We start from the raw sequence: 104,566 nt of genomic DNA on the forward strand, positions 1-104,566 counted from the left end.
CAAGGGAGAAGTGTGAAAGCAGTGTGAATGCGATGGATCTGGCTCTAACAAAAGCAATTGTGTACAATTTACTGATAACACGTTTTGTTAGATCAGTTTACCCTGAAGGATACATTTTTTTGTCCAATTTCAAAAATATTTTTGAATCTGTACTATTTGCAAACTGGTTTTTCCTCATTTTTTAATACTGTCAAAGAAAGTTGTCTTTACAAATAAACATTTAATTTATGTTTCCATGTTGCACTATTTTCAGATCCTACCAGGCCTGCCAATAAGGAAGTCCCGCGGGGACTGATCGCTTTCTTTTTTTTCACCTTAAATTTGTATAAGATAATATAATATAATAATCATAGCATACAGGGGGGCTGATTTACTAAAACTGGTGAGTGCAAAATCTGGTGCAGCTCTGCATAGAAACCAAACAGCTTCCAGGTTTTATTGTCAAAAGTTTCATTGAAAAATCTGAAGCTAGAAGCTGATTGGCTGCCATGCACAGCTGCACCAGATTTTGCATTCTCCAGTTTTAGTAAATCAACCTCTGTATGTTCAAATTGTAGGCAGCATGTTACAAAATGTTATAGATTGTCGTGCAAACATTACTATTTTATTTTCTGTCTATTAACAGTCAAAAACAACCATTTAGTATAATGATATGGAACCCCCTTATTGGGATTGAGCCTGTCGCCCCATATGGGTTCACACCGTGAACAGACTCCTGCCATTTCTTCATAGGAAAGGAAAAATGATTTGACCCCTTGGGGGATCATTTATGGAGCAACAGAACAAGTCGTAAATACATGACAAGAACATCAGATTACCATAACGAACAAAATGTGTATCCTTTCCAGTTTCCTGCAGAGTGGACTAATGTGACGGCGTAATACTCTTCTCCTCCATTATTACAGTTCAAATATGTTTTGAGGACTGACAACAACCCTCCATGTTTCCCATGATAAGTATTTGCATTATATTCATTATATGCAAACAATTTTTCAAAATGACAAATGAGTGTGATGAAGTCATGCGATTAGTGACACAACAGGGTTTATTTACTAAAGCTGGAGAGTCCAAAATCAAACTCCCTTCTGCATAGAAACCAATCAGCTTCCAGGTTTCATTGCCAAAGCTTCATTGAACAAGCTGAGGTTAGAAGCTGATTGGTTTCTATGGAGAAGGGAGTCTGATTTTGGACTCTCCAGCTTTAGTAAATAAACCCCAACTAGTCAGACGAGAGACAGAGACGTGGTGACATCACTTCCGGCGGAAGGGCCATCTTGATACACCCATAGGAGTACACCCAGAAGTTTCTATGAGGATCTGTGAGCATTTGTTTCTCATAACACATAAGTGGGGAAACCCCTCCCCTGAGGCAGAAGAAAAAAAGATAATTGGCCACATCCTGCCTGGAGAGGGTTTTATTGCCACAATGCCTGTTCATGAGGGGAAATTGCTGTGGAGAGAGGGGTCGTTATCCCAGAAGGAGTCTCTTACATGGAGGATCCTAGTGAGTGATCCAAATACGTTTTGACCCTTAGCAGGTCGAAGCATTGAGGTGAGCGCGTAATTCGGCCACTTATGGATATGTTATCATCCACTTGAACACGGGAGTTTGTCGGAAGATTAAGTGTTTTGAAAACACCATTTTTTGGACTTTTTTTTTTTTATTTGGAATGTGGGAATTAGCAGGGCTCTTGAAGTTTATTTACCTATTTATTATATATTCACGTTGGAATAGTATTTGTCACCATGGCGCATGCCGGAGTATATGTGTTTATTTTGGCACTTTGGTTTGCATTTATTTCGGTACCTGCGTTTATGTGTACACATGCATTTATTATAATTTATTTATTTTTGGACTGATTATTGCAAAACATCAATTGGGCTTTTCAGAGTCCTTTTCTTTAGAACACGATATAGTCATTGGACTATTTTTTTGCACTTTAGATAGCTTTGTGATCTCATTTAGATCTATTGGTTGGGAGATTTGTGTGATCACTAGAGTTTATTTTATTTTATCATCCTTATAAAGTTGCTTCATTACTTTGTTTCACTTCATTGCTTGATCCTTGTATGATCAATATGTTCATGTAGGATTACAGCCCACAGGCTGCACATTTATATTTATATTTTTATTTGTCACTTTTTGATTAAAGTCACTGGGTGCGTCCGTGTGGGGTCACTTTATATGCACAATATCTATTGTTTATGCATTATTTATTTTGTGTAAGCGCTACATCATTTTGTATTACATTGACTCTACAGATCACCACTTCTATTTTTGGTGGATTAGTGGACTTCCATTCTTTAGCAATTGTGATCCGAGCAGCAAATAAAATCTGTATAATTATAGTTCTAGTGGACGAGGAGAAAACCTCTGAACCAATAATTAGTAGCGCCAAAGCTTGCATGGAAGGGGAGGGGCTCTGACGTCACGACGCCACAACTAGCGGAACGGCGAGTACTGTCTTTGTGCGAGGGCACACATTTTAACAAACGCTCTGTATTGATCTTGGAAATGTGAGTTTGAATTTGTCAGGAGACGCATTAAAACCTTTTTGAAAGATATAAGCACCATGTGGGGATCTTTTTTCTTTTTCATGGCCTAAATCGGAGGAGTAAAAGGGGAGGAAGAGGAGATAAGAGATAGACCCCAAACCACACGAGGGGAGATATCCATATCTATCCATCCAGCCCCCATAACTCGGAAGGAATTGGGAGGCCATCTAGTGGAAGGAAAGCAACATCACAGTCTACCCTTACAGCAATAGACTTTCTATACATCTGCATAAATTGGGACGTTTATATCTCATCCTAAATAAGGATTAGGAGTATATAGTCCTAATCACCGTTTCAGGTTGCACAAGTGAAGTGATTATTACACATTATTTGCATAGTTTTTATTATTATTTATTTTCCCAGATTTAATTGAATATTGCACTATATTACATATATATTTTTTTATTACTGTTTTGGGCAATATTTGCATATTTTGCACATGCACAATTTTTGCAGAATTTATTTTTGAACAAAGAGGATATTCTTTGATTCACTTGATTTGTGGCACATTGTATTATATATTTTTTCATATCATCAAACACAATATTTTTAGTTATTTATAATCAAATTAATTACAGCACTGGGTATGTTTTAATTTAAGTTATAGTATATCATTATGAGATAACATTTATTTATTTATTTAGATTTATTTATTTAATTTATGAGGAGCGCGACACATATAATATTTTATTTGCATGGAAGGTACTTGGATGCCTGCAATGTGTGATATTAACCCCTTGAAGCTGACCGTATGTAAATCAGGTTTTTGTTCGTGGGGCCGCTAATTTGCATACCCATTTTTCTGCTGGGAGTGTGCTGCATGGCTCCCTCCCAGCACAAGGACTGGGGTGTTAGTGAGAGCCCAAGGTCCAGTTCTAAAGATCAGGACCAAGAACTCTCGATTTTGGGTCACATGATTGCTGTGAAAGCCTCTGACTGGCTATCACAGTGATCAGTCTTTGTGAAGCCCGCCCCCTCTTGTTTTCTCTCTCTGAATGAAGGAGAGAGATACATTACATCTCTCTCTGTCCTTTCAGAGACAAAACAAAGTGTTTAATATATATATATATATATATATATAAAAATAAAAAATAATATAAATAATAAAAATAAATAAAAATACCTAGATCGAGGTTTGATCTAGGTCAGTGCCAGGGTTCATGTTTGGGTCAAGGTCAGGGTCAAGGGTCATGGTCATTATTTTTTTTTGTCAGGATTTTTTTTTTTTTTAATGTTTAAATTAGTATCAGTGTCAGTTAGTGGCAAGATTAAAAAAAAAAAAAAAGCAAAACGCGCACTATTGTTTCTGGGTTGGACTATGGGTACAAACCACAACTAACATACACACATGTGGTATCGCTGCAAGGAGCAGGAGAAATTATTTTGGTTGTTCTTTGGTGGTTGGTTGTGGTAGTAGCAAGAAATATACAGCGAATTTAAAAATAAAAAATTTTTGGTCAGTTTTCCTTTGATAATAAAAAAAAAACTGGATATATCCATTACTGTTTACCACCAAATGAAAGCACAATTTTTCCTGAAAAAAAAAAGTGGTATAATCCACCTGGATGTACGAAGTAGTTGTGATAATATGAACGGTTTTACTAACACATGTCAAAGTTGCCACATTGTGCTTAGGCATTAAGATTTGTTTTACCCTCAGGCGTGAAGGGGTTAACCTCTTGCCGTCCGCCTGCTGTTTATAAACGGCGGGGCGGTGGCACTCCAGGGGCGGGTTGCCGTTCATAAACGGCACCCGCCTTTTCTAGCTGTGCGTGCTCCTTGGGAGCGCGCAGCACCGCGATCCGGTGCCCGCTGTGTCCTCCGGACACAGTGAAACACCGATCGTCGGACAGGACCTCTGTACGAGATCCTGATCATGTGATAACTGATAGGCCAATCAGTGATCACATGCAAATTAGTAAGCAAGATGTCACTTGTGACACAATTGCTTACTACGTGTGAAATCTGTGAATGATCACAGAGGTCACATGGTACAAGGCTATTCACAACAGCCTTGTACCATGTGACAAGGTGTGACCAATCACAGCTCACTCAGTATTTCTCAATGGCTGCAAGAATGCAGACAGAGAGAAAGAGAAATCATTGCTTTTACATCCTATATGGGTGTAAAAGCAATCACTGTAAAAAAAAAAAAAATCTTCATCACCCCCACAAGTAGTACAGTGTCACCATGGTGACACTGTACTGCTAGGGTGACAGTATGTAAAAAAAAAAAAACATAAATAATAATATAAAAAAAAAAAAATGTAAAAAAAAGTTTAAAAATTATAATTTTTGGTTATAAACTAATTTGTCTTATTTTTTTTTTACTAAAAATATAACGGAATAAATTTTGGCCAAGATTTATGATGAAAGATTATTTATTTGCAAAATTTTATAAGAAAAACACTTTTTTAAAAAATGTTTGGACATTTTCATTTACATAGCAAAAAAAATAAAAATCCCAGCGGTGAATAAATACCACCAAAATAAAGCTTTATCTGTCTCAAAAAAATGGTAAAAAAATTCATATGGGTACAGTATTGCATGACCGCGCAATTGTCATTCAAAGTGTGATAGCGCTGAAAGCTGGAAATTGGCCTGGACTGGAAGGGGGGGAAAGTGTCCGGACTGGAAGGGGGGGAAAGTGTCCGGACAGGAAGGGGGGGAAAGTGTCCGGACTGGAATGGGGGGAAAGTGTCCGGACAGGAAGGGGGGGAAAGTGTCCGGACTGGAAGGGGGGGAAAGTGTCCGGACAGGAAGGGGGGGAAAGTGTCCGGACAGGAAGGGGGGGAAAGTGTCCGGACAGGAAGGGGGGGAAAGTGTCCGGACAGGAAGTGGTTAAAGAGAAAACATCTTTCCAGAACCCTTTGATATTTGCACATCCCCATAAGATATACAATAGGTCCTCCACTTGCTGGCATTCCCTCCAACATAGGGGGGAGGAAGAAGGCTGAATTTGTGAAGCCTAGGAGGGGTCATGTACCATCCGTGAAGGATCTTTTGTGCCATATCCGAGTGTTCTACACAAGCTGAGGATTTACTGTTTATCTCTATAACTTGTTTCCACTGATAATGTCTGATTCATATTTTTCCCACTTTAACATGGACAATGTTTTCTTATCCACTGCATGCCGCAGGAACTGATCACTTTCAATCAGAAACTGAAACTAAAACGGAAAAGTCCTACATGGCCATATATTGGGGTGCTTTTTGGATGCTTGAAATGCTTTGGCCACTCTTTTCATGACCTTTATTGGAATAAAGTCATGTCTGGACCTTTTAGCAGTGGTGTGGCACTTCAGTGTAAATATGTGGGGGGGGGGGGTGACTGCCCCTCCTCTGAGCCATTCAGCTGTAAGTTCTCAAAAGCAGGCCATGTTACTATTCACATCAAAGTGGTAAATCAAATAGAGAATTGGTTGATTCTCTGCACAAAATTAAATAAAAAAAAAAAATAAACGCAGTTCTCAGATGTAACATTTCACCTCCTACTGATTGGCTCATCTCTGGATCTCACCTCCAGGGTGATGGAAAATGCTTAGTGGCCCCCCAGCTGATTTTTTTCCTATAAAGTTCAGCAAAATGTGACCAAGCAATTTTAGGTGATTTGTTATACCTCTGTTATAGTCTGCTAAGTGTACCCTCAATGTCATTCATACAGAATCCAGACTTGGCTTAGAAAATGTAGACCCAACCAAGCAGGTTTTTCTTCTCTCGTATGACCTCTACACATCCATGTGCACATGCCTCTCATGCTCCAGTCTGTACCTTAGTGAAACTGTACATTTCAGATGATTTTCAACTTACTTTTACTTAAAGTTTTTTAAAAGCTGAAGCTAAAACAAACCTGTCCTGTAATAGCAGAGATTGGTGGGTGGAACCGCAGAGCGCAGCGAGGGGTCACTGGCATCCAATATGGTGGGGATGCTAAAAATCAGATCTTAATTTGTGTTTCTGAACAAATGAAAGCAACTAGAATCACGGAGAATAAAACATTGCATGATAAACCTATAATACCGTATTTCAGAGGATACATTTACCACCCCCCCCCCCCAGTATCTGTGCTGGTAATGATCATTTATGCATGTATACATATTGTGGAGGTTCAGCTTCAAGCAGAGAGCTCACAGACAGGTATTCCAAGTGCCAAGTAGGTCTAGGGCTGCCTGCACATGTTACAGGAAAACGAGAAGTTCCCTCACAGGGGTAGGAATCACAATCCAATGCAAACGTTCAGTAAAAACAGTTATCAAGCCTCTTGGGTGGTAAACAGACCCCACTGGGCTTGCGTCAGGCCTGCTCACATGTTTCTTCACAACCTGCTTCCAACCTTTTCCAGGCCTAACATCCCATTGCCACAAGGAAGGACAAATTATACCCCATGTGGGGACAAGGTGTAGTCAGTGATTAGCCCCTTGCATCCTGCTACAGACCTTACACTGCCACCCATGTATCCTATGAACTGCAAAATCCTACGTGGCAGATACACTACCAATGGTTTGGTTGGTAAGGAACAATAGATAAGGAATGGTTTGGTTTGGTTGGTAAAGTATGATAAGTAGATGCCCCAAATCTGATTTGTTTCTCAGTGCAGACTTCTGTGAAAATCAGTGAGCCAATCAGACAAGCAGGAACTGACATTTTTGTAGGCTTTCTGTACACCGTGTACACAATTGCCATACAGGTTGGTATATTGCATTGAATTTTACAGAAAATCTCAACTCCCACGCCCGATTGCAGGACTTCTCTAGGACTTCCCCCATCCTCTGGAACTCCCTACCCCAATCCATCAGACTGTCACCTACCCTCCTCACCTTCAGGCGCACCCTGAAAACCCACCTCTTCAGGGAAGCCTACTCCAACTTCACCTAACACCCGACCTCACCTAACAACTAACCTCCTCCACTCCTCCCACCACTCCATCCCCCACAGCCACTTCCTCCTGTACCACTTTCCCCTCCCTCCTAGATTGTAAGCTGGAAGGAGCAGGGCCCTCGCACCCCTCGTGTATTGTATTGTTACTGTCTTGTCTCATGTTCTGTCCCCCTTGCTACTGTACAGCGCTGAGCATACCCTTTGGTGCTATATAAACACTGTATAATAATAATAATAATAATAATAATAAAATAAAGGTGATATTGTTCCACAAAAGTTGAGTTTCCCTTTACACTTTGCTATTAGAAAATCAAACCTCCCTGACCCCAAGTTCACACCTAAGTGTTTTCCGCAGAGTTTTCCAGAAACGCAGTACAGTCCATTTTACATGATTTCCTATGGGACAGGTTCACATCTGCGCGTTTTCACCCAGTGCATTTTTTGGACAGGGTCAAGGACTTTTTTGAACGCAAAAAGCTGTGTTTTTGCTTCTATAGACTTCAATGGAAATGCTGCAAAAAAGCATGTATTTTTTTGCAGCATTTTTGATGTGTTTTTGCCATGTTTTTAAAGCATTTTTTATGCGTTTTGTGTTTTAAATCTGCCTAGCAGAAAGAAAAATAAAAAAATGAAAAAAAAAACAAAACGCATAAAAAAATTGCGTCAAAAATGAATGTGCAAATATGTAAAACGCAACGCAAAACACAATGCAGAAACGGGTCAAATGCAACCTGCACAGGTATGAACCTAGCCTTATTGGGTGCCTAAAATGAGCGCAGGGGTTCTCCGCATGGATAAAATGAACTCCTTAACCTCTTCACGCCGGCTGCACACAAAGGTGCGGCCTCCCAGTGTCTGGGCCTAGACGGCAAGTGGCCACACATTTGTGTGCAATTAAAAAAAAACATTTGTGCTGAGAGCGCTCCCAGCACACATGTCCGGTACTCACATTCTCTTTCGATAGGGACCTTTCCCGATCATGTGACCACCGTGACGGCGAATCACGGTGGTCACATGACCCTAAAACCCCACCCTGCCTCCCGGCTTCTGAAACCCTTAAAGGGCCAGGAGGCGCTGGCGCCAAGGGGTTAATGTATTCAGCCACATCATTTTACCAGCAACCAGAGATAACATTTCTACTGAATTCCTGCTTTCATGTGTGACGCACTATGATTAAATTGCAGCTGATCGTAAAAAAAAAAAATTGGGCTCACCTCCAACAGACGACTCAACAACTGAAAGTAAAATGAAGACATAATAATTATTAACCTAAAAATACAATATTTGTCTTTTTTTTTTTAATTCCTTCAAAGGTTCATCGTAATTCTACAATATATTTTATTCTTGTCAGTTACTTTTAGTCTATCAGATTGTAAAGGAATAGAAATAAAAGGAAACACAGCACAGGACGTCATCACTGCTACATCAACTTTTATTAAGTTATTTACAAGTTTAACCTTTTTTTTTTTCAGCCCTTTGACTACCTTTCTAAAATATAAATCCTATTTAATGTAATAATAGAGAAATGAAATGAGTCGAGACTCTTGACAGTTGAAGAGGCCACAAGCCGGACCAAATATGCCCCCTGCTGGTGATTTGTCCCAACGTCACCCATCCCGAGTACAAGGATAACTTCTATTGGCTGAAACCTGGCTGTGCTATGGGATCACCTGCATCTGTCATTGTAGATAAGCTGTGTATGGAGGAGGTGGGGCGGGGGGGCCTTGAACGTATTCAGAGGAATAGCACCAGGTGTTTGGTTCAGGTACTATGATGATATACAGTGTGGGTGAAGTTAGAATTGGGAATACAAGCTTTTAGGGAAGATATAAACTCGGTGGACACATAACGTACATCTCCTTTACAATGGAACAAATTGCAATTTTTTGGTTTTGTGTTACATATGAAGAAAGGGTGTGACTTGATTTAGTCATTATACTGGGAGATCCAGAAGCAGTCCAACTGAGGGGAGGGGGACGCAGCAAACAAACATCAACAAGCCCAGGTGACAAATGGCTCAAAAAAGGCTCAACAGACCCAGAGAGCAGACGTAACACCTCTACCCAGAACTGGCATCAGAGGAGGCCTGGATATTCACTCGGTGACCCTTAACAAAAGTGTGAATAGAAGACCAGGTGGCAGCCTTGCAGATCTCTGATGTTGGATTGCCCGCGAAGAACTAACAGATCCAATAGATTGGGCCTTAATAGGGAAGGGAAGAATTTTATCTTTAAGACTTTAGGCTTGTTGATGACTTTGCCTAATCCACCTAGTAATGGTGAAATGAGAAGCCGGGCGGGATCACCGCACCTAGGGGCTAAGGTTTTGCTAGCGCAGGGTATACAGTAAAAACCATCTAAAAATGAATAGGATACATCTGATATTTTCAGAAAATCTCTTTATTAAGAATAGGTCTCACCTTTCTGTTGTATGGGTCCAATAATCATATTTTGCACATCATTATTGCCAACCGAAGTCGATCTCATAGCAGGACAACCCTAAAACCAGAGAATGGGTCATCAAATTCTTACCCAGAAACAATAATAAAGATGTTTGTCAGCCTAATTATTTTCATATTACTATACAAGTCAAACTTTTATGTCTTTATGTTCAAGATTATAAATTGTTTTTCCAGCTTTACACGAATACAACCACACGCCCACGGCGACTAGCTAACCGAGGCGTGGTCCGTGACTTCGGGTAAATGAGGGGGACTTTGAGCATATAAGACTGGCCGTGATACACTTTCACAGCCCGCACTGCCTCTGGTTACCACTAGAGGGAGACTCCACTCCAATCCATCTGGCTGACCACACACAGGCAGATACAAATCTTACATACAATCTGGTGCACTCTAAGGGTTGGGGAGCAGTCTAGCAATTAGCACACCCTTCTAGGATTCCTCCAGATATCCTACAAGCTAGAATCACTCTTCCACTGTTCCCACACCCCCACACCAGACACACAACAAACGGTAGCTTGCCACCACCCAACAGTTTGTCCTCAGACTGGTCTGCTGGGCCACCACACACACACAGATCTCCGTCTGGCAGATCTGCTACTTTACAGTCTGCATGCAATCTTATATTCATTCCTAAGTACACTGTCATTTTTAGACATGTTACAATCCTTAATCCACCCCCTTATTACAGGTATTGAATTTCAGGATCTTGATGATGAAATCCAAAAACCTCCTTATCAGGAGATACAACGTACCCTTTGCCAATTCAGTGATACCTCTTACTACAAAATAAATGCAAATAAATCCCAAATGTTAGGTATACATAATAAAAAGGTTAGTATACATATTCCCCCTACTCTCAAAAACCCAACTCCTTGTTCTATCTTAACCAGCTTTTCCCTTCCTTTCCTTTCTTTTTCCTTCCTTTCCCTTCCTTTCCTTCCTTTCCTTTCCTTCCTTTCCTTTCCTTTCCTTTTCCTTCCTTCCCTTTTCCTTTCCTTTCCCTTTGCCTTTGCCTCTTCTTTGCCTTGCCTTGCCTTTCCTTTCCTTTCCTTCCTTTCCTTTTCCTTTCCTTTTCCTTTCCTTTCCTTTTCCTTCCTTTCCCTTCCTTTCCTTGCCTTGCCTTTCCTTTCCTTTCCTTTCCATTCCTTTCCTTTCCTTTCCTTTCCCTTCCTTTCCTTTCCTTTTCCTTCCTCCCCTTTTCCTTTCCTTTGCCTTTGCCTTTTTCCTTGCCTTGCCTGCCTTTCCTTACCTTTCCTTACCTTTCCTTGCCTTGCTGTTCCTTTCTTTTCCTTTCCTTTCCTTCCTTTCCTTTTCCTTTCCTTTCCTTTTCCTTCCTTTCCCTTCCTTTCCTTGCCTTGCCTTGCCTTGCCTTTCCTTTCTTTTTCCTTTCCTTTCCTTTCCTTTCCTTTTCCTTCCTTCCCTTTTCCTTTCCTTTGCCTTTGCCTTTGCCTTTTTCCTTGCCTTGCCTGCCTTTCCTTACCTTTCCTTACCTTTCCTTGCCTTGCTGTTCCTTTCTTTTCCTTTCCTTCCTTTCCTTTTCCTTTCCTTTCCTTTTCCTTCCTTTCCCTTCCTTTCCTTGCCTTGCCTTGCCTTGCCTTGCCTTTCCTTTCTTTTTCCTTTCCTTTCCTTTCCCTTCCTTTCCTTTCCTTTTCCTTCCTTCCCTTTTCCTTTCCTTTGCCTTTGCCTTTTTCCTTGCCTTGCCTACCTTTCCTTACCTTTCCTTGCCTTGCTGTTCCTTTCTTTTCCTTTCCTTTTCCTTTCCTTTTCTTTTCCTTTCCTTTTCTTTTCCTTTCCTTTCCTTTTCCTTCCTTTCCTTTTCCTTCCTTTCCTTTTCCTTCCTTTCCTTTGCCTTGCCTTGCCTTGCCTTGCCTTTCTTTTCTTTTTCCTTTCCTTTCCCTTCCTTTCCTTTCCTTTCCTTTCCCTTCCTTTCCTTTCCTTTCCCTTCCTTTCCTTTCCTTTTCCTTCCTTTCCTTTCCTTTTCCTTCCTTCCCTTTTCCTTTCCTTGCCTTGCTGTTCCTTTCTTTTCCTTGCCTTGCCTTTCCTCGCCTTTCCTCTCCTCACCTTGTACTTATATTGGTCTTGTGTCACTTGTGAGGGAAGTAAACTAAGTAAAGTTGTGCTTAGAGAAAAGAAAAACTAGAAATCAATGGGAAGGATAAGGCAATGCACTTTTTTTCTATAATTTTGGTTTAGCTACATTTTAACTTGTTGGTAAATTTATGGGAATAACCATGGAAAGAACAATTTACATTTTACCCTTCATCTTGTGACATTTTAAGAAGATTTGATTGCTGCATATGTTTGGTTTTCTGCTGTGAAAATCAACTAAATAGAAAAATGAGAAATGCGGAGGGTTTTTATACCATCCATATATTGTCCATATATTGGGTTACAGCACAGCAGAGATACACGTATAATCAGTAATATAGCAGATACTTCAGGCATCCCAGCTGTTTATTGTTACCAACCTTCACCATGAAGTAGAAACAGAGAAATGAATGCTGAGGTCCAGATAGCTTCACATAGACAAGGCATGAGACACTGTCCAGGTGCTGCTGCCTGTAATACACGTTCAAGCCGGTCTGAGGTTTGAACAAAGGCCATTGTGTACAATTTACACATTTAGATCAAATTCCCCCGAGGGAAAGATTTTTTAGTCCAGTTCTCTTGAAAGGAAATTATTTGAATGTTTACCAGTTTACAAACGGGTTTTTCTTCATTTTTTCAATTCTCTCATTAAAACAGTTATCTTTACAAATAAACATTTCGTGTTGTAGGCATCCATGAGGCGCTATTTTCAGAGCCTACTAAGCCAACAAGGAAGTCCATGCAGAGACTTTCAGTCTAAACGGAATCTTCATACACAGCCATACATGGGGGGTGGTTTTTGGACCCCTAAAATGCATTGCCCACTCTGGAATAAAGTCATATCTGGACCTTTTAGCAGTGGTGTGGCACTTCAGTGTATATATGTGGGGGGCCACTGTCCCTCCTCTGATCCAATTCAGCTGTAAGTTCTCAAAAGCAGAACATATTACTATTCACATCAAAGTGGTAAATCAAATATAGAATTGGTTGATTCTCTGCACAAAATTAAATAAATAATAAATGCAGAATTCAGATTAAACAATTCACCTCCTAATGATTGACTCATCTCTTTATCTCACCTCCAATGTGATAGAAAATGCTAAGCAGACCCCAGCTGATTTAGTATGATAACATTCATCAAAATGGGAACAAGCAATGTTGAGTGAAATTTAGTGATTTTCTATTCCTCGGTCTTATACCTTTATCCTCCATGTCATTAATACAGAGTTCAGACTTGGCTTAGAAAGAGACAAACCCAACCAGGCAGGTTTTCCTTCTGTGATACACTATATTGCCTAAAGTATTGGGCCAGCCATCTAAATCATGTGATTCAGGTGTTCCCATCCCCTCCATATCATGTGATTCAGGTGTTCCAATCCCCTCCATATCATGTGATTCAGGTGTTCCAATCCCCTCCATATCATGTGATTCAGGTGCTCCAATCCCCTCCATATCATGTGATTCAGGTGCTCCAATCCCCTCCATATCATGTGATTCAGGTGTTCCAATCCCCTCCATGGACACAGGTGTATACAGTCAAGCCCCTAGGCATGCAGACTGCTTCTATAAACATTGGTGAAAGAATGGGTCGCTCTCAGGAGCTCAGTGACTCCAAGCGTGGTCCCGTGATAGGTGGCCACCTGTGCAATAAGACCATCCGTGACATTTCCTGGCTACTAAATATTCCGCGCTCAACTGTTAGTGGGATTATAACAAAGTGGAAGCAACTGGGAACAACAGCGACTCAGTCACCAGGTGGTAGGCCACGTAAAATGATAGAGCGGGGTCAGCGCATGCTGAAGCGCACAGTGCGCAGAAGTCACCAACTGTCTGCAGAGTCAATAGCTAAAGACCTCCAAACTTGGTGTGGCCTTCAGATGAACCCAACAACAGTGCGTAGAGAGCTTCATGGAATGGGTCTCCATGGCCGAGCAGCTGCGTCCAAGCCTTCCATCACCAAGTGCAATGCAAAGTGTCGGATGCCATGGTGTAAAGCACGCCACCACTGGATTCTAGAGCAGGGAAGACATGTTCTCTGGAGTGACCAATCACACTTCTCTGTCTGGCAATACAATGGACATGTCAGGGTTTGGTGGTTGCCAGGAAAACGGTACTTGCCTGACTGCATTGTGCCAAGTGTAAAGTTTGGTGGAGGGGGGATTATGGTGTGGGGTTGTTTTTCAGGGCTTGGGCTTGGCCCCCTAGTTCCAGTGAACTCTTAAGGCGTCAGCCTTTAGTTCAGGTATTGTGATGATATGTGGGCCAAGATAAGAATTAGATAAGATAGTGAAGACATAAACTCAGTGGATACATACTGTACATCAAGTGTACATTAGAAGAGGCACAGAGTTTCTGTCCAGTCACTAGTGGTATATCACAAGGCTCTGTACTGGGTCCTGTTGCATGTAACTGGTTTGTGAGATAACTGCAGATTTGGTTGGTAAGATATGACAGGTAAGGAATGATTGGGCAGGTAAGGTATGATAGGTAAGGAATGATTGGGCGGGTAAGGTATGATAGGTAAGGAATGATTGGGGGGGTAAGGTATGATAGGTAAGGAATGATTGGGCGGGTAAGGTATGATAGGTAAGGAATGATTGGGCGGGTAAGGTATGATAGGTAAGGAATGATTGGGCGGGTAAGGTATGATAGGTAAGGAATGATTGGGCGGGTAAGGTATGATAGGTAAGGAATGATTTGGCGGGTAAGGTATGATAGGTAAGGAATGATTGGACAGGTAAGGTATGACTTTTTTTGCTGATGATACAGAGATGTTTAACCACTCCACCCAGTTGGACTTTATATGACATCATATGATGTCCTGGGAGTGAAATTTACAGCAGCCAATGCCCACTAAAGCACTGCACTGAACAGCCACTGGGCAGCAGAATGGGATTCTGTGCACACAGGCTCTAAGGAAGGGGCACGTCCCCGAAACGTGTTAGACTATTGGAAGTCCAGTGTTCCTGTGGGGATTACCATGACAGGTGGACCAGACAATGCTGTGCTTCATGATGAGCTTTTTTACCATTGTTGTTTGTGAGTATATCACCATCTGTTACTTTTATCAATACATGAATTTAGGTAATTTACAAGGCCAGTGCACCCCCTGTTTGTTTTCTTTGCTTTCCCCTCCAGCTGCTGCCTTTCCCAGGGTTTCCCATACAACTGAGGAGCCCAGAATCTCTCCAAGTGGTGGCATCAGCTGCATTACACCGAGAAAGAGGAACTGACATTGTTCCTCCTTCTCTGTGACCCAAGAAACCAGAAGCAAAAATGATTTTGTCACTTCCTGTTTGGTGACTGGTATGTGTCTAATTGGCTGCATTGGAGGCCAGAGGAAAGATCTGGGGTCTAAGAGAGGGAGATCTCTTGTTAAAGAGGATGTCAGGGTCCTGTCCACGACAGAAGTTCTGGAAGATCTGGCATTTCTGCCAGTATCCTGCATGGCTGCAGAAGCACACATCAGCCTCAGTGTGGTGCCAGACAGCCTTTATAAGGAGGCTCATCACTTCCTCAAGTTGCTGGATGATCTCTAGCTCCCCGTGCCCTGTTCCTGTTTCCTGTGTTATTGTGACTTGTGATTTCCTGATACCGACTTGGCTTGCTCTTGGACCTGTCTACTCTGCTTTGCCCCTGATCTGACCTTGGCTTGGCTTACGGGTACTCTCTCTCTCTCTCTCTCTCTCGCTCCTCTGTGTATGACCTCAGCTATCCCATCTGACTACGTCTGCTCTGATTCCTACCTGGTACCTGACCTTGGCTTGAACTGGCTATCCAGTAAATCTCTAAATCTCAGAAGGGCTTGCATACCTCGCACAGGCACCTCCTGTCTGTAGACCTATCTCCATACATCAGCTGTGCTTCTGGGTGGACCACCAACCAGCACTCCTACAGGCGACCTGTGCCACTTTGGGCCTGACTCCCGCTGTCCCACTCTCAGGGGAGTCCGGAATTTAGCCACAAGGGAAGCCCTCTCTCCATTGGCCTCCATCACCAGGTACGTAATAGAGGACCTGTCATGGCCCATGCTATCATAAGGGATTTTGTTCATATATATATACAGTGAGGAACTTCAGGAAATCCCATTGTATGATTTTTAAAGAATGTATTTGTCTTGCACTGCTGAACAGAAGTATTTGAACACCTGAGAAGATCCGTGTTAATATTTGGTACAGAAGCCTTTGTCTGCAATTACAGAGGTCAGACGTTTCCTGTAGTCCTTGGCCAGGTTTGCACTGCAACAGGGATTTTGGCCCCCTCCTCCACACAGATCTCCTCTAGATCTGTCAGGTTTCGGGGCTGTCGCTGAACAACACAGAGTTTCAGCTCCCTCCAAAGATGTTCTATTGGATTTAGGTCTGGAGACTGGCTAGGCCACTCCAGAACCTTGATATGCTTCTTACGGAGCCACTCCTTGGTTCTCCTGTTTGTGTGCTTTGGGTCGTTGTCATGTTGGAAGACCCAGCCATCTTCAATGCTCTGACTGAGGGAAAGAGGTTGTTGCTCAAAATCTCACAATAACTGGCCCCATTCATCCTCTCCTTAATACAGTGCAGTCGTCCTGTCCCCTTCCCAGAAAATCACTCCCAAAGCATGATGTTACCACCCCCATGCTTCCCAGTAGGGATGGTGTTCTTGGGATGCAACTCATCCTTCTTTTTCCTCCAAACACGACGAGTGAAGTTTAAACCAAAAAGTTCTCCTTTGGTCTCATCTGACCACATGACTTTCTCCCATGCCTCCTCTGGATCATCCAGATGGTCATTGGCAACCTTCAGACGGGCCTGGACATGTGATGACTTGAGCAGGGGAACCTTCCGTGCAATGCATGATTGGAAACCATGACGGCGTAGTGTGACCTGTAAAACTGGGGTCCCAGTTCTCTTCATGTCATTGACCAGCTCCTCCCTTGTAGTTCTGGGCTGATTCCTCACCTTTCTTATCATCAGTGATACCCCATGAGGTGAAATCTTGCATGGAGCCCCAGTCCGAGGGAGACTGACAGTCGTCTTTAGCCTCTTCCATTTTCTAACAATTGCTCCAACAGTTGATCTATTTTCACCAAGCTGCTTGGCAATTGCCCCGTAGCCCTTTCCAGCCTTGTGGAGGTCCACAATTTTGTCTCTGGAGTCTTTTGACAGCTCTTTGGTCTTGCCCATGGTAATAGTTGGCGTCTGACTGACTGTGGGGTGGACAGGTGTCTTTAAAGAGCTCAGACAGGTGCTACTAAGATTAATGGGTGGAGTAGAGGTGGACTTTTTAAAGGCGCAGTAACAGGTCTTTGAGAGCCAGAAATCTTGCTGTTTCTTAGGTGTTCAAATACTTCTGTTCAGCAGTGCAAGACAAATACATTCTTTACAAATCATACAATGTGATTTCCTAAAATTTTTTTTTTAATTCTGTCTCTCAGAGTGGGAATGCGCCTACAATGTGAATTTCAGACCCCTCCATGATTTCTAAGTGGGAGAACTTGCAAAATCGCAGGGGGTTCAAATACTTCTGTTCCTCACTGTATACTGATTTTTTTTCCCCACAAAAGTGGAGTTTCCCTTTACACTTTACTATAAAAAAAAGTCTACACATTGTGCTTTTATTTTCAAAATATATTTATTTAATAGATATATTGAGTGATCACAAGAAATGATTGGCTCAGTACACACTTGCAGATTACATACAACAGTTACCTAGAAGGTCTCATGATATACCTTTTGTCAGAAAATGTCAATGTAAAACACAAATCTATTCAGACACCATTTGTTATATTTGTATGATATTTATTCAAAATGATTTTCATAATATTTGTTTTTATTATAAGCAAATAGTGATTAGTGAGAGTTTTGGTAATTGAATACAAACAGATGGATATAGAAAATGATCACATAAATTACCATTATAAAAAATTCTGATTCCTAAGATTTCTTAACCCTTTCTTATTCCCCTTAGCCCATATATATCCCCTCCCTATACATTATATATGTGAAAGGTCCTACTTTGGGTACGTTTTTATTCTTCTAGATGTTTCAAACTGTTTGGCCCTGTTTTGTTTTGTTTTTTTCTTCCTTTTTTTTTCTTCCTGTCTATGCCGGTCAGCAAACTTCTCTTTTCCCTCTATTTGTCCCAATGTACATGTAATAATGTGTTCATGCTTTAAGTCATATACGATCTAATCAATATAATGAGGACTCTGTACTTATTGCTTTCTATGGTTACTATTAGAGATGAGCGAAGTATTCAAAAATTCGATTCGGCGAATTCCAGGAAGAAATTCGATTCGATGCGAATTTATTCGCTACGAAGATGACTTATAAAAAGGGTTTCTAGGCTTCAGAGAGCCTTTAAATTAGTGCAGAACACTGTACCTTTAATTTAAATGCCCTTGGAGATGAGGAAGGAGAAGGAGAAGGAGAAGGATGAGAAGAAGGAGAAGGATGAGAAGAAGGAGAAGGAGAAGGATGAGAAGAAGGAGAAGGATGAGAAGAAGGAGAAGGAGAAGGATGAGAAGAAGGAGAAGGATGAGAAGAAGGAGAAGGAGAAGGATGAGAAGAAGGAGAAGGATGAGAAGAAGGAGAAGGAGAAGGATGAGAAGAAGGAGAAGGAGAAGGATGAGAAGAAGAAGGAGAAGGATGAGAAGAAGGAGAAGGAGAAGGAGAAGGATGAGAAGAAGGAGAAGGATGAGAAGATGGAGAAGGAGAAGGATGAGAAGAAGGAGAAGGAGAAGGATGAGAAGAAGGAGAAGGAGAAGGATGAAAAGAAGGAGAAGGAGAAGGATGAGAAGAAGGAGAAGGATGAGAAGAAGGAGAAGGATGAGAAGAAGGATGAGAAGAAGGAGAAGGATGAGAAGAAGGAGAAGGATGAGAAGAAGGATGAGAAGAAGGAGAAGGATGAGAAGAAGGAGAAGGATGAGAAGGATGAGAAGAAGGAGAAGGATGAGAAGAAGAAGGATGAGAAGAAGGAGAAGGATGAGAAGAAGGAGAAGGATGAGAAGAAGGATAAGGAGAAGCAGAAGGAGAAGGATGAGAAGAAGGAGAAGGATGAGAAGATGGAGAAGGAGAAGGATGAGAAGAAGGAGAAGGATGAGAAGAAGGAGAAGGAGAAGGATGAGAAGAAGGAGAAGGAGAAGAAGGAGAAGGAGAAGGATGAGAAGGAGAAGGATGAGAAGAAGGAGAAGGATGAGAAGAAGGATGAGAAGAAGGATGAGAAGAAGGAGAAGGATGAGAAGAAGGAGAAGGAGAAGGATGAGAAGAAGGAGAAGGATGAGAAGAAGGAGAAGGATGAGAAGAAGGAGAAGGATGAGAAGAAGGAGAAGGATGAGAAGAAGGAGAAGGATGAGAAGAAGGAGAAGGAGAAGCAGAAGGAGAAGGATGAGAAGAAGGAGAAGGAGAAGGATGAGAAGAAGGAGAAGGAGAAGGATGAGAAGAAGGAGAAGGAGAAGAAGGAGAAGGAGAAGAAGGAGAAGGAGAAGGATGAGAAGGAGAAGGATGAGAAGAAGGAGAAGGATGAGAAGAAGGATGAGAAGAAGGATGAGAAGAAGGAGAAGGATGAGAAGAAGAAGGAGAAGGATGAGAAGAAGGAGAAGGATGAGAAGAAGGAGAAGGATGAGAAGAAGGATGAGAAGAAGGATGAGAAGAAGGAGGATGAGAAGAAGGACAGTTCTGTGACAGTTTCTGTCTATTTCTGACAGTTCTGGGACATTCACTCCATACAGCGGTTGAAACATTGTATCTATTTTTTTCCATAAATGACATTCTGCAAATACACTTAGAGGAGCTCTGCAGATACACTTTTTGCCGGCTTGGAATTAATCTTATTTCATCCTACTTCTTCTTCTTCATCCTCATCCTCAGAAGAAGAAGAGGATGAGGATGAAGAAGAAGAAGAAGTAGGATGAAAATAAGAATAATTCCAAGCCGGCAAAAAGTGTATCTGCAGAGTTCCTCTATTTCTGACAGTTCTCTGACAGCTTCTTCACATGTACAGCGGTTGAAACATCTGTATCCTAAATGGAAACTAATAGATACAATGTTTCAACCGCTGTACATGTGAAGGAACTGTCTTAGAAATGTCAGAAATAGCGGAGCTCTCTGCAGGGACACTTTTGCCGGCTGATCGGGAAAATTTTGATTCGCGCACCCGAAGTAGGCAAAATTTCGGATTCGCCGCGAATCGAAAATTTTCTGAAATTCGTATCGAATTCCGGTTTGCCTGGTTCGATTCGCTCATCTCTAGTTACTATCTTGCTGAGGCTTTGGCTGCAGAGTATTTGTTTTTTCTCCTTTAGAAAATCTGTTTGATTTTTTATAGACTCTTCCACAATATGCATAGTGACACTGATCTATATATCTGTCAGTATAATACTAGTACAACAGGAACAGGAAAACAATGGCGGAGATGAAAAGCTTTGCAGTTGGTACAGCAGTGCCTGGAAGACAAAAAGAAACATAAATGGACATTTTTAAAAAGTTTCCATAACCATTAGATGACAATCACCCAATGTGTACATTTTCAGGTGCCTCCGGGTCTGGCAGGTAAGAGGAACTTCCAGGTGAGGCTTCTTTGGAGTGACAACCGCTATTTTTCCCTCCAGGAAGATATTACCAGAGACGTCTGCAGTGAACCTCCCCCAGCAATATGTGTATAACAAATCCAACTGTTCAAATGTAAGGGTTTGCCTACAGAGTAACATGTCTGGGATGGTCAGATTACACAAAAACATCCCAACTCCTCTCTAGTGCCAATAGGTATCATTAGATAAAGAAAAAGTATCACTTTTTCTACAGTGTTCAGTTCCTGATGGGCTACATAGATGTAGTACTTTGATCCATTTTTCTGTAAACGCTGTACCATTGTCTTTGATGCCGGACAGGATGTCCCTTCCCCCTCGGCACAGACCCCCAATACCGCAGCTAGAAAGGAGACGGCTACTTGGCTGCCAAGCTCATGTTTCTGGTTCCCAGCACTGAGAAGAGGAATGTAAAGGGAGGTGGACATGTTTGGGGAATATTGCTCTGTGAGGACTGTCATTGCTATCCGGGATCAGTACAATGAGCGGGATGAGAGCTCATGCAGGCCATCAATGATCTGTTACTTTACGTATCCTTCCTAGTCACTGATATCAGTGTCTGCTGCCAGGCACATGTGTAATGGATTCCTTTGGAGAATGAAATGGACCGAGAGAAGCTGGAGCTTGGCCAGTCTTCCAATAGGACTCCAAACACACCTTTACATGAGTCCTAAGGATGTTCTTGGGTTAGAGGAATTGTGAGAAATGTTCTATACAGTTGTATACCCTTGGAAGGGGCTTCCTCAAATAAGACTCTTAGTTTGTCTCATAGGAGGAACAACCCCGATCCTTCTATACAGAGGAAGACCTCCACATGTCTGAAATCCCACCTAACTTTACTGGATATTTGAAGGGAACACACCGTCCCTGGAATAGGGATTTAGATGACTTATTTAGTCCTTTTTATCCCAATGTGTTACTCCACCAGCCAGCCAAGTGTGATCCACTATGACTAAAATGCACATAATTGTAACATTCACTTCACTCTCTTCACTCTCTTACCTCCATCAGAAGCAGCTGAAAGTAAAAAATAAAAAAAAAATCAGATATTTTTATTGCAAAACTACATCAATCATCTCATAATGTACATTCTAAAACAAGCACATCGATACAAAATGACATCTATCTATCTATCTATCTATCTATCTATCTATCTATCTATCTATCTATCTATCTATTATCTATCTATCTATCTATTATCTATCTATCTATCTATCTATTATCTATTATCTATCTATCTATCTATCTATCTATCTATCTATCTATTATCTATTATCTATCTATTATCTATCTATCTATCTATTATCTATCTATCTATCTATTTTCTATCTATCTATCTATCTATCTATCTATCTATCTATTATCTATCTATCTATCTATCTATCTATTATCTATCTATCTATCTATCTATTATCTATTATCTATCTATTATCTATCTATCTATCTATCTATCTATCTATCTATCTATCTATCTATTATCTATCTATCTATCTATCTATCTATCTATCTATCTATCTATTATCTATCTATCTATCTATCTATCTATCTATCTATCTATCATCTATCTATCTATCTATCTATCTATCTATCTATCTATCTATCTATTATCTATCTATCTATCTATCTATCTATATCTATCTATTATCTATCTATCTATTATCTATCTATCTATCTATCTATCTATCTATCTATCTATCTATCATCTATCTATCTATCTATCTATCTATCTTATCTATTATCTATCTATCTATCTATCTATCTATCTATCTATCTATCTATCTATTATCTATCTATCTATTATCTATCTATCTATTATCTATCTATCTATCTATTATCTATCTATCTATCTATCTATCTATCTATCTATTATCTATCTATTATCTATCTATCTATCTATCTATCTATTATCTATCTATTAAAATACTAACTAAATATGTTTACATATGTAATCAGTTTTGATATCCACATTCCCGCCCCAACCTTCTGGTTGCACACTGAGGAGACAGCACTATGATGAGGTCATCCTTCTGCTCTCCCTCTGCCAGTATGTTTCCTACATACAATGGCGCACATGTTCATGCAATAGAGCCTTGATTGGCTCTCAAAGCTGTTATGCTGGGGACTACTACTGTCAAGGCAAATTTATTCAATATTTGTTTCTTTGGACAAGATTATATAGTACAGCAATGAAGATGTACTCAGATTATGTATTTGCTTTCCTTTGGATCAATTTACATAAGCTGGAGATACAGATGGAGATAACAGGTTCAGTACTTTAGTATCATTAGTATCATTTATATCAGCAGGGAGATGTGAAGAAAAGTGTTCTTTTTTAAACTGCTGAAGGTGCGGTATATACTGTACACCCATAGCCTAAGTTTCCCAAAATGTATGTATTTATTTATTTCAGGTACTTATATAGTGCTGTAAATTTTTGTAGCACTTTACATATATATTGTACATTCACATCAGTCCCTGACCCTCAAGGGGTGTAGAATCTAAGGCCCCTAACTCACATTCATACATACACATACTAGGGACAATTTAGACAGGAGACAATTAACCTGACAGCATGTCTTTGGAGTGTGGAAGGAAACTGGAGTACCCGGAGGAAACCCACGCAGGCACAGGGAGAACATGCAAACTCCAGACAGGTGGTGCCGTGGTTGGGATTTGAACCGACGACCCGAGTACTGCCAGGCGGAAGTGCTGACCATTTATATAATATATGAATTAATCTTCAATAAATAATTACATTTCTAATTAAAATTTAGAAAAAGAGGGAGCAAGAAAGACTAAGTACCATATTCTACTGTATGGGCGGGGTTGGCCATATTTATCTAGCCGTATCGTATTGGTAAAAAGAGTAATAGGGATTATAAGGCCCATTGAGGGAGGCCTCAGATCATACATAGCAAGTAAAGAAGTTTGAAGGAGAAAGATAAGAAAAGGGAAAAGGGGGAGGGGAGGAGTATAGGAGGGGATAGGGAGATCAAGGTGTCAGGAGGACAGGGTCATCGAGACAAATTTAAATTTACTTGTATTAAATAATCATATTTAGGAAAATTTCAATGTTTCTCAAACCCCCCTTGTTCTGATTGTGTGCGTAAAATGAGCGCTTGTGTTCTCCACATGGATACAATTAACTCCTTAATTTATTCAGCCACATCATTTTACCAGCAACCAGAGAGAGAATTTCCATTTTATTTCATTGTATACTCCTTTCACATTGCGATGCATTACACAAATAAATTGAAGCTGATTATAAAAAGGAAAAAAAATTCCTGCTTACCTCCCAGAGACGACTCAACAGCTGAGAGTAAAATAAAGACACAATTATTAACTTAATAATACTATTTTTTTTTTTTTTACCTTTAAAGGTTTATTGTAATTCTAAAATATTTATTCATTTACTTCTAGTGTATGAGATTGTACCAGCTGGGTATTACATCCAATTTGCTACATGTAAAGGCATAGAAATAAAGGGAAAAACAGGACAGCCCTTCATTACATCAACTTTTATTAAATTATTATCAACTTTAACCATTTTTTTCCATCCTTTGACTACCTTTCTAAAATATAAATCCCAGTATATAGAAATAAAATGAGATGAGACTCTTGACAGTTGAATAGACCTCAAGCCAAATATGCCCCCTGCTTGTAATTGACCCAACGCATCAAATTCAAACTACTCACTCTGACCTACAAAGCCATTCACAACACTGCCCCTAACAACCTCACCAACCTGATTCCCAGGTACCACCCTACCCGTACCCTTCGCTATTCACAGGACCTCCTTCTATCTTGCTCCCTGGTCTCCTCCTCCCACGCAAGACTGCAAGACTTCTCCAGGTCCGCCCCCATCCTCTGGAACTCACTACCCCAATCCATCAGACTGTCACCTTCCCTTCTCACCTTCAGATGCTCCCTGAAAACCCACCTCTTCAGAGAAGCCTACACCACCCTCACCTAACAGCCATTCTCCTTCATTCCTCCTACCACTCCATCCCCCACAGCCACTTCCTCCTGTACCACTAGCCCCTCCCTCCTAGATTGTAAGCTCGAAAGAGTAGGGCCCTCTAACCCCTCGTGTGCTGTTTGTAGTTGCTGTACTGTTTCATGTATTGTCCCCCCTCTATTGTACAGCGCTGAGCAAACCCTTTGGCGCTATATAAACTCGATGTAATAATAATTTGTCCCAAGTACAAGGATAACTTCTATTGGCTGAAACCTGGCTGTGCTATGGGATCACCTGCATCTGTCATTGTAGATACGTTGTGTGAATGAGGTGAGGAAGGGGCCTTGAACGTATCTGGGGGAAGACTATCAAGTGTTTGGTTCAGGTATTTCGATGATATGCAGCATGGATGAAGATTAGAATTGGAAATACAAGCTTTCAGTGAAGACATAAACCCAATGGACACATAATGTACATCACGTTTACAATGGAAGAGGCGCAGAATAACAAATTGCCCCTTTTTTGGCCATGTGTTACATGTGATGACAGGATGTGTCTTGGACATTGAAGTCTACAGGAAACTTACCCACCACTCACTGGGGGAAAAATGGCCTTATAAGCCATTTAGCTCAGCACAAATGCACTTATTTGTCTTGCAGATCAGTCACCCAAAGCATTTATTTATTTGATTGGATGAGACTTTGCAGTGACTGAACCTGGAAGGCAGCCCAGTGACTGGTTTGTGTCCAATCACTGGTGGTGTACCACAAGGCTCTGTACTGGGTCATATTGCGTTTAACTGGACACAGGATCTTTATTTATTATACTGGGACATCCAGAAGCAGTCCAACTGAGGGGAGGGGGAAACAGAAATCAAACATCTACAAGCCCAGGTTACACATGGATCAAGAAAGGTTCAACAGTCCCAGAGAACAGACGTAACACTTATACCCAGAACTGGCATCATAGGAGGTTTGAATATTCACCTGGTAACAAGACTGGGTGGCAGCCTTGCAAATCTGGGACTGATGTTGAAATGCTCATGAAGAGCTAACTGATCTGGTAGAGTTTGCTTACAGAAGGGATGAATCCTATCTTTTAGACCAGTGGGCTCCAAACTGTGGCTCGCGTGTGGGATGTGGCCCTTTGCTTGCCTTTAACCATCACTTAGGACACTATTTCTCTCACTGATACAAGTCACTATTCCTCCCTCTGACACCAACAATAGAGTATTACTCCTCCTATTGATAGAAGTAATGGAGCAAAAAGTCTTCCATTTTTCTCATGACACCAACAATGGGGCACCATTTATCCCACTTAATCCAATTATGTGGCGCAATTTCCCCCACCTAATCCAATTATGGGACATTTTCCTCCCACTGACACCAACAATTGAGCACTATTCCTCCCACTGACACCAACAATGGAGCACTATTCCTCCCACTGACACCAACAATTGAGCACTATTCCTCCCACTGACACCAACAATGGAGCACTATTCCTTCCGCTGACACCAACAATTGGCACTGTTCTCCCCACTGACACCAACGATGGCAGAACTATTCCTCCCACTGACACCAGCAATGGGCACTGTTCTCCCCAATGACACCAACAATGGCAGAACTATTCCTCCCACTAATGCCAATAATGGGGCACTACTACTATTGGGCTCTGTTCTCCCCACTGACACCAGCAATGGGCTCTGTTCTCCCCACTGACACCAACGATGGCAGAAATGTTCCTCCCACTGACACCAACAATGGGCACTGTTCTCCCCACTGACACCAATGATGGCAGAACTATTCCTCCCACTAATGCCAATAATGGGGCACTACTATTGCTTCTTCTCATAACCACAGGGGTGCTGTGTAAATATTTTTTTATTCCCACTGACCACCAAGCCTGAGGCATTATCTTCTGCCACTGGCCACAGTCTGGCCCCTGCTAAAGTCTGGAGGACAGAAAACCTGCCCTTTGCCTAGAAAGTTTGGAGACCCCTGTTTTAGACCAGGCTTTTTGATGACTTGTCTAATCCACTTAGCAATGGTGAAGAAGCAGGTTGTCCCACGTGGGAACACCACATCTAATGGTTAGAGTTTTGAGAGTATCCATCTATAAATGTAAAGGATACATCAGATATTTCCTAAACATTTCTTTATAAAAATAGGTGTTAGTTCATGTGCATCTCCCATTCTTTTTGGAGAGCCGTCTCGGGTGAACCAGAGGTTGTTGTTAATGTGTTTTTTTTTATTGTTTGAAGACATGTTTTGGGCTTTGTTCCTTTCCCCCATTTCTGTTTACATCTGGATGGGAAGGAATAAGGCGTAAAAAGGAAAAAGCAAGATATTGTCAAGAAAGTTTTGGATCCTTGTGTAATCCTGCTGTTGCAGTAATGTCATTGTGGATTCTGGAAGTACTGTTCCATTTCCTCTATTATCTTGACAATAAAAGTTGTTTGGATTAAAAAAAAAAAAAAATAGGTCTTACCTTTCTGGTGTATAGGTCCAATGGTCATGTTTTGCACATCATTATTGCCAACCGAAGCCGATCTCATGGCAGGACAACTCTAAGATAAGAAAAATGGGTCATCAAATTCCTACCCAGAAACAATAATAAAGACGTTTCTCATTAGTTTCATATTATTATATACATAGCAAAGGGATCTCTGTTCTAAATGAAGGCAAACTTTTCTGTTTCTAATAATTTGTTTTTCCAACTTCATGAAAAAAAGAGCCTTCGTTTTAATTGTATAGGTAATTCCATAAAATATATATATATATCCACAGTGTAAATCCATCGCCAGTCATGTTATCCAATGATATGGATCCATCCATGGCCGTATTTGGCCAATGATGTCAGCCAACATCCCTTTGTAAGAATGGACTTATCTTTATAGCTGTGCAGTGTGGAAGGAATTTCTAAATCCCAAAATTAGCTGAACAGATTAACAACATCACTTTTCTAGAGAAACAGTTCACATGTATCAGTTTCAACTTTGAATTCAACTCTTTTATCAAAATCCCTTTAGAATACAGAAATGTACATTAGCAATCAATACTCACAGCTGCGCAGTAGGAGTTGGAGGTGTCACACAAGCCGACCTGACAGTGTAAGTAAATCTGACTGAATCCTCCCAGGAATTTAAACACTTGAAGTGAAAAGCGACCTTTAAGGGACACTCCATTTTCCGAGACAGAGATTGTTGGGTCATTCTTGTTGGGGCATCTAAAAGTGATATCATCAGACAAGGATTAGAATAACTTCAGCAGTATCAAGCTAGAAATGGGAGTCATTTCCATTCATTAATATTCTCTTTCCTGTAGAAATTGTCCTAACCTGTAAGGTCATTTTTGGATTGTTCTCTACCATTGATTATTTTCTGACACCAATGCTTTTACTTGACAGGTGAATGCTAGAATGGGTTTGAAGTGCAAACGGGGGGCCCATTCATTATGTAAAAAAAAAAAGGCAAAATAATTTCAAACGTGTCCGTTTCCTTTGTGTTGTGTTTTTTGTTTTAGACAATGGTCCAAATAGCAACTTGGAAAACATAAAGAGACTTTAACAAAAGCATGCAGCCAGTGTTAAAGGTGCAAACTTTGCTATTTTCTTAGTTTTTGTGTTGTCTAACCAAACCTCAAAGAAGAACAAAAATACAAAAAAGTAATTGTAAAGGACTAAGCGTGTGATTTTTAAGCCTATTTTAGAGGATATTCATTGTTATTATTTTTTTTAAAGCATATCACATCAGTGATTATGATCCTTCATTTTATAATATAAAAAAGAAAGAAAAACATAAAAAACCACAGACAGCAATGTGCAAAACGATTTAGAACTTTCCCTAAACTTTTGTGTTTTTTTTTTTCAGTATTTCTTTTATTTCATTATTTGTTTTTCTTAGTTTGTTAGACAATCTACAACATATATTGGACATTTTTTTTGCAATTTTTTATATATATTTAAATGCTAAAAAGTTCAAAATAACCCTAAAAGATAATAACAAAAAAAAAACAAAAAAAATGTACTATTGCAATAAATGGTCTGATTTTCTAGTTGTTTAAAAAAAACAACAAGTTACACTGAAAAGGTTAAAAAACACTTAGGATCCTTTCATATATTTCTTTAACAAGTACCTTAACGGCCTTAAGACACAATCATTTCACCTCCCTCACTGACTCCAATGCTCTACTCATGTATGCAAAATTCTGCCAAAACATAAGAGAAGTTTTCTGGAATTTTGGTGTAATTGTGCAATTTTTCTCATGCCTTGGAGGTAAGCATTAAAAGACTATTTTCTTTGTCTATCGCACAATAACATGATGATCCCACATTAGTATACGGTATATCTTTCATATAGCAACTGCAATTTTCCTTTTCTTTCCAAGGAGTACAATTAAATTAGAGCTGAACGGATAAGCAGGACGCTTTATAGAAAAAACATTATATGGGTAGTGGGGAGACATTTTTTTAAGAGGTTCATCTTAGTAAGGGACTGGCATGCTTCCCCACCCATCACCCATGGGGGGCACAAAGCTAAATGCCTGATGTCCTGGGCTTCTATCTGTTGTTTGTGAGTTTCCTTCTTTTCAGCTATGTGTTCTCCCCCAAACTCACACAACAGATAGAAGCCCAGCACACCCGGCATTCAGCTCTCTACCCCCCATGGGTGAAGGGTGGGTAACCATGCCAGTCTCTTGCTAAGATGATAATTAAAATCTATAAAAATCTACAGTGCTTAGAGAAGAGTCTCTTAAAAACTGCCTCTCCACTACCCATATACAGTATTTTTAATACATTTTTTACAGGTTTAATTCATTTTTTTTTCTTAGGAGCCTAGAAAGAATTGCACCAATGATCAGCAGATGGTGGGTGCAGGGGCGGGGTGACCATTTGGAAACTCGGGCACTGCCCGAGGGCCCGGGATCAGTAGGGGGCCCCATGAGATGCCCCTGGTACCTTTTTCATAGGCTTTTTTGAGTTTGGGCAAGGACACAGGGGCCCCATGATCCCTTATTGCCCGGGGGAGTTGTCAGTCCGCCCCTGGGTGGGTGCAATGTCCAGCCCCTGCAGACTGTCAGTATAAGCTGCCTGCCCCTACCTCTGATATCGGCAGACAGCTATTTCAGTCCAGGAAGCTCAATGGACTACAAGAGGGTTCACCAGCGTCCTCGTAGTTCATTGAAATATACAAGCCGTCAGCTGCAAAGGTTGATGGAACTTGTAGACATTCATTCTCAGAACGTCCAAGCTCTTTTCAAATTGTGACAGTAGGTTCAGGAAGAAGATCCTTGGCCAACTGCTTAGGGGGAGGGGGATCGGGGGGAGAGCTGTGGGAGCAGGAACTTGTTGCATGTTCCACCCTAAAAATGGGTGGGACATGTACCCAAAGGTGAACTTATCTCCACGTCAAAGAATTGACCCAAGTCAATTCTAAAGAACAGTTTTAGCAAACTCCAGTCCATTTGAAATTACTTATTTCATGGCTAAATCACATTGATAACATTTCACACCCATACCCACACTCCACTGTTCCTCCATCACCATTCTTCACTTCATCTACTCAATAGGAAAACCAATCGTTAGTCTTTATACAATGTCACCCCATGTATTGTATAAATGGCGGCAAGAGCAGGGAAAAGCATTCAAACCATGTCACCAATAAAATGATGATGGGATCCTGTGACCAAACCTCATCACTCAGTATATATGAGGAATATGGGTTTTCCTAGGAATTGACCATTCCTGCAATGGGATATTCATACTTTCCTTTTTTTGGATCTGATCAGGTGAACCGAATTTAATTGGCAACACAGGGGGAATGACAAAGCTTACTATATTGTTTTAAAAAAGTCCTGGATTCTTTCTTGGATATACAGAATATAACTGGATACTAACATTTATAGGTACAGTTGATCCAGGGAATATCTGATTGCCTCTCGGGAGATCAGGAAGAATTCTTTTCCCTTGCTGGAGCAAATTGGATCATGCTTGATTGGGGGTTTTTTTTGCCTTCCTCTGGATCAACTGTTGGTATAGAATACTGTACATGGAGGTTTTCTATTTGGAGTTTTTTTTTTAACTGGATGGATTAATGTCTTTTTTTTCAACCAGAATAACTATGTAACTGTATTATTATAGTGTGAGAAGAATAATATACAACACATGTAATGAACTTACTGGTTGGTAATGATATCATATCGGGGGCCGTAGGAGCTGTCAGCTGTTGGGGTGGCGTAGCAGTTTTTCATGACGACCACAAATGGCGATGAGCCCGTGGCTCCGGTTACAATGACACCAACATATAGCATGGAGGAGGAGTCCAGCCACACCTGGGAGGCGGTATATGGGGTGATGTAGCTGGAATCTTGGAACAGACCCATCGTAATTGTGAAATTTGCAGTTCCAGCCACATTGATAATAGCCGAGCTGTAACAGAAAATAGTCCTATTTAAACAAATGTAAGAAGCAAAAATTCTAAGGACTCGATGTGTTCATATCTAGTCTCAGATAGAAATAGCCAGTTCTTTGCTTTGGGATACATAACATTTTTTGATGCATAACAGCAATATTAGACATACATTTATATATACCTTCATACATTTATTCAACTATCTTTTTAAAAGAATAAATTACAATCACATCTCACATTTATAAGATGTGTAACCAACCTTACTCTATACTAGAAGGAGAATGCATGGTATGAAATGCTGAGGCTGATTAACTAAAGGAGTTGAGAATTCTCACACAATATATTTTGTGAATATTTGTTTAATTTATTATCACGTGAAAAGCAAACTTATATTTTGTCTGCACATGATTGGAAGTGAATGTTCACACAATATTGATACATGCACAGTATGAGGTAAAGGTACTCTTTTTGCTGCAATTTTTGTGTATTTTTTGTATACAAGATCCTATCTAGTTGGGGAGGGTCTGGGGTGATGACCAGAGCAGCCCACCACCCGGGTTACACAAAGAATAATATATATGCTGAGCATTATAGGAATGTGTAGAGCCCTTTCATTTCTCAGCTCACCCTTCACATGACTATGGAAGTGTATCCTGGAGGAATGAATATGGTCTGTATGAGAAGAGGACAGGGTTGGGCAGTTATTGAAAGGTCCATAGTCAGGGCTTACAGGACAACGAAGCAATACTAACATATACAAAAGGCATTAAAGGCAAACCATTTAAAAACATATTTAATGAGTTCTTTCAGTTCTGTTTTGGATGCTGAAAATTAATATGCTGAATTTGTGAAGAAATACTAAAGCAAAATGATGTTACAATGAAGCTCTGGCCAGCCTGGATAGTAACAGATATTGTTCAGAAATCTGGTTGTGGGGAGCCCAGCAATGACAGACCTTAGTCTGGTCTCCAGGAGGCACCACTGATTTGGGGGGACAAAATCCACCTGGAGAATTGACTACAAGTCAGTGTGTGGTCTAAAATGTATACTGGAATTAATTTGCTGCTCATTCTACATCTTCAGCTTCCCATCCTTGGTGACAAACCAGGGGCACTGGCCAGATGGAGTTTGTATGTACTGATATGATCGGCCCATTTCCCTTCAGCTGCTTTACAATGTTCAATAACATATTAGTTTGTATTTTATCACATCATCCCTAGATTCAGTATATGTCTTCCCATGTGACCGGTAGGTAGTCTGTAATCCTGATGTATACAGCACTCTGGAATATGTTGGCGCCATATAAACATAAGAAATACATTTCTACGGGACTGGACACCAGTTGGACAGTTACAACATCTGAGTGCAATCTCAGCTCATTCAGCACTACACCTGTATCTAGGAAAGGTACCGAGGAAAGTGACTCACACTACGTAGGTGCTGATAGCGGTTAGAAGGTTGATCTCCATATTTAGTGGATAAGAGCAATGGAAGTCAATGGGGTACTCATCTCTGATAATCACTCCGTCAGATTTTGGTGTTAGGTATACAGTATTTGTATATGTGATATCAGTTCCATCGTTCTGAAAAATATTATATACAGTCAAAATTAAAGAACAATTCCAGGAATTTTTTTTTCATTTAGGTAAATAGGACATATTGTATGTTATTGCCAGGTAGTCATGTGTCCATCGTCTTTCCTCTGCAGGCTTCCACTCAACAGTGTGAGCTGCCATTTTAGTCAAAGTGTGGCAACAAGATGAGTCAAAATATCAATAAAGTGACCAATGATTGGTTTACTGATCGCTCTCTGTCTGTCCCTGTTGTATCCTCCACCATAGAGATCATCCAACACCTGGACTGAGTCACCTTTTACTGCTCATTTGGGTCTCCTGTTCTTCAAGGGGGAATCCAGGGCTCAGTTACATTGTTACAGCTGCTGACCCCGATCTGTTCTAATCATTTGTGATTTACAAATCATTTTATTGATTCTTATTGGGAAACTGTTAAGCCTGCTAGAAGATACTCATCATCCAACCTTCTCACAACAAATACAAATCCATTAATTGAGGATTTTAACTTCATATTATTATTCAACAGAATGTATCCTTTCCTTTGACAGAGAATGGGAAGAAAGGATGATGGGTAGGTGAATATCCCGGGTTTACTTGCTTTATCCATATACCTCTTTAGTGGTTTTCTGCTATCAGATCACTACAGGAAGTTTTGTTGTATATCAGAAAAATATCAGGTACATCCTATATTTTAATTAAATCTTGTTCTTGTCTCTTGAAATACAGATACTGTAAGTATCAAACATGTTACACATTATTTCATTACATCATACATAATCACAAAACAATTGAAAAAGTAACATAAATGTAACAGTCATGTACTTAGTGTGAATAGCAACAGGGTCACTCCATGTCCTCATGTCACCTTCTCAGAGTCCATTGATAAAGAAGCCCATTGAAAAAAAACCTAAAATTTTTATGACCTGACTTCTCTATCACTGAGCTGTTCATTGAGTACAAATCATTAAATACACTCAGTGAAGTTGATACAATAATACAGTGATGGCCTTGTTTTCATTCTCAATCAGTTTAAGATTGAGCATTTGTTTCTAAACAACATATGACTCTTCAATTATGACGGGGAGCGAGCCATGGATTAACAAAATGCGGAGAATGGTAATGGAAACATTTCCTGAATAGGACATTTAGTTCAATTGAAATATGTATTTTATCTTTCTGTATCTCCAGGATAATATCTTCAGTTTTAGAATTAGGACGTCTGTGTAGCAGGTCAGCTATTACATAAAATCAGATAAAATGGTAGAGGAGATCTACGTACCCCAATGGATCCCCCACAACTACCATTTGCTGGCCGTGTGATGAAAGTGGTGTAACTTTTATCACTTCTTTCAATGATTCCTTGACAGTAATTGTCTCTCAGATGAAAGAATGAGGTGTTATATCCCAGCTGCTCCAGGAGACATTTGCTGAACCTCACTTCTATGTTCTCCAGGCCACAGGTGACTTGTGGTATACGGCCATCTACATAGGTAGAAAGAAGGAACATACTGAATGCTGAAAATGGGACATCAAAGTATGAATCTGACTCATCTGCTTCACTCACAATGGATTGATTAACTATGTTAACAACATTTGAAGAAACGCCATCCTCATTTAATTGTTACAAGGAATATAATAGAATATGTAAAAAGGAAATCAAGAACGCAAACATTCAAAACAAACGATAAAAAAGAGTAAGACAAGCCCAAAGAACTTCTTCAACTATATTATAGGAAAAAAGGTCAGGTCTGAGCATGTAGGCCCCAGTAGGTGACTGGGGACAAAGAGAAGGCACATTTATTAAAAACCTTCTTCAGCTCTGTGTATATAAAGGATAATGGGGGAGCTCTTGTCCATAAATGGCATGGTATTGACACAGCCAGGGGCGGACTGACAACTCATGGGGCCCCCGGGCACGAGGGGAGCATGGGGCCCCTGTGTCCTTGCCCAAACTCAAAAAAGCCTATGAAAGGGTACCAGGGGCATCTCATGGGGACCCCTACTGACCCCGGGCCCTCGGGCAGTGCCCGAGTTTCCAAATGGTCAGTCTGCCCCTGGACACAGCGCCAAATGATCCACAAAGCTCAGAATTGATATGATTAAGAATAAAGGTGATTAAAGCCCCTGGACCGGATGGCATACACCCACGTGGCCTTAAAACTTTGAGCTCTGTCGTTTCAAAGCCATCTTTTCTCGTTTTTAGGGACTCTTTAATGTCTGGCATAGTACCACAGGATTGGTGTAAGGCCAATGTGGTGCTTATATTTAAAAAAGGGATAAAATTCTTTACCAAGTAATTATAGACCTGTTAGTGTAACTTCTATAGTTGGGAAGATACTGGAGAGTTTAATAAAAGACCACATAGAGGAGTTCTTGCTGGAAAAAAATATTGTAAGCAACAGACAGCATGGATTCATGAAAGACAGAAGTTGTCAAACAAATCTGATTTCTTTTGTGAGGAGGTGAGCAAAATCTTGGACAGAGGGGTGGCGGTGGTCGTGGTATACTTGGACAGAGAGGTGGCTGTGGATGTGGTATACTTGGACAGAGGGGTGGTGGTGGACGTGGTATACTTGGACAGAGGGGTGGGAGTGGACGTGGTATACTTGAACAGAGGGGTGGCGGTGGACGTGGTATACTTGGACAGAGGGGTGGTGGTGGACCTGGTATACTTGGATAGAGGGGTGGCGGTGGACGTGGTGTACTTGGACATAGGGGTGGCTGTGGATATGGTATATTTGGACAGAGGAGTGGCTGTGGACGTGGTATACTTGAACAGAGGGGTGGCTGTGGACGTGGTATACTTGGACAGAGGGGTGGCGGTGGACCTGGTATACTTGGACAGAGGGGTGGCTGTGGATGTGGTATACTTGGACAGAGGGGTGGTGGTGGACATGGTATACTTGGACAGAGGGGTGGGAGTGGACGTGGTATACTTGAACAGAGGGGTGGCGGTGGACGTGGTATTCTAGGACAGAGGGGTGGCGGTGGATGTGGTATACTTGGACAGAGGGGTGGCAGTGAACGTGGTGTACTTGGACATAGGGGTGGCTGTGGATATGGTATATTTGGACAGAGGAGTGGCTGTGGATGGGGTGTACTTGAACAGAGGGGTGGCGGTGGACGGGGTGTACTTGGACATAGGGGTGGCTGTGGACGTGGTATACTTGGACAGAGGGGTGGTGGTGGACCTGGTATACTTGGACAGAGGGGTGGCTGTGGATGTGGTATACTTGGACAGAGGGGTGGCTGTGGACGTGGTATTCTTGGAAAGAGGATTGGTGGTGGGTGTGGAAAAATCTACAGGCTGGAAAAATCCATATGTAAATAGATAGAGAACTGGCTAAAAGGTTGTATTCAGAGAGTAGTAGTTAATGATTCATACTCTGAATGGTCTGGGGGTTAATAGTGTGGGTACCCCAAGGTTTAGTGTTATTAGTGGAGTACCCCAATTTCCTCTCGGGGGATCAGGAAGGAATTTTCCTTCATGAATAATTTTATATTTGAAACCTTTTGCTTTTGATATAAAAAAGTGGAGGGCTATATTGGAGATTTATTACACCTTTTGGATGACTGTCTTCACTTCCCTCAGCTGTCCCCTTCTAGACTTGAACATTTCCACTGCAGCAAACTGTGTGGAGACTTGATTGAACACTACTGGGTTTTCCTATACAGATGCTCTTTACATATACTCCTCATGATGGTGTTTGAAGCATTCGAAATGCATTGAGCTGTCATGTGAATGCTGACTTGGAATAAGGTTTGTGAACTTCCCTTTGTAAACACTGGATATGGTGCTACTGTATATACAATGTTACTATTTGTATAATAAAATGTATGATTTTATCAATTTACTTTGTGGAACCGTTTTCAACATGCCCATAAAAAATCCATCGCTACAAGAATTTTTGGAAGGAACCAAAGGGTGAAAGAAAACTCCACACCACCAAAACTAGAATTAAAACAGCTTAATTTAAAACAACAATAAACCAATCTGCTTTGGGGGCCAGGCCATGCTTCAGGGTTTAGGAGAAAACATCTGTGATCTGAGAATGTATCCAGCAGTCATTAGTTTGTTATATTAAATAATTAAACTGCACAAATACCCCACCCTGATCGTGTATAAAGCAGCAGACACACCAAGAGGATATCCCCTCTAAATCACAAAAGAAAAAATACAAAATTGTGTTGCAATATATAATATATGTATATTGTAAAATATAAATACCTCAAGAAAATGCATAAATGATATACAAGTTATATATGTCCAATACAGAATAAACACAAAAGTGCTCAAGAGTGAACCATTACCACAAAATGAATATCTTAAATGAACACACACAAAAACAGCCCTTATAAGTGTATAGAACAGTCCTCTTGTTCTGTGATGAATAATGGAAAATCTTCATTCCAGTATAACCACCAACATGAATGTACACCACCGTAATATCAAATCAGAGGCTTACCAGATCCCTTGACCATGGGGGGTCACAACACGCTCAATATAAATAATCCTGTTCAGGCTCATGTGATCATATGCACCACCCAAGGCTCCTCAAACCGTCCCGGTGTTATGGGGTCAACATGTACTCATGTGAAAATAAAGAAGTGCCTCCCATAGTGCAGTCAGTTATGGCTAATTTGTTGAATAGATGAAAATGCACTTACAAGCATAGTAAGTTAAAAGCATCAATCAGCAAAAAATAAGCTAAAATGGCGATCCTTACGCGATGACGTCAGAAGGGAGGCTCCAACTGATGCATTTCATCATAACCAGGCGTCTTTGTTTATGTTCATTTAAGATATTCATTTTGTGGTAATGGTTCACTCCTGAGCACTTTTTTGTTTGCTCTGTATTGGACATATATAACCCGTATCATTTATGTATTTTCTTGAGGTATTTATATTTTATTTAGTCAATAGTTTGTTACCAGAGTTATTTTTCTTAGTCCCAAGTGTAATAAAAGCGCCACACCCTTAATACTTTAAAGCAGCAATTCCACCTCAAAGAAACCAAATAAATTTCTTAGTGCTATAACATAAATAAAGGAATGCGCTAAAACCACAAACTATTCCTAATTTAGTGTAGAAACATTAGTGCAAAAGATATATATATCTATTCTCAATTAATTTAAAAAAAATATCAAAATTATGTGCAAAACTATTTTTTAGTGCATAAGTAATTTAAATAATTAAATTTGTGAATATAAAAAAAATGTCCAACTCTGAATTTCTTCAAAATGTCCAAACAAATCCTTTTCAAATTCAGGTGCTCTCAAAGAAATTGTGCCAAAATCCACCACCAAAAGTAAAGTTGGGTAACTCACCAGAGCTCCATGCTGATCAATCTCTAGATCAGCAAAAAACGCTTTTTGCTCTGGGAGCAGATGCAATGAATCAACTTCTCAGGTGTGATGATCACTAGCTACACATTCATCCATAAGGTAGGTATCCACCACTCAATATAACGGTTCCAGGAGCATTATATCACTCTCTCTTTTTATATCTCTCCACCGAGGTCATGTTTGGGAATGAAAGAGAAAATCATGGTGCAGCCAGTTTTTTTATAAAAGTATCCAACAATTTAATAAAGATTTACACTCACAAAAAAGGTGTCTTCACCGACACCAGTATAACAGCATAAAACAGCAAATGGTATAACAGTCTCCTGTTCCCCGCACACTCACTACAGCGCTCGTGACTCAATCCTCTCCACAAACGTCAGCATCCAACAAGCCCTACTAGTTTCCTCATGAATGACCGCCCCTTGAAGACATCATTCATGATGAAACTAGTAGGGCTTGTTGGATGCTGACGTTTGTGGAGAAAATTAAGTCACGAGCGCTGTAGTGAGTGTGCGGGGAACAGGAGACTGTTATACCATTTGCTGTTTTATGCTGTTATACTGGTGTCGGTGAAGACACCCTTTTTGTGAGTGTAAATCTTTATTAAATTGTTGGATACTTTTATAAAAAAACTGGCTGCACCATGATTTTCTCTTTCATTCCCAAACATGACCTCGGTGGGGAGATATAAAAAGAGAGAGTGATATAATGCTCCTGGAACCATTATACTGAGTGGTGGATACCTACCTTATGGATGATAGTGTAGCTATTGATCATCACACCTGAGAAGTTGATTCATTGCATCGGCTCCCAGAGCAAAAAGCGTTTTTTGCTGATCTAGAGATTGATCAGCATGGAGCTCTGGTGAGTTACCCAACTTTACTTTTGGTGGTGGATTTTGGCACAATTTCTTTGAGAGCACCTGAATTTGAAAAGGATTTGTTTGGACATTTTGAAGAAATTCAGAGTTGGACATTTTTTTTATATTCACAAATTTAATTATTTAAATTACTTATGCACTAAAAAATAGTTTTGCACATAATTTTGATATTTTTTTAAATTAATTGAGAATAGATATATATATATCTTTTGCACTAATGTTTCTACACTAAATTAGGAATAGTTTGTGGTTTTAGCGCATTCCTTTATTTAAGTTATTTTTCTTAGTGATTATTCTCCACCAGCTTCTCTTGGGAGCACATGAATTAGAGTCCGGATATGCCATCATATGCAGCTTCTGAAGCCCCGAAGAAGAGGGAGCAGCCTGGCACCTGAGCACATTGTCCTGTTGGTTTTTTTTTTTTGGATAAAACGTTTTGGACTTCAGACCCTCTGGCCTGAAGATATTTCGATAGCTTACTGTACTGGTGACATGGAGTGAGTGCCAGAACAATAAAAAAGACTACCACAAGGGAAATTAGCCCCCAGGATTTACTGGGCACATTTCCTAGGAGATCCTTCATAAATAGACCACTTAGAAAAGTTATAAGAACTCCTTTCATAGTTGCCTTTAAATAGAAATCCTCATTTGTTATAACCTACCTGCTAGATTTCCTTGCTGTATCCCATATTTGCAGTAACAGCCAGGAATGCCTCCTACCATTCTACATTCCTCATCCGGAGCGCAGTCCACCCCTGAGCAGCTAAATATGGATTCTAGACGAGGAGGAACATAAAGAATTTTTTAAAAGAAAAGACAGCATGTAAGAATCATACATATTATTTTATAAATGAACACAACACACTGAATGATGCTTTGTGTCAGTACTTACCTGTACAATAGGCAAAGTTGCAGCCTGGTGCACTCTGTAGTTTATACACATAAAATCCTCCCGGACACATTTTCACAGAAATATTATAAGGTATTGTGCAGCATCCCTCATACCAGTTGGAACAAACTGTACGATTCACAATGCCGTCACTGACTGTAGGGTGGGAGCCGTTCATCCAAATGGGGATAGTAGTCCCACAGCTGTATTGTGGTACGCAGTGCTCAGGGATTTGCTGGTCATATTCTCCTTTAAACCGATACCAGCCAGACATGCCATAGTCACAATGATACCAGTACCAGTAATACCAATAATAATTATAATAATTATATGTATTAGAAGTACTGCGCCAGGGATCATTAAGTTCGGTATGGCTGGAGCAAGGGTCAATACAGGAATAGGATCCAATGTTCTTAATGCATTCTTCATTAGAGCCACATGGAGTTCCTTGTTGGCATTCATTGATCTCACAGTGTCTTCCATCTCCATAATATCCATTGGGACAAGTACAGGCATAGGTTCCATAATAATAATTTGTACATATAGCTACTGGATCACAGTCATTCAGAGATCTGTCCGCACACTCATCAATATCAACACAGCCAACTCCTTCTTTATATTCAAATCCGGAGTAACAATTACAGGTGTAAGATCCGACAGTGTTCACACAGGAAATACCATAATAATAATTACAATCGTTGGTGTAGTAATCCTGACATTCATCTATATCAGTACAAGATGTTCCATCTCCAGCAAATCCCTCTTTACATGTGCACTCCCCGTATCCTCCAAACTCCGAACAAGTGGCATCTGGGTGGCAGTCAGAATCTGAACAAGTTCCTAAAAAGAGAAAAAAAGTGTTTTTTTTGGGTAGGTGGGTTTCTATGAAAAAGAAACGTATTGTGGACTAATGTCTGGACATAGATATTCTAAAAAGTTGGGTGTTGTAACAAACTTTTTCAGTCGGGTACAATGGCAGAAGCTGCCCCCGCCAAACACACTACATTCTGTCTCTTTCCACTCCACCTGACCTCCCCTCTGGCCCATCTGCCTTGTGAGCTGCTGAAAACATTATCTCCCCTGAGGCTCTGACCACAGATCTAGTGTGTTGAATCTCTCTGGAGTTTAACATTTTCATAGAAGCAGGTGAAGGTATCTCAGCACCAGATAAGAAGAGTAATAGGTAGACATAGTGTCAGAATGGGGGTCATGGGATCAGTGTGGGAGCAAATAGGGGTCAGGTTCTTCAGTGTTTTGGGACCCTCTCCCAAATATAACTCCTGTACCTATAACAATCTTCACAAAAACAATGGGGGACTTTTATCATAAAATAATAAAAAAAAAATCCTTAATCAACTGCTTCAAAAAAGCACTGTGATCACAATTTGGCAACACAATGCAAACTCTATGGTCATGCAAGAACCTCAATAACTTCTGTTGGAAAATCTTTCAAATTATTTCAGAAGTAACAAGAGTCACAACTTCATATCAACCCCCATTTACCATCTTTGTGAAAAGATTACTTTCTCCCATGCACTGGGGTCACTTATATTCTCTTGGCAGCACGACTGAGTATCACTAGGCATTGGAAATAAAACCTTGCACCAAATACATCTGAAGCTGTTGGATTGGTTCAAATTCATTAAACCTTTGAAAAATTGTTAGCCATAAGGAAAATAAAGGGCTTAAATTTGAGAAAATCTGGAAGCCTTGAGTTACTTAGGTTGGAGCTGAAGACCCACAATATTACAGATAAACAGAGACAAGTTCCTTAGATCAGCGTTTTTCAACCACTGTGCCGCGGCACACTAGTGTGCCGTGAGATATTGTCTGGTGTGCCGTGGGAAAAATTGCAATTTCATCCGTAACATGTGGCCTCGGCTCACAAATAGACCAATCATTAGAACAGCAATGGGCAAACTACGGCCCGGCGGACCTTTTAATCCGGCCCGCGGAGCGTGATACTGTCAGGATGATCTGTCCCCCACGACGTATCTGCGCATGTGCCGGAGATCGCCGATCGGCTGCTAATGCCTGAAACTAGCACATGCGCAGATACGTCGAGGGGGACAGATCCTCATAGGAGACAGATTTTCATGCTACACCGGAACGGAGAGAGGAACGCGCGGAGCAAAGGTAAGTGAATTGACACAGGGGGGGCTTGGGGACTTAATATGGGGGATGAATTAATATGGGGGATGAATTACTATGGGGGATGAATTACTATGGGGGATGAATTACTATATGGGGGATGAATTACTATATGGGGGATGAATTACTATGGGGGATGAATTACTATATGGGGGATGAATTACTATGGGGGATGAATTACTATAGAGGGGATGAATTACTATATGGGGGATGAATTACTATGGGGGATGAATTACTATATGGGGGATGAATTACTATGGGGGATGAATTACTATATGGGGGATGTATTACTATATGGGGGATGAATTACTATGGGGGATGAATTACTATATGGGGGATGAATTACTATGGGGGATGAATTACTATATGGGGGATGAATTACTATGGGGGATGAATTACTATATGGGGGATGAATTACTATATGGGGGATGAATTACTATGGGGGATGAATTACTATATGGGGGATGAATTACTATGGGGGATGAATTACTATATGGGGGATGAATTACTATAGGGGGGGGTGAATTACTATATGGGGGATGAATTACTATATGGGGGATGAATTACTATATGGGGGATGAATTACTATATGAGGGATGATTCCTATTCAAGAGAATTACTTTATATATAGTCAATATAGGCACAGAGGTACATTTTTTTAACATTTTCTAATGGTGGTGTGCCTCGTGATTTTTTTCATGAAAAAAGTGTGCCTTTGCACAAAAAAGGTTGAAAAACACTGCCTTAGATAATAATAATTTAAATGTATTGTACTGTAGTTCCTAACTGCTCTCTGTATATATATTTTCTGCTATGGCAAATGTTTTTTGCAACAAATTTAGTTTCATGATTAATAGATACCTTATCATTTCCTTCCTTGATGTCAATAATTCACATTGCCATGGTGAATTCAATAGCCCTAGGTGGATTCTAATTCATTTTGATTGGTATTGTAACATTGTTCTACTACTATTATCCCAGTTGGGCAACTGCTTCCATACACCAAGGGAGACCTCAGGCAATTGGTACAATGGTTACATCAAAGATCTAGAGCAGCACATTGGAATGTAAAATCCAAACAGAAGGTTTTATTCCAATATATATATTGAACTCAATAGCTAATGTGTTTCAGGAACCTCAACTTACCCCCATCATCAGGGCTTAAGAGAATGGGTTTTGGAGGACTGGAGCTGGAAATAGGACCAGGATAATTGTATATTAAATGTCTTTTTTTTTTTTAATTTAAATATTTATTCATTTTTCATTTAAAAAACAATACACATTTCCATATATTGAAAATATAATATTACAATTTCTCATAAACCATTGGTTTCGTATCATTTTCATTTTCTCCCCATAGCTCCCTTAACCCATTACCCGCCCACCTCCCACCCCGCTACTATATACCCCTGACATCTGACTGATTGGCTTGTATCTCATATTCTCTGGAAGCCTAGGTTTGAGAACCGAAGAGAAAGACTAAGAAAGAGAGAGATGCTAATTACTATATTCTCTCCCTTTTCCTAATCCTTTCCCCACCTCTTTTCTCTTCGTTTCTTCTTACCCTCTCTTTCCCTTTTCTTTATGCTTACTTACTCAGTACCTTTCTTTACCTTTACTTTGAACTCCTCCCATTTCTCCCATTTCGCATGGTACATCACCATCCTATCTTCCTGTAGATAATAGAGTTTCTCCAATCTAGCAATCTGATCTACTCTATTCATCCAATCTTCTTCACTCGGTGCCTCGACCTTACGCCAAAACCTAGGAATCAGACTTTTTGCTGCGTTTAGGTAGCCCAGTATACCCAGTTCTTTATATTTATTTCCAGATATCATTGAGTTATGGAAAAGACAGATTTCAGGATCCAATCCTATCTCCACTCCAGTGAGAATTTTGATTTGGTTTGTAACTTTTTCCCAGTATATGTGTATTTTTGGACATTCCCACCAAATGTGATACATCGTGCCCAACCCTCCACATCCTCGCCAACACCAGGGTTGCTTCTCCTCACTCATCTTGTGCTCTATCACCGGTGTGACATACCACCTTGTCAAACATTTAAAATTCATTTCCACTTCACGCATACTAATATTTTCATGTACCATTCTATATATTTTCCTCTGTGTGTGTTCTTCCCACTCCACACCTAAATCCTTTTCCCATTTTTCTATATACTTTAATTTAAACTTACTATCTAAATCCGTGAGAGCTTTATATGCTTTGGCAGTGCTGTGTTTCCCATCACCTCTATCTTCTAAATATTTCTCGAGTTCATTCCATTCTTTCCTAGTTCTAAGGGGCTTCGTTAATTTCTCCACAAATTGTTTTAATTGATTATATCTCCATTTATCTATCCCAGTGAAAATCCTTCCCTCTTCCTTTTTCAAATCCTCCAGTGTTCTTAAGTTTACCCCCTCCATTACATCTCTCAACTGAGCGTCTTCCTTCATAATCCATCTACCTGAGATTTCCTCTTTACCTGGGGGAAAAAAATCTGAATTTCTTAGTGACATTAATAATGAATTAAAATCCCATTTCCTCTGTTTGTGCATTTTATCCCATTCTCTTATTACAATCCTCGTGTATACACTCGTGCTCTCCTCTAATTCTCTAAATTGTGGTGGCACCCATACGCTCCTACCCAAATCCTTTCTACTAAGTGTATTTTCTATTGTGACCCAATGTTTACTCTTTAAGTTGTGTGTCCAGTCAAAAATTCTCGCTAGGATGGCTGCCCTGTGGTATCTTTTGAAATCCGGGACTCCCAACCCTCCTTTTTCTTTATTTCTGCTTAGCACTTCATATGATATCCTAGGTTTTTTATTTTTCCATATATATTTAGTAACCATTCGCTTGATTGTCCTAAAATACACCCCTGGAAGATTAATGGGAATCATCTAGAATTTATACAGTATCTTAGGGAGAATTACCATTTTTATCAGATTAATACGGCCCAGCCAGGAGGGATTTCCTCCACCCATTTTCCTCAATTCCTCTCTGATTTCATTTAACATTGGGATATAATTAGCTTTATAGAGAGTCTTCTGTGAGGGAGTGAGTTTTACTCCCAGGTAATTTATTTCTCTATTTTTCCATATAAAGGGAAATTCTCTCTGTATATTTTCTTTTTCACTTTTTGGAAGATTTATATTTAATATCTCTGTTTTGCTCGGGTTAATTTTTAAATTTGACATTTCCCCATATTCCTTCAGTGTTTTCATTAAGTTAGGAAGTGTTATCCTTGGGTTTCCAACATAGAATAATAAATCGTCCGCAAATGCGGCTATCTTATGTTCTATCTTTCCAACATTTATTCCCTTTATATCTATGTTTTTCCTAATTGTTGATAACAGGGGTTCCAGTGATAAAACAAACAACAGTGGGGACAGTGGGCATCCCTGTCTGGTTCCATTTGACATTGGAAAGGTCTCTGATCTCTCTCCGTTTACCATTACCATCGCAGACGGTCCTTCATACAATCTTCCAATCCACTTTCTCATCCTACTACCCAGTCCCAGGACCTCCAGTGTATCCATCATAAAACTCCAGTTAACCCTATCAAACGCCTTCTCCGCATCTATCGAGAGCAGCACTACTGGATTTTTTCCATTTTACTCTTCTGTATAAGCATCAGGGACCTCAACCCATTATCTCGACCCTCTCTTCCTCTAACAAAGCCTACCTGGTCTCCATGAATCCAATCTGGCATCAGATCCCTTAACCTATTCGCCAATACTTTTGCATACAACTTCGTATCTACGTTCAATAGCGATATCGGTCTATAACTTGCACAATGGGTGATATCTTTACCTTCCTTATGTATTAGGACCACCTGTGCCAGAAGGGATTCCTCTCTTATTTCCATCTCTCCCCCCAACGCCTCCATATATCTCTTTAATTTAGGTAGCAGTAAATCACTGTATTTTTTATAATACCTCACAGTATATCCATCTGGGCCTGGGCTTTTTCCCGTCTTAAAGCTTTTTAATGCTATTTTTAGTTCTTCCTGCGTGATTTCGGATTCTAAGGAGTTTAATAGTTCTTCACTCAATTTTGGTAATCCTGCATTTCTTAAATAATCCCTTCTTTTATCAATATTTGTCATTTTATCTTTATTTATAACATCCTTAGGGGCAATATTATATAATTTACTGTAGTAATTTTTAAATACCTTTGCAATATCTTTAGTTGAATGGACTAACTCTCCCTTGGAGTTTTTTATTTTATCTATATAATTCCTATTCTTCTTTCTCCTCAAGGCTCTCATCAGATATTTTCCTGGTCTGTCTCCCCATCTATATCTTTCACCAATGATCTTATTAAAAGTTCTCATTTTTTCTTCCTCCATTACTTTCTCTAGTTCTTCTCTCTTTTTTATCACTCTTTGCTCTATCTCTCCCCTTATGTTATTTTTATGTAGGAGTTCCATCTCAGCTATTTCCTTCAAAAGCCCGCTGATCTTCTCGCGTCTTTCCCTTTTTTTCTTTGCCCCAATCGCAATAAGGATTCCTCTTACATATGCTTTATGTGCCTCCCACACTGTAGCTAGTGATACATCCTCTGTTTCATTTTCCTCAAAGAACCTCTCTATCTCCTCCCTGATCTTCCGGTCGGTATCTGGATCTGTGAGGAGTGTCTCATTCAACCTCCGTGATAAACCACCTGACCTTTTCCCTCCCCATTTTAATTCCATTACTACAGGTGCATGGTCCGAGATAGTTTTTGCTTCTATTTCTGCTTTAACCAAATCCTCAACAAGTCGATGGTCCAGCAAAATATAGTCCAATCTAGAGTATGTCCTATGTACACTAGAGAAGAAAGTGTAATCTCTCTCTCTCATGTGGACAATTCTCCAGCTATCCACCAGTTGGCACTCTTTCATCACCCTTTTCAATGGTCCCATGGACCTATTTCCCCCTCTCTGTGCTCCAGATGTTGTATCTATTTGTGGATCCATACATATATTAAAGTCACCCGCCACTATTAGATATCCCTTTCCAAAATCCATCAATCTTCTCATAACCCCTTTCAAAAACATCTCTGGCTTCTTATTAGGGCAATATATGTTAACAAGCGTACATTCTATGTCATGTAATTTACCCTTCAAAAACAAATACCTCCCCTCCGGGTCTGTCTTTCTCTCTTCCAGTTCAAACCTGATGTTTTTTGCAAATCCTATAGCTACTCCCTTAGTTCTCTTATCTGGGGAATCTGCATAATACCATGTCGGGTGTTGTCTAGAGTATAACTTAATATTTTTTTTTAACTCTAGATGTGTTTCCTGCAAAAAAACAACTGAGGCCTCTCTATGTTGTAGTTCTCTATATAGTCGAAATCTTTTACCTGGGCAGTTTAATCCATTTACATTATGGGTCACGAAGCGTATTTCCTCCATATTTTATTTACCTTCTTCCTATTTTACCATTTCCTTTCCTCTTTCCCTTCCCTATACCTCTTCTCTCGTACCAGATGTCAGTTTTGAAACTCCCTATCCCCAATCCCCTCCCTCTTCTCTCCCTCCCCCTCTCCCCCCCCCCTCCATCCCCCCCACCTCCCTCTCCCCCCCTTCCCTCCAACACCACGAACCCCTCCCCCCTTCCCCCTCCCCCCTAATAGGTTTTTTATTTGCCTATAAATCATCTGTGGAAAGAGAGTCCCACTTTTGATTCCTATCTGGGGGCTCAGCTCCGTCCATGTGCCGCTCACCTTCCCCCCCTCCTCCCCGTTGTCCCTCTATCTATTTGTTCTCTGTTTTCTCTTCTAACTAGCTGCCATTCTTCTTTTCCCAACATAAATAACTCTCTCTCCTCCTCTTCCCATCCCGGTATCTCTATTCTCTGCAGTTCAAATTTATTACAAAAGTCCTTCATATCTTCAGAGGATCGCAAAAAAGCTGTGACTCCATCTTTCCATCCAATTAAGCAGGCTGATCGACCCCATCTATATTGCACATTCTGATTCTTCAACAGTTCCAATAATGGTTTCAACGATCTCTTTCTTCTCAATGTCTCGGCTGCTATGTCTGCAAAAATTTGAATATTTTTCCCTCCATAATTGATATTCGTTCTTCCTTTAATCTTCCTCCATATCTCGTCCTTATCTCTATAATTATGGAACCGAACGATTATATCTCTTGATTTTTCTGGGCCTTTTTCTTGTTGAAGCTTTCCTATCCTGTATATACCGTCTAATTTATACATTTCCGCACCAGGTCTGTCCATTATGGCATTCAAAATTTTTCCTGTGATCTCCTTTAGATCTTCCCCCTGTTGCAGCTCTGGGACTCCTCTTATTCTAATGTTATTTCTCCTGTCCCTATTTTCTTGATCCTCCATCATATAAAGCAGTCTTTTTTGTTCCTTCCGAGTATCTAATATCAGTTTTTCTAATTTTGGGATAATTTGGGTATGGGATTTAACTGTTTCCTCCGTTTCTTCCACTCTAGATAGCAACTGTCCCATTTCTTTCCGAATTATCCCCATCTCTTGCTTTATAGATTTTTCTAAATTTCCAAACATCTCCGCCATTTCCTTTTTATTTGGCACTTGCAGTTCTCTTTCAGTTTCTCCTAACTCCATACTTTCCAGTGTTTGTTGGCTATTGTTAGCTGGTCCCAGGGAAGATCTTAAGCTATTGTCTAAGCTTATTTCCAGTTCACTTCTATCACTTATTTCCTGGATTTTTACTGGAGTTAGTTTTCCCTGCGACGTGTATTTTTTTATTGTTCCAGTTTGGGAGTTCTTAGGCATATTTCCTTTGCTATTTTTCCCTTTCATGTCGCATATAAGATTATTAGAACTTTTTCAAGATTCTGGGGTATATACTTAAAGCTGTCACTGCGTTCTTCAGACCCTCTCTGGGAATTCCCTTCTTATTCTTTATGTTGGATGTCAGTTGGTCAGTAGCACAGCTTGAAAAACTAACACTAACACTTGGGGGAGACCCACAGCTCTCACTCACCCTTCTGTAGTAGCTTCCGAGTTGCAGTCCTGGGATGCCCTTTCTCATGCTGCCTTGTCCTCCTCTTCCAGGGAATTCCCTTGGGTCTCTTTGTCCTCCTCTGCATATACCCCGAGATATCCCTGGAGACAGCTCTGCTGTGAATGTCGGCTCTTCCCCTGCCTCCTAAGACGCCGGCCGGTCTCTTTCTCTCCCAGCTGTACACCTCGGCAGCCCACGTGGTATCGCCACTCCTCCTTGTCTCCTGGCAACCTCACACTCTCTCCCCAGGATCACCGCTTGCAGAGTTCATAGGGGAAGGACACGCTCCTTCTCTACTCTCCGGTCAACAGCCGCATCACCGCCGGGATCTCCCCTCTCCTCAGGTCAGTCTCCAGCCGCCCTCCGACTCAGCTAGTCAGTCTCTCGGGACAAATTAGGGAGGATAGGTGGGGGAGGCTATCGGAGAGTTCCTATACTCCGCTCTCCTGTGCCGCCATGTTCGGGCTCCGCCCCCTTCCGGTACCAGCCCCCTCGTATATTAAATGTCTTGATCTCCTTTCTGCATTTGTCAGCTGCTGAAGAAGAATCAAGACTTTTATTACACCATTATCCAGATCTTATTTCCAGCTTGTGTTTGCCAAAAGCCATTGTTCTAAGCCTTGATGAAGGGGGTGGGTGGAGGACCCCAAAACACTGTCTATTGAGATGATTGCATGCTTTGGAATAAAACCTTCCATTTGGATTTTAATATTCTGGTGTAGCACTCCAAATCTTTGATATAACCATAATAGTTTCAAATTGGTTTTGCTGATATCTTAAGCCTAACACTTGAATTATTGAACCTGAAGTGTTGCTGCACCTTTGTGCCTTTCAATTCTATGTAATAGTCCTTGTCTCTTAATAAAAAGGAGAGAAGCAGCGCCATCTAAGTGCAGTAATAAGAAGAAATCATTTATTTTCACAAAATTGGCTACTCATAATAGTAGTAGTCAAATGAGCGCACTTTCTGGTTGATGTGGATCCACAGGGCGGGCAAAAATGATGTCAGCTCTAGGAACAGCAGCAGTATGTGTGGCACGCATTCGGAGTGGCATGCTTCTTCATTAGGCCATTAATGACTGCCACACATACTGCTGCTGTACCCTGTACATTCGCTACATCCCGTACACCCCATACACCCCGTACATCTCTTACACCCTGCATACACTGTACATCCCATACATTCCGCAACCCCACACACCCCGTACACCCCGTACACCCTGTACATCCCATACACCCCGCACACCCCATACACCCTGTACATCTCATACACCCTGCATACCCTGTACATCCCATACACCCCGCACACCCCATACACCCTGTACATCTCATACACTCCGTACACCCCATACATTCCGCACACCCCGTACATCCGATACATTCTGCAAACCCCACACATACCATACATCTCATACACCCCGTACACCCCACACACCCCGTACACCCCATACACCCTGTACATCTCATACACCCTGCATACCCTGTACATCCCATACATTCCGCACACCCCGCACACCCCGTACATCCGATACATTCCGCAAACCCCACACATACCATTCATCTCATACACCCCGTACATTCCGCACATCCCGTACACCCCATACACCCTGTACACCCCCTACATCCCATACACCCTGTACATAACATACACCCTGCATACCCTGTACATTCCATACATTCCACACACCCCACACACCCCGTACACCCTGTACATTCCATACATCCCATACACCCCGCACACCCCGTACATCCGATACATTCTGCAAACCCCACACATACCGTACATCTCATACACCCCGTACACCCCACACACCCCGTACATCTCATACACCCTGCATACCCTGTACATCCCATACATTCCACACACCCCACACACCCCGTGCACCCTGTACATTCCATACATCCCATACACCCCGCACACCCCGTACATCCGATACATTCTGCAAACCCCACACATACCGTACATCTCATACACCCCGTACACCCCACACACCCCGTACATCTCATACACCCTGCATACCCTGTACATCCCATACATTCCACACACCCCGCACACCCCGTACATCCGATACATTCCGCAAACCCCACACATACCGTACATCTCATACACCCCGTACATCCCACACATCCCATACACCCTGTACACCCTCTACATCCCATACACCCCATACACCCTGTACATCTCATACACCATGCATACCCTGTATATCCCATACATTCCGCACACCCCACACACCCCGTACACCCTGTACATCCCATACATCCCATACACCCCACACACCCCATACATCTGATACATTCCGCAAACCCCACACATACTGTACATCTCATACACCCCGTACATTCCGCACATCCCGTACATCCTATACACCCTGTACACCCCATACATCCCATACACCCTGTACATCCCATACACCCTGTACATCTCATACACCCTGCACACCCCGTACATCCCATACATTCCGCACACCCTGTACATTCCATACATCCCATACACCCCGCACACCCCGTACATCCGATACATTCCGCAAACCCCACACATACCGTACATCTCATACACCCCGTACATCCCGCACATCCCGTACACCCCATACACCCTATACAACCGTACATCCCATACATCCTGTATATCCTGTACATCCCATACATCATGTACAGGCAAGCAGATATACTGACAGGTCTGCAGGAGACCTGCATGGCACCAGCATTCTGCTGATCACTGGTGCAAGCTCCTGCAAACCAAAATAATAAATTCACTTTTTTTTACCTGTAAAAAAATGTGCATTTAATATTTTTTTCTAAAAGGTGAACGTATCCTTTAATTCCATGTCTGTTTTGAGTAAAATTCTGTCTCATCTCCAGTGGGAAACGTGTCTCAGACCTAGTGACCTACAGAATTCATCGACCTTTTTCATTTTTGCTGCAGGGGTCACAAATACAGATAAAAATTGTTGCACAGACTTTGCTGACTGACGCAATGCCTGATTTATATTTATATGTATCACTAATTTTCTTAAAAAAAGTTCCTCAATACATTTCTCAATCAGGGTTAACAGGAAATATCCAAACCTGAAAAAATATAAACAAGACTAATGTCATTCTATAGAAAACTTACTAAAGTAAAAGCAATAGTTTTGTTCTGTATGTCTCTGGGGTGATGGCCTCTAGGGGATCTTTGAAAACTCACTTCTTTAGGGAAGCCTACCCCACCTCCACCTAAGAACTGTACTTGAGCCCCCTCCATCAGATCATCCCCCGCAGCTATCACCTTTTGTATCACCTCCCCCTTCCTTTAGATTGTAAGCTCCATGAGCCGGCCCTCCTATTCCTTCTGTACTAAAATGTATTGTATTCGTACTGTCTTCATTGTAAAGAGCTGCACAAACTGTTGGCTCTATATAAATCCTGCATAATAATAATAATAATAATAATAATGGTCATATTGAATTTCATCTGTAGAGCTGTGAGTTCTACCCATAGAAGAAGAAAATAGAACTGTAATATTTACATACAAGGAAATCACAGAACGATTATTCGTCGAGCTTACCTGATTTGTCCGACCCTACAAAAATGTAACAAAAAAAGAACATTAGATTTCGCTTCTTGGCATGTATCTCTTGCAATCAGCAAATCATTATTCCAGATAAAGTGGCATTTTGTAACAAGTATCATAAAGTTCTCATTTACAATCTACCAACAATACATCGCTCACATTCCACTCTACATGACGCTGCACTACGTGTGGTTAGGATTGCATTCAGGATTGAGGTCCGTGCTTTACAAATATTTATTCAATGATTGGTATTCATTCCATGATAATTTCCTCTCACAAGATAGAAAATAATAAGTAGGTAAGTGAGAGGGAAATTTTAGGACTTTGAAAATTAACAGCAATGGAAACACTATAGACATAGCAGTTGGTATGGGGCTTTGGGGGTGTCAGGGGGGCCTCATTATTAAGGCTGTTGAGGTGAATTAAAATGTGAAGTCTGCAGTCTAGAAGAGCTGAAATCAGACCTACAGGGGATATCATTAGACCCCCCCCCCCCCCCCAGTCACAGGTCCTTCTTGCTTTATCTACTTTGTTTAGCTGCCTTAGTAATGTAGATGTGTTGCCCTCAGAACTTCTACTACAACCCATCCACTCAAAAATGAACCCTCTATGCCTAATGAAATCTTCCTGAGGCTGTTAAAAATCCAACAAAAAGAGCAAACAGGTGGTGGAAACACCTAGTGCATTATCCCAGATGTATTCAAAGGTGTAAAAGACAAAAACATCCTCACAGATATAGCATGTGTAAAAAGCTGGGAATATTTGAGATGGCCGCAGCAATGAGCAGAGTGTTCCGACCGTCAGTGTGGTCAGGACGCTGACGCGTTTCGGAGCTCCGAGGAAAGGGAATCATCCCCGAAATGCGTCCGATTTCCTGACCACACTGACGGTCGGAACACTCTGCTCATTGCTGCAGCCATCTCATATATTCACAGCTTTTTACACATGCTATATCTGTGAGGATCTTTTTGTCTTTTACACCTTTGAATACATCTGGGATACTGCACTAGGTGTTTGTACCACCTGTTTGCTCTTTTTCCAGTGGTTGATTTTCCCCATCTGAGGAAGGCTGCATCCCTGAAGCATTACCCTTGGGCCACTCCCAGCTTGCTTCCCTTGGCCTCCCTTTGGCAATTCATTTCCTGGAGCGTTGGGGAGTACACACTGTTATCCAGGTTGGTTGTAAAAAATCCAAGAAGTTTACATCTACGTGCGGCACCAGTGTGAACACAGTGAGCACTTGTCAGTTCAATATGGAGTAGCACCGTTAAAGATACAGCACGATTGCACCAATTATTCACATGTTGGGACTGAATATTATTATTATTATTATTATTACTACGAGTTTATATAGCGCCAAAGGGTTTGCTCAGCGCTGTACAATAGGGGGGACAATACATGGCACAGTACAACAACAACAAACAACGTACGAGGGGTAAGAGGGCCCTACTCTTACGAGCTTACAATCTAGGAGGGAGGGGGTAAAGGTACAGTAGGAAGTGGCTGAGGGGGAAGAAGTGGTGGGAGGAATGAGGGAGGATGGCCGTTAGGTGAGGGTGGGGTAGGCTTCCCTGAAGAGATGGGTTTTGAGGGAGCGCCTGAATGTGAATAGGGAAGGCGACAGTCTGATGGATTGGGGCAGTGAGTTCCAGAGGATGGGGGAGGACCTGGAGAAGTCCTGCAGTCGTGCATGGGAGGAGGAGACCAGGGAGCAGGATAGAAGGAGGTCCTGTGAGGAGCGAAGGGTACGGGTAGGGTGGTACTTGGTGATCAGGTTGGTGAGGTAGTCAGGGGCAGTGTTGTGAACGGCTTTGTATGTCAGGGTTAGGAGTTTAAATTTGATGCGTTGGGCAATCGGGAGCCAGTGGAGGGAGAGGCAGAGGGGGGTGGCAGAGGTGGAGCGGGTGGTGAGGTGGATGAGTCTGGCAGCTGAGTTCAGGATGGTCTGGAGCGGGGAGAGCCTGCACTTGGGTAGGCCAGTGAGGAGGGAGTTGCAGTAGTCCAGGCGTGAGATGATGAGGGAGTGTACTAGAAGTTTGGTGGTGTCTGGGGTGAGGAAGGAGCGTATCTTGGCAATGTTGCGAAGATGGAGCCTGCATGTGTTTGTGAGTGATTTGACATGCGGTTGGAGGGAGAGGTTCGCGTCAAGAATGACGCCAAGGACTTTGGCTTGCGGGGCGGGAGTGATAGGGGAGTTGTTGGTGATGATGGATAGGATGGGGGGGGGGGTGTTGGCAGGGGGAAAGATGAGGAGCTCGGTTTTGGAGAGGTTGAGCTTGAGGAAATGTAGCGACATCCAGTCTGAGATGTCATTTAGGAGGTGAGTGAATATTAATATTGTATTTGTATTTTGCTGAGCGCTATCACTGTAAAGATTGCACAGTTTATTTTGTCTATTTGTAACCTCAGTGCGGTCCGTTTTTGAAATATATAAGATTTTGTGTTTAGGAATTCACATTTAGGACTGCTGCTAGATAGGTATCTTATATATAGTTAAATGCTTTCACAAATACTGTATGTTAATACATTTTTCCTAAGCGTAACACCACCCCCTTTTTTTCTTTCAAACAAATTTGGATTCATATTTGTCCTGAATTTATTATTATCCAAATATTGAAAATGACTCTATTACACAAGTCTTAGGAGAGGACCAGTCAGAATCAGCAATATTCATATACACCGAGATGATAGAACTTACCGGTAAATCCTAATATATGAACAGAAAGTGATGAATTCCCCTGAGCGTTCAGAATCCAGGATCCCGCAGCCGGACTTTTTACCAAATGGGGACTTAGAAGAGCATAATCATAGTAGTAAGAGTAATATGGATTTTTTTCAAATATTAATGCATTCCCTAAAATAACAAAGGATAAATAAATAGATACAATTTCAATACATTTACACGTTGAAAATAAGATTAATAAATGCATTCTGTTATCAAACAATTGTAAGTGTAATATTCAAACAATATCATAGAATTTGGGGGGAGGGGCGGCGTGCAGACAGATTCAATGTTTCTCTGTTTGGAGAAATTCTGATAAAAGCTTCTAAAGATGGAAATCCAATTCCAACAAATTCTACAATTTCCTCTACATGTCTGTATTGATTTCATGCCATCTACAATATATGACCTCCATAGTAACACCCAGCTGGCTGGATGCCTTTCCTTTGACGTACTGTATATAGTAGCAATGATCTGCTGTATATATTTATTGTGTATCAGAAGGATTTATGTGGTTAATGTCTATTAACAGAGATGAACCCGCTAGTCAAAATGATTACCTGAACACTGATTAGGGTTCCTTTTTTTAATTTCCCAGCATTCTGTACTCTTTCTAGACTAGGATATGGAGAAAGGACAGGGGTTTTGCCAAGGTCATAATAGATATAGAGCATCCGTGAGGATCTGTTCTGAAAAGTTTTGGGGTCAGTATTTTTGAGGGGGAGAGGGTACCTAGTTTTTCTCCTACTCACCTATGCAATGCAAGGGGACGTTACCCCACCCCTCCTTTGCCTGCAGCCTTCTGGAACCTGTGGCCCAGGAGGTTGCAGGTCCAATTACAACACGCAGCATGACCCGTTTATGTGGAAAACCAGCAGTGAGGCCACAAGGAGATGACTTCCCACATTAGACATGGCTGTGCTGGGGACCCAAAGACCGGTAAAGAATCTGCCAGGGCGAGAACATCACTGTATCCCTGGACAGGTAAGTGTCTTTTTATTAAAATTCAGTAGCTGCAATATTTGTAGCTCTGACTTTTATTTATTTCTTGGGGGGGGGGGGTGACTGAAGATCCACTTTAAGAGCTTTTCCCCTTTGTTTTTCCTTTCTGGTTTCAAGCCAGAAAACCAGGACAATCAATACTACCTACAGCATGGTTGCAACAATTCAATCTTTATGTCATACTGTAAATGTCACAGCAACATTTAATATATGGTAAAGGTGATGAGGCCCCAATATGGAACCAGAGTGTGGTCAGCAGAGGCATCCATTAATTGAATAGGTGTTTCCAGTATACTGTCAGTCTACTCCGGGTTGAAGAAATGCACACAGATCCCACCCATTAAAGTGTATTGTACACCTTTCCATGATGGAGTGACCACCAAAGAGCCATGGAACACATTAATGGTGTGTTTTAGCCTGTTCGTATGATCAATAAATACTGATCTTCCTGAAGAATCTATTTGAAAGCATCTTTTTATTTAATGGGCACCTCTGCTGACCATAATTTGGTTATATTTTAGGGCCTCACCTCCTTTACCATTGTTCACCAGATCTGATTGCAGCCTAGTGCAAGGCAGGAATTTCTTGAAAATCTCGAACAGCATTGAACGTGACCACACAGACTGTTCATAGACATAACCACAGGTGCTAAATTAGGATGGATGTCCTGAAACCTTCTGACCATGAGTATGCCCTTACTACACTTTCTGATATCCTTTCCATACAGTATATGTACAACTAATTACTACTTTTAGAAGGATCTCTCTGGAATCATTTCATCCCTCTATTTCTTCTTGTCTCACCTCACCTGGAGCACCATTAAGAGACACATTTAGGATATCTTTGTCAAGGTTCTTATATCATAACAATGTTTGAGTTGTTGTATTCAGTATCATGATGTCAGTTGGTATTGTGATCTCAAATTCAATACACAGCATGATAGTAATAGGTATTGTAATGTTACAAATACAAACATCACTAGGCATTATTGTGGTGTCATGGTGAAAAACTAACAACTTATAACTATGGAACCCAATATGCAGGAAATTCATAGCCATCCTGCCTGGCACACAGCCGGTGGGAAGTATTTGGCACAAACACATGTAGAGGAAAGAGGACCTGTGTCGATGGGCTTTTGTTCACTTTCAATTGGTTTTGTATCTTTATACAAGTCTTTGAAAATCTTCTTGAAGGTCAAATGTAGGTCAGAATAAGATCGGCTGCAGATCAGATTCACCTGTCACTGGATTCTGAAGGATCTCAGAAATATTTCAAACTGATCTCAATTTGACACCATCGAAACAAGCTGAAAGCCCATCAACAATGTTTCATGTCTGCCATCCCTCTCTGCCAATCCCTCCACTGGCTTTCCATTGCTCATTGAATAAAATTCAAAATATTAACAATAACGTATAAAGCCATTTATAACTCAGCCCCAAATTACATCGCCGATCTTGTCTTTAAATATCACCCAAACCGTCTTCTCTGCTCCTCTCAAGACCTCCTGCTCTCTAGCTCCCTTGTCTCCTCCTCTCATGTTTGTCTCCAAGACTTCTCCAGAGCTTCCCCCATCATCTGTAACTATCTACCCCAATCTGTCTGACTATCACCTACTCTGCCCACGTTTAGGCGATCCCTAAAAACCTATCTCTTCAGGGAAGCCTATCCTGCCTTCAACTAATAACGGAATCTTCTATTTCTCCAATCACTCCATCCCCACAGTTATTACCTTTTGTACCACCAGCCCCTCCCTATTATATTGCTCCCAGGAGCAGGGCCCTCCTTACCCTTTTAAATTGAACTGTATCATTGCTGTATTGTCTCTCTTTATATTGTAAAGCAAACTTTTGGAGCTATATAAATCCTGTATAATAATAATAATAATAATAATAATAATTACAAATGCCTTTAGAATAAACTGGATTCAGGGTGGCTAATGCATTAAATGTATTCCCATCTCAGGTTTCTGGTGAATCAAGAAGAAAATAATTCCTGCATAAGTTTGGGTTTGACTTTTATAATAATGTGAAACCCGTTGACTCTCAGGACACGGTCTATGAATTTTGGCAGTAAGGATTGATTTTAATGTTATTGTAGAAATGGTGGACATCAGTTTTATATTCTTACAGTTGTTAGAAATGATGCAGTATACACATTCAGACATTCTTACTGTAAATCTAGAGTCATGAACGTACCATTCGGATCAGTAAAATTAAGATTGAATTTTTCATCTCCTGTGATCAGTAAATATGTTAAGGAAGTTGTAACATTAAACTCAGCAGTGTATGTGTTATTGACATTTTCACTGAAGCTCAGGATGCGCACAGATGAATTTAGAGGTTTAGACAATAATAAACCAAACAAGTGAATTATCTGCCAAAAAATAAGAGAGAAAGAAACATATTATTAAAAAAAACACATAGGAATACTTTTATGGACACAAACCCTCTTCAATCACTGGAACCCCCATGTTTTTTTTTTTTAAATTATATCCAGATATGGCAGTCTGTGGCTAAAGATGCCATTGAGCTATGATAATCGGTGATTTGTCCTACAGGACTTTGTCAAGTGGTCAACTACTACTCTTTGTAATCCCAGACCTCAGTGTTCCATACGCTGACCTGGGATCCACCAAGGAGACTTGGGTTGGGTGTTCCCACAGTCTGGATGTTATGTAATATGGATAAGCTCTAAATCTCATAATGCAGAACTATGAGACTCTCAAAGAATGTCAAGGAATTGAGCAAACATTGAGTATACATAGATAAGAACATATCAGTTCCTCAGCCTCTTCTCTTCTAGTTTAAGAGAAAAACATCAGAATCAGTCACTCTAAAATGCCGATCGCTGCAAGATTTGCTGAATGTATTATTTGGCAGAAGTTACATTTGTTGGCATCTTTTACTTTGAGAAATTCAATGGTTTGAAAGGAAAATTCATCGCAGATTCCTAGGGATCCCTTTGCACAATGCAATCATCTGCCAGTGCAATTTTATCAGAATTCCAGTCTAGATTTTAACCTACAAATCCTCATTTTTAGGTCACAATTGCTCATCATTTTCAGTTCAAACCTCTATAACTCGATTTAACAACTACCAGGGTTCCTGACATGGCCAGGAAAGATAAGATTCAATGATTTCCTCCATTGGCAGCTGAGAGACGCCACATCTGATAAGGCAGAAGTAGCTTAGCAAGTGATCTGAAGCCGGGTAATCGGCCCTCTAAATGGGTGTGAGAGCAGCAGGGGAGACGTCTAATAGCTCACAGCTTTTTCAGAAGACTCTGGTATCGTGGGGAGCCCCTCCCCAACTACTACCAAAAGCCAGTGAGGTGCTCTTTGTTACTGGTACTTACTTCATTGTAGGGGGCGCTGTTTATGAAGATAAGGGCAAAGAGCTGTTTTTTAAACTGACTTCTTGATGTAGGGATTCTCAGATTATTTTATTTTATAGATTCTTACAGATACTATTCTATATGGTCACATAGTACCCTGATTGAGCCACAGGCACATTTCTGTGAAGAATCCATGTTTGTGTAGCTTTCATAATCTGCATTGTATTATTCTACAGTGTATGTATCCTGAACCTGTTTTGAATTATTGCTTCTAACTGTGGATGAGCTTTCAGTTCAGTCCAAACCCTGATTCAGACTGAATTCTGTCCGTTCAGGATGTTCGGCAAATAGCCAAGATAAATGGGTGTCGGTCATGTTGAACCTCTGCCTGCAGTGGGAAGTGATACATGAAGTACTACCACTGCTTCTTGCTTATTAGTTTCCACTATGGCCATTATTATTTTTTTTATACCTTTGACTATTATTGGTTTCAGTAGGGTTTGGGTTTGAAACCCAAATTTTCATTAAGTTTACAAACTTACCTCTAATTAGAACCCTGAGAATTCAGCTTATCACTATTTCTAACTTTCCATCTGTTTAATAAACTCCAAGTTATAATTACTCCCTGTCTGGTCGCTCAGCTGATTACTTATTCTGTTGCCATTGTTAAAATATTTTTTTTCTGCATAAGACTAATTTCACTGTTTTCCAATACAGTTAGAAAATAGAAACTATTGTGGTAAATATGGGCATTGTGAGTGTGTTGGTCAAAAAAGTGCACATTTTTTACCAATGGACCCAAGCTAGTGTCAATAAGAGTAAACAAAAGCCTGAGCTTTGGACATAATGGACCCATGACATTTATAGTATTACACTGCTATCCGGAGATTGTAGTAAGAAAGCTTCCCTCATAGAAATGGATGTAGCCATATGTGGTCAATGTCATTGCCCAAAACACCTTGGGGTCTGGTATGGATTTCCTGGGGGCTGTCTCTCACTTTTTTTTTGAGTGAGGTACCTCCACAAAAGGTCTTGTATGTATTTGAAGTGGACTCTATGCATTTTTTTTTACCATTCTTGATGTAGAATGTGCAACAGCAAATGTAACATCTACAAAATGGGAAAAAAATTATACAGTTTAAATTGTTGGCAAATTATCATTATTATACAGTATTTATATAGCGCCAAAGGGTATGCTCAGCGCTGTACAGTAGCAAGGGGGAGAGAACATGAGACAAGACAGCAACAATACAATACACGAGGGGTTCGAGGGCCCTGCTCCTTGGAGCTTACAATCTAGGAGGGAGGGGAAGGTGGTACAGGAGATGGAGTGGCGGGAGGAGTGGAGGAGGTTAGTTGTTAGGTGAGGTCGGGTGTTAGGTGAGGTTGGGGTAGGCTTCCCTGAAGAGGAGGGTTTTCAGGGTGCGCCTGAAGGTGAGGAGGGTAGGCGACAGTCTGATGGATTGGGGTAGGGAGTTCCAGAGGATTGGGGAAGTCCTGGAGAAGTCCTGCAATCGGGCGTGGGAGGAGGAGACCAGGGAGCTAGAGAGAAGGAGGTCCTGTGAGGAGCGGAGGGCACGGGTAGGGTAGTATTTGGGTATCAGGTCAGTTATGTAGTTTGGGGCGGTGTTGTGAATGGCTTTGTAGGTCAGAGTTAGCAGTTTGAATTTGATACGTTGGGCAATCGGGAGCCAATGAAGGGATTGGCAGAGGGGGGAGGCAGATGTGGAGCAGTTGGTGAGGTGGAGGAGTCTAGCCGCTGAGTTCAGGATAGACTAGAGTGGGGATAGCATTTGTTTGGGTAGGCCAGTGAGTTGGGAATTGCAATAGTCCAGGCGTGAGATGATGAGGGAGTGTACGAGTTGTTTGGTGGTGTCTGGGGTGAGGAATGTGCGTATCTTGGAGATGTTGCGGAAGTGGAGCCTGCATGATCTAGATAGCAGTTGGATGTGGGGTAGGAAGGAGAGGTGGGAGTCCAGGGTGACACCCAGGACTTAGTAGTGATGGAGAAGATGGGGGGGGGGCACGGGGTGGGGGGAAGACCAGGAGCTCGGTTTTGGACAGGTTAAGTTTGAGGAAATGGAGCGACATCCAGTCTGATATGTTGTTTAGGAGGTGGGCGATGCGGGCAGAGAATGAGTGGGTGAGGTGGGGGATGGAGAGGTAAATTTGGGTGTCGTCGGCATAGAGGTGGTAATTGAAGCCGTGGGAGTGAATAACTTTGCCAAGGGAGGAGGTATAGATGGAGAAGAGGAGGGGCCCAAGGACAGAACGTTGGGAAAGGTAGGAGGCGAACCAGGAGAGAGCAGCGTCCTTGATGCCAAGGGAGTGCAGTTTATTAAGGAGGAGGGGGTGGTCAACAGTGTCGAAGGCCGCGGAGAGGTCGAAGAGCAAGAGGATAGAATAGTGACCATTGGCTTTGGCGGTTAGCAGGTCGTTGGTGATTTTAAGTAGGGTGGTTCATTTCTTAAAAAGACATTCATTTCTTAAAAAGAAAAGCACACAAACATCTCCAAAGGACACCCAAAATGCATAGTGAGGCCTTTGAGGGATCTGTGTGCTGTTTGTAAAGCCGTCAATGACATAATTACTTCTTTCCTTTGTAAATGTCAGCGCTGCTGAAGCAGGACAGTGGAGATCATTGTGAATTATCACCTCAAAAGCATTCTACAGAAGTATTCTGTAAAACTGAAAGTGAGCCCCACACATAAAATGTCCACCATTAAAATGTTTCTGCCTTCACTAATACTATACATTTTCAATGCTAATAATGTTATCCTTACCTTATTATAATAGGTATTTTGCATATTAATCAGTCCTCCATAACTACGAGATGAAATGTCATGAAATACATCTTGCTGAGAAGCACTCAGTGTACAATACCCCCATGGGTACCACAGAAAAAAAACCTGTAGAGAGAAACAAAATATTTAGCTATGGATCAGAGATACGTAGACGATGTATGACTTTACATGGAAGACTCTTACTTGGGACTTCTTTTCCTCCAGCAATGTATGAATATCAGACAGGAGCTGAGCATCATTGTAATCCGTCATGGAGCCAAATGTATAAATCACAATGATGGACTCGGCGGGGGAAATCTCCAGAGCTCTCTTCAGGCCATAGAGGAGGGACTGATTGCAGGATACTAAATGATAATAGTAATTATAGTAGGCAGAATAGTCATCCCAGTAGTTTCTTGTTATGCTTTGGAAGAATCCACTCTTGTCATCGGTGATAGTTTCAATGGTTTCTAAAAAAAAATGTTTAAAAGTGAAAAATCAAATGCTCAAAATAAAGTTATAAAAGACTAATAGTAGAATAAGAAATAATAGGAGACCAAAAGCATGCATCAAAGTCTTGATATCCTCAGCTTAGCAATGTAGTTTGTTAACATCAGCTCTGCTCAGAAAAATAATTCAAAAACTTTGCACATGAAGAGCCCGGTTACTCCTATTTTGAACCTAGATCATGTCTACCTGACTGCCTAATACCACTGAGTGATGTGATGGTCCAAACACCGATTTAATGTGGAATATTCTACATTTCATAAGGGAGGAGCCGTACGCCTTGACGTCACCCTGCCGGAACCGTACGGAGGTCCCACAGCCACTTTTGTAAGTGGCTGTTCAGCCTCTCTGTTTTTACTCTGTATGAATACTCCTTTATCCAAGTGGATGTGACACATTTTACAGTAAAATACTACACTATTAGTATACCCTTTCTGGCTCTCTTAGTGTGAGCAAAATCCCCAGGAGCTCGGTGGAAGCAGGCTGACAGCGGAGCGACACATCCTGGAGGGAGATCGTTCCTTGGCTGCATGATCCCATTATGGAGGGCTCCCCACCTTGCTGCATCTGGGAAAGACAGTTGCTGTTCATTGCTCTATTATTATGTGCATCTGGTGAGTGCATAATAATACACAACCTGCACGGACCCATAACCACTGGATATCACCTGAAAGTGGATCCTTTTATTGGAACTGTCACAGTGTCATTTGTCATTAATTATAATCACCTATGTCACTTTATATGGACTGGTCTGAGTCACACACTATTTCATGATAGAAACACAGCAGAACTGTATATATATATAATATATTTTGTGGTTTCCCACTCATTGCATTTCAGCACCACCCAGAGCACTTCCTTTTTGAGCTTTTATCATATGGTTTTAACTTATTATTAATATTATATCATTATTACACAGGATTTATGGCGCCAACAGTTTGCTCAGCACTTTACAATATAACGGGAGACAATACAGCAACAATACAGTTCAATACAAGAGGGATAAGAGGGCCTGATCCTGGGAGCTTAGAATCTAGGAGGGAGGGGCTAGTGATACAAAAGGTAGTAACTGTGGGTGATGGACTGGTTGGAAGAGTAGAAGATTCCAGTATTAGCTGAGGGCAGGATAGGCTTCCCTGAATAGATAGGTTTTCAGAGATCACCTAAAAGTGAGCAGAGTAGGCGATAGTCTGATAAATTGTGGCAGAGAGTTCCAGAGGATGAGGGAAGCTCTGGAGAAGTCCTGGAGACGAGCATGGGAGGAGGAGACAAGGGAGCTAGAGAGCAGTAGGTCATGCGAGGAGCGAAGAGTACGGTTTGGTGGTATTTGGAGACAAGATCGGTGATGTAATTTGGGGCGAGTTATAAATGGCTTTATATGTTATTGTTAATGTGTTGAATTTTATCCGTTGGGCAATGGGAAGCCAGTGGAGGGATTGGCAGAGAGGGGTGGAGGACACTGAGTGGAGACCAGTGGAGGGATTGGCAGAGAGGGGTGGAGGACACTGAGTGAAGACCAGTGGAGGGATTGGCATAGAGGGGTGGAGGCCAGTGGAGGGATTGGCAGAGAGGGGTGGAGGACACTGAGTGGAGGCCAGTGGAGGGATTGGAAGAGAGGGGTGGAGGACACTGAGTGGAGACCAGTGGAGGGATTGGCAGAGAGGGGTGGAGGACACTGAGCGGAGACCAGTGGAGGGATTGGCAGAGAGGGGTGGGGGACACTGAGCGGAGACCAGTAGAGGGATTGGCATAGAGGGGTGGAGGCCAGTGGAGGGATTGGCAGAGAGGGGTGGAGGACAATGAGTGGAGGCCAGTGGAGGGATTGGAAGAGAGGGGTGGAGGACACTGAGCGGAGACCAGTGGAGGGATTGGCAGAGAGGGGTGGAGGACACTGAGTGGAGACCAGTGGAGGGATTGGCAGAGAGGGGTAGAGGACACTGAGTGGAGACCAGTGGAGGGATTGGCATAGAGGGGTGGAGGCCAGTGGAGGGATTGGCAGAGAGGGGTGGAGGACAATGAGTGGAGGCCAGTGGAGGGATTGGAAGAGAGGGGTGGAGGACACTGAGCGGAGACCAGTGGAGGGATTGGCAGAGAGGGGTGGGAGACACTGAGCGGAGACCAGTAGAGGGATTGGCAGAGAGGGGTGGAGGCCAGTGAAGGGATTGGCAGAGAAGGGTGGAGGACACTGAGTGGAGGCCAGTGGAGGGATTGGCAGAGAGGGGTGGAGGACACTGAGTGGAGGTCAGTGGAGGGATTGGCAGAGAGGGGTGGCTGATACAGAACGGTTAGTAAGGTGGATGAGTCTGGCAGCAGCAATCATGATAGACTGAAGAGGGGATAGCCTGCGATGAGGTCAGCCAATGAGGAGGGAGTTACAATAGTCAAGGCGAGATATAACAAGGGAGGGAATAAGTTGCTTAGTGGTTTCCGAGGTTAAGAATGGTCATATATTGGAGATGTTGTGGAGGTGAAGTCTACAAGATTTGGACAGCGATTGGATTTGGGGCTGAAAGGACAGATGGGAGTCTAGGATTACACCGAGTACCCTGGCATGAGGGGAGGGACTGATGGTTGTATTATTGATCTTGATGGAGAAGTCGGGGGAGGGGGCACAGGTGGGGGGAATACTAACTGTTATTTATGATTTTCTTCACTGCTGTATTTAGTATGCCATATTGTCTGTATATGTCCTAGCACTACCGGTACTACCATCTATTCAGCTACTGTTTATATTACTTCATAAGCGCTGCACTATTACATTTCTGGTTAATGATTGCTTCGCACTCTCCGGCTCTTTTAGGTTCCCCTTAATGAAAGGCTCAGGCAGTGTGTTGGCTTTATATCTATAAACTGTTTGCAGAAAAGCAGATGTAATGGAAGAGTTTCATTATTTTTAAAATTTCAGCTTGTGTTGAGGTTTTTAGGATCCCAGAAATGCCCTGAAAAAGCTGTTATATTATTGGGTCAGTGGAACATCTACAGTATCTCCCAGAAGTGAGCCCCTCCCCCTCACATTTGTGTCAATATTTGATTCTCTCTTTTCATGTGACAACACTGAAGAAATGACACTTTGCTACAATGTGACGTAGTCAGTGTACAGCTTGTATAACATGGAAATTTGCTGTCCCCTCAAAATAACTCAACACACCGCCATTAATGTCTAAACCGCCGGCAACAAAAGTGAGTCCACCCCTAAGTGACGAGGTCCAAATTGGGACCAATATGTCAATATTTTGTGTGGCCGCCATTATTTTCCAGCATAATAAAATATTTTCAAAATGTGAGAGGTGTACTCACTTCTGTGAGATGCTGTATGTCCCTCTGTAGACAGTCACCATACCTCTTTATAAGTTAGGGAAGTGATGTCATTTCCTAAACCCCTCCCAGCTATCACATCAGAGTGAGATATCAGGTAAAGAAGGGCTTAGACATCTCACTAAATATAGGGAGAAAAATGCAGTCCCTTAGCATTGTAACACAGATAGATATGAGCTGGAATGTTGTGTTCATTTTGTATTTTACATGCTATGAGTAAGACCACTGCAGCCGAAACCAGGGGTGGACTAACAACTCATGGGGCCCCCGGGCAATAAGGGATCATGGGGCCCTTGCCCAAACTCAAAAAGGCGTATGAAAAAGGAAGCAGGGGCATCTCATGGGGCCCCCTACAGACCCCGGGCAGTGCCCGAGTTTCCAAATGATCAGTCCGCCCCTGCCCGAAACATGTTAGCAACTTTTTACTGCGTGCAACTTATGTAGCCAATAAAGATTTACAACATTCAAATACACTGGGTTGCCGGGTCCTACCTATCAGAGTAAAGAATTGTGCATCAATTCAGGGGTGGAGAGAAAACATGTAGGTGTTGGTTCAGAAACAGAAAGTGAAAACCTGTACATTGGTGCCGGGATGGAGGGGGAAGAGGTGAGCATCAGTGCAGTGCCAGAGAGTGAAGAAGTCCATGTCAGGTTAAACGCAGATGGACCTGTTGGGGTTGATTTACTAAAACTGGAGAGTGCAAAATCTGGTGCAGCTGTGAATGGGAGCCAATCGGCTTCTCAGTTCAGTTTGTTAAATTAAGCTTTGACATAATAACCTGGAAGCTGATTGGTTTCTATGCAGAGCTGCACCTGCTTTTCCACCCTCCAGTTTTAGTAAATAAAACCCCTTTGTGAAATTCCCCTCAATGGTCAGTGTGGCTGTTCTCATAGACATTAATTAAAGTGTAAAGCAGTGCGGCGCTCAAACCAAAAGAAAAAATGTTGCATCAAATTACATACTCTTATATTTTTCCCTTTCACCACAGTATATTATATAGCCCAGACAGCCATAACACATATAAAAAATAATAAATGATAAGCTGGTGGTATTATACACTCAAAAAACTTCTCATGCACTATAGTGACTTAAAACACAATAAAGTGAATAGTGTCCATGTGCATAAAATATCATGCAGGTGTGAACTGCAAGTGCCAATCCTCAGATAGGTGGAGTGCCCCCTCACCTTCCTGCCCAGGCCCCTAAGGACCAATGAGCCTCTTGGTATATAATGGATCTTTCCCCTGGAATTGGATGGGTCCTTCAGATGGTGGGTCCTTCAGGTAATAATAGTGGGACTCCCCTCCTCTTGTCTCTTATCTCGGATCGTTGGTGGTAGCGATAAATACCCCTCCCAAGTGGTCACCAGTAAGGCAAAAAAACTTACATAGCGTAAAACCGCTTTATTAGATCAATAATAAAAACAGAGATCTACTCACATGCTCATTCCTTGCAAACAGGCCTTCACACCACTCAAAGGGTGTACTGCATTCAGGCAAAGGAGCACCAAGATGGCGCCCGCGCCGGATATGACGTCAGAACGTTCGGTCGTATAAGCTCCTCCCACTGGCGTGGAGGAAGGTGAGGGGGCACTCCACCTATCTGAGGATTGGCACTTGCAGTTCACACCTGCGTGATATTTTATGCACATGGACACCATTCACTTTATTGTGTTTTAAGTCACTATAGTGCATGAGAAGTTTTTTGAGTGTATAATACCACCAGCTTATCATTTATTATTTTTTATATGTGTTATGGCTGTCTGGGCTATATAATATACTGTGGTGAAAGGGAAAAATATAAGAGTATGTAATTTGATGCAACATTTTTTCTTTTGGTTTGAGCGCCGCACTGCTTTACACTTTAATTACGTTTTCTGAATACCGTTGGTGTTGAGATTGTGGCACCTTTAGTGCTGGCTGCTGAGTAGTATCAGTATATTTAGTGGCGCAGGAGACACTTTCTCATTTATTTGAATATTTGTTCTCATAGACAGAAACCACTGAAATCATTTCAACAAAAATGAAACATTGCTTAGAAATGAAAATGTTACAACACAAAAACTAAAGTAGTGATGTTTGTACTTACCTGCATTGTCCAGGATTACTGAAGTATATTGTCGTGTGACGCAGGGGAATCTGGAGGATACAGAATTCAGAGCTTTCTCCAAGTAGAATGAATAACCATAATACATCATAAATGCATCCATCAGTACAGTCAGGGAGGTCCCCTCTGCAACACAAATCCATCAGATAAACAATGTTCTATTCATATTTTATAAAAAAAACATTCAGGACCATCACTGGTAACATTGTAAAACAAATCTCTCGTTCTGTTTTGATGCTGAATTTGGAAATGTATGTTGTTGGAGCTGTAAGGGGGGTAACGTTGGCAGTGGCATATCATTTTTTTTGTTTGGACAGTTCAGCAGTAGACAAGTTGATAAGATCGGATGTTTTCCATAGAAAATATATTGTACTCCGGGGCTGAATCTGTAAAACCAAATGTCTCCATTTTCAAGTCTAATAGGCAAAGGGTGGGAAAAACGAGCACTGGGGGACTGGGCACTACCCTGGGGACATGTAACAATAAAAAAGTATTTTTTTTTTCTGGCACAGTGGTCACAGTGGTGTAATGTATGGGGATGTATCGGAATCTAGTAAGTAGAACCCAGATACCCCCCCTCCATGTGAATAAGTAAGGGGTACTTAATAAAAAATGTAATGCTTGTGCACGGCTCTGTATATCCCCCAATACTGTGTACTAAAGCAAAATAATAGAAAATAAATGTAAAGGCTCAAACCTTCACCATCAAACTATGATCTGAACACCAAAACAAAAACGTATATACATATACTATAGTCATTAACCTCCCTGGCGGTATGATTATTTCAGATTTTTGGTGCTGAAAGCGGTACCATTTTTTTGCATGGAAATATGTATTTTTTTTATTGTAGGCTGTAATTTTTAGGAAAAACTCACTGAAATCTGTCCGAAACAAGAGTCTAGTAAACATCCCGGGTATGATAAAATTTGAAACACAAAATCATAAATTATAATTTAATAAATAATCATAAAAATAATATAAAAATAATAAAAAATTGAATTCAATAATCTAATCAAACCAAAAACACTGAAATGTGAAATAGAGCGCCAAGTTCGCACATTGCTGAGCTCAGTCGCAAAATCGTTTTCAGTTTCTGATGAGGAATTTCCCCCACGAATCATTATCACTCAATTCTGTAAGTGGTTCTGATTTACTATCGCTGTTCTCTAGCTGATCTAAACCGCTTTTGACCTAAAGGGACACTTTTTGGACGCCATGGACATTTCTCAGTTTCCAGGCAGAAAGAACAGACAAAATGCAGGCAGGGCGCAGGACAAAGCACTAGGGACAAAATGTATGTGAAATAGGTTGAAACAGCAATGTTTTACTGTGTAAAATGAAAAAAAAAAAATGACATTTTTTAAAATTTTTAAATTTCCCGCCGCCGGCGGCGGCGGCGCCCGTACGTCCCGACGTCACAGGGACAGGACACAGAAGCCGGATGCCGGCATCGGCCGGAGGAGATGGCCGGGGACGCTGCAGGGGACACATCGTGGGAGCGCAGGGTAAGGTAAGTGAAGAACACATGCCGGAGCAGCGCCGCATGGTATTCCCGAGTGTAGCTCGGGGGGGTTACCGCTTTTGGTACTGAAATGTTACCCCGAGCTACACTCGGGAATACCGCCAGGGAGGTTAAAAAAAAATGTACATATCAGGGGCGGACGGACAACTCATTTCCCCCCAGGTAATAGGGGATCATGGGGCCCACACCCAAAAAAAGCATATGAAAAAGCCAATGAAAGGTACCAGGGGCATCTCATGGGGCCCCCTACTGACCCCTGGCCCTTGGGCAATGCCCAAGTGCTTGAATGGTCAGTCTGCCCCTGGTACATATATATATATATACTAAAGAAAAATATTCATGTGAACCAGCAGCAATGCACTTCATGGACTCTCATACCAGTCATAAAGCAAATATTGAAAAACAAATCAGCGCTGCGCTGGGGTAATGCAGTCCTGTTTTTCAATAAACTCTGTTACAAAAATGATGCAAACTGAATTGTATATACAATGTTTCCCCTTACACGATGAAACACATCGGGGCGGGGTCTTGATGACGTCACCACGTCCACACGTGATGCAGCAAGTGCTCTGACTTCTCATAGCATTATTACAGAGAGTTACCACATCTATATCAGAGGCTGTATACATCCGGTGTGAATTAGCACCGTGTACATGGAACTGGGATTTTACCTGCTTGTGTTGGTCAATAAAGTGTTTTTAAGGATAAAGCACTAAATAAACATTTCACAAAATAATTCAAAAAAAGAATCAAAAAAACCTTAAACCGGAAGCACACCGCCCATTGATGCGGGTAACTCATCAATTAAATAAACAACACTGAGGAAAAAAACCTGCCAATCCTGCTGATCTATCAACCCCCCCCCCTCCCCCAACTCCTCTCCATCCCAACCCTGAGACTGGACAGTTATAACAAGCATCACACACATTGGCCCATTTCTCTGTCACTCCTCTCTCTCCTCCTATCAGCATGCATTTGTCCATCTGCTGCTTCTCCCTCTCCCAATCTGAGCTCTGTTGTACAGGGGACTGAAAGAGGCTCATCTGTACCTACACCGTATGATTTAATGATTACAGGATTCACAGGACAGCATTATTGCCTGCTTTAGAAAAATTGTGCTTGCGCATGATTGGACTGGATGACACAACGTCACCTGATTTGCTAAACGTAATGAACATTCATTTGCATTTTCTACTCCTTTGGTAAATGAACCCCAGTGATAGGATCTCGTGAGATCACATGTCTTTTTAAGATGGTCAATTCCTACCCCCGATAGTGTATAGCTCTATTGGTCTAATTCATGCGGATCAAATCAATATGTAGAGTTTTTGTTGCATAACCAAAAAAATCCAAATGGAAAAATAGATTTTTATTTTAATCAAAATAAATTCATGTATAAAAAAAAATAAATAAAAATAACAAATGTAAAACAAAGTGATGGTATTTTTTGTTATTTGTATGATGGAGTTCCTGTAGAGATCCCTCACTTGGTGGCTTACCTCTCTGTGTACAGCCTTGGGTACCTGCTGAAGAAAAAGAAAAATCAATCAGATCCATGCAAAAGTATTCTTCTATATAAAAAGGGGCAACAACTTCAACTGTTCTGTTCTGAGGGGCTTACACCCCCCTCTCATCATAATAAGTGCATATATATATATATATTGTGGCAGTGCGGTATCCTGCCACGGTGGAAATCGCAGTTATAACCCAGGATTCTCAACCATACAGGTTGAGGGGCTCCAGGCAGTTCTCATAATGCAGAGGAAACTGGTTTGTAAGTTTCCTCTTTGGTTTGTAAAGCCCGTTTTGGGACCTGTGGCCTGGAGATTTCTAAGACATTTTGGAGGGAGGATATCTCCAGTCCTGGGTCCATGTTTTGAGAGCAGCCAGTGCACTGACTGCACAGGTGTGTGCAGACCTTTTTTTGGAGGCCAGGCTATGTTTCTGTGCTCCACCCCGGCAGACAGGAGTCAGGAGGGCTCCACCCCGGCAGACAGGAGTCAGGAGGGCTCCACCCCGGGATACAGGAGTCAGGAGGGCTCCACCCCAGCAGACAGGAGTCAGGAGGGCTCCACCCCGGCAGACAGGAGTCAGGAGGGCTCCACCCCGGCAGACAGGAGTCAGGAGGGCTCCACCCCGGCAGACAGGAGTCAGGAGGGCTCCACCCCGGCAGACAGGAGTCAGGGGGGCTCCACCCCGGCAGACAGGAGTCAGGGGGGCTCCACCCCGGCAGACAGGAGTCAGGAGGGCTCCACCCCGGCAGACAGGAGTCAGGAGGGCTCCACCAAGGAGAGGTGGAAGCCAGACTAGCTGTGTGCTAGTGGCCAGCTGTGTGCGAGAGCCATAATTTGGGAAGAGTCTGCAGGAGACAGACATCAAACTGAGTACAAGCCAGGAGGCTGAATCTTTGTTGTTTTTGCTTGATGGTGGATACCCCTGTGTGGGAAGCTTTATGTTACGGGACGTTCTTTTAAATAAAATTGGGCAAAAAGGCCCGTAAAAAGAAGCGAGTTGCTGTGTGCTTTTGAAAGGAAAAGCTCTACCACTGGAAGTGAGTTCCCACTATATATATATATATATATATATATATATTTTTTTTTTTTTTTCCCCTCCAGTATGTTTTATTCATTCAATATTTTTATTGAAGTTTTAGGAAGTATAAGAGCCGAGTCTCCTACACAGGAGGACTGAATGATCTGAATAAGTAGTAAATATTATTGGCCAAAACAGACAAAAGTGAATAGAACCCATGAGCAGAAGACAACAGTGTCCCTAGATTTTTAGAGGCTGGGCTGCCAGCAGCAGCTGGCCATGACACAGAGTCTTGAGAGAAGGTATGATCACTCTAGAGAGAGAATAGAGAAAAAGGTGAAGGGGAAATAAAAATTAGAAAGAGGGTGAGAAAGGAGGGCATGAGCCCTAGAGGGGGGAAGAGGGGGTTGGACCCCATAGGCTTGGGATGGACTAATCAGGCCAGTTAAAGGTAGAATATGCTGCAGGTGTGCACCACCCATGGCATACTGGAGCCATGGCTTCCAACTTTAAGACTTTTGTCACTAAGGATACTGGACATCTTCTCATGAATCATCATCGTGGTCAGGTTATCTTTAACTTCCTGGAAAGGAAATAAAGGCTTCTTCCAGGCCTTGGAAATCATCTGATTAGCTGCTAAGAAGAGATATAAAGCTAACTTCTACTCCTGGGAAGATAGTCAGTCCTGGGATGGGATGGTGGAGTAAAGTCAATTTGGTTTCCTTATGGACTGTCAGATGAAAAAGTGTCTGAAGTAGATGGAAAGTTCTAGACCAAAGTGCAAATCAGTTAGGGCATAATGATCATGTGTAAAGAACATCACCCCATTGTCCATAGCCCCTAAAACATCTATCAGTATAGGCGGAGTCTGCATGGGATATACATACCAGAACCCAATACCACCTAAAGAGAACCTTGTAGGCAGATTTCAGACTGGTAATGTTGAAAGAACATTTAGCTATTAATGACCAGGCTTTGCTCCAGTCCTCCAAGTCCATAGGTGCCCCAAGGTTCTGCACCCAATGGTTAATATAGGAAAGCATTGATAGGGGGCCACAGGTGGAGTATACAGTGGATATTAGTCTAGGAGACCCTGTTGAATGTAAGCAGATATGTCCAAAGCTTGTGTCCTGACAGGGGAAGTCAGGTATGACAGAAGGACATACTCCAGTGTTGGATTTGTAAATATCTAAAATATTCTGAGTTGGGTGCATCATGATTAGAGATGAGCGAATCGAACCAGGCGAAGTGAAATTCGTTTCGAATTTCAGGAAAAATTGGATTTGCGGCGAATCCGAATATTAGCATACTTCGGGTGCGCGAATCGGATTTTTCCCGATCAGCCGGCAAAAGTGTCCCTGCAGAGAGCTCCGCTATTTCTGACAGTTCTCTGACAGTTCCTTCACATGTACAGCGGTTGAAACATTGTATCTATTTGTTTCCATTTAGGATACAGATGTTTTTATTCGGAAATAGATACAATGTTTCAACCGCTGTAAATGTGAAGGAACTGTCAGAGAACTGTCAGAAATAGCGGAGCTCTCTGCAGATACACTTTTTGCTGTACTGGAATACTTCTTCTTTTCATTCTTCTTTTCATTCTTCTCATTCTTCTTTTCATTCTTCTTCTCATTCTTCTTTTCATTCTTCGTCTTCTTTTCATTCTTCTTTTCATTCTTCTCATTCTTCTTTTCTTCTTCATGAAAAGAAGAATGAGAAGAAGAATGAAAAGAAGAATGAGAAGAATGAAAAGAAGAATGAAAAGAAGAAGAAGAATGAAAAGAAGACTGAGAAGAAGAATGAAAAGAAGAATGAGAAGAAGAATGAGAAGAATGAAAAGAAGAATGAGAAGAATGAAAAGAAGAATGAAAAGAAGAAGAAGAAGAATGAAAAGAAGAAGAATGAAAAGAAGAATGAAAAGAAGAAGAAGAAGAATCTTTTCATTCTTCTCATTCTTCTTTTCATTCTTCTTTTCATTCTTCTTCTTCTTCTTTTCATTCTTCTTCTTCTTTTCATTCTTCTTTTCATTCTTCTTCTTCTTTTCATTCTTCTCATTCTTCTTTTCATTCTTCTTCTTCTTCTTTTCATTCTTCTTCTTCTTTTCATTCTTCTTTTCATTCTTCTTCTTTTTCTTTTCATTCTTCTTCTTCTTCTTTTCATTCTTCTTCTTTTTCTTTTCATTCTCCTTCTTCTTCTTTTCATTCTTCTTCTTCTTTTCATTCTTCTTCTTCTTCTTTTCATTCTTCTTCTTCTTTTCATTCTTCTTTTCATTCTTCTTCTTCTTTTCATTCTTCTTCTTCTTCTTTTCATTCTTCTTTTCCTTCTTCTTTTCATTCTTCTCATTCTTCTTTTCATTCTTCTTTTCATTCTTCTTCTCATTCTTCTTTTCATTCTTCTTCTTCTTCTTTTCATTCTTCTTTTCATTCTTCTTTTCTTCTTCATGAAAAGAAGAATGAGAAGAAGAATGAAAAGAAGAAGAAGAATGAGAAGAAGAATGAAAAGAAGAATGAGAAGAAGAATGAGAAGAATGAAAAGAAGAATGAGAAGAATGAAAAGAAGAATGAAAAGAAGAAGAAGAAGAATGAAAAGAAGAATGAGAAGAAGAATGAAAAGAAGAATGAAAAGAAGAATGAGAAGAATGAAAAGAAGAATGAAAAGAAGAAGAAGAATGAAAAGAAGAATGAGAAGAAGAATGAAAAGAAGAATGAGAAGAAGAATGAGAAGAATGAAAAGAAGAATGAGAAGAATGAAAAGAAGAATGAAAAGAAGAAGAAGAAGAAGAAGAAGAATGAAAAGAAGAAGAAGAAAGAAAAGAAGAATGAAAAGAAGAAGAAGAAGAATCTTTTCATTCTTCTCATTCTTCTTTTCATTCTTCTTCTTCTTCTTTTCATTCTTCTTCTTCTTTTCATTCTTCTTTTCATTCTTCTTCTTCTTTTCATTCTTCTTCTTCTTTTCATTCTTCTTTTCATTCTTCTTCTTTTCATTCTTCTCATTCTTCTTTTCATTCTTCTTCTTCTTCTTTTCATTCTTCTCATTCTTCTTTTCATTCTTCTTCTTCTTTTCATTCTTCTTCTTTTCATTCTTCTTTTCATTCTTCTTCTTCTTCTTTTCATTCTTCTTCTTCTTCTTTTCATTCTTCTTTTCATTCTTCTTCTTCTTTTCATTCTTCTTCTTCTTCTTTTCATTCTTCTTTTCATTCTTCTTTTCATTCTTCTCATTCTTCTTTTCATTCTTCTTTTCATTCTTCTTCTCATTCTTCTTTTCATTCTTCTTCTTTTCATTTTTCTTTTCATTCTTCTCATTCTTCTTTTCTTCTTCATGAAAAGAAGAATGAGAAGAAGAATGAAAAGAAGAATGAAAAGAAGAAGAAGAATGAAAAGAAGAATGAGAAGAAGAATGAAAAGAAGAATGAGAAGAAGAATGAAAAGAAGAATGAAAAGAAGAATGAAAAGAAGAATGAAAAGAAGAATGAGAAGAATGAAAAGAAGAATGAAAAGAAGAAGAAGAAGAATGAAAAGAAGAATGAAAAGAAGAAGAATGAAAAGAAGAATGAGAAGAAGAATGAAAAGAAGAATGAAAAGAAGAATGAAAAGAAGAAGAAGAATAAAAAGAAGAATGAGAAGAAGAATGAAAAGAAGAATGAGAAGAAGAATGAGAAGAATGAAAAGAAGAATGAGAAGAATGAAAAGAAGAAGAAGAAGAATGAAAAGAAGAAGAATGAAAAGAAGAATGAGAAGAAGAATGAAAAGAAGAATGAAAAGAAGAATGAGAAGAATGAAAAGAAGAAGAAGAATGAAAAGAAGAATGAGAAGAAGAATGAAAAGAAGAATGAGAAGAAGAATGAGAAGAATGAAAAGAAGAATGAAAAGAAGAAGAAGAAGAAGAAGAATGAAAAGAAGAAGAAGAATGAAAAGAAGAATGAAAAGAAGAAGAAGAAGAATCTTTTCATTCTTCTCATTCTTCTTTTCATTCTTCTTCTTCTTCTTTTCATTCTTCTTCTTCTTTTCATTCTTCTTCTTTTCATTCTTCTCATTCTTCTTTTCATTCTTCTTCTTCTTCTTTTCATTCTTCTCATTCTTCTTTTCATTCTTCTTCTTCTTCTTTTCATTCTTCTTCTTTTCATTCTTCTTTTCATTCTTCTTCTTCTTTTCATTCTTCTTCTTCTTCTTTTCATTCTTCTTCTTCTTTTCATTCTTCTTCTTCTTCTTTTCATTCTTCTTTTCATTCTTCTTTTCATTCTTCTCATTCTTCTTTTCATTCTTCTTTTCATTCTTTTTCTCATTCTTCTTTTCATTCTTCTTCTTTTCATTTTTCTTTTCATTCTTCTCATTCTTCTTTTCTTCTTCATGAAAAGAAGAATGAGAAGAAGAATGAAAAGAAGAACGAAAAGAAGAAGAAGAATGAAAAGAAGAATGAGAAGAAGAATGAAAAGAAGAATGAGAAGAAGAATGAAAAGAAGAATGAAAAGAAGAATGAGAAGAAGAATGAGAAGAATGAAAAGAAGAATGAGAAGAATGAAAAGAAGAATGAAAAGAAGAAGAAGAAGAATGAAAAGAAGAATGAGAAGAAGAATGAAAAGAAGAATGAAAAGAAGAATGAGAAGAATGAAAAGAAGAATGAAAAGAAGAAGAAGAATAAAAAGAAGAATGAGAAGAAGAATGAAAAGAAGAATGAGAAGAAGAATGAAAAGAAGAATGAGAAGAATGAAAAGAAGAATAAAAAGAAGAAGAAGAAGAATGAAAAGAAGAAGAAGAATGAAAAGAAGAAGAAGAAGAATCTTTTCATTCTTCTCATTCTTCTTTTCATTCTTCTTCTTCTTCTTTTCATTCTTCTTCTTCTTTTCATTCTTCTTTTCATTCTTCTTCTTCTTCTTTTCATTCTTCTTCTTCTTCTGAGGATGAGGATGAGGATGAAGAAGAAGAAGAAGAAGAAGTAGGATGAAAATAAGAAGAATTCCAAGCCGGCAAAAAGTGTATCTGCAGAGCTCCGCTAAGTGTATCTGCAGAGCTCCGCTATTTCTGACAGTTCTCTGACATTCACTCCATACAGCGGTTGAAACATTGTATCTATTTGTTTCCATTATGGAAACAAATAGATACAATGTTTCAACCGCTGTATTGAGTGAATGTCAGAGAACTGTCAGAAATAGCGGAGCTCTGCAGATACACTTAGCGGAGCTCTGCAGATACACTTTTTGCCGGTTTGGAATTCTTCTTATTTTCATCCTACTTCTTATTCATCCTCATCCTCAGAAGAAGAAGAAGAGGATGAGGATGAGGATGAAGAAGAAGAAGAAGTAGGATGAAAATAAGAAGAATTCCAAGCCGGCAAAAAGTGTATCTGTCAGAAATAGAGGAGCTCTGCAGATACACTTTTTGCCGGCTTGGAATTCTTCTTATTTTCATCCTACTTCTTCTTCTTCTTCTTCTTTTTCTTCATCCTCATCCTCTTCTTCTTCTTCTGAGGATGAGGATGAAGAAGAAGAAATAGGATGAAAATAAGAAGAATTCCAAGCCGGCAAAAAGTGTATCTGCAGAGCTCCGCTAAGTGTATCTGCAGAGCTCCGCTAAGAAATAGCGGAGCTCTGCAGATACACTTTTTGCCGGCTTGGAATTCTCCTTCTTCTCATCCTTCTTCTTCTCATCCTTCTTCTTCTTCTTATCCTTCTCCTTCTTCTCATCCTTCTTCTTCTTCTCATCCTTCTTCTCATCCTTCTCCTTCTTCTCATCCTTCTTCTTCTTCTCATCCTTCTTCTTCTCATCCTTCTTCTTCTTCTCATCCTTCTCCTTCTTCTCATCCTTCTTCTTCTTCTCATCCTTCTTCTTCTCATCCTTCTCCTTCTTCTCATCCTTCTTCTCATCCTTCTCCTTCTTCTCATCCTTCTTCTCATCCTTCTCCTTCTTCTCATCCTTCTCCTTCTTCTCATCGTTCTCCTTCTCCTTCTTCTCATCCTTCTCCTTTTTCTCATCCTTCTCCTTCTTCTCATCCTTCTCCTTCTTCTCATCCTTCTCCTTCTTCTCATCCTTCTCCTTCTCCTTCTTCTCATCCTTCTCCTTCTTCTCATCCTTCTCCTTCTCCTTCTCCTTCTTCTCATCCTTCTCCTTCTTCTCATCCTTCTCCTTCTCCTTCTTCTCATCCTTCTCCTTCTCCTTCTCCTTCCTCATCTCCAAGGACATTTAAATTAAAGGTACAGTGTTCTGCACTAATATAAAGGCTCTCTGAAGCCTAGAAACCCTTTTTATAAGTTAAATTCGCAGCGAATAAATTTGCATCGAATCAAATTTCTTCCTCAAATTCGGCGAATCAGCCGAATCGAATTTTTGAATAATTCGCTCATCTCTAATCATGATGTTCTGTAAAAGTTGTGGCGGGGAAATACATGAGAATACAGAAGAAGTGGTGTACATGTGTGAAGCCATGGGAGGACCACCATGTGAAGTCTCCATGTTCTAGTCCAGGGGAATAAAGGATTGTTCAGGAGCAGCAAAAGAGACAGAAAGGGAGACATTCATATGCCAGAGTAGCAGATTGAGTGCTAAAACTTGAGACTATGTAACAGTAGAGGACTGGGAGAGGAAAGACGGGATCTTTGTGGTAGCCAAAGTAAGGCAGCGTTCCAGTTCCTCCAGTTAGTTGGAGGTCCCGTCCCGTGTTCTTGATTTTGGTTTCATGTTGAAAATACTGCCCTCCTGAACCTTATTCACTCTCTTGATGTATTTAAAGTTCCAATCGTGTCTCCAATCAAAGTCATCATTTTGATTCTTTTGCATTTGAAACAAAATTTATTCTGCTTAGTTTAATTTCATTTTTTTAATTCAATTTCAACTGGATTCACATTTTTCCAATGAATTTGAAGTATTCAAAATGAATTTGAATTGAAAATATTGAATCGATCCAAATTCATTGTGAAGAATAACTGGTTCAGAAGACAGTTATATTCTTTTGATTTAGTTTTATTCTATTCCATTCAATTCTAATCTATTCTATTTTTATTTTATCCTGTTCTTTTCTTTTCTATTCTATTCTTTTCTATTATATTCCTTTATTTTCTATTATATCTTATTGTTTTTGTATTTTCTAATATATTATATTCCATTCTATTTTAATCTATTCTATTATTTTATTTTCTATTCTATTCTTTTCTATTCCATTATTTCTATTCTATTTTATTTTATTTTTTTTCTGCTCTATTCTGTTTTACTATGTTCTATTCTTTTCAAAATTAAAATTTTGGAAGATGACTATATTCTTTCTATTTTATTCTATTCTTTTATTTTTAGTCTATTCTATTATTTACTTTCTATTCTTTTTATTATTCCATTTTTTTTATCTTCTATTCTATTCAATTACGTTCTGTTTTTCTCTTTTCTTTTCCACTATTTTCTACTCTATTCCTTTATTTTCTTTTCCAATCTTTTCTATTCCTGTATTTTCTGATCTATTTTATTCTATTATCTTCTATTCTATTCTATTTTACTCTTTTCTATTCTATTGTATTTTATTCTATTCTTTTTGAAATTTGAATTTCGGACAACAACGCTAATGCGCACAGTCTTTGCAGGAAATCAGCAATAGTCAGCAATATGTTTATATTTCAAATTTGTTTTCAAAATCGATTTTGAATTAGATTTGAATTTTGGATGAAATTTTGTTTTATTTCAAGTTTGTTTAACTATTTGAATAACAAAAATGTTGGAATTTTGTTTGAACAAAATGATCTGCACATACCTAGTGCTCTCCGTATCTAGTGCTCTCTGTATCTAGTGCTCTCCGTATCTAGTGCTCTCCGTATCTAGTGCTCTTCATACCTAGTGCTCTCCGTATCTATTGCTCTCCGTATCTATTGCTCTCCGTATCTATTGCTCTCCGTATCTATTGCTCTCTGTATCTAGTGCTCTTCATACCTAGTGCTCTCTGTATCTACTGCTCTCTGTATCTAGTGCTCTTCATACCTAGTGCTCTCTGTATCTACTGCTCTCTGTATCTAGTGCTCTTCATACCTAGTGCTCTCTGTATCTAGTGCTCTCCGTATCTAGTGCTCTCCGTATCTAGTGCTCTCCGTATCTAGTGCTCTCCGTATCTAGTGCTCTCCGTATCTAGTGCTCTTCGTACCTAGTGCTCTCCGTATCTAGTGCTCTGCATATCTAGTGTTCTCCGTATCTAGTGCTCTCCGTATCTAGTGCTCTCCATATATCTAGTGCTCTCTGTATCTAGTGCTCTCTGTATCTAGTGCTCTCCGTATCTAGTGCTCTCCGTATCTAGTGCTCTCCATATCTAGTGCTCTCCGTATCTAGTGCTCTTCATACCTAGTGCTCTCCGTATCTAGTGCTCTCCGTATCTAGTGCTTTCCGTATCTAGTGCTCTCCATATCTAGTGCTCTCCGTATCTAGTGCTCTCCGTATCTAGTGCTCTTCGTACCTAGTGCTCTCCGTATCTAGTGCTCTGCATATCTAGTGTTCTCCGTATCTAGTGCTCTCCGTATCTAGTGCTCTCCATATATCTAGTGCTCTCTGTATCTAGTGCTCTCTGTATCTAGTGCACTCCGTATCTAGTGCTCTCCGTATCTAGTGCTCTCCGTATCTAGTGCTCTCCGTATCTAGTGCTCTCTGTATCTAGTGTTCTCCGTATCTAGTGCTCTCCGTATCTAGTGCTCTCCATATATCTAGTGCTCTCTGTATCTAGTGCTCTCCGTATCTAGTGCTCTCCGTATCTAGTGCTCTCCGTATCTAGTGCTCTCCGTATCTAGTGTTCTCCGTATCTAGTGCTCTCCGTATCTAGTGCTCTCCATATATCTAGTGCTCTCTGTATCTAGTGCTCTCCGTATCTAGTGCACTCCGTATCTAGTGCTCTCCGTATCTAGTGCTCTCCGTATCTAGTGCTCTCCATATCTAGTGCTCTCCGTATCTAGTGCTCTTCATACTTAGTGCTCTCCGTATCTAGTGCTCTCCGTATCTAGTGCTCTCCGTATCTAGTGTACTCATGGATAGTGTGGAGTTCCTTTCCAGCTATCATATTACGCACCTTTGATTGAGGCTCTTTTTTTCCTCTCTAAGCTGCAGTGAAACACTCACTTTTATGTTTCTTCTTTTCACTGATTGCATGATTTCCTAACCTGTATATTTTTGTAGGTGAGGAGCCTACATCTTCCACATGGTAGAGGAATATTTTGGTTTAAGTGTTTTTCTTTCTATCACTGGATCACTATGACAGCCAGGCAAGAGGTATTCTCCAAAAGTGGTCAACAATGGCAGCCTTGATATTGGTGTCATTTCTACATTTGTAATGCATTTTATCATATCTACGGCATGTTTCATTACAAATAGCACCTCCCAGTCCTGACAGTATCCTCCATTTTTCATAAGAGAGTAAAACTCCGGAAAGAGAATTATAACTTACTGGAGCTCGGAGAGGTGGTGAACTCTGAAACAAGAAAAAAGAGTATAAACTGGAGAAAATAAACATTTAAAAAAAATAAAATGTATTATTGGATTAAAAGATGGAGCATTAAACTGAACATTTCCCTACGAATGGATACATTCCTGACATATATATATATTGCAACAGGGTCATTCTTAAGGAAATCTCCACCTTGTATCATAAAAAGCCAGCCTTGAGCTCCAGCCAGTGATTTTGTCTGGGCTGAGATGACTCCATTAGTTTGCAGGCTGGAGGACGTATTTCCTCAATATCCCCTCCTCCAGTGATCAGACTGTACATTGTAACACTGTAGAAAGTCATAAGGTAAGAGGCTGCATCAGGGGCTGATTTGTATCGACATTTATGAACACAGCCAAGAACTGCACAGGCACCAGGATTTGCATGATTGTGTCATCTCTGAGCCACCATCTCAGTCCAGGAAGGAGATGGCAACCCTGGATTGTGCCTGAACAAAGGTGCAAATGAAGGTATTGTCAGGGGGAGTACTGAGATCTCTGTGATGATAAATACCTGGAAGTGTAACAATGATACAGTACTGAGCACAGAGCAACATCTCTCAGGTTAGGTCTTCAGTCTCCTTTATAGCTCCTTCCTGACATCATTCTTAGAGAAAAAAACACCCGAAAGAGCTACAAACCCCCATCACTGACAAGAAGAATATTCCATCCGGCCCCATATTGGACCTTTAATCCCAAATTCTACATCATTTATAAACAGGAGTAAAAGAAAGGGTCCCAACACTGAATCTTGGGGTGCAAAACTAATAACAGTGAAACTTGGGGTACACCACTAATAACACTGCACCTTGGGGTGCACCACTAATAACACTGAACCTTGGGGTGCACCACTAATAACACTGAACCTTGGGGTACACCACTAATAACACTGAACCTTGGGGTGCAAAACTAATAACACTGAACCTTGGGGTACACCACTAATAACACTGAACCTTGGGGTACACCACTAATAACACTGAACCCTGGGGTGCACCACTAATAACACTGAACCTTGGGGTACACCACTAATAACACTGAGCCTTGGGGTGCAAAACTAATAACACTGAACCTTGGGGTACACCACTAATAACACTGAACCTTGGGGTACACCACTAATAACACTGAACCTTGGGGTACACCCCTAATAACAGTGAAACTTGGGGTACACCACTAATAACACTGATCCCTGGGGTACACCACTAATAACACTGAGCCTTGGGGTGCAAAACTAATAACACTGAACCTTGGGGTACACCACTAATAACAGTGAAACTTGGGGTACACCACTAATAACACTGAACCCTGGGGTACACCACTAATAACACTGAGCCTTGGGGTGCAAAACTAATAACACTGAAACCTGGGGTACCCCACTAAAAACACTGAACCTTGGGGTACACCACTAATAACACTGAACCCTGGGGTACACCATTAATAACACTGAACCCTGGGGTACACCACTAATAACACTGAACCTTGGGGTACCCCACTAATAACACTGAACCTTGGGGTACGCCACTAATAACACTGACTGAGCCTTGGGGTACACTACTAATAACACTGAACCTTGGGGTACCCCACTAATAACACTGAACCTTCGGGTACCCCACTAATAACACTGACTGAGCCTTGGGGTACACTACTAATAACACTGAACCTTGGGGTACACCACTAATAACACTGAACCTTGGGGTACCCCACTAATAACACTGAACCTTGGGGTACATCACTAATAACACTGAGCCTTGGGGTACACCACTAAGAACAATGAACCCTGGGGTACCCCACTAATAACACTGAACCTTGGGGTACACCACTAATAACACTGCACCTTGGGGTACCCCACTAATAACACTGAGCCTTGGGGTACCCCACTAATAACACTGAACCTTGGGGTACACCACTAATAACACTGAACCTTGGGGTCCACCACTAATAACACTGAACCCTGGGGTACACCACTGATAACACTGCACCATGGGGTACCCCACCAATAACACTGAACCTTGGGGTACACCACTAATAACACTGAACCTTAGGGAACACCACTAATAACACTGCACCTTGGGGTACCCCACCAATAACACTGAACCTTGGGGTACACCACTAATAACACTGAGTCTTGGGGTACACCACTAATAACACTGAGCCTTGGGGTACACCACTAATAACACTGAACCCTGGGGTACACCACTGATAACACTGCACCATGGGGTACCCCACCAATAACACTGAGCCTTGGGGTACCCCACTAATAACACTGAACCTTGGGGTACACCACTAATAACACTGAACCTTGGGGTACACCACTAATAACACTGAACCCTGGGGTACACCACTGATAACACTGCACCATGGGGTACCCCACCAATAACACTGAACCTTGGGGTACACCACTAATGACACTGAACCTTGGGGTACCCCACTAATAACACTGAACCTTAGGGAACACCACTAATAACACTGCACCTTGGGGTACCCCACCAATAACACTGAACCTTGGGGTACACCACTAATAACACTAAACCTTGGGGTACCCCACCCATAACACTGGACCTTAGGGAACACCACTAATAACACTGAACCTTGGGGTACCCCACCAATAACACTGAACCTTGGGGTACACAACTAATAACACTGCACCTTGGGGTACACCACTAATAACACTGAACCTTGGGGTACCCTACTAATAACACTGAGCCTTGGGGTACCCCACTAATAACACTGGACCTTAGGGAACACCACTAATAACACTGCACCTTGGGGTACCCCACCAATAACACTGAACCTTGGGGTACCCCACCAATAACACTGAGCCTTGGGGTACCCCACTAATAACACTGCACCTTGGGGTACCCCACCAATAACACTGAACCTTGGGGTACACCACTAATAACACTGAACCTTGGGGTACACCACTAATAACACTGAGTCTTGGGGTACCCCACCAATAACACTGAGCCTTGGGGTACCCCACTAATAACACTGAACCTTGGGGTACCCCACTATTAACACTGAACCTTGGAGTACCTCACTAATAACACTGAACCTTGGGGTACCCCACTAATAACACTGAACCTTGGGGTACACCACTAATGACACTGAACCTTGGGGTACCCCACTAATAACACTGAACCTTGGGGTACACCACTAATAACACTGAACCTTGGGATACCCCACTAATAACACTGAACCTTGGGGTACCCCACTAATAACACTGAACTATGGGATACCCCACTAATAACACTGAACCCTGGGGTACCCCACTAATAACACTGAACTATGGGGTACTTGGGGTAATATTATACCCACTATGGGCTTGAGCTCCCCATTCTCCTTCGTATTCACAGACGGTATTTGCGGCTTTGCCGGCCTGTTGGCCCCGGTCACCATCATTAGCTCTCTTGTAGGACGGCTGCATCTCACACTTTATTATTTACTCCTCATATATTTAAAGATTTCTCTTTCTCAGTCTATATGCTGTGCTGCAGATTTATGTGATTTCATACATACTTTGTTATATTATTATGTTTGCAGGGAACCTGACAAATGATATATAAAGTGGAATGGTGATGTGCCTTATATACATTCTAAGTGCTGGATCTGCATCTTCCTTGTTGGGTCAGTAGATGTTTTATTGATGCGTTTATTTCACGTACTTCTATAGTGCTGGCAATTTATGCAGCACCCTACATATATATTGTACATTCACATCAGTCCCCGCCCCCGAGGAGCATATAATCTAAGGTCTCTAACTCACATTCATATATACACTTACTAACACTTACTAGGGGCAATATTGACAGGATCCAATTCACCAACCAGCATGTCTTTGGAGTGTGGGAGGAAACTGGAGTACCTGGAGGAAACCCATGCAGGCACAAAGACAACATGCAAACTCCAGGCAGGTGGTGCCATGGTTGGGATTTGAACCAATGACCCTAGTGCTGCCAAGTGGACGAGCTAACCATTTAGCCGCTGTGCTGCCACATCCTTTATTGAGGAATGGATCTAGACCCTCCATATGGTGTCTGCCCTCCACCATCACTATGCCATAGACCTCCCCAACCCTCCCACCCAGGTTTAACCACATCGGTTGACTTGAATCTACTCACGGGCCATCCCATGGGGGGCACACAGCAGGACCAGGAGGAAGAGAAGAGGCATTGCCCTTCTCATTGTGGATTCTCTTTTCTGTATCGATCCTTCAACACAAACGTCTCCCAACAACGGCTTCTTCTCGAATGTGATCTCAACTTTACTGCTGCCCTTTTATAATGTCTATGTACAAAGGGAAAAGATATGCATTGTCCATTGGCACATTCCGAATGATATGAAATGTGGACTTCCTTGATTACTTTACCATTGTTGTGCCATCAAAATATGTCACCTTGTCCAAACTACTGTTAGCAAAGTTCGACTGTTGAGGTTTTGGGGTAAGTCTTTTACATATTTCCAATAACTGAGTTCCTTGAGCTGTCTGCAGGAATTGTAATAAAACATCTCTGTGAAGGTGAATAATGGAGATATTTACTACCCAGAAAAGAGAGAAACGAAACTATCAGCTACTTAAAAACTGCCTTTTGTTGCATACATTTGGAAGTAATACCAACCAATGTAAAGAGGAACAGGGATTTTAAGGTGTTCAAAAAGAATATGAAACATTCAGTCGTATAATAAAATCATCCGAATTTTATTTGTTACAATTTATCACATAAAAAACAACATCACATTTGTAGTTGTAGATGTTTAAAACCAACAAAGCGTTCCATGTGACTCAAAATTCAAAGTGCAACAATTCCCACTCAACATGTTTCACCAATTTCTTGGCTTCTTCAGGAGATTTAGAGATTATTGCATATAATTGCCATTAGGAAAAAATAAAGGTTATCAATAATCAAACGTAACCCCTCTCCCCCCCGACCAGGCCATTTTTTGCATTACGGTTCTGCATTAATTTAACTGACAATTGCGCGATCATGCAGCGCTGCACCCAAATGAAATTTAAGTCCTTTTATCCCTACAAATTGAGCTTTCTTTTGGTTGGATTTGATCGCCTGTGCGTTTTTTATGTTTTGCACCATAAACAAGAAAAGACCGAAAATTTTGAGAAAAAAACTATATTTTTGACTTTTTGCTATTAAACATGTTCAGTAAAATAATGTAAAAAATTTAATTTCGGCGTGTTTATTCCAAAATGTACTCTGCTCCGTGTCTTTGCTAAACAAAAAATACCAATACGTGTAAATTAATTGGTTGACGTGAAAATTATAGCGTTTATAATGGCGGTATAGATATTGGAATTCTTTTTTTTTTTTATTACTAATGGCGGCAATCAGCAACTTCTTAAACGACTGTTGAGGTTTCGGGGTAAGTCTGTTAAATATTTTCAATAACTGAGTTCCTTGACCTGTCTGCAGGAATTGTAATAAAACATCTCTGTGAAGGTGAATAATGGAGATATTTACTACCCAGAAAAGAGAGAAACGAAACTATCAGCTACTTAAAAACTGCCTATTGTTGCATATATTTGCAAGTAATACCAACCAATGTAAAGAGAAACAGGGATTTTAATGTGTTCAAAAAGAATATTAAACATTCAGTCGTATAATAAAATCATCAGAATTTTATTTGTTACAATTTATCACATAAAAAAACGACATCACATTTGTAGTTGTAGACGTTTAAAACCAACAAAGCGTTCCATGTGACTCAAAATTCAAAGTGCAACAATTCCCACTCAACATGTTTCACCAATTTCTTGGCTTCTTCAGGAGATTTAGAGATTATTGCATATAATTGCCATTAAGAAAAAATAAAGGTTATCAATAATCAAATTTACCCCCCTCCCTCCAGAGGATTTACTCCCCCCCCCCCCCCGACCAGGCCATTTTTTGCATTACAGTTCTGCATTAATTTAACTGACAATTGCGCGATCATGCAATGCTGCACCCAAACTAAATTTAAGTCCTTTTATCCCCACAAATTGAGCTTTCTTTTGATGGGATTTGATCGCCTGTGTGTTTTTTATTTCTTTGCACCATAAACAAGAAAAGACAGAAAATTTTGAGAAAAAAACAATATTTTTTACTTTTCGCTATTAACCTCCTTAGCGGTATTCCCGAGTGTAGCTCGGGGTAAAATTTCAATACCAAGAGCGGTAACCCCCCCGAGCTACACTCGGGCTTACCATGCGGCATTGCTCAGGGATTCCCTGCAGCACTTACCTTGTCCTTCGCTCCCGCGATGTGTCCCCTGCTGCGTCCCCGGCCATCTCCTCCGGCCGATGCCGGCATCCGGCTTCTGTGTTCCGGTCCCTGTGACGTCGGGACGTACGGGCACCGGAACCGGCGGGAAATTTGAAATTTTTAAAAAATGTTATTTTTGCTGTCATTGCTGTTTCAACCCATTTCACATACATTTTGTCCCGAGTGCTTTGTCCGGCGCCCTGCCTGCATTTTTACTGTTCTTTCTGCCTGGAAACTTAGAAAAGTCCATGGCGTCCAAAATGCGTCCCTTTACGTCAAAAGCAGTTTAAGAACAGCAATAGTAAATCAGAACCACTTGCAGAATTGGGTGATAATGATTCGTGGGGGAAATTCATCATCAGACACTGAAAACGATTTTGCGACTGAGCTCAGCGATGTGCGAATTTGCCTCTGTATTTCAAATTTCAGTGTTTTTGGTTTGATTATATTATTGAATTACATTTATTATTATTATATTATTATTTTTTATGATTATTTATTAAATTATAATTTATGATTTTGTGTTTCAAGTTTTATCCTCCCCGGGATGTTTACTAGACTCTTGTTCGGACAGATTTCAGGGAGTTATTCCTAAAAATTACAGCCTACAATAAAAAACTACATATTTCCATGCAAAAAAATGTACCGCTTTCAGCACAAAAAATCGGAAAGAATCAGACCGCCAGGGAGGTTAAACATGTTCAGTAAAATAATGTAAAAAATTTAATTTCAACATGTTTATTCCAAAATGTACTCTGCTCCGTGTCTTTGCTAAAAACAAATCCCAATACGTGTAAATTAATTGGTTTACGTGAAAGTTATAGCGTTTATAATGGCGGTATAGATATTGGAATTCTTTTTTTTTTTACTAGTAATGACAGCAATCAGCAACTTCTTAAACGACTGTTGAGGTTTCGGGGTAAGTCTGTTAAATATTTTCAGTAATTGAGTTCCTTGAGCTGTCTGCAGGAATTGTAATAAAACATCTCTGTGAAGGTGAATAATGGAGATATTTACTACCCAGAAAAGAGAGAAACGAAACTATCAGCTACTTAAAAACTGCCTTTTGTTGCATACATTTGCAAGTAATACCAACCAATGTAAAGAGAAACAGGGATTTTAAGGTGTTCAAAAAGAATATTAAACATTCAGTCGTATAATAAAATCATCCGAATTTTATTTGTTACAATTTATTACATAAAAAAACGACATCACATTTGTAGTTGTAGACGTTTAAAACCAACAAAGCGTTCCATGTGACTCAAAATTCAAAGTGCAACAATTCCCACTCAACAGGTTTCACCAATTTCTTGGCTTCTTCAGGAGATTTAGAGATTATTGCATATAATTGCCATTAGGAAAAAATAAAAGATATCAATAATCAAACTTATCCCCTTTTCCTCCAGAGGATTCCCCCCCCCCCCCATCCTGACCAGGCCATTTTTTGCATTACGGTTCTGCATTAATTTAACTGACAATTGCGCGATTATGCAGCGCTGCACCCAAATGAAATTTAAGTCCTTTTATCCCTACAAATTGAGCTTTCTTTTGGTTGGATTTGATCGCCTGTGCGTTTTTTATTTTTTGCACCATAAACAAGAAAAGACCGAAAATTTTGAGAAAAAAACTATATTTTTGACTTTTTGCTATTAAACATGTTCAGTAAAATAATGTAAAAAATTTAATTTCGGCGTGTTTATTCCAAAATGTACTCTGCTCCGTGTCTTTGCTAAACAAAAAATACCAATACGTGTAAATTAATTGGTTGACGTGAAAATTATAGCGTTTATAATGGCGGTATAGATATTGGAATTCTTTTTTTTTTTTATTACTAATGGCGGCAATCAGCAACTTCTTAAACGACTGTTGAGGTTTCGGGGTAAGTCTGTTAAATATTTTCAATAACTGAGTTCCTTGAGCTGTCTGCAGGAATTGTAATAAAACATCTCTGTGAAGGTGAATAATGGAGATATTTACTACCCAGAAAAGAGAGAAACAAAACTATCAGCTACTTAAAAACTGCCTTTTGTTGCATACATTTGCAAGTAATACCAACCAATGTAAAGAGAAACAGGGATTTTAAGGTGTTCAAAAAGAATATTAAACATTCAGTCATATAATAAAATCAGACAGAATTTTATTTGTTACAATTTATCACATAAAAAAACAACATCACATTTGTAGTTGTAAACATTTAAAACCAACAAAGCGTTCCATGTGACTCAAAATTCAAAGTGCAACAATTCCCACTCAACAGGTTTCACCAATTTCTTGGCTTCTTCAGGAGATTTAGAGATTATTGCATATAATTGCCATTAGGAAAAAATAAAAGATATCAATAATCAAACTTAACCCCTCTCCCTCCAGAGGATCCCCCCCCCCCCCCCCTTCCTGACCAGGACATTTTTTGCATCATGGTTCTGCATTACTTTAACTGACAATTGCGCGGTCATGCAACTCTGCACCCAAATTAAATTTACGTCCTTTTTTTCCCACAAATTGAGCTTTCTTTTGGTGGTATTTGATCGCCTGTGCGTTTTTCATTTTTTGCACTATAAACAAAAAAACAATATTTTTGACATTTTGCTATTAAACATGTCCAGTAAAAAAAATGTAAAAATTTAATTTCGGCATAAGTTCAGGACAAAATGTATTCTGTTCCGTGTCTTTTCTAAAAAAAAAAATCCCAATACGTGTAAATTAATTGGTTTACGTGATCGTTAGAGTGTTTACAACTGGCGGTATAGATATTAAGATTCTTTTTATTTTTACTAGTAATGGTGGCAATCAGCAACTTATAGCGGGACTGCGGCGGGCATTCTGACACTGGGGAGGGGGGACTGACTTGGAGTCACTGATGTCCCCAGTGACATCCAATACAGTGATCAGTTCTAATAAAAAGCACTGACAGGGTACTAATGGCACCAGGCAAGAAGGGGTTAACATTTGGGGCAATCAAAGGGTTAACTGTGTGCTGTGTGTGTTTCACTATGTTGGCTGCGTGTGTGCTTCACCGCAAGCACACTGCTTTGTATGGCTCTGCATAGCAGAGCCATACAAAGCAGTGTGCAGGAGCTGACAGGAGAGATCTCTGTTGTTTTTACACAGGTCTCTCCCCTGTTGGAGACACTCGGCGATCACCAGGTGCCAGCGAGTAATCACCGACCGGGACCCGTTGATTGATAACCGAGGCCGTGAATTGCTGCGCCCCCTACCCAGAACTGCAAAATCATTTATATATACGTGATTTTGTGCACCCGTGCAGTATTCCGCGCAGGGCAGCACAGAAGCGGTTAACTAACAAAAATACAAAAACTATTTTACTACTACTTTACAATATAACGGGAGACAATACAGCAACAATACAGTTCAATAAAGGGGGAATTGAGGGCCTGATCCTAGGAGCTTACAATCTAGGAGGGAGGTATGATTATTATAATTTTTTTTTCACAATAAGGATTTATTGAATAAATTATTCCAATTACAAAAGTTAAGCAAAAAAATTATGCGTTTAGAAAGAAATGGACATGGTCGTCCAGAAATGAAATATAAAACATTGAACATCAAGTGGAAAAGTACCAGCAGAATGTATTTAGGTAAGATAGGAAATTCAATACTATATAGCAAATGAACACATTCCAATAAATTCTGACCGATACATACAGTGGGGATGGAAAGTTTGGGCACCCCAGCTACAAATTTGTATTAATGTGCATAAAGAAGCCAAGGAAAGATGGAAAAATCTCCAAAAGGCATCAAATTACAGATTAGACATTCTTATAATATGTCAACAAAAGTTAGATTTTATTTCCATCATTTACACTTTCAAAATAACAGAAAACAAAAAAATGGCGTCTGCAAAAGTTTGGGCACCCTGCAGAGTTAATATCTTGTACTGCCCCCTTTGGCAAGTATCACAGCTTGTAAACGCTTTTTGTAGCCAGCCAAGAGTCTTTCAATTCTTGTTTGAGGTATCTTTGCCCATTCTTCCTTACAAAAGTCTTCCAGTTCTTTGAGATTTCTGGGCTGTCTTTTCACACACGGCTCTTTTAAGGTCTATCCATAGATTTTCAATTATGTTGAGGTCAGGAGATTGTGAAGGCCATGGCAAAACCTTCAGTTTACGCCTCTTGATGTAACCCCCAGTGGATTTCGAGGTGTGTTTAGGATCATTATCCATTTGTAGAAGCCATCCTCTCTTTAACTTCAGCTTTTTCACAAATGGCATCAAGTTACCATCCAAAATTTGCTGAAATTTTATTGAATCCATTTTTCCTTCTACTTGTGAGATGTTCCCTGTGCCACTGGCTGCAACACAACCCCAAAGCATGATTGATCCAACCCCATGCTTAACAGTTGGACAGAGGTTCTTTTCATTAAATTCTGTGCCCCTTCTTCTCCAAACGTACCTTTGCTCATTCCGCCCAAAAAGTTCAATTTTAACCTCATCGGTCCACAGAACGTGTTTCCAAAATGCATCAGGCTTGTCTATATGTTCATTTGCAAAGTTCAAACGATGATTTTTGTGGTTAGGACGTAGAAGAGGTTTTCTTCTGATGACTCTTCCATGAAGACCATATTTGTACAAGTATCTCTTAATAGTGGAATAGTGACCACAACTCCAGTGTCTGCCAGATCTTTCTGGAGGGATCGTGCAGTCAAATGTGGGTTTTGAATTGTTTTTCTCACAATCCTGCGAGCTGTTCTGTCTGATATTTTTCTTGGTCTTCCAGATGTTGCTTTAACTTCCACTGTTCCTGATGACTGCCATTTCTTAATTACATTCCGAACAGAGGATATTGACATCTGAAAACGCTTTGCTATCTTCTTATAGCCTTCTCCAGCTTTGTGAGCGTCAACTATTTTCAGTTTCAGTTTTCTAGACAACTGCTTAGAAGAACCCATGGTGCTGATTGTTGGGGCAAGGTCAGATGAGTCGGGGCATTTAAAACCTTTGAGATTGACATCACCTGGTCTTCCCAGACGATGATTGAGAACAATCCATGACACTGGCAGGTCTCAGCTTGGCAAAGGGGGCAGTGCATGCTATAAATTCTGCAGGGAGCCCAAACTTTTGCAGACGCCATTTTTTTGTTTTCTGTTATTTTGAAAGTGTAAATGATGGAAATAAAATCTAACTTTTGTTGACATATTATAAGAATGTCTAATCTGTAATTTGATGCCTTTTGGAGATTTTTCCATCTTTCCTTGGCTTCTTTATGCACATTAATACAAATTTGTAGCTGGGGTGCCCAAACTTTCCATCCCCACTGTAATATGATCTTAAAGTGAAATTAAGAGGGGCCAATGTAAAATAATTTGACAATACTCAAAGAAATACAATAGAAAAATGAAATAAGTGGGAGAGGAAGTGAGATGTAATAAGAAGTTGTTTAAGCAGAACATTCATGTTTCTAGAACAGATTATGAATAACAGCAGGGATGGAATATAACCCCTTCACAGGGATAAACTGCTAATATCTCACAAAGAGGTATAATCCTTCATACAGAAAAGAGCCACTAAACATTTATAATCATCTGAGAAAATAAACCACACTTTCCATGTTTGATGACAATGATCCAAGCGGTCATTTGATAGATCAATAGTTTCCTCCATAGAGGAATCCACCTCAGATATCCAATCTTTAATGGACGGAGTGGAAGTCATTTTCCATCACCTGGGAATCAGAATTTTGTGCAGCATTGAGCAAATGTTTGATTAAAGTACACTTGTGGAAACTGGTTATTCCCTTTCCATGCACTCTGAAAGTGGGGATCCCTCCAATCCTATATAACATTTGTTTACCTCTGATCTCATGAACCAAAAAAAAAGCCTGACCCTTCTCTTGTGTTACTCTGCTTAGGAATGGAGCAATTCCCTGTAAATATAGTGCTTATCCATGTTCTTAGCAGCTAAGCTTAGCATTCCAGACTTTGGAACTCATCCACTACACCTAATATTAGTGATACTTTCATAATGTCATATGGAAAGATTGCTGATGATCAAAAACATAATCACCCCACAGATTAACATACCCCAGGCCATGTGGTCAACTAATCCTAATTGCATAAGTAATCCTTGAAAATGTATATTTCATTTCTGGTATGCAAGGACTGGATTTTCTTTGCATGTACCAGTAACTTACCTTCCTTTCCTTTCCCTCTCCCTCTCCCTTCCCTTTCCCTTTCCTTTCCTTTCCCTCTCCCTCTCCCTTTCCCTTTCATTTCCCTTTCCCTCTCCCTTCCCTTTCCTTTCCTTTCCATTTCCTTTTCCCTTTTCCTTTCTTTTCCTTGCCTTTCCTTTCCCTTTCCCTCTCCCTTGCCTTTCCTGTCCTTTGCCTCACCTTTCATTTCCTTTTCCTTTCCTTTCCCTTTCCCTTGCTTTGCCTTGCCTTTCCTTTCCTTTCCCTTTCCCTTTCTTTTCCTTGCCTTTCCCTTTCCCTCTCCCTTGCCTTTCCTGTCCTTTGCCTTGCCTTTCATTTCCTTTCCTTCTCCTTTCCTTTCCATTTCCCTTGCTTTGCCTTGCTTTTCCTTTCCCTTTCCCTTGCTTTGCCTTGCCTTTCCTTTCCTTTTCCTTTCCTTTCCCTTTCCCTTTCTTTTCTTTGCCTTTCCCTTTCCTTTCCCTTTTCCTCTCCCTTCCCTTTCCTTTCCCTTTCCCTTTCCTTTTCCCTTTCCCTTTCTTTTCCTTGCCTTTCCTTTCCCTTTCCCTCTCCCTTGCCTTTCCTGTGCTTTGCCTTGCCTTTCATTTCCTTTCCTTTCCCTTTCCCTTTCCCTTGCTTTGCCTTGCCTTTCCTTTCCTTTTCCTTTCCTTTCCCTTTCCTTTCCCTTTCCTTTCCCTTTCCTTTCCCTTTCCTTTCCCTTTCCTTTCCCTTTCCCTTTCTTTTCCTTGCCTTTCCCTTTCCTTTCCTTTCCTTTCCCTTTCCATTCCTTTCCTTTCCTTTCCCTTTCCCTTGCTTTGCCTTTCCTTTCCTTTCCTTTCTTTTCCTTGCCTTTCCTTTCCCTTTCCCTTGCTTTGCCTTGCCTTTCTCTTCCTTTCCTTTCCCTTTCCTTTCCTTTCCTTTCCCTTTCCTTTCCCTTTCCTTTTCTTTTCCTTGCCTTTCCTTTCCCTTTCCTTTCCCTTTCCCTTTCCCTTTCTTTTCCTTGCCTTTCCCTTTCCTTTGCTTTGCCTTGCCTTGCCTTTCCTTTCCCTTTCCTTTCCCTTTCCTTGCCTTCCCCTTTCCCTTTCCTTTCCCTTTCATTTCCTTTCCTTTCCCTTTCCTTTCCCTTTCCTTTCCCTTTCCTTTCCCTTTCCTTTCCCTTTCCTTTCCCTTTCCTTTCCCTTTCCCTTTCTTTTCCTTGCCTTTCCCTTTCCTTTCCTTTCCTTTCCCTTTCCATTCCTTTCCTTTCCTTTCCCTTTCCCTTGCTTTGCCTTTCCTTTCCTTTCCTTTCTTTTCCTTGCCTTTCCTTTCCCTTTCCCTTGCTTTGCCTTGCCTTTCTCTTCCTTTCCTTTCCCTTTCCTTTCCTTTCCTTTCCCTTTCCTTTCCCTTTCCTTTTCTTTTCCTTGCCTTTCCTTTCCCTTTCCTTTCCCTTTCCCTTTCTTTTCCTTGCCTTTCCCTTTCCTTTGCTTTGCCTTGCCTTGCCTTTCCTTTCCCTTTCCTTTCCCTTTCCTTGCCTTCCCCTTTCCCTTTCCTTTCCCTTTCATTTCCTTTCCTTTCCCTTTCCATTGCTTTGCCTTGCCTTGCCTTTCCTTTCCCTTTCTTTTCCTTGCCTTTCCTTTCCCTTTCCCTCTCCCTTGCCTTTCCTGTCCTTTGCCTTGCCTTTCATTTCCTTCTCCTTTCCTTTCCCTTTCCCTTGCTTTGCCTTGCCTTTCCTTTCCTTTCCTTTCCTTTTCCTTTCCCTTTCTTTTCCTTGCCTTTCCCTTTCCTTGCCTTTTCTCCCTGTGGAGAGGTTGATGACATTTTTCCCCTTTGGCCTTGTGGGCCTCTTTGTATTAATACCACCTCGTTAGTATATACTTGATGTTCCAATCATTATGCCCTCAATGGGCGGCTGTCTTATTCCTATGTGAGTTCCATTTCACACATGACTGCCTCTTTATGGAATGTGTATTGTGCCCTTGTGAACTCTTAATAAAGAAAAACTGAAGGAAAACTCAAAAACAGAAAGAATATAATGCTGTCTGCCAATCCTTGAATACAACACCTAAATTCGTTTTCATTTATTTCAGAAAATGAATGCAGTGACCACATCTAAGGACTGGTGGGATGCATTATATTATGTTTTTGTTCTTTGGTTTACCCTTTAAAACGTGTATTTACTGTATATTGATCTTGTGCCACTTGTGAGTGAAATAAATGTAAAGTTTTGTTAAAAGAAAAAGCAGAAATCAATGGGAAGGATAAGATATTGCCCTTTTCTCTGTAATTTGAGTTTAGCTACACTTTAACAACTAAGAAAAAAATTTTCCCTTCATCTTGTGACATTTTAGGAAGATTTGATTATACAATTTGTTTTCTGTTGTATAATTAAAAAAAAGAGAAATACAGAGCACTTTTATACATATTTGGAGATATATATATATAAACACTACATTGCCAAACGTATTGTCCCCGCCCTCCAAATCATGTGATTCAGGTGTTCCAATCCCCTCCAAATCATGTGATTCAGGTGTTCCAATCCCCTCCAAATCATGTGATTCAGGTGTTCCAAACACTACCCCTCCAAATCATGTGATTCAGGTGTTCCAAACACTACATTGCCAAACGTATTGTCCCCGCCCTCCAAATCATGTGATTCAGGTGTTCCAATCCCCTCCAAATCATGTGATTCAGGTGTTCCAATCCCCTCCAAATCATGTGATTCAGGTGTTCCAATCCCTTCCATATCATGTGATTCAGGTGTTCCAATCACCTCCCAATCATGTGATTCAGGTGTTCCAATCACCTCCCAATCATGTGATTCAGGTGTTCCAATCCCCTCCATGGCCACAGGTGTATACAATCAAGCCCCTAGGCATGCAGACTGCTTCTACAAACATTGGTGAAAGAATGGGTCGCTCTCAGGAGCTCAGTGACTCCAAGCGTGGCCCCGTGATAGGTGGTCACCTGGGCAATAAGTCCATCCGTGACATTTCCTGGCTACTAAATATTCCACGCTCAACTGTTAGTGGGATTATAACAAAGTGGAAGCAACTGGGAACAACAGCCACTCAGCCACCAAGTGGTAGGCCACGTCACATGACAGGGCGGGGTTAGCGCATGCTGAAGCGCACAGTGCGCAGAAGTCGCCAACTGTCTGCAGAGTCAATAGCTAAAGACCTCCAAACTTGGTGTGGCCTTCAGATGAGCCCAACAACAGTGCGTAGAGAGCTTCATGGAATGGGTTTCCATGGCCGAGCAGCTGCATCCAAGCCTTACATCACCAAGTGCAATGCAAAGCGTCGGATGCCGTGGTGTAAAGCACGCTGCCACTGGACTCTAGAACAGTGGAGACGTGTTCTCTGGAGTGACCAATCACGCTTCTCTGTCTGGCAATCCGATGGACTGCAAAGGGCAGGCCAACTCAATATTGAACCCTCCAGACTAAGACTGGGATGCTATTAAAGTTCATGTGCGTGTAAAGGCAGACATTCCAATACTCTTGGCAATATAGTGTATCTAGTAGAAGGGTTACAGCACAGCAGAGATACACGTATAGCCAGTAATATAGCAGAAACTTCAGGCATTCCAGCTATTTATTGTTACCAACCTTCACCATGAAGTAGAAACAGAGAAATGAATGCTGAGGTCCAGATAGCTTCACATAGACAAGGCATGAGACACTGTCCAGGTGCTGCTGCCTGTAATACACGTCCAAGCCGGTTTGAAGAAAGGCCATTATGAACAAGGTACACACAGCGTGTTTTCTTAGATCAGGTTGCCCCGAGGGAAGTTATTTGAGTGTTTCCCAGTTTACAAACTGTTGTTTCTTCATTTTTTTTATAAAACAAGTTATCTTTACAAATAATCATTTATTGCTGTGTGTGTCCATGATGTGCTATTTCAGAGCCTACTAAGCCAATAAGGAAGCCCAGTTTCACTTTTTTAAACTGAATCTTCATACACAGCCATACATGGGGGGTGGTTTTTGAACCCCTGAAATGCATTGCCCACTCTTTTCATTCTCTTCCTGACCTTTGTTGGAATAAAGTCGTATCTGGACCTTTTAGCAGTGGTGTGGCCCTTTCAATGTATATACTGTAGGTAGGGGAGACCGCCCCTCCTCTGAGTCATTCAGCATTGTGTTCTCAAATCCATCCGTATTACTATTCACATCAAAGTGCTAAAACAAACTGGTTGATTCAGATTTAACAATTTACCTCCTAATGATTGACTTATCTCTGGATCTCGCCTCCAAGGTGATGGAAAATGCAAAGCAGCCCACAGCTGATTTATTCCTACAGACTTTACCAAAATGGGGACAAGCAATGTTGGGTGAAGTTTAGTGATTTGTTATAACTCCGTCCGATACGTTTATCCTCCATGTCATTAATACAGAGTCCAGACTTGGCTTAGAGAATACAGACCCAGCCAGGCAGGTTTTTCTTGTATCATTTACCCTCTAAATATAAATGTGCCCATATCTCTCGTACTCCAGCCGGCTTGTCTGTGCCTTAATGAAACTTTACTTTTCAGATGATTTCCACATATTTTTACTTGAACTAAGATAAACCTGTCCTGTAATGACATAGACATTGGTGGATGGAACCACGGAGTGCAGCGAGGGGCCACTGGCATCTGTTGGACTTGCTTGAAATCAGATCTTAATTTGTATTTTGTGAACAAATGAAAGCAACCAGAATCATGGAGAATAGAAAGTTGCATGATAAACCTATAATAACCTATTGTAGAGGATATCCCCCCCCCCCCAGTCTGTGTACTGGTAATGTTTATCAATATATATACAGTCATGGCCGAAATTGTTGGCACCCTTGATATTTCTCCAGGAAATCATGTATTTCTCACGAAACGTATTGCATTAACACATGTTTTGCTATACACATGTTTATTCCCTTTGTGTGTATTGGGACAAAACAAAAAAAGGGAGGAAAGAAAGCAAATTCGACATAATGTCACACAAACCTCCAAAAATGGGCTGGACAAAAGTATTGGCACCCTTTCACAACTGCGGATAAATAAGAATGTTACAAGCATGTGATGCTCCTGTAAACTCACCTGGGGCAAGTAACAGGTGTGGGCAATATAGAAATCACACCTGAAAGCAGATAAAAAGGAGAGACGTTCACTTAACCTTTGCATTGTGTGTCTGTCTGTGCCACACTAAGCATGGACAACAGAAAGAGGAGACGAGAACTGTCTGAGGACCTGAGAACCAAAATTGTGGCAAAATATCAACAATCTCAAGGTTACAAGTCCATCTCCAGAGAACTAGATTTGCCTTTGTCCACAGTGCGCAACATTATCAAGAAGTTTGCAACCCATGGCACTGTAGCTAATCTCCCTGGTCGTGGACGGATGAGGAAAATTGATGAAAGATTGCAACGCAGAATAGTCCGGATGGTGGATAAGCAGCCCCAAACATGTTCCAAAGACATTCAAGCTGTCCTGCAGGCTCAGGGAGCATCAGTGTCAGCGCGAACTATCCGTCGACATTTAAATGAAATGAAACGCTATGGCAGGAGACCCAGGAGGACCCCACTGCTGACACAGAGACATAAAAAAGCAAGACTACAGTTTGCCAAAATGTACTTGAGTAAGCCAAAAGCCTTCTGGGAAAACGTCTTGTGGACAGATGAGACCAAGATAGAGCTTTTCGGTAAAGCACATCATTCTACTGTTTACCGAAAACGGAATGAGGCCTACAAAGAACAAAACACAGTACCTACGGTAAAATATGGTGGAGGTTCAATGATGTTTTGGGGTTGTTTTGCTGCCTCTGACACTGGGTGCCTTGACTGTGTGCAAGGCATCATGAAATCTGAGGATTACCAAAGGATTTTGGGTCGCACTGTAGGGCCCAGTGTCAGAAAGCTGGGTTTGCGTCCAAGATCCTGGGTCTTCCAGCAGGACAATGACCCCAAACATACGTCAAAAAGCACTCAGAAATGGATGGCAAAGAAGCGCTGGAGAGTTCTGAAGTGGCCAGCAATGAGCCCAGATCTAAATCCCATTGAACACCTGTGGAGAGATCTTAAAATTGCTGTTGGGAAAAGGTGTCCTTCCAATAAGAGAGACCTGGAGCTGTTTGCAAAGGAAGAGTGGTCCAAAATTCCGGGTGAGAGGTGTCAGAAGCTTATTGATGGTTATAGGAAGCGACTGATTTCAGTTATGTTTTCCAAAGGGTGTGCAACCAAATATTAAGTTAAGGGTGCCAATACTTTTGTCCAGCCCATTTTTGGGGTTTTGTGTGACATTATGTCATATTTGCTTTTCTGCCTCTGTTTTATATTTGTTCCAATACATACAAAGGGAATAAACATGTGTATAGCAAAACATGTGTTAATGCAATACCTTTTTTGTGTGAAATACTTGATTTTCAGGAAAAATATCAAGGGTGCCAACAATTTCGGCCATGACTGTACATATATATTTAAAATATAGGTACCCCTATTCAATTGTTTGGAAACACAAATTGCTAATCAGCCAATCACATGGCAGCAACTCAATGCATTTAGGCATCTAGACGTGGTGAAGATGACTTGCTGAAGTTCAAACTGAGCATCAGAATGGAGAAGAAAGGGGATTTAAGTCACTTTGAACGTGGCATAGTTGTTGGTGTCAGACATTGACTGGTCTGAGTATTTCAAGGACTGCTGATCTGCTGGGATTTTCAAGCACAACATCTCTAGGGTTTACAGAGAATGGTCCGAAAAGAGAAAATATCCAGCGAGCGGCAGTTGTGTGGAGGAAAATGCCTTGTTGATGTCAGGGGTCAGAGGAGAATGGGCAGACTGGTTGGAGATGATAGAAAGGAAACAGTAACTCCAATAACAATTTGTTACAACCATTGTATGCAGAATACTATCTCTGAATGCACAACGTGTCGAAACCTTGAAGCAGATGGGCTACAGCAGCAGAAGAACACACCCAGTGCCAGTGTCCCCATCTTCTGATGGTTACTTCCAGCAGAATAATGCACCATGTCACAAAGCTCAAATCATCTCAATCTGGTTTCTTGAACATGACATTGAGTTCACCGCACTCCAATGGCCTCCACATTCACAAGATCTCAATCCAAAAGAGCACCTTTGGGATTGGCCAGCAAACTCACCTGACCTGAACCCCATAGAGAATCTATGGGGCATTGCCAAGAGAAAGATGAGAGACATGAGAGTGAACAATGCAGAAGAGCTGAAGGCCGCTATTGAAGCATCCTGGTCTTCCATAACACCTCAGCAGTGCCACAGGCTGATAGCTTCCATGCCACGCCGCATTGAGGCAGTAATTGCTGCAAAAGGGGCCCAAACCAAGTACTGAGTACATATGCAGCTTCTACTTTTCAGAGGTGCGATATTGTTCTATGTACAATCCGTGTTTTATTGATTGCATGGAATATTCTCATTTTCTGAGATTGTGGATTTGGGGTTTTCATGAGCTGTAAGCCATAATCATCACAATGATGACAAATCACGGCTTGAACTATCTTGCTTTGCATGGAATGAGTCTCATATATTAGTTTCACCTTTTAAGTTGCTGCACTGAAATAAATCAACTTTTGCACGATACTCTAATTTTTTGAGTTTGACCTGTATATACAGTATATATATGTGTGTGTGTGTGTGTGTATGTATGTATATATATATATATATTTTTTTTTTTACACTTTACTATTAGAAATTAATTCAAATGTTTATTATATATACTAGATGATCACAGGAAATGATTGGCTCAGTACACACTCGCCGATCACATACAACAGTTACCTGGAAGACTTCATGATATATCTTTGTTAATTTCAATTTAAAATCACAAATCTATTCAGACACCATTTATTATATGAATATGATATTTATTAAAAAGTATTTCTATAATATTTGTTTTTTATTCCAACCTAATAGTAATTAGCGATAGTTTTGGTAATCAAATATAGACAGATAGATATAGAAAATGCTCACGTAAATTTCCATTAAAAAACAATTCTGATTCCTTAGATTCCCCTCAGCCGATATATATCCTCTATACATTGTACTTCGGAGGAAGGCCCCACTCTGGACAGGTTCTTCTTCTTGTAGATGTTGCACAATGTTTGGCCTTCTTTTGTCTTTTTTCTCTCTTCCGACTTCCCTGTCTATGCCGGTCACCAAACATCTTTTTTCCCTCTATATGTCCCAATGTACATTTATAATGTGTCCATGTTCTATGTTATATCAGATTTAATTGGTATGATGAGAACTCTGTAGTTGTTGCTTCTTATATTTACCATCTTGCTGAGGCTTTGGCTGCAGTACCTGCTTTTTCTCCTTTAGAAAATCTACGTTGCTGATTTATAGACCCTTCCACAATATGTATTGATGTATGGTGACACTGATCTACAAATCTGATGCCGATTCACACGGATGGGTTAGTATAAAACTAGTAAAACAGGAACAGGAAAACAATGGCGGAGATGAAAAGCTTTACAGTTGGTACAGCAGTGCCTGGAAGACAAAAAGAAACATAAACGGTCATTTTAAAAAATGTTTCCATAAACATTAGATAACAATTATTATTATTATTATTATTATTATTATACAGTATTTATAAAGCGCCAATAGTTGGCTCAGCGCTGTACATTACAAAGGGGGACAGAACATGTGACAGAACAATACCAATACAATGCAAAACATGAGGGGATCGAGGGCCCTGCTCTTTCGAGCTTACAATCTAGGAGGGAGGGGGTGGTGGCACAGGAGGAGATAGTTGTGGGGGATGGAGTGGTAGGAAGACTGGAGGAGGTCAGCAAGTTAGCAGGGGGTGGGGTAGGCTTCCCTGAAGAGATGGGTTTTCAGGATGCGCCTAAAGGAGAGGAGAGTAGGTGATAATCTGATGGGTTGGGGCAGGGAGTTCCGGAGGATGGGTGACACCCTGGAGAAGTCCTGGAGGCGGGCATGGGAGGAGGAGACCAGGGAACTAGAGAGGAGGAGGAGACCAGGGAACTAGAGAGGAGGAGGAGACCAGGGAACTAGAGAGAAGGAGGTCTTGTGAGGAGCGGAGTGTGCGTGTTGGGCGGTACTTGGATATTAGGTCGGTGATGTAGTTCGGGGCAGTATGGTGGACGGCTTTGTACGTCAGCGTTAGGATTTTGAATTTGATCCATTGCGCAATCAGAATCCAGTGGAGGGATTGGCAGAGGGGGGTAGCGGAGACAGAGCGGTTGGAACAATCACCAAATATTGTATGTACTCTCCAGCGCCTCAGGATATGCACAGCCAAAAGGGAAGCCAAGGGTACCAGGACAGCGACAACCAAAGGAAATGTTCCAGGGGTGCAGCCCTCCTCAGACGGGGAAATCAGACACTGGATAGAGAGAAAACAGGTGGGGCACACACCTAGTGCATTATCCAAGGTTTATTGTAGGAGTGAAATAATAAAAACATACTCACAGACGAAGCATGGATCTAAAAAGCATAGAAAAATGACAATGGCCACAACGGCAGGCAAGGTGTTCTCACTGTCAGTGCGGTCAAATGGCTGACGCGTTTCGGGGATGAATCCCTTTCCTCAGAGCTGATGACCAGCCTCTGATGCTGATGTATGGAAAGAAAGAGCCTCGCTGTTGATGCCTCAATAAACATTCCTACAATAAACCTTGGATAATGCACTAGGTGTGTGCGCCACCTGTTTTCTCTCTAAACAATCACCCAATGTGGATATTTTCAGGCGGCTCCAGATCTGGCAGGTAAGAAGTACTGTACAGGTGAGGCTTCTTGGGAGTGACAATTACTAATTTTCCCTCCAGGAACATATTACCAGAGACGTCTGTAGTGAACCTCCCCCAGCAATATGTGTATAATAAATCCAACTGTTCTTATATAAGAGCGTGCCTACAGAGTAACATGTCTAAGAAGATGTGAGTATGCAAGGACATTCCACCCCTCTCTAGTGCCAATGGGCACCATTAGTTAAAGAAGAAGCATTACTATTGTTTACAGTGTTCAGTTTCTGATGGGAAAAGTAGATGTAGTACTTCGTCCCATTTTCCTAAGAGCCCTGTAACACTGGCTGTGATGTCGGACAGGATGCCTTCCATTGGAAAACAGCCATCCGAAACCAAAGTTAGAATGGAGACAGCTGCTTTGCTACCAAACGCGTGTTTCCAGTTCTCAGTAATGACAAGAGGAATGGAAAGGGAGGTGGGCAGGCTTGAGGAAAATTGCTTTTTGGGTTCTGTACAATGTGTGGGATGAGAGCTCTGCAGACAGCGGTTATAGACTGTCAGTGGTCTGTTACTTCAAGTATCCTTCCTAGTCACTTATATCAGAGTCGTCTGTCAAGCAGATGTGTAATGGATTCATTTGGAGAATGAAACAGAACAAGAGCAGCTGGAGCTTGGCAAATCTTCCAGATGAGCTCCAAACACACCTTCACATGAGTCTTTAGGCTATTCTTGGGTTAAAGGGAGTATGAGAAATCTTCTATATCCCATCCTTGGGAGGGGCTTCCTCAGATAAGACTCTTAGTTTGTCTCATAGGTTGGACAACCCCGATCCTTCTATACAGAGGAAGACCTCCACATGTCTGAAATCCCACCTAACTTCACTGAGTGTTTGAAAGGAACACGCCTTCCCTGGAATAGGGACTCAGATGACTTA

General features: G+C 40.9%; 2 protein-coding genes across 2 annotated transcripts in view; both read right to left on the reverse strand.

Annotated features, from left to right (window-relative positions):
• Positions 1-20,214: 20,214 nt before the first annotated feature.
• On the reverse strand, positions 20,215-85,779 carry LOC149470704 (uromodulin-like). The gene is made up of 19 exons (XM_089661617.1): positions 85,666-85,779; positions 81,513-81,536; positions 71,084-71,110; positions 68,044-68,187; positions 62,337-62,602; positions 62,133-62,258; positions 58,212-58,389; positions 54,991-55,146; positions 52,287-52,301; positions 39,608-40,444; positions 39,378-39,491; positions 33,770-33,972; positions 32,345-32,499; positions 30,685-30,933; positions 27,570-27,732; positions 26,995-27,073; positions 23,842-23,862; positions 21,552-21,566; positions 20,215-20,408 (listed from the first exon to the last, which is right to left on the reverse strand). Exons 1-19 carry the CDS (start codon positions 85,727-85,729, stop codon positions 20,344-20,346), a joined length of 2,901 nt encoding a protein of 966 aa, XP_089517743.1. The 5' UTR covers positions 85,730-85,779; the 3' UTR covers positions 20,215-20,343.
• A 15,984-nt stretch (positions 85,780-101,763) lies between these two features.
• The window catches only part of LOC149470705 (uromodulin-like), a 69,902-nt gene continuing 67,099 nt past the window's right edge, over positions 101,764-104,566 (reverse strand). Inside the window, exon 19 of the mRNA XM_089661616.1 lies at positions 101,764-102,412. Within this exon, the coding sequence (XP_089517742.1) occupies positions 102,348-102,412 (65 nt within the window). The 3' untranslated portion in view covers positions 101,764-102,347. The remainder of the gene's footprint in view (positions 102,413-104,566) is intronic.

Source organism: Staurois parvus, unplaced genomic scaffold, assembly GCF_062004578.1.
Source record: "Staurois parvus isolate SC_StPar_1 unplaced genomic scaffold, SC_StPar_1.0 ptg000034l, whole genome shotgun sequence".
Lineage (NCBI taxonomy): Eukaryota > Metazoa > Chordata > Amphibia > Anura > Ranidae > Staurois > Staurois parvus.

What these genes read in the sequence shown, in the direction of transcription:
- LOC149470704 (XM_089661617.1), bottom strand. Translation starts at nt 85,729, where the DNA reads ATGAGAAGGGCAATGCCTCTTCTCTTCCTCCTGGTCCTGCTGTGTGCC. An exon ending in GTTGTGGGGGATCCATTGGG is followed by an intron (nt 32,500 to 33,769) that starts GTACGTAGATCT and finishes AATATTTTTCAG; the next exon opens with AACGATGGAACTGATATCAC. An exon ending in TGGACCTATACACCAGAAAG is followed by an intron (nt 23,863 to 26,994) that starts GTAAGACCTATT and finishes TTTTACTCTCAG; the next exon opens with CTGTTGAGTCGTCTCTGGGA.